At 43.2% G+C, this 144179-nt stretch overlaps 1 protein-coding gene across 1 annotated transcript; it reads left to right on the top strand.

Annotated features, from left to right (window-relative positions):
* The first annotated feature begins 24986 nt into the window (after positions 1-24986).
* On the top strand, positions 24987-95264 carry brinp3a.1 (bone morphogenetic protein/retinoic acid inducible neural-specific 3a, tandem duplicate 1). Its single transcript, XM_083767850.1, has 8 exons — positions 24987-25557; positions 26383-26723; positions 52383-52573; positions 53370-53554; positions 77654-77759; positions 79306-79542; positions 89401-89623; positions 93409-95264. The coding sequence occupies exons 2-8, from the start codon at positions 26440-26442 to the stop codon at positions 94523-94525; spliced, it is 2343 nt and encodes a 780-aa protein (XP_083623976.1). The 5' UTR covers positions 24987-25557; positions 26383-26439; the 3' UTR covers positions 94526-95264.
* The last annotated feature ends 48915 nt before the right edge of the window (positions 95265-144179 follow it).

Raw genomic sequence — 144179 nt, 5'->3', positions numbered from 1 at the left:
GACTTGACTAAACCTAGTTCTCCACTCCCTCCATTGGCTCCCGGTCGCTGCCCGCACAGAGTACAAAACTCTGATGCTGGCATTCAAAGCAACCAAAGGTATGGCTCCCCCATATCTTGTAAGTCTGATCGCACCCTACAAACCCTCCCGTGCGCTCAGATCAGCCGATGCAAGGAAGCTGGAAGTACCTTCGCTTAAAACACCGGGACAACGCTCCACATGTCCCAAAGTCTTCTCCCTTCTCTATGGAATGTACTTCCCATTGCAATCAGAACTGCAGACTCAGAGTCACTCCCAATCTTCCGCCGTAGTCTGAAAACCCACTTCTTCAGACTCCATCTTAGCCCATAGCACTTGCCTTAATTAGTACTTGCCCTAGCCTCGACCTCCTACAGGCATATGCATATAGGCTCAACTTATGTAACTTAATTAGCACTTTATGTAGACTATAGTGTATAGAGTTATAGTATTAGTTAGTTTCATTAGATAGATATCCCACTGTTAGGTTCTTAAGCTCACATATGATTCATGATGAATATTTGCTATGTATTTGATGTAGGCCTATTACATGTTATTTTATTTGTTCTTGCTACTGTAAATCGCTTAAGAGTGTCTGCTAAATGCCTAAATTGTAATTGTAAATTAAATTTACAATTACAATGCGTGCGGTACAATTTACTAAATTGTACCGCACGCACATGCACACACGCACATGCACACACGCACACGCACACACACACACACTAAGGTTCAAGGTTAAATAATGTACCACAAGAACGAAGGGCGATCCGAGCACTCAAAAAACTCAATATAAAATCAAGATTACAATACATTTTGTCTTGTAAGGTTTTATCTGACCTTTTTCAATGTTGTCAATGTGTTTGCTTGTATTTCTTGCGTTATCCTGTGTGCCTTGTTTTAACTTGTTTTATATTGTTCACTGTACAGCACTTTGTAACTTAATTTGTCTCCAATGACAGGTGTTAGAAATCGGTGGTTAGATTGCAGATTGCATTGTGTTTGACAGTTACCGTAGATATAGTGTACAAATCTAACCATGGAACAGTCTGAAAACTCACCTCTTCAGAATCCATCTTAACCCGTAGCACTTACCCTATAGTCCATATATGTCAAACTCAAGGCCCGGGGGCCAAGTCAGGCCTGTGAATGAATTATCTTTGGCCCGCGGGATGATATTTAATTAGTATTAGAACTGGCCCTCTGGTATATTGCACGGACCACCATAATACTACAAGTCCCACAATGCACTGCGAGTGTATTGTCACACGTGTATCGAGGGCCCGCAAGCGCAAGCATGCGTCTTCTCCTCACTATTGATCAGCAGTGAAAGTATATCACTTTGTGGTCAACTTTCAGCTACCCCTCTACAAAAAAATGTCCCGTGTGTTGAAACACAGTCCGGCCCTCGACTTGTACCAATTTATTTATTTTGGCCCACTGTGTATTTGAGTTTGACATCCCTGCTATAGTCTATGACCTTATGCGCATGCAGGGCTCAACTTATGTAACTTAGATAGCATTTGATGTAGAAATAGCACTCTATGGTAGTGTATACGCATTAGTTACATTATATAGATATTCCACTCCTAGGTTCTTAGCTTACGTATGATTCTTGCCCATGTAGTACAATGTTTTGTTCTTACTGTAATTCGCTCTGCTAAAATGCCTACATTGTAACATACACAACTCAATGACATTACTTTCAAAATGTGGTAACCCAATTGTGAGTAACAAATTAAACTGTCTGGGCAGAGGAGAGAAGCTGGCTGACTTCCTTCTGGATCTGTATTGAACATCCAGTATACTGTGTAACATCTCGTCATTGGCATAGCAGTGAAATATGCTATCACATAACATGGGCATTGCACTGGTTATGTTGTCACAGTGTATTCTGCTTCCAGAGCTCATGACCCAATGTTAGCAGTTGGCGCAAAGAAAATATATCAAATGAAATGTATTATACAGAGATTAAATACTACCTGTTAGCACCATGTTAAACCTTGTTGACTGTGATTGATATTATTCTATGAAAGATGCAAAGAGCATTGTTAATTTCAGTTTATATACACTGCATGTTGTATGGAGTTGTGTTTGAGATCTTGCCACCATAGCCTAGTATGCAGTCCAAGCCATAACCAGTCCAGCCATTTAAAGTTGATAGTTTCACTGATTAAATATATTACAATATTTCTTGGGTGGAATCAGGAAGTTGATCTAAAAATAAATAGAGCAGCTGTACAAATATAGAAGATGGTAAAAATGGATTAAGTGATTTAAGATGAATGTGATAGCCTACTACTTGTCACTGCATGGGGCCCCCCTGGAAACTAGTGTAGACAAAACATTTTCTAGTCCCCATTTGCAGCATCACTGACTGCCACTTACAATAGCTACAGTACATAGAAATGTCTATTTGTATGTCTCTAAATGTTTTGATGAATTGAACAATGTGGACCCTGTTGTAAACAAGTGTAATGCTTAATTGGGTCGTCCACTCACAGTTAACAGTCTTTGTATTGAGTTTGTGCTTGAAATGTACTGTAAATTCTGCAAACTGTTAATAAATATTTCAATCAATCAAAGATGCCCTCTGCTGGAATGTGTCACAATGACCACACTCTGTATAAGGTAAATAAGATAACAACCCTGTAAGCTGTAGTGGTTTCACTAAGGACAAATATCCACGTTTTCTTCAAATAAAAGCTTTTATTAAAACAAAGTCATAATTAAGACAACTTTAAAACTCAATAGAAACCTTTTTAAATGTATTAACAATACTACAATCACATTGAAACTCACAGTACACAAGGTCCAGAGATGGGCAGTATTTGAAATACATGTATTTGAAATACGTATTTGAAATACTTTTTTGTATTTTGTAATTTGTATTTCGATGGGGATGGAAGATGTATTTTGTATTTTGTATTTAGATACATTTTTTGACCCAGTATTTGTATTTTGTATCAAAATACATTTTCAATGTATTTTGCCCATCTCTGACAAGGTCAGACTTGACAGGCCACATTTTGGTGTGAAGGGGAAATGCCTTGGGTGGCATTGACTGGAGTAAATTTGGGAGACTTTGAGAAGTGATAGTGAGCGGCTTGAGATCAGATGGAGAGCGATCAGATCGAGTGCACAGGTATGTACTATACCATTAAATGGCAGGCCAGAGAACACATAGATCAGCTCTTTTGCAGCCACGTTATGAAAAGAGACCTGTCCCGCGTCATAGTCTACAAAGACCCCCACTGCCTGTAGCTTCTCCTTCACCGACAGATTGAACCCAGAAGACACTGAGCCATATGCACGATACTGGCCAGCGTCCAGCACAATGACCCAGCATTCATTCCTAACAGACATGCTGACGGGATACTTTCTGTTAAGAGATGCACTCGCCACTCCTACAGTCCAACTAGTCTTCCCCTTTACCTGGACCTCAAAGTAAAACTTCCCTGATCTGAACCCTTCCTTTGACAACACTGCATGATGTTTAAATCGCTTTCTAGCATCAGGGACATCTTGAGGTGTTGCGCCAAGCATCACTGCTTTCCCATCGGGAGACACGATGAGGTCACAGTGTGCAGTGTCTGGGTCAGGGGGGCAGTCAGCCAGATATTTCGTGAAGCCTCATTTGAAATCGGTAGTTCATATAATGGCCTGTTGTGGCGCTGGACTGGACCCAAAAAGCCCCATAGCTCCATAGAGGCCCATGTATTTTGGCCCAACTTCACCTAGACTGTATTACCTTAATAAACATGGTCATGAATACTTTCTTCTTCCAGTCACTAGTTTAAAGTCTCATTTCTAATGTCATAATATTCTTTTTGGAAAACTATGGTCCCATTAATTAAAAAAATTACCATAAAGTCGCGTATGTTCTGAGGGGCGTGGCTACCGTTACAGTCTATGATCGGGATTCCCCTCCCACTCAAGAGTCTTCTCCTCCCACTCGAGTCAAAATAAAAACCAACGGAGAAGAAGGGGGGAAGTCCCGCCTCGTTGTCTGGGCAGCCAATGACCAGCTGGTACAAAACGGAGCCAGCCAATGGCCAGCTGGTACCAAAAGATGGCGACTTACATCAGGAATTAGCATATCATTACAGGCTTCATTTTACGTTCATGTTAGACCCGGGGAACGCTTTGTCCATATTTTTTACAGTCTATGGTCTGGGTCAAGGGTCACATCCACAGCACAAGCCTTCAGCCGCTGCAGAGTGACTTCCTGGTCCAGAAGAGTTGCACATCTCCGAACGCAGTTTGTATCAGGCAGTTTGAAGTCAACCACAGTGTTCTTCAGGTCCTTGTTCAGCAGAGTGGCAGGCTCAACAGCAACAGGACAAGGCGGTGGTGAGCGACAAAAGCAGGCAGCCAACTCAATACTGTACTTAAGTAGGCCTACAAAGTTATTTTTAACTTTACTGGGCATTTCCAATTTTCAGTACCAAGTTTACTTCTACTCCACTACAAATTGAAAACAACCAGGTGCTCAGAGATGTACAAGTCAATAAAGTTGATCAAAGGGGATGAAACTGATACAAATCGATGGACCGTTATAGAGCAAATCATGTTGGTTTAATAGTATTTTCCCTTTTTTTAACTCCAGAGTGCCAGGATCCCCCCCTTTTTCTCTGATATAGCCACTTCAGCCCTATACATTTTGGCCATTTGAAAATGGCAGATAGCTCACTGTGAGCTTGTAGATTTGCCATTTTCAAAACATTGTTATACATTTGAAAACTTGTGAAATGGGGGTTTCTGCATAAGTATGTGTATTTTGATACCAATAGGCCTACTATAATGTAGTTTTACTCAAGTAAAATGTTAACCAGTTTGTTCTTGAAATATTTCTTGCAGTATTGGTATTTTAACAAGTATCTGACAATGATTGAATTAATACATTTTCTTCTTACCTCGACTGTGGTGCAATTAAGTTTCAAAATAAATAAATCACAATGTGTGGGTTCACGCAGGGTGGCTGTTGACTGCCAAACCTGTGCAAAGCTAACGTTTTTGACTAGTGAACACAGCTGAATGGAATCACGTTAATTGCGGGTGTGTTTCATTTAAGTTTCATCATCATCAGTGGTGGAAAGTAACTAGTACATATACTCAAGTAGGCTACTGTCTGTACTTAAATAAAAATTTTAGGTATTTGTAGTTTACTTGAGTATTTCCAATACCTTTATTGTACCTTTATCAAATATTGTACTTACCCGATCCACCACAATTATTTTAAAACGTTTTACTAGTTACATTGTAGATTTCAATTATTACAAAACATATAGTAACCACTTCAATAGGCTACTATAGGCTAGAGGCCTACATTTTGGCCATTTGAAAATGCGTTGCATTGCGACGCATTGTGAGCTTGTGGATCAGCTATTTTCAAAAGATGTTTCTACCTGTATAGATCTAACCTCTTGTGTCAGTGTCAGTGTCAGTGTCACAAGCCCCCCCCTGGAGACCAGGGGGGGCTTGTGACACTGCTCTCAGCAAATGTGTTCACTTCTCAATCCGTATTCTCGGTGGAACTTGAAGCAAAAATAGCAAAAGTAGCCTACAATGCGTCCTCACCTTAGTCTTCAATGTTTGTGTTTACACAATGTTTGTGTTTACACAATGTTTGTGTTTACACAAACACTCAAAGCTGGCCATGCATGGTTGAATGGCATTCAATATTTGGGGCGCCTGATGGAGGGGAAAGGAACTGGTTGGAATAACGTGTTCCTTCCACGCGCTACGTCCAACCAGGGAAACTCCCCCGTCAGGTGTAAAGGAGCAACTTGGACACTCGGGCATGAAGGAAGCATGAGTTCAAGTCCGTTGCTATTCCCCATGAGAGGGTGTGTAGAGCCCAGGATCACATTAGATAATTGACACAGGGGTGAAAAATGGGTTATAAAATCGTGGGAAAATTATAGGTTATCTTTTTTTTTTTTAAGATATTTTTTTGCGGCTTACGCCTTTTATTGATTTTTGAAGGGACAGACAGTAGGCTGACAGGAAACGGGAGAGAGATGGGGGGATGACATGCAGTAAAGGCCGTGTCGGGTCCGGGAGTCGATCCCGCGGCACACTGCGACTGGATTACCAGTCCGGTGCCCAGACCGTTACGCTACGGCCTGGGCCAATTATAGGTTATCTTGCGCAAACTGCTGGCGGAACTGAAAACAACATGCATGCTCACGTGGAGGGTAAGTTCGATTCTGAGGGGAGTGAGAAAATTATACACCATCTGTCCATGTCCCACAGATCAGATGTTCATATGTCATCAGTATTGTTGTAATCTCTAAACTGGACCCTCGTCTGGTTTAGAGATTACTTTTCTTTTTTTTTTTTTAGATTTATTTATTGATAATGCAAATATCATTTACAACAATGAATTACAGAATCATGATTTATTTTAATTTTTTTAACTCTCGTCTGGTTCTGACAGACTGGTAGTGTGTGCAGGCTGGGTGGTGTGTTATAAAACCAGTTGAAGTATTCCTTTGGTACGGCGACTGCGGCGGCGGGCCCGGGAGAATAACGAGACAGTATCACACTAAAGGTTCACAAAGTTTATTACACAACAGGGAACATAATAATGCTGGATCATAATGACGTGACAATAAGATATGAGACAAAGCAACGTGCCTAATGCAGCAAGGCTGACCTTGCTGGCGCTGAGATGTCTCTCATAGCCTATCTATAAAGTATGCTACAGTACAGGCAGTACACAATACATATCAAGTACACTGTATCTCAAGTACACAGACTTAGATGTACATGAACAACTCATAACATAACAAGTATGTGCCCATATATTGGAATGCCCAAACAGGATATGGACATATTGTTTGGATCTGCAGTTCTGGACAAGAGTATAATCCAAACTACTCAACGGTGGACACCGCACTCCCTCGAGGACTTGCCGCTGTACGTGTCACGTTTGAAGTCAGTCGGTACAATAATGGGAATAGCGGTCAGATCTGTGGCTCTGGACAACCAGATCTCTATGTCATGAAGACAGAACATTGCCCTTTTGGTCAAAACCATGGAGAGTGCCGTAGATTTAGAATTATGAGCCACTTTTGTTGGAGAGTAAACAAGGAAGTGAACGGCAGTGTGCATGCGTGAAACACTCCATTAGCATAATTAGTGTTAAGATAAGGGCCGGGCTAACTATAGTTAGCACTTCTGGCAGAACCTTTCCATTTAGCAAAGAAGAAAGACAGTTTTTTCATCTCACAGAAAGGTTGTATAAAGGTTGTGCATCATCACTCGGTGTCTCCGTTAATTTTTCTAAATCTGGACAGCCTTAGAGGTATTTGCATCTTGCTTTAATTTCATTACTTCAAAGTGCTATTTTGCGGGGAAAAACCAGGTGGGGAGAATGCATCTTTGTCACTGGGCTTTCTCGATCCCCTTGATGAAGGAGGGGGCAAAGAAATCTCTCCTTGACATTCAGTGAATAATCTAGTCTCCTTGGGTGGAACGTCCTGGCCAGATAACAAAATGCCGCGCATATCAAATTGGGGGCCGACCAGCAGAGCACAACATCAGCAGCAAACTCAACACCGCTACAGGATTCTATCAGCATTCTCATCAAGGATGCCTTACTACTCAGCCTGATGGCCGTGCACGCGTCTGCACTTTCCCTGGCTCTCCGAAAGCCTTCCTAGATGGGGGGGGAAAAGACAGCAACGGGGAACAAGCCATTGTGTGTTTCCAATGCGATTAATTTGAGTGAGCCAGTCTGCAAGCAGTGCATTGCATTGGATAATGTTCACATCATCTTTTACACCACACCAACACACCTGGCGTGAGGATAGGCTTCATATGACAAGCTACTTTTTGTTTATATACAGTATATTCGTTTCGTATACCTTCTGGAAACTGAAGCAACACATAGGCCTACCTGTTGTCTCTTAAAATGCAGGTCTAATGGTTATAAGTTATAGGCCTACAGCTGTATGTTCTTTCTATACATTAAAAAAGGTGCATTGGGGGAAAAAGAGAAGAAAAACAGGTGACTGAACAGAGCATAATTATTGTTTCTCTCTTTTTTTCTCATTTAAGTTTTCCTGGGTTAACCGGAAAAGTTTAAGAATTACAGCTTATAGAAGTATTTTGCCATTTCATGAGGTGATCCGAGTATATATTTAGTTCAATACATCCCCAACAATCATGTTCCCTCATCAGTCTGAAACCTTAAAACAATCGCCTATTGTATTAGAGCAAGAACTGTAATTAAATTTAACAAAGGGGCTTTTCGCTTTTGTGCTCACTGATCTCCAGCCAGAACCCTATCCTAAAATTAATTGTACCAAAAATAATAGGAAGAGCTCCCCTTTGTTTGTGCTGGAGGCAGGCAATTGTGGTTTGAATGCATGGCCATAGTTAGCCGCAATTTGCAATTCTAGATTTTTTTTATACTGGGATGAATATAGAGTTGCATTGACTCCCTATTCATCCAATTTGCTTTTGCGATCTGCTTGTATTAAACAACGTTAAACTCACCAACATTGCAGCTGTAGGCCAAGCTTGAATTACCCTCTTTCAATCTGCAAAGCTTTTGTTTAATAAAAATCCACATGTTATGAGCTACTTTATGTCCAAACTATTCCACACATAATTCCGAGCGGCTGTGTGCGACACCAGCCATCAAACAAGTCGTGTGGAAGAGCGCTTGTTTAATAGAACCTGCGTGTGCAGGTGTGCATACGCACTGTGCAGGTAAAACACCCAACGAAGACACCCAACTGGTGTCTCACACAGCCGCTTGGAATTATGCATGGAATATTTAGGACATAAAGTAGCTCATAACATGTCTACGGTGGACTTTTATGAAACAAAAGCTTTGCAGATTGAAAGAGGATAATTCAAGCTTGGCCTAGAGCTGCAATGTTGGCGAGTTTAACGTTGTTTAATACAAGCAGATCGCAAAAGCAAATTGGATGAATGGGGAGTCAATGAAGGGTATTGCAAATGCAACTCTAGATTCATCCCATTATTTTTTTTAATCCCCCCCCCCCCCCCCCCCCCGGGAACCCCCACACGGAGTTGCACCACTCACTTCACACGGGTGTGATTTTTAATGTCTGTAATCTGTCTCTATCGTCCACTTTGTCAGCGCTGGCACATGCCACAGTGCGTACTTTGCTCAGCCAATCAAATCATCGCTATTATTCACACAAATGCACAAAGCTGGGCATAAAGAAAGGGCTCTCAGACGGACTCTTTGATATGACAGAAGAGGTGATGGGTTGATTTTGAAATGCTGTACTGCACAATCCAGCCAGACATTACATGATCAGTGATTTAATAACAACAGTGAGTATCCCCCCCCCTGAAATAATGGAGGACAGCATAAAATGCATTTTCAAACGATTTCAGTTCTGACATTAGGGTGACAGACAAGTATTTGAAGATTATGAGTCTATGTTTAACTCATTTGAACATAGTGACCCGCACGCACCGTCAAAGATCTCCTCCCACTGAAGAAGGTCTTTGACTGAAACGTTTCTTTAATAGATTTGCAAGTGCAGACGGCAAGCGGGTCAGTGTACTTTTTGTGCATTTTCGGAATACTTTGAGCCCTGCCTATATACCTATGCACCCGTCTCTGAGCCGATCAGGTGTGCTGCGTGCATAGTGCAAAATCATCATATCATAATATATGTATGAGCTCTCCTTTAAATCTGTGGCCACCGGATGACCATCTATTTTCTGCACTGGGTCACATATCATTATACCCTGAAATAATGAGATCATAACTAAAGAGAGAGAGTGAAGATTATTTTAGATTGGACCATGCACTTTACCATGGCATGGGTACACAATTAATAATAATAATAATAATAATGATGAATAATAATAGCTCAGATTTATATACCGCTTTGCCCAGCTGTACCCAAAGCGCTTTACATAAAACACTAGGAACAAACTTTAATTCAAGAAAACAAAAACAAAACAAAGCGAAGCAAGTAAAATATCAATGCTAGGTTAAAAACATAAAGGGCTAAGCAAGGGCAAGGGGGACATCTTAACCAGTCCTCAGCTGGGGAAAGCTATCTCGAAGAGGTGGGTTTTGAGTGAGGTTTTGAAGGAGAGGAGGGGGCTAGGGATGATTGGGGAGTGCAATGGTGCATTCCAGAGGTTGGGGGCAGAGACATAGAAGGCCATGTCCCCCCAGGTGGCAGTACTTGACCTCGCGGACCCTCAGGAGGTTAGCTTCACTGGACCTGAGGAGGGGCGGGAGGGGGCGTAGCCGCGTAGGGTATGAGAAGATCTGAGAGGTAGGGGGGAGCCAGGTTATTGAGTGCGTTGTATAGGTGGTGAGCAGGGTTTTGTAGTGAATTCTTTGTTTGACGGGGAGCCAGTTTAGGTTGTGGAGGACAGGTGCAGTGATGTGGTCTTTGGAACGTGTACTGGTGAGCAGACGGGCAGCTGAGTTTTGGACGTGTGTGGTATCTGATGGAACCACAATTCACATTAATATAGTATAAATAACTTTTAAACTAAACGTGTAAACCTGGGTATCTTGTCTTCCCTATTTGAGAGACTACAGGACATGCTTGGATAGGCACCATTCACAGCTTGCATTCTAAATAGCTATAGGCCTACTATTGATCTGGCTTGTTGATAGTGAGAAAATAGCCAGGTCTCCATTGTGCTTCCTAGCTCTGTGACTTGACCATTACCTTATATGGAGACAATTTGGGACAAAGGACCACCTTCCCATTGATGTCTTTGTCCTGTGCTGTATAAAGATCCTACTAAATGTTGGTAACTGTGTTAGTTGCCCACACGCCGGCTGGCTTACTGTAGGAGTTTTGTTCTTTGTCTCTGAAAATAAACTTGGAACGCTGAAAGATCTGCCTCATTCATCCGTCTGCCTGCGCCTCTTCATCTATCTTCATCTATCTGCCTAGTCTTTATGTTTGTTTGTGTGCTTTATAGGGAGAGAAAAGCAGTCTCCTCTCTTTATAGGTATTTTACTTCAGACGTGTTGGAGTTTATTGAGGACTTTGGAGGTGTTGCCGTTGAGGATACTGTTGCAATAATCAATCCGGGATGTAATGAATGCATGGATGAGTGTTTCGGCGGCTGGGAAAGTCAGAGAGGGCCGGAGGGCGGCGGGCAATGTTCCTGAGGTGAAAGAAGGCCGTTTTGAGGTGAAAGAAGGCAGTTTTGGGGGCACGGTGGCACAGTTGGTAGTGCTGTCGCCTCACAGCTAGAAGGTCCTGGGTTCGATTCCCGCTCGGGACGCTGTGGGTGCTGGCGGCGTGTTTCCTCCTCCGCGTCATCAGTGCCCATACCCGAAGGCGGGGTTTGGCGAAAGGGCCTTTCTGTGTGGAGTTTGCATGTTCTCCCCGTGTCCCCTAGGGTAGGTACCCTCACAAAAAACATGCAGTAATCCTTGTCTCTAAACTGCCTCCCCCTGGCCAGCCGGGGTTCCTGGTGGAGGGGAAAGGAACTGGTTGGAATAACATGATTGTTCCTTCCACGCGCTACGTCCAAACAAGTCCGTTGCTCTCCCCATGTCCCCCATATATGGGGACTAGGTTGGTGGAGGGTGTGTAGAGCCCAGGATCACAGATGATTGACACAGGGGTGAAAACTGGGTTACAAAATCGTGGGATAAAAATTATTAAAAAAAAAGAAAGAAGGCAGTTTTGGAGATCTGGTTTATGTGGGGGAGGAATGAGAGGGTGGAGTCGAATGTGACACCAATTGAGGTTTGCGAATGTGGGGGGAGGTTGTTACAGTGGAGCCGTCGATGTTGAGGGTGAAGAAGGTGAAGTACATTAAACAAATAACATTGTTGTGACTATAGCTATTAATATTCCAGCCCTTGTGCAGTTCCACTGCTGTTGCGTTTAGACACAAGTTGATTCAATTAAATAAAGAGTGAGCAGTAAGCTCTATTCTATTCTGTATTTTTTCATTAGAGTCACGTCTGCCCATACACTGTCTGCTGGCAGATGTAGTCCATTAGTTGCCATTAGCCTGTCAAAAGATTAAAGTAGATAATAACTAGATAAAGTGCCAATCGGCACAGGTCTCCACCAGGATTCTTCCTCAGCCTAGTGGGAATATGCATGCACAGTTTCATCGCAATCGGACGCTGCGTTGAGGAGTTGTGGCCATTTGCTACTCCTGAAAAGTGTAGGAGCCAATCGTGGCCAATCAGGATGGAATATGAGAAATCAAAAAATCCTGTCTTGATCACATGACTATGGAGATCATGTGTACCGATTTGCGTGAAATTTGGAGTAATAATAGAAAATGTGTTTTACATATGTCGGCCTCCTGGTGGCGCTATAAAGAGCAGATGTGAAAAATTCCAGACAAAGGTTTTTCCTTGGCCTCTAGGGAGTTGGCATACAAAGTTATCCACAGATCCGTGCAGTTAGAGGTAAAAACACTTTTCGGCCAGTTATAGCGCCACCTTGAGGCTGAGTTGAAATTGTTCATGTGGCATTTCGTCCTCGGCCTAGTGGGAATGTGGGTGCACAATTTCACGGAAATCACGCGATGTGTTCATGATTTGCAGCATTTTGTTTGAAACTGAGCACTCCTGTGAACTTTGGAAGCCAATCTTAACCAATCAGGATGGAGTCTGATAAATCTGAAAGACCCGTTCCGTTGAATGGCTCTAGAGAGACTGTGTACCAATTTGCGTGATGTTTGGACAAAATCTGTAGGTGTACTGTGCAAAAACTTGTTTTGCACAAAGCGGCCTCCTGGTGGCGCTATAACAGGCCGTTCTGGAAAGTTTGAGGCAGAGGTTCATCGTTGGCATCCAGGGAGTGTGTGTGCAAAATTTGGCATGGACCGGGTTAACGGTGGCCGAGATTAGCTGCTCACGGACACACGGACGGACGGACGGACGGACGGACACACGGACGGACACACGGACGGACGGAGTGCAAAACATACTCTCCCCACATGCCTTCGGCCTGGTGGAGACAATAATAAGCCAGATTGTCTTGAATGTTGGTAATGTGGCTGGACAAAATAATATAAGCAACATTTAACTGAAAAATGCATGTTATAAGTAACGTAAAGGACCAAACCAACAGCAAATTTGTTATTTGACATTACTGCTGAATTGTCCAAAAGCGTGTTTGTTGTTTTTGTTAATTTAATTTGTGCAGAATCATTCAATGTGCAGAGAGATAATTCAACACAAATATAATTGTGTGATTAGGTTTCTTTTTGTTTTCTTCTTTTCTGTAAGCTTTGTTATCTACTTTTAATGCATTTTAAAGCACAGGTTCAGTGAAAGGTATGGCAAAAGAAAATTCTCTGGAGAAAAGACATATATGACTTATTAACCTAGTTAGTATTACCTGTGCGTGCGTGCGTGCATGAGTGCGTGCGTGCGTGCGTGCGTGCGTGCGTGCATGCGTGCATGCATGCATGCATGCATGAGCATTCGTGTTATTGTCTATCCCACTAACTTTGCAGTCTGCTCACACATGCACAGAACTCTCCCTTGGACAAACACAGCAGTCTCCTCACTGATGGATGTGGATCTAAGTGCCACCACTGTTGCTAGCCCTCTGCATTTTTTCTGCTCTTGCTCCAAAGCCTCCACTTGCTTGACACTGGCTTCTCTGTTTGGCCTCTTTGTGTGCAATATTTGCACCTGTTCCAGCTCTCTCTCTTTGCCACAGTTCTTTGTGTCTCTCTCTCTCTCTCTCTCTCTCTCTCTCTCTCTCTCTCTCTCTCTCTCTCTCTCTCTCTCTAGGAGCCGTTGACAAAATCCAAGAACTATGCTATGCAAATTTCCTCCACAATGGTTGGGGGAGAGGAGGAAAACGTATTGCTTTTCATAGAGAAAATGTGAGTCTGCATACTGTATGAACGTACGTGCCCGCTCCTCCAACTGCACTGTAAGTGTGTGTGTCTGTGTGTGTGTGTGCGTGCGTGCGTGCGTGCGTGTGTGCTTGTGTGTTGTTTGCACGCATGCATGCATTTCAGACTCTCCCCTTGCAGTCAATATGTAAATGCGTTCCGCATGCCTCCTGCCGGTACAGCAGAGCTCAGGTGTATTGAGGCTCTTACGATGGGGTGATATAGACGAAAGCTCCATGCATGGTGACTACCTGGTCCCAGCTGTTCTGTCCTCTTCCACCTATTTGCTGAGATTTGTCAGAATAAAGGTCGGGATGCACTGCAGAGGGCAATCAGGCTGGCTGGCAGGCAGGCAGGCAGGCAGGCAGGCAGAGAGAATGAGGGAAGACCCGATTCAAAACAGCAACACAGACAGCTAGGGAGGGGCCTTTTTTAGACTGCAGCAGCAGTAGCAGTGTGGAGAAAGTACTCACATACACTTAGCATCAAGTATCAATACTGCAATGCAAATACTCTGTTACTCTGTAGAAGTCCAGGAATAAAAGTACAAAGGTATTGGTATCAAAATGTACTTAAAGTACCAAAAGTAGAAAGTATAGTATTTGTGCAGAATGTCTCATTTCAGGTTTTCAGATGTATAGGCCTACAAATCATTTGAAAATATGGTCACATGTAGTAAAATTATACAATATTTGGATCTGAGATGTAGTGGAGTACTGGAAAGTACTGGAAGGTACTTGGAAATACAAATGGTAAAGTACAAATACCTCAAAACTGTACTTAAGAGTAAATGTTACTTTCCACAACTGGCAGTAAGCCTATATTATGCCATGAAGGGAAGACATCAGTGCTGAGCTGTTTCCCCGCCTCTTTAGGGAAGAGAGTGCAATGCTAGGAGACGGCGAATGCACTGAAGGGTGTCACTAATAGTTTAACACATTCTGACCTGAGATCAGATTCATACGAGGTTTCCGCCGGACACACACTGGTCTGATGAACCCATTCTGACCTGAGATCAGATTCTAAAAAATGTCAAGTCGCTCTTTGATTTTTCAAAAATAGCAGACCTACAAGCTCGTATCGCGCCACTCGGTGGCGCGATATGAGCTTGTAGATCTGCTATTTTTAAATAGCTAAAGCACGACATGATGCTGACACCAAAATGGGTGCCCGGTCAGAATGGGTTAAGATTGAATTAAAGTGTAATTAGGGAAATCATTACCTGACACTCCTGCAGTGGGGGATTTGGTTAATTTGCCGAGCTATATATCCTTCGGCTAAAGGAACCAACCGCACGACGTGTCTTAGAAGATTTTCATGTCAAGGGTGACTGAGTGCGACGTAAGTAGAAGTGGAGGAGGAAAATTCATAATGCCCTGCCTCTTCAATAATAGAGCTTGTATTCATTCAAATCTCCTTCAGAAACGTGTTATGCCGTATATACATGACGGCAAGGGCGGTGCTGACAGAGGCACATCCTCATGAAGCGAAACACAATTACTGTGATGGAACAGCTGGGGGAAATGCACACGTATGGCACAACAGGGGACATGCACACATATCGCACAACAGGGGAAATGCACACATATCGCATATATATACTATCATATTGACCAAAAGAAAAGTAGGCCACGCCAGTCTCTAAATGATATTTGATCAAATTAAAACCCCTTTACTGTATTCCCATTTCCCACTCCACGTGTGGGTTTTGAATGGCAATTGCAAGTGATGTGGTCCAGCTTTCGGAGTGTCACTGTAGAGACAGTTTTGGTATCACTATATCATCCTGAAAATGTTGTTGGTATACTGTAGCTGCCTAATGATCAAATTCTGGCCAAACAACCTAGCTACAAACAAGTTACATGACCGCAATTAGCTCTACGTCCCTCTGGGAAAGAGATTTATGAGCTTGAAGCTGCAGAGTGTGTTTGTGTGCGCGCGCGTGCGTGCGTTTATGCAAAGAGAAAACCCGCCCTCAGAGAGGAAATTATTTTTTAAATGCTGCACCGGGGCCAGCAGTGTACGTTGTATGATGACTTTCTCTATACACACAGGATGCTAAATTATTGCTCCTCCTCAACTAATCTATTCATGTCAGTTAAATATAGACCTGGTATGAGAGCAGAGGATGCTGTTGGATCGGTGTAAAAACATCTGCTATAGGCAAAGTGCAAAGAGCATAGGTTTAACAATGGGACCTGAGGTTGCTACCGATAAACCATGCGATTCGCTTCCAAGTTTAAAAAAAAAGCAATCTTCTGAATAATTGCGCATAGATGAAGGTGAGGGATTATGGAAATTCTTATAAAATAAGTACCCCCTATAACCCTTGGTTGGATTTATCCGGTTCAAAATGCAGAATAAAGGCATGTTCTGATCTTTAACATTCACCACATCAGTGGGTCGTAGGTGGGTGAATAACACACTGGTGCAGTGTGGTGAGGTCACACTCTGCAACAATGAATAAATTGTTACAGAATTTAAATACTATGTAGGATGGCATTAGGCGGATGCTTTTGTGGGTACGCTGAATACCAACAAAATGTCTACAGCAAAAACATCACATCCAGTGTTTGTTTTCTGGCAAGCTTTGTACTTCTTCCAGGCCAGTATATATACGTATAGGACATTTCACAAGCAGCTCCCTTCACTGAATTCCATTTAGGTGCTAAGTGCTTGCTGAGATCAAATAGTTTCATTTTTGTTCCAGTGCACTAGCGCACCACTGTTCCTGAGCTGATGGCAGCTGATGAGGTCTTAGAGAGCCAAGCCTTTTATTCTCCCGAGAGCATGTCCCGAAACAGCATCTGGCCCTGCCTGCGGGCCTGACAGCCAAACACGCGCGCGCACACACACTGCAACGCACCACACACGCACGCACACTGCACCGCACCACGCATTCTAACTGTTCTTCAAAGCCCATCTGGACGTCGTACAGGTATTGTATTTCACCCGTCCTGCCCATCTCCCTTCCCTCTGTGCTGCATTAACCCTGCCCATTTGCAGTGGTGGAAAAAAATACTCAAGTGTTTTACTTAAGTAAAGGTATAAACACCGCAATGTAGATGAGTCATTCCACGAAACCGGTACGATTTGCAGTCCCTCTGACCTTTTCAGGTGTATTTTATCGATCTATTTTTAAAAGCTTTTGTCATCAAATGTAATGTTCCCTTTAATATTGTGTAAACATGTATGCATTTTATCTTGACATTATCTTGCTTTCTTTATAGACACCCCCTATTTTGTCAATTTTTTCATGTCCCTAATGGCCACCGATGAGAACTGGACTTGAGATATGACCATTAAAAATGTACAAAAATCCATAAATTATGCCATTCACATAAATCTACCTGTGCTTTATTACTGGTCATGTTTAGTTTTTGAATAAATAGATGATTAATCACTAAAATAGCAGCTCTGTCCCCCAGTCACACTCAACCCCGTTACACAAGTCATTCTCGCCTCCATAACAATAGCGAGCCATATGAATCACCACATGCTTACATTTATAAAATACTAGAGCGGTGGCCGTTGGGCACTGGCCCACTTGCAACGATGCAAGTTGGAAATGGATGCTCCACCCAGATATTCTGTCCGTGTCCCTTTTATGCCCATATATGGAGTTCTTTGTCAGGCATGCCCAAATATAGCCTGGCTCCAGCCCTGAATCGCTAGCCACGCCCATTAAGTGTTCTGGCGATTCAGGTCTGGAGTCTCTCCTGACGACAGTGTCAGCTACGTTCGGAAATCCGAACGTAGCCAAGTAGTAAGCTGATTGGCCATCAGCCCCGTCACTCAACAGCGTCAGACAACAAACATGGCTTCCCCCACTGCGGTAACACTAACTCACGACTGTATCAACCTGGCTATTACATCGACGTATGATAAATAGTTTCTTTACAGACACGAGAGGTTTTATAAACATCATCATCCGACATATTTTACCGCTTTTGTATACTGCAAACACGTTAGCCATAGCCACTTGATTGACAACAACGGGGCTTTCAGTCTGAATAATGAAGTGAAACGAAATGAAAATTCAGACTGTCAGGCTAGCCCAAATATGGAGTCTATGCAGATGTCAGAACTTCATTGTGATGTCAGAACAGGCCAGCTCCATATGGAGATAAATGGGTGATCAGGTCCAGAGCCCGGGCAGATCGAGGCTTTTGTGCTGGTTCTGGACAACCGTGGGTCCAACGGACTCGACACTGGGCACTGCACACCCTGTGGTGGTGTGGAACGTGTGTGTCGAATTTTGAACATTTCCATAAGCTGAAACACTGTTGTAGCCTATACAACTCTCCTGGTTTTGAGAACTCCATAACTTTATACCTGTAACAGTGCACATTTGTTTTACACACAGCCATGTTCCATTATCAAATAGCAAGATGCATGAATACAGTATGAAGCAGGCCCTGATAAGTCTTAATGGACATACTGTAATTGTGTCACACAACAAACAGTGTTGGCCCCCGACTTCAAGTCATTTTATAATATGTGGCTAGGGGTGGAGCTTGAAACCCGATATCAGAAAAAACCTCATATAATAATAAATAAGGAGATTTTACACTGACCTACTGTATGGGCCTGAGGGCTCGGCAAGGTTTACTTATACATTTTTACTTTAATGGTCAGCTACAACAACCCACTTATTCTCGTTATACAATTATGTGAGTATCACACTGAAAACTCGGAAAGCTGTCGGCATGCTCACTCAAACACCATCAACTGATCCAGAGTGCTGCTGGTTTTCTACCTCTCTAAATTCTTCCTCTCTAGCTCCCTTCACTGGCTTCTGCATGGCTGCTGCCTGCGTCTGATTCAAAACACTGTTGCTGACCTATACCAAGGGGACCAAGGTCACCAGTACACCCCCTACCTCCAGGACACCATCCACCCCTACACCCCTTCCCAGTGTTCACACACATTTAGATCGGCTAACACTGGACATCTGTCTCTCCCCTCCCTACAACAACAACAACACCACCACCACCCTGGCCATCGTTCCGAGCGTCCTAGCCTCTTCTCCCTCCTGGCTCCAAATCTGCGGAATGACCTCCTCTCCCTTCAGCCCTGACCACATAGATTCACTGACTCCCCATGTTCTGCTGCAGTCTGAAAAGCCACCTCTTCAGTGTAGCTCACTTCACCCCCTATTATATTTTATCTCTTGATAAAGTAGATGCTGGTTTTATAGTAGTTTTTTTTTTCCGTTTCTATAGCCTATATGAAGATGCATGTTGGTTTGTTGTTCACATGTTATGTATATGTTATAGTTACTTTGTAGCCCTTTCTGTTTTCTATGCACTCTCATGTTTGACCATTTACCCTTTTTATTGTTTCGGGATAGGATAAAATCACCTGCTAAATGCTTACATTTTATGGGGGAATAACTGAGAAGGAAAGAATAGCATATAATACAGTCACTTCAGGTTTAAACAACAGGGACCTCCAACCAAGCCAAGTAATCCTAGGATGGGAAGCCCTTTCGTTTTTTGTTTTGTTTTCCCTCCAAGATAGGAACCCCTACAGTATATAGCAGCATAACATTTTTTAATAAATGTTAGACATTTTTCAGAAAACTTAGGTCAGTATTTAGAAGGCGTTTTTAGAATCAGCCTCGCAGTCCTAAATGGGTTATGCTTATGAGTTGCTGAAATTGAGAACCAAGCCTAGAAGTGCTGACAAGGGAGGAAAGGAACCTCTTAAACCTATGGCATACAGTCCAGAATGCGCTCTGAGGTATCCTTTGGGCATAACAACATTAATTGCAGGACCTCGTACCTATCCATATGGCCAATGGCCATTATACAGCAGATACAGCATAATAGAATGTCCATTCTTGATGAGGATTCTTAATAGCTGAACATTTTGATATCATCATCAGTGCAAGGCAAAGTCATCTTTGCGTGTTACTTCAGTGTTTTTCCGTGCGATAAAAATGCAATAACAATTTTCTTTTTACAATCAAATGAAGTTAATGGTTTTCCACCAAAGAGAGGCCGCATTTTGGAAATAACAATTTTGCTACTGCAAATGAACTGAACTCCCTGGTGAAGGGAAAAGCCCGCGAACATTCCTGGTTTAACCTCAGTGAATCTTGCCAGACCCGTGCTTATGATATTACAAACAAACGCATGTGTGCACAGGCACATGCACACACGGACACACACGGACACACGGACACGCACGCGCATGCATGCACACTATAACTACATTCTTGAACTGGATATTTGAATGTCAGAATCATTTAATACAAGAAGCGACACCAGGGAGCGACTTGGAAAGTGGGGAGGGAGTAAAGAGGATGAGCTTTTCATTCTGTCTGGGATTCTATTACTCTTTCTTTCACTCTTTCTCTCTCTCTCACACACAAAAATGCACAGGCAAATGCATATGCACAAGCCTTGCTCACTGATTGGGCCTAATGGTCAATGTAAAGTGAAGTTCTGGTGTTGTGATACGGTTACCTATATAAAATCGTAAATACAGCTGCAGGCCGTAACAAACGGCATCATATAGAGCGTCACAGTCTCGCCCCTTTCATGACGACGCCAGGCCCAGGAAATAATTCCCAATGCATTTTTCCCATAGACATTTCAAAAAGTATTTATTTAAAGACCTTATAAGCGTCGTACAAAGCCAACTCGAGTTGTGACAAATCATGACAACAAACACAATATTTTGGACCAAACAAATAATTACAAAGAATAAAAACAACAAAATGTGTTTTTTTCTTCTTTCTAATTCTTTGTTTGGCCCAAAACATTGTGTTTACTGTCATGATTTCTCACACGACGTACGACGCTTAAAATGTCTTTAAATAAATACTTTTTGAAATGTCTATGAGGAAATTGAACGAGGGAATCATTTACTGGGACCTGGTAGGGCGTAGGGGGCAGGACTGCGATGCTCTATAGAAATGCTATTTAAACCCTGGCTGGCACTCATATAATCTGCCTCGTAGTCTACTGCAAAACCCTATCCGTAATTAGCTCCTGTATTTCCCACTGACTGCTTCTTCCTATATACGATGTTATTGTGCACACTGATCCCTCTCAAACAGCCACACAGAACCCCTAGCAATGAACCGGTCCGTTAATTAGAGACAGGAGTTTTATTGTACTGTAGTCGTGGAACAAAGAGCTCTGAAATTACTATCGGTGCTCGCTGCCTGTACAGCCAAAGACAGACGACACAATCAGAGGGCTTGAAAGAGGCTAAGCATTTGATTAATGACACATCCGGTGACCCATGATTCCAATAAGTAACACACATTCTGATTAAAGCTTTGTCAACCTACTATAGCTTTCATTTTTTTAATCACCACATTATGCATGTGCGCTCTGTGGTCACGCTGAGATATGGACTGCAGACAACAGTCCATTTCTCAGACGACAACAAAGAACACAATGCTTTTGTTTTTCTAATAGATGACTGGTAATAATTGATCATTTAGATTAGTTTCATTTCATATTGGCATGCTGCAGCTGCGCCACTGTGCAAATGATCTAAACAAAACAGATGCATACGCCTTATCCATCATCGTTTGTAGGCTGAAAACAAGAGGTAACGGAAAAGGTTTATTTCGAGCATAGACACATCTGTGGAGGTCTGTAATTGAGCACATGTTGAGCACAATGTCAAGGATATCACATCCGTGGGCAAAATGATACATATTATATGTACATGTATAATGTTGCTCATCTTGTAGTGGAGGACATGGCAAAGCCAACATGTGGCACTGCTAGAAGTGCAACAAAAAAAAAGAAAGCTGTCAGCTTTTCAGGCTAATTAAAACCGCAGCTTTGCTCGGTTCTCAAATCACTCCACACAAAGACCCCTGAGTGGCATCATTGAGTAGGCTCAGGCTTAAGTGAATGTTTACCTCCCCTAATGACTATCTGTCTTACCGCTGAGTAAATGTGGCTGACTAGTTCTCCTCTCGCACTCGTTGTGCGCGCACGCACACACACGCGCACACACACACACACACACACACACACACACACACACACACACACACACACACACACACACACACACACACGCACGCACGCACGCACGCACGCACGCACGCACGCACGCACACACACACACACACACACACACACACACACACACACACACACACACACACACACACACACACACACACACACACACACACACACACACACACACACACACACAAAATAATTATTCTGGTGTGCATCGTAGTGATAACTAATTATGTTGAGCTCAACTAGTATTTCAATTAGGCCGTGGATATTCAGCCATGGGTAAATTAAATGTAATTCATCAAACGCAACACCAACTCTCTGACCCCAGATCCTTATCATAGACTTAACCTAAACAAACAGATATAAATCAAAGATGGATGCCTCATTGGCCGCTGCAGTTCGTTGGAGCCATGTGTGTCGACGGGAGGGCGGAACAATTTACAATCTGGCGCGGAAGTGCGGAAGGTACGCTATGCCCCGCTGCCACTCAAGTGACTAGTGGCCAATCACAGCGCATCTTTTCCGGGACTTGCCAGACCCGAACATCTGCTCTGTGACGCATGCGGAAGCTTCTGTGAAGCACCAACACAGAAGCTTGCCCTCTCTCTTGAGAGCATTCGCCCCAGAACCGGAAGAGGTGTATTATTATTACCTTATTATATGTAAGCAAATCCAACGCTCATGGGACTTCAACAGGGTGTCCGGGACGCCTAGGGGGTTCTCAGAGTTACTACAGTGGGGCCACCAAATCTTTGTTTGATAGGAACTTCTTTTTTTACATTATCCACTTGAACCCTGGCATCCCTATTCGCGTTGGAACATAAAACGCTGTGAGCTTGGAGTTCGGCTATTTTTCTTTTGAAGATATTTGGGGTAGAGGGTAAAAAGTGCAGACCAAGTACAAAGCCAAAGGTCAAGTATGCTAAGTATTGAGGGTTTAAGTGGTTATTGGTTAAATGTCTGAAAATACACATTAACATGAATCCATGATATTAATAGAAAAAATATAATTTGCAAACAAACAAACAAACAAACAATTATGTAGTGGGGTCCAATGTTGAAGACCTAACTAACTAAGTGGCTAGCATGCACAAAAATGGAAAACATATCCAGTTAACAGCGCCTAACCTGAACCATGAAAGCTATAGCCACATGATTGGCCCTATAAATCAAATGGCAGAGGCTGAATATGGGTATGACCAGACAGTAGCGTCAAGAGGCATCAAGGATGGCGCTTTCCGGGTTTTTAAACAGCTGGTGGATGGAAATCACACTATAGTGCGCATAGCTTCAACTTAATTGTATAGCGAAAAGGCAAAAGCGTATCGCTATACAAGTTGAAGCTGCGCGCCATAGCGTCATGTCCGTCCTAGCCCGCTCTAGGCGTTCACTTGCCGCCTCTTGATTTCGAAAGTGTGCCATGCACCGGGCTATCCACCACCTTTCAATTACGAATGCAGCCCGCAGCGGGTCGTGGTGTAAGAAGTGAGACTATGTGCAACGCAGTACCCAAGAGGGTTGTTATTGCAGTGCAGTGTATTTGGTCTCTATGCTGCGGCCCCATAGACATTGAGACAACACCTTGTTATATCCATGACCTACACGTGACCCGCCGTTATAATGAGCTGACATTCTCTTTGATTATCCAAGGGTCTGCACTAGCCTGGATCCCTCGCACGTGGACAGAGATTCACACGCAATAAATCCCATATAGCCTGGCACTCGATGCCTCGATCTGAGATGAGAAGATGCAGCATTCAAACCACATGCAGCATGAATATACAAAACAATGTCCTTTTTCAAACAGTGTGTACCGCTGTGCCTCTAGGCCTAGGAGGGTTTGTGCTGTAAAACCCTCCTTAAATACCAACTCATTCTGCTGGTTATACTATACACCCTGCATTGAAAATAATATTTTATTCAAACCTCTATACCTCCTCTAAACCCCCCATAACCTCTATCCTCTTGACGTGCAGGGTCTGCTCTGCAGACACACTTCCAAGATATTATTAGCAGAAATCTAAGGGAACCTGCATGTGTTTTTTCCACCAAAAGCCTACCCTACAAAATGAACAAACCACAGCGTGTCTCTTCCCATTCCACAGATGTCCTTCAAGAGTCGCGTAATGCCACGACTCGGCAGAGGTTGAATTGGGAGAGGAGCGGAGTGCACATGCAGTCCTGACTGACACGCGGCGCGGTGGTGAAACTGTGACAAATTGACGCTTTCTCTCACTCCGGCTACACTGCGAGTATAACTGCACCCCGGGATTTTAGCTCCTCTTTGAGTTTCGGGAGCCAGCAAATCTAGCGACTCAATGGTGTTCATTTCTCTAATCCAATCCCTGTATAAAAAAAACCCTCGCCTTTGAACATCTCAACAGCAAAGCTGAAAGGCAGCACTATCCCTTCCTTCGCCTCCACTCGTCTGCTCTCTGTGTGCCTTCACTGATCCGCGCTCAGTGTCCAACTCATCAGCAGTGGGATAAAGTCACATCTAATTAAGTTGGCTGCCGACGCAGCGAGTGGTGATTTATTCTGAGGGACAGAAAGGATGAGGCTATATGAAGAATATGACCAGAACTGAATGAATAGTGGCTGCTGAATACAACCTTTCTTCATCGTCATCATCATCATCACCACCACCACCACCATCATCATTAGTATTAGTAGCTAATCTGTAGCTACATTATAGTAGGCCTACCCTCCTTTATTCTATAACTATGCATATATGTAATTCATTTGGATTACGCTTGTCGCTCGATTTCTATTCATCTGGATATTAACCTGAACTGCAGCTGACTTCTGTCTAATTCTCGCCCGAATCAAACACACGCCCCCCCCCCCCCCCCTCCCTCCCTTTTTTGACGAGTGACCACCACCAAATTCATCCCTGCATGGCTGCCCCTGAAACCCTCCTCCTCCTCCTCCTCCTACACTCAGTCACACCTTCCCCCCGTTCTGTCCCAGCCAATGGGGAGTGGGCTCGGTGCTGGAATAAATTAATCGCTTCGCACGGCAGGAAGAGAGAGAGAGTCAGAGAGAGCTCCATTCACACTGTACAGAGTACAGACTGCACGGGGATACACTACATACATGCGTCATAGAACGCGCATCATCAGCACCACTCGGTCTCCGGACGCCCGAAGTGCGCGTCTCTACAAACAAGAGGAGTAGCCTAACCGGGCGGGCAGGAGGCTAAATGCTCACCTGCATGATGGTAGTTCGTTCTCGCGGGACTCGCGCATGGTAAAATATTACGGTCGGACCCGACGCGTCCCCACAAACTTATAGTCATGTTCAACACGACTTGGATGGTTCCTCGCAGCGGTGCGCGCTTTGTGCCCGGCCGTTAATATTCCGTTGGATTGTACAGCCTGTTTATCGGATAATTAAGGCTTCCCGTGGAGGTATGCGGCGGTGAAAAGAGAGTGGGCGCACGGGCTTTTTTTCCCACCCAAGTTCTTTTGGACCACGTAATATATTAGTGCCTCTCTTCTTTGTGTTTGCTGTTACCCCTCAAGAAGAATAAGAAGGAAAGGCAAGAAAAAAAAAAACATTCCCATGCATGCCGCGCTTTATATGCACTGCCACGACCACAACTTCACTGGCCATTCAAAGGATTTTGCGGAGAGTAATTCCTACCACAACGCAAGGACTATAAGACTTGCACAATCAGGTAAAGAAAAAGTTTATTTTTTTCCCTCTTCTTGTTTCTTTCCTTGGGACACCATTTGGTCTATAGTAGGACAGATATAACATTACAGTAACATTGTAATTAAACAAATGAGCTATATAGGCCTACAACATCAGTCACTGCTTATTTAAAAGTATTAGGTATGGTAGGCCTACTGCTGTAATATATTGTGAATCACAGCCATGCGTGTTTGAACCAACAGGAATAGAAAGTGCATGAATGACTCTCCAAACTGTATCTCACTGCTTCTCAATCTGCACTCACCCTCTCTATTCTTGCTCTCCAACACCCAAAACGTGAAGAGAGAGAGAGAGAGAGAGAGAGAGAGAGAGAGAGAGAGATTGATAATTGTATTTCACAGTATAGTATAGAATGGGTATACATTTCAAACGAAAGCGCAGGTCAATACAAAAAACTGTTACTGTTATCACACCATGATTAAGCACTCACACTTGTTTACAACAGGGTCCAGCATTTTCGATTCATCAGAACATTTAGAGACGTACAAATATATACACTTCTATAAAAAACAGGAAATCATCATATAATAAAGAAAGTCAAAAAGGTAAAAAACATGTAGGGGAAAAAGGGGTGGGGGAGAGAACGGAAGAAAGAAAGGAAGAAAGAAAAAAAACATATTCCTCTCTTTTAATACCAAGCCTTAACTCCCCTTGTTCTTCCTCTCTCTCTCTCTCTCTCTCTCTCTCTCTCCTCTCTCTCTCTTTCCTCCTCTCTCTCTCTCTCTCTCTCTCTCTCTCCTCTCTCTCTCTCTCTTTCCTCTCTCTCTATCTCTCTCTCCCCACCCAGGATTATTTCGACGCGTGGGGAGAATGAGGAGTCATCGGGGCCGGGCGGGGAAGCAGCATGAGCGGCCAGTGCAGCTTCGTTAGACTGGTGGCCCTCATGTTTCTATGGAGGTGGTGGTGGTGCTTTACACTGAGCCTGCTCCAGTGCTACGTGTGCGCGTCACAAGGGGCCAGGGCGGCCGACGCGGCTGCCTCCTCCTCCTCCTCCTCGGGCGCTGGCGGCGGAACGGGGCCCCTCGGCTGGCTCCTGTCCGATAAGGGACCCTTTCACCACGCCCAGGAGTTTGTAGATTTCACAGAGCGCCACCAGCAGGGCTTCGCCACAAAGTACAAGATATACAGGTGAGCAGTAGCGGCATGTGAGCACATCCACGTCCACGATAACGAGGAGAGTCGGACCACTGTCATGTATAGCCATAAAGAAAGACGGTGTTCTGAGGGGTGAAATGAAACTATAGTCAGATCCAGATATGTAAGTGATGTTTGAATTTGCCATCATGTGTGCTGCTGAGAGCAAAATAAAGTATCTTGACATGAAGCCAGAGGCAAGTAGGCGGGCATTTAATTCACGTACTGTAAGAGTTTAATTAAATATAGCGCCTATAAAGATGCACATTTAGTCGGTGGCAAACGTGTGGAATGTGGAATCAAGGGTTAGTGTTGAAGGAAGACGACTTAAGAGAGTTTAAGAGTAAAATCCTCATGCTAATCCAGTTGTATCTGTGAGAGAGAGTGTGCACATTACATGTGTAATTTTAACCAAATGGTCCCTTAGTTTCGGATCCACTTTGGTTCCATTTGTACACTCGTAGCTCACCTTGTTTTGCACCAAACACCAGAATTACAGAGTGTACAGAGTGACTTCAAGCAGGCTGCAGGGTACCACATGAGGGGCTTTGGTGAAGCAGCAGGATATCAAAGATAACTGACGGAGCCAGATGATGTGTGTGTGTGTGTGGGGGAAGGGGGGGGTGTTGTGTAGTGCTTGTGGGTGTTACTTGGAAGCATTGTAGTTAACTTGCAGCATTGAAGCATTGAAGCATTGAAGCATTGAAGCATGCCGCTGTGAGATTTACCTCCCGCTTTAGAGAATTCAACCTATAGAACGTAACGGATGAATTAATTCACGCCTGTTTAGAAGTGCTAAATGACCAAACACGTTTCTTTCCACCAATACAAAAGGTGACAGTACAATGTTGTCGTTTGGGTTATATATGCCACGGAGCCGCTTGTTCCAACAAAAATCAGGGTTAAGCTTAAGGGTATAAAAATACTTTAATAGGCTTTATAGCTATTTTGACTTTGACTTATTGCTGTTTTGCCTTAGAAAGAGAGAGAGAGAGAGACAGACTTGCGTGTGTGTGTGAGAGTGAGAGAGTGTGTGAGAGAGTGTGCGTGTGTGAGAGTGTGTGTCTGTGTGTGTGTGTGTGAGAGAGAGAGTGTGTGCGTGTGTGTGAGAGAGTCTGTGCGTGTGAGAGTGTGTGTGAGTGTGTGCGTGCATGCATGCGTGCCTGATTTCCCACATTATGTGCCAGCATAAGTGTGTGCGTCTGTGTGCCCTTTACAGTACTTTGGTGCAAGCCCGAGTGTTCGAGTGTTCATACTGTACGGTACGGTGCAGTGAAAGTCTGTCAATAAACATCTGAACGTGCCTCGTGTCGTCCGTGCGGTGCATACGGTATACGGTACTATCTGTGCGCGCGAGTGTTTTGATCCACTATGGAGAGCCGTGATACTGTGTGTGAGGGGCTGTGATACTGTGTGTGAGGGGCTGTCAGTGCGTCTGGAGAGTGCCTGATGGCAACTGAGCGCGGTATTGACTGACACTGGCATTTAGCGGCTGACACAGGTGAGGTGACGAGGCAGCCAGCCACAGATGGAGAGTGTAGTAGTGTAACTCCTCGTCTTACCCCAGGTGCTCCCCCCTCCCTCTCCCCCACGCACACACACACACACACACACACACACACACACACACACACACACACAGAGTAAAGTACGTGGTAGATTGTAAAATGTAACCAAATGGATTTGGTTCCATTTAGGCACAGTATCCATGCAGAGTCACAGATGAAAAAACAAAAAAGGGATTTCACTGTGCAGAAATGGGTCCATTATAAACACTAAATTCCCATTGACAATGAATGGAGTCATGTGGACGAGCCAATAGACATGTTACGTCATGATGATGTCTGATGATAAGAGCGCCCCTCACACAGGTGTGATTTTTGAGGGGCGCCAGCCCCTCCTCATATATACAGGTTTAATGTTTGTCCTTAGTTCAATAGTTTGTTTTGTAAACGCCATTGACTTTAATATATTAGCGCCCCTCACTTCACACGGGTGTGATTTTTACTACTACAGTACATCGCTTGATTTGCTCCGTCTCTCGTCTTTCTGTTTCTCCCAGCCTCTGCATCTCTCTCTACCCCCTCTTTCTCTTTCATTCTTCGTATCGTTGCACACCACCCAAAGACATTATACTGCGTAACGTTCAATCAGAAAATATACAGACACTGGTAGACACGACACACGCACACACGCACACGCACACAGGAATAGGTGTACAAGGAATAAGAAATTACTCTTAATTAACCCACAAGGTGAAAAGAAGGTTAAATAATGATATTAAAAGCCCAACTCCACCTCTGTCATTACCGCCAGATGGATCTCCACAAGTGCCGTTTTTTTTCTCCTTCTCTCTCTCTCTCTCTCTCGCGCATTCGCCCACCCTCTGATGATTTCAAACCAATTGCTCTACTTCACTCATAGTCATAAATATTCCCCGGAGCTCGGTTGGCCTTTGCCGTCTGGGGCCGAGGCGAGAGACCGCCAGGGGCTGAGGCGAGAGACTTGAGGGCTGCTGGAGAGAGAGATGAGACGAGGGGACCGGAGACTAGTCACTAGTGCCTTATCTCCCCCTGGTGGCTACTCATTGCACCGGGAAAGCTGCTGACCTTTATATAAGGAGTAGTTCACGCAAACAAACAAAAACAAAAAAGACTAGGTTCAGGGTTATACACACACCATGAATGAAGCCTTGAATTAAATTCTCTTTCTGAAGCCGGTAATTTGCTGACCGGCGGAGTCTCTTCCTACTTGAGTCTCTTATTGACTGATGATGACGACAAGTTATTGGCTGAGGAATGTGACAACAACAAAACAACCTCTGTGAGTTCCAGGCTTCATGGGGTGTGTGTAGTTGATAGAAAATAAGTCAATGCAGGGGTGAACAATGAACAATTGCTCAACAAAATTCCCTACAATATTCACTCTTATCTGAATTTACTGTTACTGTTTACAGTTGCTATCCACAACCTAAACACACTGTTGTACAACGTCTGCATGTACAGAATCCCTGGTTCAATTCCAACTAAGCCTACTGGTGTGTGAGACAGTGCAAGTCGATTCCTACCATACTAATCGATTGTATTGCCTCCTCAACTGCTCTATGACCCACACCAATCACTATTAAACGTGATTACTGAAATACTATATTTAATTACACATTTCCTCCTCTCCAACCAGTAAAAGATATGCAATGTAGCACAAGCATCAATAATGTAAATGGGTGTTAATTGGAGGACCATATGTTTAGCGTATAACCTAAGATGGAGGATAGTGTGTAATTAAAAGGGAGAAACGTTCCTCATCATCCCAGGCTTGTTCTAAAAATGGCTCTGTGAAATGTTCCTTTCTATGCTCGTTTCTCTCTCATTTTTATTTCCGGAATTGAAAAGCAAAGCCACTGCACACGGTAGCATTATTATTATTAGTCACTCAAAATGTCAGCTCAACCTTCATTCACGGGTCATTCATTTTTTGAAGATCCCATCCTCTGTGGAGGAGTTTCTCATCTCCTGCTTTTATTTGTGCCCCCCAGCGCCTTCGCTGCAATTTACTGTGACTGTGTGTCATCTAGGCGGACCTTTCTTGTAATTAGGCAGTGATTAAGGACTTCAATTGGATATGAAAATGTGTTTATTAACCCATACTGGGCGGGAACCCCTCTTGGTGTTTTAAGCATTATGCTATACGGTAGCTATTGAAAAATAGCAGATTTTCAAGATTTTTCAAAAAAATAGCAGATCTACAAGCTTTTCTACAGATCTACAATTTTTTTGAAAACTCTTGAAAATGTGGCACAAATCTTTGAATATAATGCTTTCACAGCGAACATTTTTAATATCTTTGCTTGTGGGAGGGAGGTCCCTGGAACTACATATTTTCAGATGGGGGTCTGCAGGCCAAATACAGATAATTCTGGGGGTCCTTGACATGAAAAAGGTTGAGAACCCTGCACTGACAAGAAAACTGTCAGGATTTAGAAGACATTTGTAGAATCGTCCTCAGGTCTAAATGGGGTAAGATGATATGGTGCAGGGGCATGTTCCGTCTCGTAGCATCAGAAGTAAAGTCTGCGATCCTTTCTCTGTGTTTAGATACTGTAGTTAGACCTTTATAGATTCAGTTGTCATGGCATTACAGTATGAAGCACAGGACAGTTCGAGAAGAAGAGATACAGCTAGGACTAACGGATAATAAGAAATGGAGTTAGCAACGCACCGGGATTAGGAGTATGAAACAGTGGTTCTCAAAGTGGGGGTCCTTGAGGGAGTTCCAGGGGGTCTCCAGGGGGGAATGATAATTTGGAACCAAATGGACCCTGATGGGTCTGTAACCCATCAGGGTGTAAATTAACATTGACTTTGCAATATAAATTGGGGTCCCGGAGATAGAAAGGCCATTAAAGGGAAATTTCACCCTTTTTGCATGGAAAAATATAACACTTTCCTGGGGGTCTTTATGTGGGTAATATGTGGTTTTAGATATTTTAGATTTTAGCAGTGAGCCCAGTGTCTCTGATGTCAACACTATTTCTGAATGACTGAGACCTTTTGTAAAGTAATCGCTTCTGGCAAATAACAGAAGACATGTAACACATTATTGTCTGCTGTGTTGCTTTTCGATGTGTACACTGTGTAATTTTATGAGCACAAAGTACCTTTCTGAAAGTACCAAGTATCGCGAGACTTCCCACCGTTACCTGTTCCGGCAGCCAAATCTCACGATACCCCAGAGCCAGAAACGATACCTGCTGCTGTTCCTCAGATAAAATGATATACTGTGCACTCTGTGCACATCGAAAAGCAAGTGATTAGAAAACAACCTGTGATATGTCTTCGTTTATATTCCTGAAGCGATTATATGACAAAGGTCTCAATTGTTCAGAAATAATGAGCTGGTCCAGCCGGCTCCATTCACTGCCATGTATTCATTGAACTTCCAGTGTTAGTTTGGCTCCCATGAAAGTGTCATGGCGCAGCCCAGTCACGTAACCATTTCCTTTCCTTCTCAAAACTTCCTTGGACTACATGCTGTCTCAGTGACAGCGTTTCCAGAACTGAGCAGACAGGCGCGGCCAAAGGAAGCTGTCTGCCGGCGTCTCTTTCGGTTTTTAGACAGCTGGTAGCTGGTGGATGGAAAATAAGCTCCACCCACGCGGCTGAATGCCGCGACGGCCAGATTCCTGGAAACGCTTGCCCCCGCGGCAGTCAGCCATGTGGGTGAAGCTTAATTTCCATCCACCAGCTGTCTAAAAACCCGGAAAAGACACCAGCAGACAGCCGAAAACGGCCGTGCCTGTCTGGCAACAGCTTAAGACAGCCCTCCACCTATCCACAAGGAGGAGCAGTGCACCAAAGCATTATGGGAATTGTAGTCCATTGGGAACCACTGTTCTACAGCAGTGGTTCATAAAGTGGGGTCCGGGGACCCCCAGGGGTCCTTCAGGGAGTTCCAGAGGTTCCCCAGGTAAATGATAGATAGTTAGTAACCAAATGGACACGTATGGGTCTGTAAGAGTGTAACATATGGAACCCTTATGGGTCCATTTGGGTCCATTTGTACGCTCTCAGAGTTAAATTAAGTGTGACTTTACAATATAATTCGGGGGTTCCAGAGATAGAAAGGCCATCAAATGCGGGGTCCGTAGCCTAATGCAGGTCAAACTGGGGGTCCTTGAAATTATTATGGGGGGTCCTTGGCATATCTTTTCAAATGGGGGTCCGTGGGGCCGGGCTAATTAAGTGTCAATTTGGGGGTCCTTGATATGAAAGAGGTTGAGAATGACTGTTCTACAGAATGTAAAGACAGGGAATGGAACAGAACAGAACTGTGTGCAAGAAAGTAAATGCAACTAAACGAAGCAGATCAGAATTGACAGAGCATATTACTGTAAAACACTGTAGACTCAAGTCTAGTTTATACTTTGTCATATGAAGTATGAATTAGGCTTTCGCTTACACACGGCTCCCTACAATTTGCACTCACACAGCAGCACTTGAGTGAGTGGCAAAAGTATAGAGTGCTTATATAGTGACTTATATAATTGTAGTGTATTAAAAGTACAATATTTTCCTCTGACATGTAGTGGATTAATTAGAAGTGAATTAAAATGATTGAAAATGGGAAATACTTTACTGAAGTAAACAATGACCCAAACATTTTCCTGCGGTGATTAAACAATCGTGTTCCAGATCTCCCTGCCGAGTTTACACTAACCTTTGAAGAGCCTGTGTCCTTGGGCTTGTGATGAGAATCTGCTTTAAAAGGGTGTAATGTAATCACTTGTCATAGTGTTGAAAAGTATTACAAAGTGGCGATCACGACAACAGAGCGTAGAAGGAATGGGCGCGCTGCGTGCTACCGCCGCCATTGTAATGCATTGGGCCTCAATTTCCCATAATGTACAGTAGGTAGTAGAGAGATGCTCCAACCAATCTGCCATCGATCGGTGATCCGCCGACATTAACTCCAAATGACTCGATCGGTGATCGGCAATTTACCCTATCTGTGATCGGCAGGCATGTAACGATTCACTCAACTCACGATACGATTCGTATCACGATATGACGTTCACGATACGATTTTTCACGATATTTAAAAAAAAAAATGAAAAATTTCAGTTTTTTAAATATAATTTATCTCCCCCATTACTTTTGACAGTGCAGAAACATAATTGCCTTCCTTGATGTATTAATGAGCATCAACGACCATCACCTGGGCACAGTCACAGACACACAGCTCCCCTCTGCAGTGCTCTACTACTGAAAGAGACTGCATGGAGTCACTTAATTAATTTCTTTGCAACAACTGTAAACATGCTTTCTTGTTTAGAACCTAGCTCGAGTTAACATGTAAAATTATCTTTCTTCGATGGCATCTTAGGATAGATGTAGATCTATTTGACAGTGCTGAAACATAAGTACAACAAATAATTGCCTATTCCTTGATGTATTAATGAGCATCAACGACCATCACCTGGGCACACACACACACAGCTCCCCTCTACAGTGCTCTACTACTGAAAGTGACTAATTTCTCTCCAAAAGCACTTTTAATATGATTAAAGCTCACATTCCATATCACACAAACCATAATTCTCTAGCCCCTTTATTTATTTAGATTTTTTTATTTTATTAAATCGATTCATATTGTCGGGATTAATAACGATATACGATAGATTGTTACATGCCTAGTGATCGGCAATTTACTCTATCTGGAGAAACCTATCTTTTATACCATTTAAGTGGTATAAAAGTCAGATATTCAAGTATAATGTAATTTTGCATCTTTGTGACAGGCCTAAACATTCTCCCCTTCCTACCCACACACACAGGAACAGTTTTGACGTGGGTTTTGACATATAATAATTTTGGAAATATTCAAACTTTCCCCTTACGCACAAGATCGGTATCGGCCGATCACGAGAAAAACAATCGGTGATCGGGATCGGCCCCAAAAAACCTGATCGGAGCATCCCTACTAGTACGTACTAATGTCCACCCCGGGGACAGACAGACAGACAGACAGACAGACAGACAGACGCACAGGAGTCCCCCTACTCCAGTCAAAGGTTGAATGAGACTCCAGCACAGAGGCAGTCGAGTGTCCTCGTCAGCAGCGGCAATGACAAGGACCTCATCCAGTGTAGGGTCTATGTCTTCTGACAAGTGTTTGATGTGGGGTGTTATCAGGGGCACAGATCCAGGGCGGCATCTACAGAGATTGTGTGTGTGTGCGTGACGGTGTGTGGCTGTGTGTGTGTGTGCGTGTGTGCGCATGTACTAGTGGCTATTACAAACTAATGGCAGTGAATGTTATGTTGCGGTTTAAACAACAGGGGCTGACAACGGTTTCCCGACTGCCCGTAGCAAGTAAATAAAATGTCGAGTCAGGTGGAGTTTTATTTCAGGGGAAGCATCTTTTGTCTTTTGCCTCACTTTTCGGGCAAGCACATTCTATCTCTGGACAAGTAGAACATGACCGCGTGGTTGTGCCTGCAAGTCAAAAGGAATCATATCGTCTATAATACAGCAGCAGTGTCAAGAAGAGTTCATCAAGTCTCTTAGGTGCCATTCACTCAGCGAGTGTGTCTGGGAGGTTCAGTGAGCAGAGCCTGTATTAACAATAATGGGAATGCCTCATTATGTACCCAAAGTCATTCCAGGCACTTCGTTTTTTTTGTCTGCGATGAACAGACTCTTGTCAGGGCTGTGACAAATTTCAATACCATAGGGAGGGATCTGGAGCCTTCATGACAGCACACTCTGTTGTAAAAATCTGGCTTTTTCCCCACACCGTCTTGATGTCTAGTATCTCTCTGGTGTAGTGGCATTTGTGGGAGGTGTAAATCAATAGTGTGATTGCTTTTTTATTAACAAAGTGCACCGTTCTGCATTTGTTTCAACCACAGTGTTTCAAACAGTGTAGTGCTTACTTTAATAATATTTGTGTAGTCAGCTGTCACATTCTCCTGAATAATATTCAAGTGGGGATGGTTAACATATTTAAATTCTTTTACACATGCATTTACCTCAAAGGCTGCATTGGGGAATGTAATGTTATTCCCTTTTACAGTATGCCACTCAAACTGTATCCTGATAAAAATACATGGACATGTTTTAATACATTATGGTGTGTATCTGAAAGAAGATTGGCCATATCTGCAATCCTAACTACTTTGAAAGTCGAAGCTTTACTTTTATACTAGCATTAATTTTGTGTAGTACAGTACAGTAAGCACAAATACTTCGTATTGTAAATAAAATAAAATGTCTTTAGAAAATAAGTGTCATATTGTTAACCAGCTAATTCACTGAAACTTGTTTCAAGATAGTATATATACAACGTAACACTCACATAAACATAATGTCAAAACCTCCATCCACTAAGTAGACAATGCTTCCTATTAGTTCTATTCCTACAAAATGTTTCAATCTCAGCACCTGATTTTCCAGCTATAGGTGACTTTCACCCACACCATTTTACATCCCTCATTTCATTTGACAAAATACTGTTGGAATAAAAGGAATTCATTTTGCAGAGTGGAACCACGTTTCCGAATCAAAATCACAGATTACAAGTTTAACCCATTCTGGGCGGGAACCCCTTTTGGCGTTTTAACTTAGCATTATGTTATACTTTAGCTTTATTTATTTTTGAAAAATCGTGAAAATGCGGCACAAATCTTTGAATATATATTCTTTCAGATGACTTTTTTTATTATTATTTCGACGTCAAGCCTAAATGGGTTAAGGGATAATTAGCTGTTTAAAACATCCACATGAAAGCAATTTGTGGCATCATAGGCATGGAAAAGTGAGATGAGCAGGAAGCTCTATATGTGGTCTTATTTATGCCAACTCTCAGCATGGTTAATAGGGTTTCCGCTAATTAATAGCCTGATGTTTGTTTGATGTTGTCGAAACACCATTGGTAGCACTTCATGAGACGTTCAGTGAGGTCATTAACTTGTATTAGATTTGCAACTATTAACGACATCATTACACACTCTCTCCACCTCGACCTTTCCTTATCATTCTTTCTGTCACGGTCTCTCTGAATGTGGGTAAACAACCTTCATTGTTCCTCTCTCTTTCTCACCGTCTTTCTATCCCTGTATACTTTTGAACAGTCCTCCCCCTAAATCTGGATCATAAGTAGCTCAATTAACAAAGTCGACATGTGCCCCTGAGCATTTTGACTTCAAGCTGACATGAACCTGTGCTGTGCATGTTGATTCATTTTGGGTAAAGCTTCTTCGAATGTCATGACAAAGTCTTTGGAATTCTTAATTTTGTTGCTGATGGAGTGTGCATGCATATATGGAGAAGGGTCAATGTCACATGAAATTAAATGAAATACTTTGTTAAAGATGCGGTGCATAATTAAAAACTGAACACTGCTTCTTCGGGGACAGACAACACAGTGATTTTATTTCAACCAGTGGTCCTTGAGGGGGTTCCAGATGGTCACCAGCTAAATGATGGAAGAGTTGGTAAACCAAATGTACCCTTATCCGATCTTTAACTGAGAGTGTAGAATTACGGGTCCATTTGGTTTCATTTTACGCTCTCAAAGGTTACATTTTTGTTAAACACCTGCATTAGGCTACTTACATGTAAAATAATTGTTATTTTGATCATTTGCCTGTTATCTATCCTAATGGTACCAACATTATTCATTCAATTGTGGACAAAATCTCATCCAACAACAAAATATTCTTTAGTTTTGGGTCTGAGAGGCTAAATGTCATCAAATGGTTGTCCGTGGCTCAAATGCTGAATAAATAATGGGCCTTGAAATGAAATGTTGAAAACCACTGCTCTACCAGACTACCAGAGATGTCTGGATGGTTCATGATGTAGTACAAGATCAGACATGATGTATTCTGGCCCTAAAACATCCAATGCTTTATAAACTAACAACTAACAAAAGGAGCATACAATAGGATTTGTATTATCTGCTGGCAAGTGCTTGCAAATACATTATGTTGCAGGGCAGACTTTTAGTCCTATTTTATAGAATTCTCTACAGGGAGGTCCTTCAAATAACTGAGCCCATATCAACCATTTTTCACAATGGGTTATTTCAGTATCTGGGATAACCAAGCCAACTACAAAACCCAATACTGTGTTTTCACATCCTTGCTGAAACAGAGTAAATATGGACAATGTATTGGACCAGTGGTTTTCAACCCTTTTCATATCAAGGTCCATTGTTTATTTGGCATTTGAGCCACAGTCCACCATGAGATTTAGCCTCACAGACACAAAATATTTGTTGTCAATATTTGTTGTCTCAAGATTTTGTCCACAATTCCATGCTGTATTGATGTTGGTACTATAGGCAGGGCTGCACATAAGTGGTGCGCCACGGCGCATGCGTCGTCAAAATTCAAAATGCGCTGTCAATCAAGCGCCGGGAAGCGCTTCTGCGTACCAACAGCTGGGGCCGCCCAGAATGATTATTATGGCCAGATTACACACTAGTAGATTCTGTGGCGAGAGCATTTCCCACCGACTGCCACTCAAAGTGGCTACTGGCCAATCACAGCACGTCTTGCGAGAGTGCACTGGCCAATTGTGGCCAATCACAGCGCATTCTTACTCCAACGAGGGAGGTTCCAAACCATGAATGCTGCTGGCTTTTTCTACGGAGAAAGTTACCTGACACATTATTCTTACAGTATTACAGCCAAACTCTCGTCAAAATGTCCAAGAAGCAAGCGCCATTAAGTAACAATTTTGGTGTTCCAGCACCACCGCCTCCGAAGAGACGCCAAACGGAACCACCACCTGAACCGCACAGAAAACGTGTGTTTGCGGAAAAGTGGTTGGATGATGTCGGCTGGCTCCAAACTAATGCTGAGCGCAGCGAGTTGTGGTGCAAAATATGTCGTGAGCATCGATAAGAACTGCACCTTTTATACAGGGATAAATAATTTCAGTCACCCAGCTTTTGATAAGCACGAGAAAAGCAAAGAGCACGTAGTTGAAAAAATTAATAACTAACATAACAATAGTGGAGTGGGAGGAGTGCAAAGCATTGCGGACTGGCACTGCTGCTGCACAACATGAAGCTTATCAACATGACAACAGCGTGTCCCGACATACTATTATCGTAAAGTCGGGTAGTGTACACTGTTTATTTTGCACCGAGGAGCCATGTGTGTCTGACTGTCTGACTCTGTGTTGACTGTGTACTGTACGTCGCCTCGGCTAAAAACAAAAGGGAAGCCTGACGTATGCTTCGCCGTACGACGTGTCGTATGTTAAACAAATAGCTGATCTGCAAGCTCACAACGTGTCACCTCCGCAACACGTTGTGAGCTAGTAGATCGGCTATTAAAAAAAAAAAAAATTAAGTATCTAAATATTGCTTTGATGCTCATATTATCCGTAGGAAGTATTAAGAAGTTTGTATTAGAATATGCATATAGGGCTGGAATACACATGGACCTATAGCTGCAATTTGCAACTAGAGTTGCAATACTCTCCATTGACTCCCCAGTCCCCACTCATCCAATAAATATTGTTTTGCTATAAGTTATTCATCCCTCTTTTATCCATCCGGCGAGACGGGTCGCCGCATTTTAGGAGCACCAAGTAACTCCTCCAGGTGCTCTTCTGAGTACCAGACCAAAAAAGTTGTGTGCAGCCCTGACTATAGGCGAGATAACATGCAAACCTTTATCAAAATAACAATTTCTCTACATTCTCTAATTGTGTAGACTCCTTGCAAATTAAGTAATGCCAAATACCAAATGGACCCAGTCCTTTCTCTGTCCCTTAATGGTATTTTCTTCCCCGCGTCACCCGCTATATACACCGGTATTTGCGCCTAGAGGTGTGGTCATGGGCGTGCTGGCACGCTTTCCCCTAAATTGCAATTTTGGTCACATACATTTGGGAAGTCGATAGTGGAGATTAAAAGCACCCGTAAGCCGTGCCAAATTTGGTAGAGCGGCGCACGGCACGCTGCGCGCGCCTCAATGGAGATGTCTGCAGGCACAGAGTAGGCTGCCTCATCTCTCCTTCTCCTATCTCTTTGTAATTTTCCTATAATCAGCAGAAGTCGAGTGCCTGCCACTTCCTTGTGTCCATTGTGTTATGCGTATGGAGAAAAAAAAAAGAACGGCACGAGGGGGGGGGGGGGGGGGGGGATAAATAACGGACCTTGATGTGAAAAGAGTTGAAAACCACTATTATACTATTAGACAATTACTACACGGGGCGGCGGTGGCTCAGGGGTAGAGTGCCTGGATGGTAACCGTAAGGTTGGCAGTTCGAACCCGGGCTACCCCAGAGTTACTGTCGAAGTGTCCTTGAGCACTGAACCCCTAATTTCTCCCGATGTGCTAGTTGGTGCCTTGCATGGTTTCCGCTGCCATCGGTGTATGAATGTGTGTGTGAATGGGTGAATGTAATGCACAATCTATGTGAAGCGCCTCGGATAAAGGCGCTATATGAATGCACCATTTACCATTTACAGTGCATGGACAGATTTCCTTCACTAAAGTGAAGAGCAACAAAGGGTAAGGAATAGCATTTCTTTGGCCAAAAAAAGCTTGCAAGAGACAAAGGAGGGCCTGTTGTTCTGGACCTGATTTATCAACACAGGCCCAAATGAGGTCAGTTCAGTTCACCTTGGGCATTGGACTGCGATTTACACAGTATATTACATGAAGGGCCATGATTCCTTTTTTTCCCTTTCTTGTTTTCCTATCTCCAGCATCCTTCTTGCCCGTCTGCACAGTACTGTAGTTCGATTTTAATCTGCTTTCCCTACAGGCCATTTTTCTGCCTTTCTCCATAGCACCATTTTAGTTTTTTGTTCTATTTTAGGTCAATACAAAATCCTAACGATAGAGTGTGTGCCTTCTCGCTCACCAGTTACCACAGTTATCTATTCTGTCCTGTGCACCATGGCACGCACAGTTCAACACCAACAGAGCATGGTTCCCAGACCTTTTAGCCCGTCCCCGGGACCCAAACTAGTGAAAATAGCAGATATACAAGCTGACAAACGTGCCTCTTTGCGCTGCACAGTGAGCTTGTAGATCTATTTTCACTCCTGCATAAAGGTTAAATTTGACTGTTTTAATTTTATTCATGCAATTCTTTGGAAAAATGGTTAGAATGTATTCTTCATGAATGAAATGGAGGGGGATTATTCACCCGCAAACCCACAATTGGGTTTCGACACTGTCTGTTTGGGAAACAGACAGTGGAAATGCACTATGCACCATACTGTTTATTTGGTCAAAGTCAAAGCGGCACTATGTAACTTTTTTTGAATGAATAAGATGTAATTTTGTCCAATCTCTATGTTAATACAATATAACTCATACAACATTTGGGGTGGTTGCATTTTGTCTCCCTGCTCACTTAGATCATGCCAAAGGTCATGTCTCACCTAGACACAGGATCTGACATGAGGTCAAAGGTCATGTCTCACCTTGACACAGGACGGACGTTTTTTGACCTGATGGTCAAGATTCAATTTATCCCCTGAGCAAGCTCAATGGTAAAAGCGTCAGCACTTGCACAGGAAACCGGGTTCAAATCCGGGGTGGAAGAGGAAACCATGTAGCTAGCTATGACGTTGCTGCATGTGCATGCTATCAAATTTTGAATGAGTGCTTTCTGGTTTGATAGATTTACACCTGTGAGCTGTGAATGTTGTGCGTCCAGGCAGCTCCGACGTGTCCATTACAGGTGCGCGTTCTATCAAACGGAATTGGCATAGCGGGTAGTCGTGGTCTGAGGACCTGCTGAACTGGTGACAGCAGGTTTCCCCATTAAAGAGATCATGTTCTCATTCCCGTTACACTAAAGATTGGCATCTAAAGAAGGACCTGAGGGGTCCTCCACGCATATAACTCAACAGTACGTATATCTATAAAATAAGCAAGCAGCACGCGCAGACAATACACTAGTTATTTTATTTATTTCAATTATTTTATTAAAGGACCAAGCAGTCCTTCTTCTTCCGCCAAAAATGGCAGTTCTGGCTGAACCGTGCAGTTGGTTTTTGTGAAATTTGGTAGAGGGCCATGCCAAATGGTGAGGATGCGAAGCCCACAACCATTGGCCAATGGTTGAACCTTTTGACCGTCTGCAATGAATCTTCGATACACATATGTGTCTCCTCATGCCGAACAAGTTTCGTGCTCTTACTTTTGACCTCTGACCTCTAGATCACCCGCCATTTTGAATGATATGAAAATCAATTAAGATGCATCTCCTCCCAGGATCCTTGATCAAAATGCAGGAGAAGTTCTACACGTGAACTATACCACGTATAACCTATACGGATATGGGGAAGTATAGTACGTTTTTTTAAGTGAGTGAGTGAGTAAGTTTTATGAGCCAATGAAAATTGCCGTTTTGTGAAAATTATTTTTTTGCCCCTAATACATACAGTACATGCAGCGTCATATGCTTTTCCAACGTTATAGTATGGTAGAGGGTCATGCCAAATAGCACTGAAAACAATTCCATGGTCTTCTTTTTCTCAAGTTTAGTCATCCATGTTTCTATGGCTAATAATGCATATTATTCTTATTGGTTATTGCCTTCCTGCTTGGTGCTGCCTTATCACTGCTTGCAGCAATGTTTTTCTAGTTATTATTATTATTTATTATTATTATATTTTCACAATCTGATACAACCCCGGCTAGCCTACTTTCTAATGTTTTGATAATTCAGATGTATGCATGACGGTATAGAGTTTCAAACTAGTGTATTTAAGAAGATGATCAGGTAATATAATTGTGAAAAATAATAATAAAATGATTGAAACAAAGAACTAGTGAATTGTTTGCGAGCGTGCTGCTTGTTTATGTTATGGATATACATACTGTACAACTTTGTCATGAATAATTCAATACTCTTATCAATAATTCATACTTATAACACGCACAAATAAATTGCATTAAACAGTGCTGCTGGGCAGGTCTTTGCACAACCGCTCCATCATTTAGATATATGCGTCCTCCACTGCCTGCCTATGGAGTTACATTTGTGTCTTTATTAACCAAACAAAAGAAAAACATTTGAGAGAGAAAAAATCTAAACAGAGCAAAGAATAGTTTTGAATGAAAACAAATTAAAAACGCAATCAAAAAATATATTTGCAAGCAAAAAAAATAAGATTTGAAAGAAAATAAAAAATAATTGAGAACAAAACTTAAAAAAATTCAAGAGTAAAGAAATAAGGAAAAACTGTTTAAACTACATAAAACAAAATACTTAGTAAAATGTTTGGGTAATAATAATATGTGTTGTGCTAAATAAAATGTTTTTAATGTTTTTTTTCCTCGTTTGCGAATGAAAGTTTTTTTTTCTGATTGCAAAACGCCTTCTCTCTCAAAACCTATGTCTTTGGTCTCGATTTTTTTTCTCTCTCTCTCTCTTGGATTATTTGTGTGAGGGGTGAAAGTTCAGAAGGCGGGTCCTACGCTGAAAAGATGTAAGACACCTCTCCATTGGCCACTGTCTTAAACCCTTGCTTAGGGTGGACGGGGGTGGGCTCGTTGGAATCGTGTCGCCCCCCTGGGGACGTCTTTGGGGGGCTCAAGGTTCAGGGACCCCCAGAGACCCCAAATGGTAACTCTGTTATTTCTCAACCGTTTTTTGACGGGGGTGGGCTCGTTGTGATTGTGTCGCCCCCCTGGGGGCGTCTTTGGGGGTCTCAAGGTTCAGGGACCCCCAGGGACCCCCCGGGACCACCCAGGGACCCCCAAATGGTAACTCTGTCATTTCTCAACTGTTTCTGACGGGGGTGGGCTCGTTGTGATTGTGTCGCCCCCCTGGGGGCGTCTTTGGGGGTCTCAAGGTTCGGGGACCCCCCAGGGACCCCCAAATGGTAACTCTGTCATTTCTCAACTGTTTTGGACGGCGGTGGGCTCGTTGGAATCGTGTCGCCCCCCTGGGGGCGTCTTTGGGGGTCTCAAGGTTCAGGGACCCACAGGGACCCCCAAATGGTAACTCTGTCATTTCTCAACCGTTTTGGACGGGGGTGGGCTCATTGGAATCGTGTTGCCTCTCTGGGCACATCTACAGTACACTGTTGAATGCATATTCCTCCTTCATCATACACTTAAATATAAACCCCAACAGCTATAGCCTCAAGCAACACCAACAGCATGCCTGTCCAGACATCAACCACTACTTTGCATCCATGCAACTGTCATATTTACAGTACAATACCCATTTCTATGAAAGAACACATTCTTGCGCCAGACCACCAGCCTACGTCAAAATCGTCACCACTTTGCCGAGTTACGCCAACTCCGTTCACTTCATGGGGCCAGTCCAACGGTGCATTGGAGTCTACGGCCTTCACATCGACACACGTGTTACGTGTTACACGACCAGGATGATTTCCGACCCCTCAATGTCCAACCTCGCTGCCTCTGCTCCACACCAGCTCATCCTAACGTTCTACCTCAGACTACACTAATAACTAAGGACCCATGACGGCCACAACAACACGCCGGCAAACGCCGCACAACTACGCTTGGTGAACGCAGCTAAAGCAGCTGCCGTACAACATGGACCTCACATCAGTGCCACGGCTTCACAACTTCACTGAGTACACTGTGGAGGATTATTGTATTGCATCGAGGGTGCCGGGGGGACTTGAATTTACAAGTGCGCGAGCAAGTGTGTGTGTGTGTGTGTGTGTGTGTGTGTGTGTGCGTGTGTGTGTGTGTGCGTGCGTGCAACAACATGTAATAATAATTAATAACCCATCCGTTACTACATGTGGAGTCTGTCAACTCCCGCAATTTCCTTCTTCCCATATTGCACTGCTACGCAACTCTAGTTATTATTATCGATATTAGAATTCTTTCTAGATCTCTCTCTCTCTCACACACACACACACACACACGCCAGAGTATATGATACCCGATTTTGATGCCATCAGTGTATCATAATGGAATTGCTGTCATTGCCATTTTTGAAGCTATCGTGCAGTTTTGCGTTGCGCTTCAGCACGGTCGGGAAACCCCTTCAGATCTTCAGCGATAACTCGTCTAATGGCGGCACCGAGCGATCTGCATGGCTACGTTCTAGTACATTTCACTGGAGTGCAGTCGTCAGCGTGTTATTCACTCGGTTGATTCCCTGATTTGTTATGTGAGGCACTCGGCAGCACCCGGGGCCATCCTGTGTGTTGTGGAGGATCCTTGACACCTCAGTGCGGACGGATGGACGGACAGCAAGGCCTCTATTCCCTGCCTGACTGACTGACTGACTGACTGCCTGACTGCCTCCCTCCCTGTCAGTGGCAACTCTTGGATCCCCCGGTTCTAGGTCACCCCAGTGCACTCACAGGGGGTGCCTGACGGGTAGCCATGCGGCAAAGCAAACCCCGTGCTGCCATGCGCCTCGCTGAGAGGAGATATACGGGCGAAACAAAGCTACGGCAAGACTTCTGTAACAGCCTTGTTTGTGTGTGTGTGTGTGTGTGTGTGTGTGTGTGTGTGTGTGTGTGTGTGTGTGTGTGTGTGACGTGTGTGTCTGTGTGTGTGTGTGTCTGTGTGTGTGTGTGTGTTGCGTGTGTGTGTGTGTGCGTGTGTGTGTGTGTGTGTGTGTGTGTGTGTGTGTGTGTGTGTGTGTGCGTGCGCATGACTGCACTCGCACATCTGTGGATGATTGGGTATTTGTCTTTCTTACGTATTTTGCACTCTCTTGACAACAGCTATGAGTGGAGTAGAGCAGTGGAAACATATTACAGTATATGCTTGTGCACGCGCGCGAGTGTGTGCATGTGTGCATGGCTGCATGCGTGTGTGTGTGTGTGTGTGTGTGTGTGTGTGTGTGTTCTGCCTGTGCAACTACCCGAGCTATAACCTGCGGCACCAGCCATCCATAACCGTCCATCAGTGAGCGATGGTGAGGCTCGGTGTGTCGATCAGAGCTAAGCTCTCCCTCTCTCGCCCCAACCAGCCATCCCTGGTGGAAGGAGAGAGAGAAACACTAATGGCCTCTCGTTATAGAGAAATGCCAACATGAAACAGTCTCTAATGAGCAGTTTTCTGTTTTGTACGTCTCTCAAGGGCTCGTTGTTATTGGCAGGAAATTGATTGGCAGCGAGCCCGGACCCATGGGGCCACTGCGATATTCTACAACAAAGTTAGTGTTGCAGCAAAAGGCAGCTTTTTGAGTGTTTACTGCAGTATGTATGTTTTATAATATGCCTGTGTGTGTATTGTTACAAACCCCAGACATCCTGTTTGCTAGAGCCCACCTTTCTCTTTCTTGTTGTAAAAAACTAAAATAAACAGACAAAAACTCTAACGTGCAAAACATTTTCCAGGGACTGACCTCTGTCCCAGTCTGCGATCCAATTTGCTCCATAGCCTTCTCTGTCCAGTGAAACCCTTGTGCCTATTACTAGCTGCATTTGAACAGCATCAATCAGCCGAGCACATTTTGTTCCGGGTAGATAAAGGCAGGCTGGCATGCTCCAAGGTTTTATTTCAAACAACTTCAGATGAAGGCCTTCCGCCCTCTCTCCGAAATGAGGAGAGATTTCACCAACATTTAAAATCGGTAGAGAAAGACAGGTTCGTTTTTCACAATGGTGTGAAGCATTATTATAGTCAGAGCTAGAGTTCCAAACAGCATGATATTCATCTGTTCGAGAATAGCCCACAAGATTCGCATAGAGGTCATGCAGATCATATTATTTTCCTGCCTGGCAAGGGGCAAATGGGAGGAAAGCTGTGGGTTGTCCACATTTAAATGGAAACAAAATAGGCCAATTTTCTCTCTGAATAGGTAGAAAAACAGGGTCTCCACGCTCATGAAAATTACTGGAAATAATTTGAAATTTGAAAAACTGTTTACCAGGTCTGGAAAAGATTTGTAATTAATATGCAATATGTTCACTGGATTATAAATCAATCAGTGGGGGGATATTAAAGTTTGCCCTGGGATAGGTGATGCAGCAAAAATGTGGCACAGCATATTTTTATTTGCCTTTACACAATTTCGCCAGAGGGGGGGCCACTGAAACCAAACGGAGCCGAGTTGGGGGTGGTCCCTTCATTTTGAGATGGTCCAAGGTATATGCTAACAGGAAATAATAGTGAAAAAAGGTAGCAAAAATAGCATGAGGGCTGGGCCTAGCTCCCGGACTATAATGGAATTCTCTGAGTCTACTACATGTATAGACACAAAGGTATAGCATAATATATTCTATGCTTAATTGTTTTTGCTAAACCTACCTACACTAGTCCAAATCCTTGTGGCATTGCAAACTGAAGTAAGAAACGTTTGCGACATATTGTGCCATATGATTACAATAGGCCTGGAAATGGGATGAAATCTTTCGGTAACATTATGGTAAATTCATTGCGAATGTGACTGGGAACCCTGTGATAAACAGGATTTAGAGTAGACATTAATTTGCTCCCCTTTTCCTGGTCCTGCCTTAGGAATAGTAGCAACAACACTAAAGCAGCTGTTGTGGCCGTGGCTGGGACACGTATAGCATCAGTTGCTGCTGCTGATGTAGCCTGGAACTCACCTATGCTTTTTATGGCATAGGCAGCTCCGCCGGGAGAAACTATGCGCAGCTGCGCGACATGAGACTAATTACTTAGAGCGACAGAGAGAGAGAGAGGAGTGTGTGTGTACATGTGTGCGTGTGTGTGTGTCAAGTTAACAAAGGTGCAGACGATCGGAAATCAGCAGAGAGTGAGCAATGTTTGCGCTTCTCTATGCCAAATTGAAGTGGCCTCAGACCCAGACTTTTGTTTTCTCCCTGGAAATAAAAATGTCTGGGTTTCCAAGGCTACTGCTGATGTTAACACAACAGAGATTTGAACTCACTGTCCCATTATGAATAGAGACCTTCATAATCTCCAACACTGCAGCCTCCAGTATAACACTGTTGGTGTGTTACGGCCTTGGGGAACCCAATAATCACCGATTCAACAGTCGTCTTTTTCCAAAAAACGTGTTATTCTGCAGAGCAGATAAATTAATTTAGACAGAGCCTACGTTGTTCATTCTTCATTAGACCGAAAATAGCAAGCTACAAGCTCACAACACGTCATAGATGCAACACTGTGAGTTTGGATAATTGCTGTTTTAGGTTTGTGACACGTTCGTGTGATTGAGCAAATTGTTTTTACATACATTTTCTACATGACAAAAAACTATCAAATAATGGTTTGTTTTTATAAATAATGTTTGATGTGGAAAGAATTTACAAGCTTTTTGTGTTGCCTTATAATTAAAAAAATGTGGCCATGTTCCCTCAAACTGATGCTGGTCACATACTGTAATTGTACCATCTGTGCAATGGTGCACTTTCTGAATGAATTTCTGAATGACCGAAATAGTAGTTAGGATTCAATAATTTGAATTGTGATGATTGTATTAAAGTTTAATACGATTTTATGGGAGAATTAATAGTCAGAGTATATATGCTTTACACTTGCACACATGTACATTTGTAATGCCCATGCTTGCTATAATTATGTTATTTAGTTTAATCCGATTTTATGAGATAATAATTGAGAGTTCTAGTATCTATCACAATTTAGAGAATTCCACGCCCACAATGCTAATTAATTTGTGCCCGTGGAGCGCACAACTTTGTGCGCGGGTTCAGGTGGCCAAGTCATAGACCGTGATATATGCGGAAGTGCCTTTCACACCTGTGCTTCGTGTGGCCTTTCCTAGAACTGCGGTGATCCCTGTACTTTCCCTACCTCTCTATCCTTACTCTACTTCACCTCTCTCTCTCTCTATCTCTCATTCAGAGAGAAATAAACAGGCGAGAAGAGCTTTCTATGCCATCAAAAGAAACATACAAGTTAAACATCCCAATACAAATCTGGCTAAAGATAACTAGACTCGCCCAGGCCGTGGCGTAACGGTCTGGGCACCTGACTGGTAATCCAGTCGCAGTGTGCCGCGGGTTCGACTCCCGAGCCCGACACGGCCTTTACTGCATGTCATCCCCCCATCTCTCTCCCGTTTCCTGTCAGCCTACTGTCTGTCCCTTCAAAAAAAAAATCAATAAAAGGCGTAAGCCGCAAAAAAATATCTTAAAAAAAAAAAAAAGATAACTAGACTCAGTTATAGAACCCATTTCCCTCTATGGTTGCGGAGTCTGGGAACCACTTGCCGATCAAAAACCTGAAAAATGGGATAAACACCAAATTGAGACTCTGCGTGCAAATCAATTATCCGCATCCAACGGAAAATTGCTTTTATGCATTACTATACCCACTAATTATCAAAAACAAAAAGAGAGCATAATTTAAATTCTATAACCACCTAAAAGAAAGTGAACCAGACACACTCCACAAAAAAACCCTCACACACAGTGAATCCCTAGAAAGAGGGGCCATTTAGTTCTGGGACAAAACAACCACCAGACAGAAAACAAACAGGACTACAACAAATCATAAGAAAACAAAAAGAAAGATCTTACACACTGGAAAAGATCTACCGAAAACCAGAGCAAAAGGGAATGCTATTTAGCTGTAAACAAAGAATACACAGTAGCAGAATACTTGAGCTTGACCTGTAACCAATCCAACACTAAGGAAAGAATTAACTCGCTATAGACTCAGTGAACACAGTCTTGCGATTGAGAAAGGCCGCCACAGACAGAACTGGCTCCCAAGAGAAGACAGAGTATGCGCCAACTGCACACAAAACGAGGTAGAAACTGTCTGCCCACTGTACCAAGCTTCACCATGACTAAATCGATGTTAATAATAATAATATCTGGGACTTATATAGCGCTTTTCATAGTACTCAAAGACGGAAGTCAGGCAGTGGTGGAGGGAATGTCCCACGGGCCCTGATGCGAGATTGACAGCCCAGTGTATGGGGATTTTGAGTGACGGAAAATGCATGATTCCATAGTTAACTGTGACCTTTAACTGTGACCAGTCTAACTTCGAAGAGAGGGGGTGAAAAAACAAGAAAAACAAGAAATGATAGCCTACTCTGGCAGCCCTTGTGCATGCAAATTTCTGTTAGCAAACCACAGCATGCAAGCCGCCTTTGTTTTCAATGGTCCCTCCATTTACACGTCCGCAAACCCGTTCTCATCACATAGGCTATATACTCTAAGGTTCTCACCTATCGGCCGGAGTTGCACTAAACCCCCCCCCCCCCTCCATTAGCGATGCCAATTATCCCAAGCAATCATTTAATCCACGCTAAACGCCTGGTGTGTGTGTGTGTGTGTGTGTGTGTGTGTGTGTGTGTGTGTGTGTGTGTGTGTGTGTGTGCGCGCGCTGCTCTCAGAAATGCTTTTATTTGTTACTGTCAGTATAGTATAGTAGTAAGAGAAGTGGCCTACAACACTATTGCCCTGGGTAAATACAGAATAGATATATTATATTTAAAATAAGGAAAACATAGCTTACTATAGCCTATCCACAAATGGCTCAACTGTTGAATAAAGGAGAGGATGTTACACTATTCATTGCATGTCTTAAATTGACATTGAGCTTTTTTGTTAAATAAACATTTGACCTCTTATTTAAGTTATTTTATACCATTTTGGAACCGAAATAGAGAACCGTTAAGAACCGGAATCGATAAGCAGAACCGGAATCGGTACCGGACTCTGTGTAATCTGTGCTTCACAGATTACAAAACAAAATAGAAGAAACATTAGAATACAAATATTTGAAATTACGAATAAACGTAAACAGGGATTAATGACACGACCTAGTTAAAAACAATGCTAAAAAGGTGTGTCTTAAGATTTCTGCTAAAAATGTCTGTGGATTCAGAGAGCCGCAGGTTTACAGGCAGGCTGTTCCACGTTATATAGGAGCATAATAGCTAAAGGTTGTTTATCCATGCCTTTTAGTTTTGGGTCTAGCCTTAGGAACCTCTAAAAGACCATTTCCAGAGGGTCAGAGAGCTCTTCCCAGGCACATACCCAGGCAGCATATCAGATGAATAGGCAGGTGCATTTCCATGAATAGATTTAAAAACCAGCAGAAGGACCTTTAAAATCAATTCTGGAACAAACAGGCAACCAGTGAAGTGACTTTAAAATGGGTGCATCACACCCATTTTAAAGCTCTCCGTCTGGTCCTGGTCAGTACTTAGAAGCGTTAATATTCTGACCGAGATGCATGATGAACTGAGAAAAAAAAAACATACACACACACGCGCTCCAGGGAGGAGTGTGCGCACACACACACGCACACACACACACACACACACACACACACACACACACACACACACACACACACACACACACACACACACACACACACACACACACACACACACACACACAAACCTCTGACAATAAGACATTGTCTGTCATTTCCATCTTTTAAGTACAAGCTAAAGAAATGGTTACTCAACAACCAAACCTGTGACCATGTATAGTCTAATAGTCTAGTAGTGCACCTTGACATGAGCATATTATCCTATATTACTTGAAAGCAATGATGCACTTTATGCACAAGTTACTTACAATTCTGTGTTGCCCTTTGGAGGCACTGCTGAACTATATAGACGCACATTTGACCTTGTACTTTGTTCTTGTACACTGTATATATATGTTTTTATACTTTGTCTCGAAATGTCCCGGTAGTGTGCTTCACTGCCTGTCTGTTTGTTTTTACGATTTGTGTGAGGACTGAGGATGAAATTTAGCATCTTTGCTAAATCCAGTGGATTTACGTTGCATTTGGTTGTAATGTTCATGAATATGCTTGTCCCGTCGAAATAAACATATAAAGTAAAGTAATAACAATAAAAGTATAGTTGCACTGCTAAGTTAGCACGGGTGAGATGTTTGAGTGGTGCAACCACTCCCTTACGGAGCTATGTGTGTGGGTGGCTGGGTGGCTGGCTGGCTGGGTATGAGCATGAAAACAGCATGGTTGTTTTTCACCACCTGTGCACAACCTAACACACACACAAACACACACGCACATATTAACTGTATATATGATGATTTCGGGTGTGCCAGTACAGTGACAGTACTGTACAGTACAATACAGGGTACAGTAGAGGGACCCCCACACGGTAACTGTCATTTCTCAACCGTTTCGACCGTGGGGCGGCTCGCCGGATTCTGCCCGGCCCCCTGGCCGTGGTCCTGTGGGTCTGGAACTTCCGGGGACCCCCTGTGTATCCCCACACGCAGTTGCACCACTCACTTCACACGGGTGTGATGTATTTCTTAACAGTTAACATTTAATTACTTAGCCATTATCACTGCAATGCATCATTGCATCATGCATCGCCGGTGCCAGGTGATGATTGTGCCGTAACTGGGTCAAAGCAGATTAGCCAGCACAATTGTGCCAGCACAATTCCTGCACAGCTACAATAACGTCTGCCCCATTATCAGCAGTTTCATCCAGAGACCACTCTTGGAATGAGCAGGGATTCTGTGGTTTTCTGGTGTGAAAACTGTCTCCGAGCACTTCCCAGTTGGGAGTGCAACGTGAGGCTCAAGTACAGTAGGGCATCATATTTACAGCAGAAAAATGTCCCACTTATTCATGGCCGGGTTTAAAGTGGAAAGAGTGCCCTGTGCATAAAATGGCAAATGGCTCCGGGCCCCATGTGCACGTGCACACAGTTTGGCACAAGCCATAATCTGTCTGTGCAGTTATTTGGTCTTCTTGGTTATACGCTTGTTTAAGTGCATTTCTGGAATGGCTTTCTGAAATAAACAGGTTGTGCCTGCCTGGCAGTTCATATACTGTACGGTTTGTTGAAGGACTGAATCATGGCTCAAATTGATGGCTTGTTTTAAGTGCATACCACTTTTTTTACTGGACTGTTAGCATTTAGTCACTCTGGCGATTGTCTCGGACGGAATGCTGAGCTTGTACCTCATCGAGTATAGAAGTACAACGGGTGCCTTTCACTGCATCATATAAAGTGCTCCTATGATGCGATGCTGGATTTGTCATGTTATGTGTGTGCGCATACATGTCAAATATGTGTATGCTGTTTTGCCTTTTATACTGTGTGTTTAAGTGATTTGCTTTGTTTGCTTTACCTATAATTGTGTGTGTGTGTGTGTGTGTGTGTGTGTGTGTGTGTGTGTGTGTGTGTGTGTGTGTGTGTGTGTGTGTGTGTGTGTGTGTGTGTGTGTGTGTGTGTGTGTGTGACATTGCAGGGAGTTTGGCCGCTGGAAGGTGAACAGCCTGGCCCTAGAGAGACAGGAGAACAATGGCTTTGCCCTGCCTCTGGACCCCGAGTTCCTCCACACCATCAGACAGCTGGGCAGGAGGCCCAGTCTCATCGCCATCACCGACAGTATCATCAGGAAATACGGAACCCACTTCCTGCTCTCTGCCACTCTGGGGGGTAAATAAATAAAGAAGAGTGAATTTGAAACTAGTAACTTCCGGTGACTTTACTCGGATTGAGCGCGTCAGGATAGAAAGGGAATGTTGTTCTAGCGAGAGGCCGGAGCTGGGAGACCAGCTAGCCCCTCCTATGTCCAGCTTTGAGGGTTTGTGTAAAGACAAATATTGTCCTATAACCCATTTTGACCCGAGATCAGATTCTAAAAATGTCTTCTACGTCCTGACAGTTTTCTGAAAAAGCTATGTTTCTATGTCAGTCGTTCTTTGATTTTTCAAAAATAGCAGACCTACAAGCTCGTAGCGCGCCACCGAGTGGCGCAAAGGGGTTCCCGCCTAAAATCGCTTAACACAAACGCATCGAATACCATTGACAATGAATGGCCAGCTTTGAGTGTTTGTGCAAACACAAACATTGCATGAACACAAACATTGATACGAATGATGTATGATGACGTGTGATGATAAGAGCGCCCCTCACTTCACACGGGTGTGATTTTCTTTTTATATATAACACACATAGTGTCAGTGAATCTGCAATGAATGATTGCCTCCTGTGACGTCATGTGGCAGCCACAGTGGGCAGCACACAAGAGTGATTTTTTTTAAATAGTCGATTAAGTATTTAAACAGATTTTTATGCTATATTAACTAATTATGCTGGGGACCCACTGGAACCTCCTCAAGAACCCCTGGGGGTCCAAGGACCGCTCTTTGATAACCACAAACCTATACGCAATGTCAGTGCTCACTGCTTCCCTTATGTCTGTGTGCCTGTGTGTGTATGGGATTTACAGGGGAAGAGTCATTAATGATCTTTGTTGACAAGCGGAGGTTGAGCAGGACGGCTGAAGTGAGCGAAGCCAACGGAACAGCTGTGACTCTGGAGGCTCTGCACCAGCTGGCCGCCTCCTACTTCATTGACAGAGAGACCACCCTGCGCAAGCTGCACCACATCCAGATCGCCTCCACCGCCATCAAGGTACAGCGCAGCACGCGCCTCTCTGTCTGTCTGTCTGTCTCTCTGTCTGTCTGTCTCTCTGTCTGTCTGTCTGTCTCTCGGTCTGTGGCCCCTTTTCCACCGAAGGAACTTTGTTTTTTTAACTCGTTCCGCTCTAGATCTTTCGAACGTTGGGGCTTTCAAGGAACCAGCGGCCATTTTTTTTATTCCAGTTCCGAACCAACTTTCAGTGTTCTGAACCAACTCATTTTCAGTGGAAACACTCTGAACAGGTTCAATATTAGGTGGGAAGAAAAAAAACTGAACCGGTTCAATCCCGGTGGAAAAGGGGCCTGTGTGTTAATTGAAATGTGCGAGTGTCCAAACGTAACCAAATGTACCCGTGTGGATCTGGAGAATTCTACTGAGGGTTAGAAGAACTCTGCTCCGCGTCGTGCTTTATATGCCTCCTGTCGAGTCCTGTGGCTTAATGCTTTAATATATCTCTCTTGATATCAAAGTCATTTTCTTGTATATAATAGTATGCATTGCCTGTCCTGCAGTAGCCTCGGAAACCCAGACGTTTTTATTTCCAGGGAGAAAAAAAAAAGTCTGGGTCCGAGTCCACTTCAACTCGGCATAGAGTAGCGCAAACGTTGATCACTCTCTGCTGATTTCTGATCGTCTGCACCTTTGTTAAATTGACGCACACACAAACACATGTACACACACACACTCCTCTCTCTCTGACGCTCTAATTAATTAGTCTCATTTCACACAGCTGCGTCTAGATTCTCCCGGCGGATCCTGTCGGGAGCTGCCTATGCCATAGAAAGCATATGTGGACCCCAGGCTAGTCCTGCAGTAGCCTGGCTATTTGCTAAATGCACAATAGCTCGGGTTACAGGGAAGCCATAAGGCTGCAAATAATACATCCAACGGCATCAAGGATGCAGCCAAAACGGTCTGAAAAGAACCTTGTGCGTAGCTTTAGCTTAGCAAGAATGTGTGCCACTGTACTGTAATTTTGGAATGTGACATTTTAATATTGAACAAATCGTTACAGTTTGAAAATGCCACAGTTTGAACAATACCAGATGACGACTTGCGTCAACTCATGCATCGAGACATCCACTTTCTTTAGAAGTTGTCAGTAGCTGCCGCTATTTGAGCGACACAGTGAATGCAATTCAAATTAGCCCATATTGTTTCTGCAGGGTCCTAATGTTAAATAGTGTAGATGAAAAGCAGAAACGAAGTGTGTCTATCTCCCTGTTGAGAGTTTCCGGTTGCAATAGTATTTATTTACGCACCGTCTCATTTCGTTTAATTTATGTCCCCAGACGTTGCCGACAGTTTCAGCATAGAATTAACATCCTAACGTTAATTAATTTCTGCGTTCTTCTACACGTCCAAAACATCAGCTCCCTTGAGATTCCTACTGTATGTCCTGTCAAGTTTATAACAACAGTTTAAAGTGACACAAGCTCCTTAACACTTTTAATGTCAATGCGTAACTACTGCTCATCTTGTAGCATAATCCACCATGGTGGGAAACATGGGTATGGGAGGGGCAGCGGCAGAGCTATGGAGGGCTCACAAATCAGAAATTAGATTATTGTTTATTAATTTCGTATAAAAACTAATAGAATACGCACATCACTTGGTAGAGGTGCTGGGTTCGAAACGTCGTCAATAAAGTATAACTTTTGGAGCAGATGAGAGTGCAGGTTCTTTAACTTCTTTTCTCATTCTCTCCTTCTCTTTTTTCACGCATTTCACGCATGCACACTCGTGCAGCGCACAAAATGTTTGATTTTTTTATATATTTATTTTTATTTTGCGATTATTTGCCTTTTTTTTGGCCTATTCGGCCACTTACTAAAAATCTTATTGTGGTGGCTGGTCGTTATTGTGTGGTGACCCACCCCACTGTGCTCCTACTGGATTTCTGACCATCACCACCCATTTCTGCAAAGTTTACTTTTTGACAACCCAGTGCCCACTCCTAAAACAATAAAATAATAGCAGTAATGCAATACAGTGAGGAGTCGGACATGAATAACAAGGAATTTAAAAGATCAATTAAAAGCAAGAGTGTAGAAGTAGGCCTTTAGCTGTGCTTTAAAACATCACATGATCCAAACAAAACCAAGCTCATTTTGTACAACAATAACAAAATATTATTTAGTTTTTGGGTCTTGAGAAGTTTCATCAAATGGTGGTCCCTGGATCAAATGCAGAATAAATAATGGGCCTTGATATGAAAAGGGTTGAAAACCACTGTGTATAGGAGGATTTATAAAAAATATTAAATATATATGTTATGTTACGTTGTTGTTATGTTGCTTTTTGGCGAAAACAAGCTACATTCAACTGCCAATTACTATGGAATCCAGTAGTGTATGCAGGAATTACAAGTTAGCCAGGCAAAAAGATGATCCCCCCCTCCACACACACACACACACACACACACACACACACACACACACACACACACACACACACACACACACACACACACACACACACACACACACACACACACACACACACACACACACACACACACACACACACACACACACACACACACACACACACACACACACGATAATTCATGTTCTGGTCATTTATTATACCGATTAGCCTATAACACCCATAGGCCTACTTTAGTCGAATTTTTCATTTCCCCCCCCCCCCCCCCCCTATTTAACAACATGCTTCATTGTCGTAATGAGGGAGGCGCGTGTGTGTGTGTGTGTGTGTGTGTGTGTGTGTGTGCGTGCGTGTGAGGGAGGGCTGAATGTCACTGACAAGCCACAACCCGCGACTCGGAAAAAAACCTGCAACAATGGAAAAAAATAAGCTAAAAGTCGCGGAAAATAAGCGTACTTGGCAACCCTGCCAGTGGCTCCCCTTGGCTTGAACACAAAGGTGTATACATTTGCATGTCTATTAGGGAGGGTCGCGCCATGGAATGGGCAGTCAGTCCAACCGTAGAAACCGTAGATGAGTTGTTTCTGGTCAAAACAAGGTTTTTCAACTGCCCACAGCTGCCCACATACTCTGCACCCAGCGAGAGAACAACAACCGGGCAAGACACCACACACACACCATTAAGTCATCGTAACATCTGTTTACGGATATTTGGCTCTTCAAAATAAGAGTTTAAAGGGGGGAAACCTTGGCAATGCGTGTTAAATAAATACATTAATCCTGGCGGGGGAGTTAAGACATCATTTTGGAAATTTCCTTTTTTGTATCGATGGCTCCATTTTCAAAGCTGAGCTACTAGATCAGCTATTTCCGGCAAATGTTCGCCAGAATAGTCTCTATGGTTCATGTGGTTAAAAAGCTCAAAACCTGTAAGAAGTGGTCCCGCAGGTGCTGTTCTTACATAATGAACTAGCCTCGGCCTCAGCCTTCATCATCTTCATCTTCGACGAGCAAAATGAGGTTTGTTGCCTAAATCCCCCCCCAAAAAACCACGATAGTCGATAGGACACTGTTGCGTATAATATTTTGAGACATGGAGTAGGGCATTTGAGGAGGCTCAAAGGAACACTAGACGTGTTTATTCCAACCCCCGTTATTTCATAGATAGTTTATATGTTGGCTTTGGAAGCGACATACAGTAGTTTCCATGGATATCAAGTTTTGTGCCAATGATCCCCCTGCATCTTTCGCTTCTCAATGCCTTCAGGGTATGACCATTCATCACTCTGTCAGTTATCAATTGGGAGAACGAATTTAATCTCCTGATTTTGCCCTTCGCACCACAGGGAATATATATTTTTGGCAGTCAGAGGATATTTGTATTCACACGTGTGACTGTTTCTTGTCGCGGACTAGCAGCGACGATAAGATTAATACATTGCAGTTTGAAATAAAGTCAGCGACCCATAACAAGCACAAAATAAACTAGTTGTCATTCATTCAATGCCCTTCTTATGATGTGATGTGAGACGACACCATACATATATGCCATGGCACATTTTGATATGGGGTGTTATGAGATAGGATGTGGTAACATCTGATTTCATCCTTTTTTCCCCTCCTCTGCACCAAGTGTCTTTGCCATTTGAAAATAGCGATGGCTCACACGTGTTGTTGTAGATCAGCTATTTTCTTCTTAATGTTAGGAATTTTTTGTTTGTTTTAAAAAGATGTACAAAATCTCTCTAGGGAAAATAAAGTGGGACCCATAAAATTTGGTCCACGAGTCCCACAAATGGGTCCCGACCCACTGTTTGTGAAACAGTGACGTACACATCAGAGCCCACCACTGCCCAAATGAACACATTCTGCTCGTTGGAGAAGGTGCCCCTGTTATTATCCCTATACCTAATAGAGTGTCACAGTCCCCTTCCGCCCCCTTTCATGATGACGAGGGGCCCGGAAGAGAATTTCCCATTATGTTTCCCATAGACGTTTCAGAAAGTATTTAGTTAAATAAATACTTTCTGAAACGTCTATGGCAAAAATATTCTGTTCCTGACCGGACTACAACGCTCTATATAGCCAAATTCCAATACCCCAAATCTCGGCCACTCGCTCACTCGTCACACTCGGTCACTCCAGTATGGCAAATTATGGTGAAATTGGTGAGCTGCTGAAATATGTTGTGGACTTCACACAACTTACATGGAGGTCTTTAAATACTTGGCCTGAATACCGCTAGGTTGAACTCTGCTAATAAACAAACTGCAACGATTTACATTCGGACACTGGCGTTATGCGATTGTCTAGACTATTGTCACATATTTCAGCAGGACACCAATTTCACCGTAACACCTCCATGCTGGAGTGAGCGAGTGGCCGAGATTTTGGGTATTGGGATTTGGCTTATGCACGTCTCTCATTCATTTCTCTGTCACCCAGCTGAACTGCAGTCGCTCTCATTCAGTACAAAAGCTCCGCTGCACCATGGGTTAGGTCCTGCTGATTTTTTTTTGTTTTATCAGGTTAATAGGGACCCTATTTTACCCGATAGTCTGTACGTATAGCCCTGTATCAGCGGTTGTGTGACTATATGATTTGATGATCTGATGGCCAACGGGATTAATTGCAGGTTCATTGCAGAGAGTAAGGTTTTAGCAATCGAGTGCAGTCACTTAACAGCACAATAACAGACTCTCCGGAGAAAATTAGAGAGATCAGTATTGATTTCAGCCATCTCGATGGTGTGACTAAAGCTAAAAAACTTGCTTGCATTTTCCCGAGCCACAGTCCATTTGTCATGGCCGTACCCTCAGTGATGTTCCAACTATACAGTCAGTCCATCAAAGAATGAAACCCTAGATTTTCTAAAGCGAATTGGCCACGTGAATCCGGGCTGCTTTGGCAGTGGCACTAGGCCGAAGTGCTGCTAGAAAAACACTCTCATCTGAGATGAATAGAGAGAAAATACCTCTCTGAGTTACATTTGTTTGTGTGGCGTTTTCAAGTGACTGATGTAAAATATGCACTGCATCAGCAGCCTTTAAGTCAGAACATGCATGGATCTTTACCTCATGCCGATGAAGATGAATAGCATAACAGAAGCTGGCTTTGAATGGAGCATGGTTTTAACACATTTATTTATTTTGGCCGAATATTCCGTCATATAAAATCCAATCGTATATGCATCGGACGGAATTCTCCGCCATATAAAGCCCGGCAGACAATTTGTTAAGAGATAGCATAGTTTTAAACGGAAGAAATGTTTGGCCTGCTGGCAAGTACATCGGCAAAAAAACAAAAAAGAGAAAAAGATTGAGATACATCGAGGCACAACAAAGAGGTTGAAGGAAGAACTGTGCCGGTACATTTACAGTACGCATGCATCAGCGTAATGAATCATCGCTTCAATTTCAATCATTTCTTTTCGAGAGCCCCCCGCTCCATTTGTCAGCCATTTTGGGGTATGAGTTAACGTGTCGCGTGCTAATGAACAGGAGACGCGTGAAGAAGACAGACTTTGCGCCGTGGGTAATGAAGGGGTCTTTAGCTGAGGGGAGAGGACAGGAAATGCTACATCAATCAAAGGCTGCTTACCTATGATCTACAGCCCAGGTTTGTCTGTGTTAAAGCTTCATTACAGTGAGCTGCTGGGTGGAGGAGAACTATCATTACTGGGTGAGAAGAGAAGAAGTGATGATGATTGCTTGACCCAATTTGCTGCACACGTCGTCTTATAAATGTTCAGTCGGTACATGCTTCATCTGACGGGAGAATAGAAGAAAATGTCTTTGGACTGAAGTCTATAAGAAAATCAGATAATGGCTCCTTAGATGTGACGGCGGGAAGCGGCAGCTTGCCACAGTCGTGATTGCAGGATAAACAAACAAATGGAAAAAAGAAGCACTCCGTCCTTCATTTCTCACGCCGATGAATAATTCATGACATACTGTGTTTGTGTCTCTGTTATATTTCCATGCATAGGAGGAGGCCTTCGCTATGTTTCACCATGCAGTTTCAATTGAAACGGGCCTCCACCCTCAGGGGAGCCTCAGAGCTCCGACTGACTGTCAGGCGTCAGTCAAACCCCTACCACCCTTGGCTCTCTCTCTCTCTCTCTCTCTCTCTCTCTCGCTCATTTGCTGTCTTGCTCTCTCGCCCGATGTTAAAGATGGAGTGCCATGATTTATTTCGACCCTGAAACATGATCATCAGGTCTTATTGTTATATAAGGAGGAAGATTTAAAAGAAAAAGTGTTCAGTATTTGTAAAAATGTCGTTTTAATGTGGGCACCCCCACCAGTTCATTAAGTATGCCTGGTTTGCCTGGTAGGTGTTGATGTGTGGTGATCCACCTGAACTGAAGCCGCACCCACAGCTGTAGTTGTATGATAAAAGGGGAGGGGTTAGGAGAGGGGCCGATAGTGTGATGTCACTATAACTATATTACTGTTTTTTTCATTGGCACGTTTGACTGTGAAGGTTTCAGGCTCCAGGAAGAAACCCTAAATACAAAGGGAATCATTGCACATAACAACCATACCAAGGGGTCTAATGAAGTACTTTCACCTCTTAAACACATGAAAAAGGGCACTACATCTTCAAGTTACACCTTTTCCCTGTTAATAACCTGGGTAAAATGTGCAGCATTGGGAGGTAAAGGGGAGACACTTTATGAGGAGAGGTGTTGTTGCTGTGAAATTGTCGAGAATAATGGCTGCACGAGATATTGAAAAGTCAAAACTGTTTGTACTCCTGTATCAACAGAATAATTATGTCATAGGTACTGTATATGGGGCCTCCAGATTCCTAAGTGCCTTCCGTTTGACTTTCCACTACTGCGTAGAGTTCACCCTTCCAGGAGATCCATATCTTTGGATTTCTTAAAGCTAAGTGGTCAATGATGGAGGAGATTGGGATAATTGAGTATAAATTAGATTAAGGCATCAGATGAATTTAACATCTTCCAACGAGGATGTCTCCTTAATTTGTAGCCGATACAAAAAGACTAGGGTTAAGAAAATGATTGCAGAAGAAAAAGAAAATCAGAATCTGCAATCATTCTCTCTCTGTGTGACTATAGCTTAGTTTCCCCCGTAAGAAAGAGAAAGAGAGAGAGAGAGAGAGAGAGAGAGAGAGAGAGAGAGAGAGAGAGAGAGACATAAATAAAGAAAGAAGCTATTACAGTATCAGTACAGTAATACAACTTTCTACTTGTAAAGGTTCCCGGTTGCCTAGCTCCCCCATGGCTTATACTGTGGTTCCCCATTTTCTCTTCGGTACAAAAGATAATCTTATTCTGATGCTATTTTCTGCCTTTTTCTCCCCCTTCTTCATATTTTTCCTTACCCGATAAGCTGATCCCTAGCTCGATGACATTAGAGAGTAAGCCAGTGCAACAAAGTGGTTTTAAAACATGCACTATAGAATCCTCAAAGAAGGAATAAACATGCGGAAACATCTCTGATGCAAATGTGGATTTGCATGTCATCTCCTGTGCATTGGTGATTAACACATTTAGGACTGAGACAGATACTATAAATTACTTCTAAATACATTTTCTGAAAAGTTTTCTGGAAAAAACTATGTTTCTAGATCAGTGGTTCTCAAACTATTTCATGTCAAGGACTCCAAAAATGATATGCAATTGGTCGCCGACCCCCATCTGTTATTCCAGCCCCCCCCCCCAGAAGCAAAGATATGAGTTCGCTGTGAGAGATTTTTTTTTTTTTTTACGACTTTTCAAAAATAGCAAATCTACAAGCTCGTAGCGCGGCACTCAACAGCTGAGGTTAAAATAATAGTTAAAGTCGTTAAACGCTAAAGTGACGAGGAATGCGTTCCCGTCCTAAGTGGGTTAAGAAAACAGGGTGGTTCTTCGGGTGCAGAGAAAGCGAAGGCAATTTTGAAATGAGCAATGATCCTCATGAAACATTAATGTCATTTCATACCTTCCCCCCCCCCCCCCCATTTCTTCTCACAAGCAGGAATTGCAGGCATTTTAAAGTCCATTATCACTCAGGCATCTGACAACGCTGGCTAAGTGGCTCATTTTATGCTGCCCCTCCTGGAAATATGCATAGGTGAAATTAACAGAAACGATGAAACTTCATTTCATGCCTTTTGTATTATTACAATATTAAAGACACCATTTTCTGGATGGTGCGTGCGTGCGTGTGTGTGTGCGTGCGTGCGTATGTGCGTGCGTGACTGTGTGTGCATGTGTGCGTGCGTGATGACAGTACCACTGTCGCTTTCTGATCACCTTCATAAGGCATGGATTGAAATTGGAAAATAGTAACAGTCTCCCAATTAGTTCCCCAAGCAGAGTAGAAAGCTATATTTTCAAAAGTTTGACATGAAATGTTTGACATGAAATGGATCACGAATAGGGAAAGTGACAAATCAAACAATGATAGAATGTGTCACGTCTGCAATGTCAGCAGACAAAATAAGTGCTTATTCTAGGAAATCTTTTAAAGTGCAATTACTGGTCCCATTAAATGCAGCTGTTGGGTTTTCTAACACAGTCAGCGCAAATATATTGCACTCAATTATGGCATATTAATACTTCCCCACAACACCCACCCCAGACAATCAATCTAATTTACATGACTCCAGAATATCTTAGAACAAAAAGGTGTCCTGCTTGGCTGCTATAATATGCTGAAATGAAAAGATATTTATTTTAATATGACAATTTGACATATAAGATATGATTATTTTTTTCTTCCTAAATTGGTTTCTAATAGAGTGGGCTAAACTTTGAACACATGGTCTGCTCCACTGGGTTCTTGTTGCAGATGGCCTCATTGATATGCATAGAGAAGCCATCTTTAGATTTGCATTCAGTCCATTTTTTCCCTTTAAATTGTACATCTGTCTGTGTTAGAAATTAATAACTTTGAATCCCTGTGGAGGCTGCTTGAATTGTAATTAATTGTGTCGACTAGTCTACAAATAAAAGAGGAAATATCAGCAGTGGGTCTACTCAAGTCTTCTCTCAGCTCACGCACGCAAGCACACACGCACACACACACACACACACAGAGAGAGAGAGAGACATCAGTATCGGACGATTTTAGTTGTTTTTAGATTAATCAGCATCGGTTCGATTACTCAATCAGATTAACCAGTCTGTCTTTATAGATAAACAATCCCAAAGTAACAGCTTGAACAGATCTACAAGCTCACAATATTAAATATAAAGGTAATTAAGTTAAATCTCTGCAGTGCAGATACCCTGTTACATGTATTTTTCAATACAGAATAAGATCACATCGACATCTGCCATGATCAGTTATCACTTATCGGCCATAACAGCAATCGGATATCGATATCGCCCAAAATGTCTCATCGGCACATCCCTACAAAAAAATCATTACGCCATCACATGCATAAAAAATATCTTTACTGAAATGAGTAGTGTTATGTAACATCAATAAGGGCAATCACAAACACCAACCTGTCCCTTACTGTCCGCAGTACATCCTCACTAACCTTAAAAGTAAATGTTAAAAGACAGGCAACTTTTCTGCAGGCAGGGGGAAAAGTTACTCTTTCTGCTGGCTGGATCCCTCAGTTTCTGTCATTAATCTCACGCCGGGATATGGTTACTTTTATTGAGCCTCTGGGAAAATATTAAAAGAAGCGGCCCTGGCGTTTCAATATAATTCGCTGGTGACAGGGAAGGAGATGGATTCTCCCACGGGCTGGCAGTTTGTCTTCACTGGTGCCAGACGAGGCTAGATATACGTATGTGTGTTCTATATCAGGCTTTTGTCAAGGATGATTGAGATCTGTGATCGCACACACAATACAAACACAAACTCAAAAAAGGAGCTTTTTGCCTTGATCTATTAATTAGTACAACTTTCAGGACAGTAATGATGGATAATGAATAAAGAATAGAGACGATCAAATTGTAATGCCAGTTCATGCCAAGCAACAGTATGTAGCCTACTGTATAACATACTGTGTGTAATTGTTTGAGACATGCTTAAGGGGCAGAATTTTTGCTCATTATGGGGGTAGCAGTAATTATTTTAAAGAGATAAGCGTCATCATCTCGGGAATACTATCATTATCCAAGATCAGATACATTTTGAGATTTAAAAGGCACCAAAATGATCATTAAAGAAATTCTTCTCGGATTCACTACTGCATTAGTCTCATGACATGCATGCAGCATGCTTATAGTCAGAATGTATCAGACCAAAAGCACTCATTAGGTTCCAAATGGGACACTGCTGTGCTAGTCTTTTGGAAAACGAAAACAGGGTCGACCCACAGAAATGGAAAAGATACACAAAACTATAATTGCCCATGCCAAGAATGACGAAAGGAGAATTCAGAGCGCCAGGCTGTGTCTTGCCGTCAAAGATTGTGACCCAGACATGATCTGTGACACACGGATGGCTACAGCGGCCTTGTCGAAGGATCAGAGAGACATGGTTCTCATGGGCATTATAAAGACGCGCATGAAAGACTCAGAAATGACACGACTCACAAGTCCACCAAGAGAGTCAGCGCGTAGCGTTACTGTAATGTTCGTGTGTGTTCTCCAGTGGTGGAAAGTAACTAAGTAGATTTACTTAAGTACTGTACTTTAAAGATGGAGTGCCGTGATTTTTTCCATGCTAAAACATGATCATCAGGTCCTATTGTTATATAAGGAGGTTGTAGGGATAGCAAGTAAGACGAATGCTACTCCTATCTTTGAGTCAGAATGTGCAGAACGGCACGTCTGTTTATTTCACTCTCTTCAATCACACTGACAACACAACACACACACCCCCACTTCCTTGTTTACCCCGAAACCCCCGCCCACTCTCTTAGGGTGAATTATGTCCCTAGAAAGTCACTACACAGGCCCCCCCAGAATTCACCATAGAACAGAAAAAGAAAGTCAAAGTAAACGAAGAGGGGGGCGAATGGCCCGACCTCCACGGCTCCGCCGGACGGGCGCAGTAGCCGGCGGGTGGAGGAGTGGGGCGTGCGAGGGGGGGCGGGAGGCCAAGCCCGGCCTGTCGCGGGGAGGGGGGGAAAGGGAAGGGGCGGGAGGGCGTCCCCGCCGCGGAGGCTGCGCCAGTCCAAGGGGCCGATCCAAATCCAGGTGGGCCGGCTTAAGACGATCCACAGAAATTAGTTCTGTCCTGCCGCCGACCTCAACGACAAAGGTCTTGTCCCCCGCTGTCAGGACCCGGAAAGGGCCGTCGTAAGGGGGCCTCAGGGGTCCGCGGTGAGCGTCATGTCGAACGAAAACATACTCCGCTGACTGCAGGGAGGCAGGAACGTGAGACTGAGGTAGGCCGTGGTGTGCAGGGGGTACGGGGGCAAAGGTCATGGCCTGATCCAGAAGCAAAGAACGTTGACGAGGGGCTGACCAGGGGGTCGTGGCTGAGGGGACGAAATCCCCCGGGACCCGCAGTGGCTGGCCGTAAACCAACTCGGCAGATGAGGACAGGAGATCCTCCTTGGGAGCTGTCCTGATGCCCAGCATAACCCACGGGAGCTTGTCGATCCAGGCATTGTCTGTGAGGGTGGCCCTCAGAGCAGCTTTCATAGCGCGATGAAAACGTTCGCACATGCCGTTGCCCTGCGGGTGGTATGCAGTGGTGCGGTGGAGCTTTATGCCCAGGCCCTCAGCAACAGCGGTCCACAGCTCAGACGTGAACTGGGAACCACGGTCACTGGACAGGTCAGACGGGGCGCCGAAACGAGCAACCCAGGTCCCGATGAACGCCCGGGCCACCTCAGCAGTCGTCGTCGAAGACAGGGGAATGGCCTCCGGCCAGCGGGTCGTCCTGTCCACCATGGTAAGAAGGTGGGTGAAGCCATGGGAAGGAGGTAGAGGACCCACCAGGTCCACGTTGATGTGGTCAAAACGCCGTTCTGGCACCAGGAAAGGCGCCAGGGGGGCCTTAGTGTGGCGGTGCACTTTAGATCGTTGGCACGCCACGCAGGTGGTCACCCAGTCCCGGACATCCTTTTTGAGGCCATGCCAGACGAATTTGGCTGCAACCAGCTTTTGTGATGGTTTCCTGCCCGGGTGGGAAAGCGCATGAACAGCGTCAAAAACACGCCGACGCCACCCACCGGGCACGACAGGCCTAGGCTGGCCCAGCGAAACGTCGCACAGGAGTGTGGCACCGGTGCCGGCGAAGGCTACATCCTGCAACTGAAGCCCTGTGATCGCTGTCCTGTAAGCCTGCACGTCCGGATCCGCCGCCTGATCCGCAGCCATGCGGACATAGTCGATTCCCAGATGAACGGCTCCAACGACGGCTCGGGATAGGCAATCAGCAACGAGGTTGGCCTTGCCGGCGACATGACGTATGTCTGTAGTAAATTCCGAGATGTAGGAGAGGTGACGCTGTTGGCGTGCAGACCACGGTTCAGCCACCTTCGCCATGGCAAAAGTCAACGGTCTGTGATCCACAAACGCTGTGAAGGAGCGAGCCTCCAGCAGGAACCGGAAATGACGGACAGCCAGGTAGAGGCCCAGGAGCTCGCGATCAAAAGTGCTGTACTTGCGCTCGTTGGGACGCAACTGGCGACTGAAGAAGGCGAGGGGCTGCCAGGCACCGTCGACCCACTGCTCGTGCACTGCACCGACGGCATAGTCCGAAGCATCAGTAGTGATGGCGATGGGAGCTCCGTGCAACGGGTGGGCTAGCATGGTGGCAGTAGCAAGAGCGTCCTTGGCAGCCCTGAACGCGCTGTCCCTCTCTGGGGACCAGTCCACAGCATGCTTGGGGGTTTTGCGTTTAAGGGCCTCGTACAGGGGTCGCATGACATGGGCCGCCCGGGGCAGGAAACGGTGATAAAACGTTACCATGCCGATGAACTCTTGGAGAGATCTGACATTATGCGGCCTGGGAAAGGATGCGACGGCTTCCACCTTTGACGGGAGGGGAACAGCACCCTCACGTGTAACTCGGTGCCCGAGGAAATCAATGGTCGCCAGGCCGAACTGGCACTTAGCCAGGTTGATGATGAGGCCATGTGCGTTGAGCCGCTCGAACACAGTTCGGAGGTGCGACAGGTGCTCAGTCCTGGAGGTGCTAGCAATCAAAATGTCATCAAGAAAAACGAAAAGGAAAGGCAGGTCCCGCAACACTGAATCCATGAGGCGCTGGAACGTCTGTGCAGCGTTCTTGAGTCCGAACGGCATGCGCAGAAACTCGAACAGGCCGAACGGAGTAATCACAGCCGTCTTGGGGATGTCCAGCGCGTGGACAGGCACCTGGTGGTACCCACGTACAAGATCCACCTTGGAGAAAATGACCTTCCCGGCCAGGTGGGCGGAAAAATCCTGGATGTGTGGCACTGGATAACGATCCGGCGTAGTCGCCTCGTTAAGACGGCGGTAATCGCCGCACGGTCGCCACCCACCGCCAGGCTTTGAGACCATATGAAGAGGGGAAGCCCACGGGCTGCTGGAGCGGCGAATGATGCCAAGGCGCTCCATGGACTCGAACTCCGCTTTGGCGATGGTAAGTTTAGCAGGGTCGAGACGCCGAGCCCGAGCATAGACCGGAGAACCAGCAGTGGCCATGTGATGCTCCACACCATGCTTCGCCGTGGACGACGAGAAGGTAGGCTGTGTGAGGGCCGGGAACTCCCCGAGGAGCCGGAGGTACTCATCTGCGGTGGAGAGCACATTGGACAGTCCGACAGCATCTGCCCCACCGAGAGTGCACGTGTACGAACAGTAGGTGGCCGCATCGATTAAACGGTGGTTCTTCACGTCCACCAGTAGTCCATAAGCGCACAGGAAATCCGCGCCGATGAGAGGAAAGGACACGTCCGCCAACACAAAGTCCCAGGTGAACTTCTGCCCACCGAAACCCAGAGACACATGCCTGGTGCCGTAGGTGCGGATGGGCGTACCATTAGCAGCTTTCATTGGGGGGCCGTGTCCGGTGGCCTGCATGTCTGCCGCAGTAGCGGGTAGGATGCTGCTCTGCGCACCCGAGTCACACAGGAACCGACGTCCGGATTTAGTATCCTGAATGAAAAGAAGCCTGCCAGGACTGCCAGCACACAGGGCCACTACCGTGTGCCGGCTCTGGCGTTTCCCGATGTGTCAAAAGAACACGGTGGTCGGCACCGCTTGGCATTGGGGCCATACCTTGCATGGTAATAGCACAAACCAGTGTCCCGCCCTTGGCGTGGGGCTGTCGCTGCAACAGAGACTGTCGAGGCGTGGGGCAGTGGTGAAGAGGGCAGGGCAGGCTGCCACGCCGCTGCACATTGTTGCTGGCCAGCGAGGAAAAACTTGTCAGCCTCCGCAGCCAGGGCACGGCAGTCTGTTATTTTAGTGTTGGCCAGAGCGGCCCGTACCTGAGAAGGCAGCTGTCGTAGGAAGAAGTGGATGAAGAGGAACTCTGGCTTGTTTGGTCCCATGAGGTTCAGCATCCTATCCATCAGTTCAGACGGTTTATTATCCCCCAGACCGTTCAAGGAGAAGAGACGTTCGGCGCGCTCCGCATCAGAGAGCTGGAATGTCTTCAGCAGGTGACTCTTGAGCGCATCGTATTTAGCCGCCCGAGGAGGAGAAACAATTAAACTCTCCACTCTCAGTGCTGTCGAACTTCCGAGGGCTGATACGACATGATAGTACTTAGCCACGTCGTCGGTAATGCCCCTCAACGCGAACTGGGCTTCAGTCTGTGCGAACCATGTTGCTGGAGAAGCTTCCCAAAACTCCGGTAATTTGATCGGAGCGTTCATAGCCATAGTTACGTAGTAACTTACGTTCGGGTTACGTCAAGTTACTAAAGTTAAGTCACTGGAAACGACCAGTAGACGAATGTCGGGGTCACCAATGTAGGGATAGCAAGTAAGACGAATGCTACTCCTATCTTTGAGTCAGAATGTGCAGAACGGCACGTCTGTTTATTTCACTCTCTTCAATCACACTGACAACACAACACACACACCCCCACTTCCTTGTTTACCCCGAAACCCCCGCCCACTCTCTTAGGGTGAATTATGTCCCTAGAAAGTCACTACAAGGTATACTTTTTTCAAAAAAGTGTACAGTAATTGTTAAAATGTTGTTTTTATGTGGGCACGCCCACCAGTTCATTAATCCATTCTGGGCGGAACCCCTTTTGGTGTTAGCATTATGTTGTAATTTAGCTATTGAAAATAGCAGATCTACAAGCTCATAGCGCGCCACCGAGTGGCACGCTACGAGCTTGTAGGTCTGCTATTTTTGAAAACTGTCAGGATTTAGAAGAGATTTTTAGAATCTGATGGTGGTACCCACGTACAAGATCCACCTTGGAGAAAATGACCTTCCCGGCCAGGTGGGCGGAAAAATCCTGGATGTGTGGCACTGGATAACGATCCGGCGTAGTCGCCTCGTTAAGACGGCGGTAATCGCCGCACGGTCGCCACCCACCGCCAGGCTTTGAGACCATATGAAGAGGGGAAGCCCACGGGCTGCTGGAGCGGCGAATGATGCCAAGGCGCTCCATGGACTCGAACTCCGCTTTGGCGATGGTAAGTTTAGCAGGGTCGAGACGCCGAGCCCGAGCATAGACCGGAGAACCAGCAGTGGCCATGTGATGCTCCACACCATGCTTCGCCGTGGACGACGAGAAGGTAGGCTGTGTGAGGGCCGGGAACTCCCCGAGGAGCCGGAGGTACTCATCTGCGGTGGAGAGCACATTGGACAGTCCGACAGCATCTGCCCCACCGAGAGTGCACGTGTACGAACAGTAGGTGGCCGCATCGATTAAACGGTGGTTCTTCACGTCCACCAGTAGTCCATAAGCGCACAGGAAATCCGCGCCGATGAGAGGAAAGGACACGTCCGCCAACACAAAGTCCCAGGTGAACTTCTGCCCACCGAAACCCAGAGACACATGCCTGGTGCCGTAGGTGCGGATGGGCGTACCATTAGCAGCTTTCATTGGGGGGCCGTGTCCGGTGGCCTGCATGTCTGCCGCAGTAGCGGGTAGGATGCTGCTCTGCGCACCCGAGTCACACAGGAACCGACGTCCGGATTTAGTATCCTGAATGAAAAGAAGCCTGCCAGGACTGCCAGCACACAGGGCCACTACCGTGTGCCGGCTCTGGCGTTTCCCGATGTGTCAAAAGAACACGGTGGTCGGCACCGCTTGGCATTGGGGCCATACCTTGCATGGTAATAGCACAAACCAGTGTCCCGCCCTTGGCGTGGGGCTGTCGCTGCAACAGAGACTGTCGAGGCGTGGGGCAGTGGTGAAGAGGGCAGGGCAGGCTGCCACGCCGCTGCACATTGTTGCTGGCCAGCGAGGAAAAACTTGTCAGCCTCCGCAGCCAGGGCACGGCAGTCTGTTATTTTAGTGTTGGCCAGAGCGGCCCGTACCTGAGAAGGCAGCTGTCGTAGGAAGAAGTGGATGAAGAGGAACTCTGGCTTGTTTGGTCCCATGAGGTTCAGCATCCTATCCATCAGTTCAGACGGTTTATTATCCCCCAGACCGTTCAAGGAGAAGAGACGTTCGGCGCGCTCCGCATCAGAGAGCTGGAATGTCTTCAGCAGGTGACTCTTGAGCGCATCGTATTTAGCCGCCCGAGGAGGAGAAACAATTAAACTCTCCACTCTCAGTGCTGTCGAACTTCCGAGGGCTGATACGACATGATAGTACTTAGCCACGTCGTCGGTAATGCCCCTCAACGCGAACTGGGCTTCAGTCTGTGCGAACCATGTTGCTGGAGAAGCTTCCCAAAACTCCGGTAATTTGATCGGAGCGTTCATAGCCATAGTTACGTAGTAACTTACGTTCGGGTTACGTCAAGTTACTAAAGTTAAGTCACTGGAAACGACCAGTAGACGAATGTCGGGGTCACCAATGTAGGGATAGCAAGTAAGACGAATGCTACTCCTATCTTTGAGTCAGAATGTGCAGAACGGCACGTCTGTTTATTTCACTCTCTTCAATCACACTGACAACACAACACACACACCCCCACTTCCTTGTTTACCCCGAAACCCCCGCCCACTCTCTTAGGGTGAATTATGTCCCTAGAAAGTCACTACAAGGTATACTTTTTTCAAAAAAGTGTACAGTAATTGTTAAAATGTTGTTTTTATGTGGGCACGCCCACCAGTTCATTAATCCATTCTGGGCGGAACCCCTTTTGGTGTTAGCATTATGTTGTAATTTAGCTATTGAAAATAGCAGATCTACAAGCTCATAGCGCGCCACCGAGTGGCACGCTACGAGCTTGTAGGTCTGCTATTTTTGAAAACTGTCAGGATTTAGAAGAGATTTTTAGAATCTGATCTCAGGTCAAAATGCGTTAAAGAACCACCATTCTTCTGTGCGTTAGAATCTGATCTCAGGTCAGAATGGGTAAGTATGCCTGGTTTGCCTGGTGGGTGGTGATGGGTGGTGATCCGCCTGAACTGAAGCCGCACCCACAGCTGTAGTTGTATGATAAAGGGGGAGGGGTTAGGGGAGGGGCTGATAGTGTGATTTCACTATATTACTGTTTATTTCATTGGTCCGTTTGACTGTCAAGGGTTCAGCCTCCAGGAAGAAACCCTAAATACAAAGTTAATACACCATTGTACATTCAAACTACTCCAGGGTGTCTAATTAAGTGCTGTCACCTCATAGACACATGAAAAACTGGAAAAATACAAATACATTTGTGCTTTACTTGAATATTGTACTTTTACTCCACTACATTTATTTGAACACTTTAGTTACTTTGTAGATTTTGATTATTATTACAAAACGTACATTAACCACTTCAGCCCTAGGCTATATACATTTTGGCCATTTGAAAATAGCCGATCTACAAGCTCACAATGTGCCGTGATGCGACGCATTGTGAGCTTGTAGATCTGCTATTTTTTAAAACTTGAAATGGGAAATAATGAGTACTTTTACTTTTGGTACTTTGTCTTTAAGTACATTTTGATGCCAATACTTTTGTACTTTCACTCAAGTACTTTTTTGAATTCCGGACTTTTACTTAATGTAATGGAGTATTTCTATATTGCAGTATTGATCCTTTTTCTTAAGTAAGACATTTGAGTACTTTTTCCACCACTGGTGTTCTGGTGGACATGGAGACATACTGCAGGTTATTATTCAATCACTGTTAGCCAGTTTTTGTGTTTTTATAGACAGCATGTGTGCAATGCATCGAACGGATGCGGCTGTTAGCGCTTCTTAGTTAGTGTATGTATGTATGTATGTATGTATGTATGTATGTATGTATGTATGTATGTATTTGGTTAAAATGGGTAGGGTTTAAAAGCATGCTCTGTTGCACTGGCCTAAAAGTGGGTCCTTAAAAACTGCTTCAACTTCTGGGATGTATGTATGTATGCATGTATATGTATGTGTATGTGTGTGTGTGGAAGATGGAAATTAGCGGATACAGTGGGCGGGCTTTAGACTGGATGTAAGCCCTGCACAGTAAGTAGAAAGGGACTGGCCTTAAGTCAGACCTCCCATTAGTCAGTCATGTGCTGCGGGTTACAAATCACACGTGGCTTCCTGTGAGGTTAGGGTTAGGTTAGGGTTTGGGATGAATGTCAGGCTACCAAATAGAAACCAGGCTTTCCACAGATACCCTGTCGGCATTTGTGTATTTCTTAACATTGTTCAAGGTTCAAGGTTGTCTTTATTTGTCTCCCTTGGGAGAAATTTGTCTTGGAGACAGAGTCGCAGCTGCATACAAATAACAGACACGTTCACCTACAAACAGGAAAAACACCATGAAACACCCACATACACAAAACAGAGATATTGCACACATTCCCTTGATAAAGTGCAACTAGTCAATAAAGTGCTTTTGGCAATCCCTGAATCAGTAAAGTGCATTGTTGTGTGTTAGTTTGTAACAAAGTGCTTGTTTTGTCCAGGATCAGCAAAAATAACTATTCTGTATGACCTTTAATTAGTCCCAGGGAAGGTGCAATATTAAGTCTCAGGGAATATGTTGCCTGAGAATCTTCTTTAGCATGATGAGATTTATTTTCCATTATTGTGATGCTGAGCTGTGTTTAGAGCTGAGCTTTTACTTTTGGGATATTTTCTCCCCCCTAACATGTAGGGGTGTAACGATATAGTAACTGCATCGAAAAATCTATTTTAATTTCAAGAATCGAAGTACATCGAAATGAAAACAGCAACATCATTGTCATTGGTTTGACCTCCTGTTAGTTCGGCCATTACTAACCCTATCTCTTTTTTTTTTTTAAGATATTTTTTTGCGGCTTACGCCTTTTATTGATTTTTTTAAGGGACAGATAGTAGGCTGACAGGAAACGGGAGAGAGATGGGGGGATGACATGCGGTAAAGGCCGTGTCGGGTTCGGGAGTCGAACCCGCTGCACACCGCGACTGGATCACCAGTCCGGTGCCCAGACCGTTACGCTACGCCCTGGGCCACTAACCCTATCTCTAACCTAAACATAACCGCAAGCACGGGAGCAGCGCATGTTGGCCAACCTTAATGCATGTTGGCCAGACTTAATGCATGTTGGCCAACCTTAATGCATGTTGGCCAACCTTAATGCATGTTCGGACGACTAACAGGACTTCGGATCTATGGGCAGTCCCCCAGTTAAGCTTTTAAGGTTACATAGAATTGTACTGTTTTACTATAGGCCTACTATAGGCCTACTGTAGCCATTAAAAGCTGGTCCGTCTGATCTAGTGTTGTCAGCTACCACTTGTGGGGGTGGTTAGAGTTTGGGAGTGATTAGGCGTGGAGAGGTGTTAAAATATTTTGAGATTTATGGTCCAACAAGTTTCAAATGGTCATGTCTCCCTCAAATACCTTTCAATTTCAATGCACGATATATCATATGAAAGCTTAAATGAAAAATGGAGAGAAATGACCAAATGCTCCCTTGTGGCACAAAGTACTGTAGCCAGTCACCAATTACTCTACTTTAACTGCCCTGCACTGTCTGCCTGTCTGTTTTAGGACAGATCTTGTTCTGAATATATTGTTGAAGCTGCAATGAGCATTCCAAAACTTTTAATGAACTACTAGAAAAGTGTGCTTCTCAGAGCACAGATCTCTGCCAGGCTGGTTACCTACTCAGGGCTGTTATCGGGTGTGGGGTGCAGCCGACAGGACACAACTACAAGGAGTACAGGACAGCTACAGTCAACATTTCTGTACAATTGTTTAACTTAAGTTGGTAAATAAACAGCATCTCTGTGTCTCGTCTGTGTCTCGTCTTCCTCTGATCCTCTCTCTCTCTCTCTCTAGCTCCCTCTCACCCCCTGTCAAAAGCATTGGTTTCTGCTGCATTTTAAGCTGTCAAAATCAAACCTATGCTACTTATATGTGCAGCGACGTTTCACTTGACGTCATCCAATAAGAATTCATAATCTCAACCACAGACAACTTATGTGCCTAAAAAATACGTATTGCCAGAAAATAGCGCTGATGAGAAATCAATTGGGGCAGTGCAGGCAGGGCATCGAGGCCATGTGGCATCTATATATATATATATATATATTATTATTTTTTGAGGGGCAAACGGCCAAACAGAGGGCCAACGAGGGCCATGGCCGTTGTGGCCGCCGTGAAATTCCTGCCCTGGTACGCGTGGTAGCAAACATGTGTTTTGTTAGAAAACTCAAAATGGCGGAAATTCTAGTCAGGTGGAAATGTGCGTGGCCTACAGTATATGGGTTGAGTTGTGTCATGGACCAAGGAATCGATGGGGAAATAATTTATTGCTTGTACGACGTACCCACAAACATGAAGCGGCCTCTTACAGCATCGCCATGAGGTCGATTAGAAACATTTGTGAGATTTGTGAGAGTGTCTTCACCACGCGCAAAGTTTCAGGCAGTCGGTAAAGCGGCGCTTGAGATTAGCTGTAAACACAAACACACAAACACATCCCCGTTCCGGCAAATCTGTACTTTTTTATATATGTGATGTATGACATGCTTTGTTTTTGCTTAAATGTAAGTCGCTCTGGATCAAGAGCGTCTGCTAAATGCCTAAATTGTAAATTGTATCACCACAATGATTGTCCAGACTGGATTGGACAATACATGCACTGTGCCATCTCATCTGTATTGTACAATTACCTTACAATGGACATTACTAGCTTTACAGCACTTCATTCATGGGCATGGCCTGGCCCCCAATTACATTTTTGAGTTATTAACCCCCCTATGAGCCGGTGCGCACCCCAGTGTCCTCAGGCAAGAACCATGGTGGTTGCTCCTCGGTGGAGGATGAAGACAAAGGGGTGACTGTGCCTTTGCTGTCAGCGTTGCTTGACTCTGAAACAACCTGCCCAGCTCAGGCTTGCTAAATCGGTGTCTAATTTTAACTTAAATGAAATTAAATGATGGAAAAAGCATTATAGAAATTATAGAAATGCCTTTCCATAATTTAAATTGTGAAATGTAATTATTTGTTTTATTTCTTAGTACACTTTATACAGTATAGACTAGAAGGTGTGTGTGTGTGTGTGTGTGTGTGTGTGTGTGTGTGTGTGTGTGTGTGTGTGTGTGTGTGTGTGTGTGTGTGTGTGTGTGTGTGTCATCATCGTCATACCAGGAAGCTATAAAAAACATACTTTCTGTCCTTGACAGCCCATCCAGTACATCCAAACAGAAAAGTCCTATCTGATTGCATTAAATGACATTAAACTCACTTTGCCACTCACTCTATGCATCCGCATACCCTCTATTTATGTTATATGTTTTTAATTCTGATGCAGATTTATTTTCTTTCGTTTTATGTAAAGCACTTAGTAACCTTGTTTAGATAAGTGCTTAAAAAAAAGAATTATTAATATGAGCGCTATCGTTTTTACAGATCACACCTTGACATATCCAATTAAGGTTCACTCCAGAACACGTTTTGTTACAACTCAATTTTCAGCCGTCTCTCTGGTTTGCCATTATCCTAAATGTGATTTACACAGTGGGGATTAAATAATGTGTAATGTATCTTGTGTTCCTTAAAAGTGGAGTTAGAGAGTGAACAGGGAATTGTTAATTGTGTTTCTTGTGACATTCAGCTCTCTCTCTTTCTCTGTGTCCTTTCCCTCTTTTGTTTTCCCTATCTGAATATGTAATCATGTCAGTGGGTGTCTCTGACAGTACAGTATCATGTTAGGGTGTCTCTAACAGTACAGTATCATGTTAGGGTGTCTCTAACAGTACAGTATCATGTTAGGGTGTCTCTGACAGTACAGTATCATGTTAGGCTGTCTCTGACAGTACAGTATCATGTTAGGGTGTCTCTAACAGTACAGTATCATGTTAGGGTGTCTCTAACAGTACAGTATCATGTTAGGGTGTCTCTGACAGTACAGTATCATGTTAGGGTGTCTCTGACAGTACAGTATCATGTTAGGGTGTCTCTAACAGTACAGTATCAGCATAGTGGGTGTAACAGTATGGTATCATGTTATTAGGTGTAACAGTATGGTATCATGTTATTGGGTGTAACAGCACGGTATCATGTTATTGGGTGTAACAGTACGGTATCATGTTATTGGGTGTAACAGTACGGTATCATGTTATTGGGTGTAACAGTATGGTATCATGTTATTGGGTGTAACAGCACGGTATCATGTTATTGGGTGTAACAGTACGGTATCATGTCAGTGGGTGTAACAGTACGGTATCATGTTATTGGGTGTAACAGTACGGTATCATGTTATTGGGTGTAACAGTACAGTATCATGTTATTGGGTGTAACAGTATGGTATCATTTCAGTGGGTGTAACAGCACGGTATCATGTTATTGGGTGTAACAGTATGGTATCATGTTATTGGGTGTAACAGCACGGTATCATGTTATTGGGTGTAACAGTACGGTATCATGTTATTGGGCGTAACAGTACGGTATCATGTCAGTGGGTGTAACAGTATGGTATCATGTTATTGGGTGTAACAGTACGGTATCATGTTATTGGGTGTAACAGTATGGTATCATGTTATTGGGTGTAACAGCACGGTATCATGTTATTGGGTGTAACAGTATGGTATCATGTTATTGGGTGTAACAGCACGGTATCATGTTATTGGGTGTAACAGTGTGGTATCATGTTATTGGGTGTAACAGTATGGTATCATGTTATTGGGTGTAACAGTACGGTATCATGTTATTGGGCGTAACAGTATGGTATCATGTTATTGGGCGTAACAGTATGGTATCATGTTATTGGGTGTAACAGTATGGTATCATGTTATTGGGTGTAACAGTACGGTATCATGTTATTGGGTGTAACAGTACGGTATCATGTTATTGGGCGTAACAGTATGGTATCATGTTATTAGGTGTAACAGTATGGTATCATGTTATTAGGTGTAACAGTATGGTATCATGTTATTAGGTGTAACAGTATGGTATCATGTTATTAGGTGTAACAGTATGGTATCATGTTATTAGGTGTAACAGTACGGTATCATGTTATTGGGTGTAACAGTACGGTATCATGTTATTGGGCGTAACAGTATGGTATCATGTTATTGGGTGTAACAGTACAGTATCATGTTATTGGGCGTAACAGTATGGTATCATGTTATTAGGTGTAACAGTACGGTATCATGTTATTGGGCGTAACAGTGCGGTATCATGTTATTGGGCGTAACAGTATGGTATCATGTTATTAGGTGTAACAGTATGGTATCATGTTATTGGGTGTAACAGTACGGTATCATCATACGCCTCTCTTCTCCTCCCCTCTAGGTGACTGAAACAAGGACAGGCCCTCTTGGATGCAGTAACTATGACAACCTCGACTCTGTCAGCTCTGTTTTGGTCCAGAGCCCCGAAAACAAGATCCATTTACAAGGTTGGCTTTCCATAATTTAACCCACCAAAATTTCAGATTGGAATTGTCACACTTTTTTCTCTTCTCTGGAGAGTCTATAACAGCGACACATTAACGTCATAATTAATTTAGCCTCAATCAGTCTTCCCTGTCTGCCACGCAGCTTCAGAACAAAAGCATAGAGTACAACAACACAGGATTAAACTTAATATGAATGAATCTGATCAAATTGCATGTGAATCCCAGTGCATGATAATCACGTGTGTGCGTGCGTGTGTGCATGTGCGTGTGTGTGCGTGTGTGTGCGTGTGTGTGTGTGTGTGTGTGTGTGTGTGTTGGATACAATAGCAACATATGTCAATATCCTAAAGTGATCTTGAAGTGTTGGTTTCAACAATTGCCACTAAACAATGGTTTCAGTTAAGCTGGATATAATATCATTATAGTCCTCCCTGAAAAATGTATTAATGAAATGTAAATGAGATACTACTTGTGCTACTGGATCACGACAAAAGTAGTTCAACACTGAGACAAACAAGTATAGGCTTAACATAAGACTTAGACAGTATAGGGCCCTACAAGCATTTTCAATCTGGCTTGACATTTCTTGTGAAATGAGTCGATTAGTAACAGCTGCGTTGTTACTATAGTGTTGCCAAGTTTAACTGGGGGCGTGCCCGCTGAAGCCCTCTATGTTGATTTCCCATGATGCACTTGACAGGGCGGCAGGAAGTGTGTTAATTGCGTTGCTCCTGTTATTTAATCATGGTGCTGCATTGGGGGATTACGTGGTAGTCTTTAATGTGTACCGGTAGCAATGTCTCATGGTATGTGTTCATTTGGTGATTTTTGTTGGTATTATGTATTTTGCTGCAAGACCATGAGGTTTGATGTTTATCTGTTCTAACTGATCTTTTGAGTAAAAGTCCGTTGGGTTTGAGTGCATTTGCTTCAACAGAGAAAAGATTCATGTCTCATTTAAAGCTATGTCTATCATACAGTGTTTTGCATAATTGCATTTCAAACTTGTATATTGGCTATTTTGTTATATGACGTTTAAAATTAAGCTTAGCTGACAGACATTGAAAGTGAAGATTAATAGATGGCAATAGTGTTCTTTAGCATTATGGTCACACAGTTTTCTTAGTGTTTTGACAGTGCAATGTTTATGATTGGAGTAAGACTTACTGTAAGATTGGAGCACAATTCAGTAAAACATAGTTCCTAAAATGTTTACATGTTTTCAGTCTCTCAGACTTTTTTAACGTATTTAATGTATAATGTGTTTAGATTGCGTTGACAACCTGTCAACCTGTCAAGGTGATGCGATTGGTTAAAATAAAATTTAAGCCATGATTTGATGGGTTGTTAACTTGCCACAGACACAACACGTAATACTTTGGAACCGAATATAGTATATTATTTCCTTGAATGATTTACAGATGTACAGTTGCAAACCGTATGCAAAACGGATTTAAATGCAATACACAAACCAGCTATACACTTCAACTGTCAATTATTCATGGTACGTTTGTCTAACTGCCGTGTCCTCTGTCATTGCCTCCAGGCCTCCAGGCCATACTGCCACCGTACCTGAGGGCCAGATTTGTGCAGGCCGCTCTGAGCTACATTGGATGTAACGAGGAGGGCCAGTTTGTGTGTCGGGACAGGGACTGCTGGTGCCACTGCAGCGCCGCCTACCCCCAGTGTAACTGCCCCGAGGTGGACCTGAGGGCCATGGAGGCCGGCCTGCGGCGAATCAGAGATTCCTGGACGCTGGCCAACCGGGACTTTGAGGAGTCAGGTCAGTGCTGTCAGTACAGTGCATAAATTCAGCATATTCCACCCCCACTGGTGGAATATTACCCTCCACTGTTAGGGCCCATAAGTGCCATTGCTCACATGCTATACTAATGCAATACTTGTGCCAGAACGTTCACATGGATATGGAATTATTTAATGGGTGAGTAAAAACGGAGCATTTATCACATTTAGGCCACGCATTTTGTACCCGAACAGAAATGAATCAGCGTGTTCTATGGCTCTGTATGTGAAATACTGTACAAACTGTATGAAACAACAAGAGCCATTCTAGGGATAGTTCGAGTCCCGTTCATGACGACCATTGCTGCATGTCTCTCCCTTCTCTTCCACCCTTTTTAGTCTTAATAAACAAAAAAAACTATTTGGATCCGAGATGTAGTGGAGCAGAAGTAAAAGTACTGGAAATTGGAAATACGCAAGTAAAGTACAAATACCTTGTGTGCATAGACTTGTGCATAGTCTATGCATAGACTTGTGCATAGACTTTTAGTAGAACGGATAGGGAACGCAAGGAAAAGATGCTTGCTAGCACCCTAAACCTTTAGCACATAGCCAAGTACACAGCCCTACTTAGCACTAGTTGGCTGTCCAATTCATTGTAGTCACTCTTATGTTTTTTCTACAAGACTTTAAGTCAAGCACTTTGATGTTGTCTGTTTAAAGCCACAGTAGTTGGCTCCAGGTGCCACATTTTGAATGTAGTAAGTAATGTTCGGCAACTACAGACTAAAGACAATACATATTTTCATGGGAAAAATGAGAACCATCATGTGAGAATCGAGATCTCAAGATCAAGATTAACATTTGAGCAAGAATCGTGCAGCACTAGCCCTACTTGTAAGCCTACCCCTAATATTACACAGTATCATAGAAAATGTATTGTTATTTTGTCACATGCACAAGTTGTGGCACTGTAGTTGAGCGAGTGTAGGAATGAGCACGGTGAAAGTGAAAAGGAGGTGAATGTCGGAGGTATAGAGGACAATGTAGACGACTGCAATGAATCACCATCAGCTGATGAGTGAGGCTCCTGCTGTGACACAGGCTCAAAGGCAGCTCTTTGACTTGAAAGAATAAGAACTGAATAACTTTACCTCTTTGGAAAGGCAGGGAATACGTGTTAAAAAGGGCAGCCAGACAGTAAAATCCTCCGTGTTCATTTAAAGCTGCTATAAGCAATATTTCTCAAAAATGTAATGACATTTTTTGTAATTATTATTTGGTATTCAGACAGCCAGCAATGAGTGTGTGTGTGTGTGTGTGTGTGTGTGTGTGTGTGTGTGTGTGTGTGTGTTGCTGCAGTACTATTTCATTCAACCTAGATCACCTTTAGGCAAATAAGACCATACTTAAAGACAAAAATCAGACCCGTCTGAACTGTGTGGTGTGCGTGTGTGCGTGTGTGTGTGTGTGTGTGTGTGTGTGTGTGTGTGTGTGTGTGTGTGTGTGTGTGTGTGTGTGTGTGTTTATGTGTGTGTGTGTGTGTGTGTGTGTGTTAGGCTTCTCAACAGTGGCACATGGTGATCAACCAACGCTATTGCCGTACTAATACAGACAGTACATACATGGGGACAGACGGACGGACAGACATCTGGTAGTTGGAGTGGCAACTAGCACCACTCAAAAGCTAGAGCCTGCTCCTTCCTGCTGGATTTCTGACCCTTAACAGCCCATTCCCACTGCAGGTTATTTTTGTCCGCCCGCTCCCTCAACAGCTTTTTGAGGGAGTTTAAGTACCGCCTGCTCCCACAATATTTTAATTGGGAATATATACAGAAAGAACAGAATATGAGAGAGAGAGAGAGAGAGAGAGAGAGAGAGAGAGAGAGAGAGAGAGAGAGAGAGAGAGAGAGAGAGAGAGAGAGAGAGAGAGAGAGAGAGAGAAAGAGAGGGGGGGATGGGGAACACACACACTGTGTCGCTGTCCATTTCAGCACAATGCACAGAGACACAGTGGTCTGTGGCTCTGTCCATTTCAGCACAATGCACAGAGAGACAGTGGTCTGTGGCTCTGTCCATTGTGCTGAAATGGACAGAGCCACAGACCACTGTGTCTCTGTGCATTTCAGCACAATGGACAGAGACACAGTGGTCCCTGCCTCTGTGCATTTCAGCACAATGCACAGAGACACAGTGGTCTGTCTTTGTCCATTTCAGCACAATGGACAGAGACACAGTGGTCTGTGGCTCTGTCCATTTCAGCACAATGGACAGAGACACAGTGGTCTGTGGCTCTGTCCATTTCAGCACATAATGAAAAGACTAATGTTATTGTGCAAAACATGCCCCTTCAAGACAAGAGCCAATCTTCTAAATCTGTCAAGGATGTAGACAGAGTCAAACCCAAGTGCAGAGTAACAACAAACAAGAATAGTATTTAAGTATTTAATAAAGAATAAGGCAGATCTTACACTGAAGTAGTAGGCAGGAATCAGGCAATAGCAAAATGACAAAGTAGTCAAAACAGGAATCCAGGGACAAGCATCCATGACAACAAACTATGAACTGACAATGAGAGTTTGTGAAGAGTCCAGTTTTATAGTGAGCTGGTTGATTGGAGAAGTGTTCACTGCTGGGCTCATGAGGTAGTTGAAGACAGGTGTGTAAATGGAACTGGGTGAACTGGGTGTGCTGGAATGGGATATGGGAGTGGCCAGTGTGGAGTCACAGACTGAGGGAGAGACAGAATGTGACAAAATCAGTGTTTTTGACGGCCCATCGCGGTCCCGTCTGTGGGCGTGGTAGAAGGATTCATGCCTCGGGTGGTCGGCAATCCTCCCGCGAGTGTTTCGGTTTGATGCTATGATATCTGCACAACAAAATGGAGTCACTTATGTGTTACCTTCAAAAGGGCTCTGAAGCCCAGCTATTTAATAGCTGGGCTATGTACTGGTTCCAAGTGACGCTGGGCACTAGTAGTGTCAAATACATGCATAACCTGTGTAGGCGTTGAGCTTTTTTCATGCGTAGAAATAACCTTGACACATGTCAACGCATTTCAACGCATTTCAACGTTGTGAGCAGGTGTGTGCTTTTCACGGGGGTGTGCCTGCCTGTCACTCCACCTGACAAATTGCCGCATCTCCCTACCAGTCTTTTCTTTTTTAATAGATTGTTGCTTCCCATGTGAAAATCCTTGTAAACTGCTTTTTATACAAAGAAATGTGTTCATACGTACAGTATGGACAATAATTCACAGTAATTGACAAGCAATAACACTTTTGTGGTAGCCATTGAGGCACATTTACTGCATATGAACAACTTTAAAACTCAAATTAAGGGCTTTAACATGCCTATGAATTCCCAGATGACTAAGTAGTCTAAAATGGGCCTAAATATTTTTCAACTTTTAGCAGAAAACACTAGCTAACGGACACGTGCAAATATCACATTATTCAAAAAAAACAATATGAACAGCAGCAGTTTTAAAGCTTTAGCTGTATTATAGCCAGGTGCCTTTCCTTATAAAATGAAATAAAAATGTGCTCAACAACACGGACATCATCACGTATGTGCCGTAATATCACATTGAAAATACATCCTAAATACTCCTAATGAATAATACAATAAAGTAATTAGGCAAAGTAGCCCAATGAAGCACTTGGTCTGACCCAGAGCCGTTAGAAGAGATTCGATCGCTTCACGCTTTGATCTCGCCGCAAAGCAGGCTGCGGTGGCCTGTAGTTCTGAACATAGGAACTTTCTCATGGTGATAGAATGAGAACTTCCACAGAACTTCCACGGTCTCTTACAGTCTATGCTAGTGACTCTCTCTCTCTCTCTCTCTCACTCACTCACTCACTCACTCACTCACTCACTCACACTCTCTCTCTCTCTCTCTCTCTCTCTCTCTCTCACTCACTCACTCACTCACTCTCTCACTCTCTCACTCTCTCACTCACTCACTCACTCTCTCTCTAAGTCTGCTCTGACCTTAGAATGCTGTGGAGGAAGAGAATATTACTTGTCGACTAATGCACTGTGCTTGTGTGTCTCTCTTCCAAGATGCGCCCACAGACACTTAAAATGCCCTCTCTATGGGTGCACTGCCTGCAGGCATGCTCATGGTAAAACATGCCAATTTTGAGAAGGCAGGGACGCGATCTCTGTTGATCTGTTCCGAGTCTGGGTGTTCCGAGAGGTGGGTGTGCTGACTGAGATGTTCTGCCATTTCATCACCCACAGCCGTTTGTGTCAAAACACAGGATGCATCATATTCTCAGTCTGTGAATTGGTGGCTATGTGTATTGGGTGGTTGAGGTACAATTTACAATTTACAATTTAGGCATTTAGCAGACGCTCTTAATCCAGAGCGACTTACAATAAGCAAGAACAAAAGCATGGGAATACATCACAAAAAAGCATTTATCATAAAACATATGCGTAAGCTAAGAAAGTAACAGTGGAATATCTATATTATGAGACTATACATATAAACTATATATATATACTACTATGCTATACATATGTACTATGGCGTGCTATGACTATATACAATGCAATTATAGTGCTGTCTACATAACATGCTATAAGTCTGTATCAGATGCAGAAATGCTATCTAAGGGGGTAGGGTAAGTGCTATGGGCCTTGATGGAGTCTAAAAAGGTGGGTTTTCAGACTACGGCGGAAGATTGGGAGTGATGCTGCAGTTCTGACTGCAATGGGAAGTGCATTCCACAGTTTTGGAGCCAGAAGGGAGAAGAGTTTGGGACGTGTGGAGCGTTGTCCCAGCGTTTTTAGTGAGGATACTTCCAGCTTCCCTGCGTTGGCTGATCTTAGTGCGCGGGAGGGTGTGTAGGGTTCAATCATACTTGCAAGATATGGGGGAGCCATACCTTTGGTTGAGGTAGCCTCAGGTCAAACTGGCATCTGGATAATTTACTTTGTTTGCACCTTGTTTTATTAAGAGGCCTAGGTTAGCCTATCTGAAGCATTCATATCACACTTACACTTTTGACCATGTCATCATTTAATCTGGATCCAACGTCTGCAATGAGCATTTTAGACATCGGTAACGTTGTAATCCTGTACTGTACATTTTTATGTTTTATGTCACTAGTGCCCATTAGGTCTTGCAGATGTTAGGCACAGACTATGGCAAATTCAGAGAGCAAATAAAACGTGGCAGTGTTCACTGGGTCTAATGGACCACGGTAGCGCAAGTGACTTGCTGGGGGCAATGAAATATTGTTGTGAATATCGCATTGCCGTTGAGCCTGGTGTATCCACACAGGGCATGCAGCATTTATGTTGGCTCTGTGGTCACTGACAAACAGAACATAGCCAAGCAGTGACATGTCTATTCCAAATGCACGACATTTCTGGAACAGCAGGTACCGTTCCGTTTTTGACACACCATCTTCGAAGGGAGGCGCACATAACACCCTCAAAACAAGACCAAAGTCATGGCTTGTGCAATGGATTGTGCTGGATATGAATGGTTTCATGGTCAGTCCATATATCGGTCGTGCTGGCACATCCATACTTTTTGATGATGGTCTTCATTTGAGCTGCCGCTGATGCCTGCAGTGCATGTGCTCTCCCGTGGATGTGTCTGGAAACAGTGGTTGCATGAGGCACGATTGTTGTTCCATGTCAACAAAGCCTTTCCCAGCGTCAACATCATATGGCTGAATGTCTCAAGAACAAATGCAACACGTCTATCAGTCGAACATCATACCCCTCACCCAGGCGACCCAGCCGGGGTGATCAAGTCCTGACTTACGTCCCAGTAGCTACCCTCGATCAGTCCCATTAGGGAAAGACCAGGGCTACACAATCCGTTGGAACTACTCCAGAACTACTCTGCCAGGGCTGGGAGGTACGCTTCTGGCGCATGGAAGGAATATAGGCTCTGTGGGTTGACTCCTGTCCAAACAGAGGGCAACCGTACTATATCAGGTCGTTTCTTTTGCACACACAGAAAAGACATTACTCGTACCAGTTGGACTGTTGGAGATCTTGTGGGGAGACATTGGGAAACTATTTTCATGTTTTCTGGAGTTGCCGACATTGGCAAAACATTTTCATGTTTACTTCGGTGGTTCCATTTTGGAGCAGTGTCCACAGTGTCCTGGAAGCAAGTTTTGGTGTTGACATTCCTTTTGATTTTAAAACCATGTATCTTGCCAATCTGGAAGGATGTCAATTTGCAAAGCAGGATCAGTATTTACTGAGGGTATTGCTGGTGGCATCCAAAAACGCCTTAACTAAAAAGTGGCTTACAAAATGTTATACCAAACGAAAAAAAAGAAAAGAAAACTGGCTGTTAATAAGCCTGAGTAGACGATGACATGACCCAAAATTGTTTTGAAAGTGAAATATCTCTTTAACCCATTTTGACATGAACATTGAACATACAAAGTGAGTGGTCAACAATATAACCATGAATACTAATACACGGTACTAGTCGAGTAGACACGAGGATGTTTTTAAAGAGGGAGAGTGGTTAGTCCTTCGTACTTTCGATCCCCACTATTGTATTTTATTAAGTGGAAAGCTGAGAGGGAAGACGTAGATGGAGCAATTTGGAACACCATTTAAAAAATGATATTATTGTTTCTATGGCCGTCTCTGTACATCTCTGAACACTACATCTGTCTACTTTCTAGTACTTTCTCCACTTTATAGTGATTCACTGATTGCTTTGAAAATGTCAAACCATTAAAGAAAACCCAGACACAGTGACGATTACATGAACATGTTTGAGCACCACTGATTGATTTAGAAGACATCCAGCTACACTTTCCCCCCCACATTTTATTTAATTTAATTTATCATTATTATAATTATTATAATTTATTTTTGTTGTGGTGCTAGGTGCTCGAAACTAGTCAAGCTTTTAGTTTGTATAATCAGCAATCCAACCCTTGATGCTGAGTGCCAAGCAGGGACTTACCCCCCAATCCAACCCTTGATGCTGAGTGCTAAGCAGGGAGGCATTGGGACACTGTAAGCTTACGTGTATGATCTGAGCAGTGTAATGTAGTGTGGCAGACATGTGTGACAAGTATAATGGTATAAGACAAAGTACAAAATATAATACTAAAACAATACCAGTAAGACGCCTGACGCCTGTCTGCTGGGTGACAGCAGACAGCTGGGCGAGCGAGCGCTGGCGCTTTGGCATGGGGGGTCAGATCAACATATGCAATTAATTCTGTGCTGGCCATATATGGAGCGTGTCTTGAGTGTACAGGGTTTGATGAGGTCAGATCGACATATGGAATGTCAGAACAGGACAGCTCCATATGGAGATCTAAGGGTGGCAGCGGGGGAACTGCCTGTTGGGCAACATTCTATGTAATTTCCGGTTGGGACATCATCCAAAATGTCCCCCCCCCCCCCCCCCATTTTAGCGGATGAGATCGAAAATCTTAAAACGTGAATAACTGTTGATCTAAATCAGGAGTGTCCAAATCTACCAGTAGATCACAAAGGCTGTGCAGGTAGATCTCCCTAAAATATATCTATCACTTGAATTAACAAATCAAATGATAATACAAATTTTAAAAAAACTTGTGTGGCCTTAAGAACATTATCAAAAATGTAAATGTCCATCCAAATCACACACAATACAAATTCATGACCGAAAAAGGCATAGGCTGAAGCTATCACTATTGGAATATAGAGCAATTTAACACCTATACAAAAGAAAATGGCTTTGGCCACTTGGACATAGATCATGTATAGTTATAATTAACACAATTAGGAAAGCATTGTGTTTCTTTGCATTCTTTGTAGCTGTTAAATCTGGCTTTGTTCCACCAATTAGCTATAATATAATACATGCTCCTGGATTACAATGACATTGTATTTTTCAGCATTGTGTTTACTCATACATCGTCAACAAGCCACCACACTAACATAATTAGCTTAATTTGTCAAATGAATTCATTGAGGTTTATAGCTTCCAAAAACTAAACAAAAACAGAGCCAGTCTGTACAAACAAACCCCAACAATTAAGCCTGGTTTAGGCGAGCGCCCGGCGTGTCACGCACCCAACAAAGCCCATTTTCCAGCTGGCGTTGTGAGCTTGGAGATCCGCTACTTTCGACGTGCGATACGACCGAGTATAAGAGGCATTATATTTTCCCAGTTTTTCCCATTATTGTACTCCCACTCTGTTTCCTATAGATGCGTGCCTTCAACACCAAGAGCCCCATTTGTTTTAGAAGTAATATGAAAGGGAGGCATTGTTACTTGGCTGCTTTCAGCTGCTGACAAGGTGATAATGGTACTATAGGAAGACGTCAGGCTTTCAGCGACGGGGTGCCATCGTCACCACGGCAAACTAACATTCTAGTTTTGGCAGGAGCTGATACTTTACCCCCTGGGAATCTTGCCAGTGTGTAAGCACGACGGAGAGCAACTACTGTAATTCCACCGACAACAACAGCCTGAGTCTGATAAATAAATTCAGCACGCACGCACGCATGCACACGCGCACACACACACACACACACACACACACACACACACACACACACACACACACACACACACACACACACACACACACACACACACACACACACACACACACACACACACACACACACACACACACACACACACACACACACACACACACCTTTATGCGAGCATAATATGCATGAGTGATTTACCACTAGATATCAGAGGGAGGACAATGTGCTATACATAATCTGCAATGGAGCGAACAGGTCTATCTTTCACCTTCTCTCTCCTCTCCCACTCGCAATACTTTCAATTAAAGAAGAGCAAGAAAACACTCCATGTGGGAATCAATCTTTTTGGGAAGCCAACCCTGAGCCCTGAAACCCTGAGCCCTGAAACCATTCAATACACTACATTGCATGGCAAAAATATATTTTCTTAATAGTATTATTTCATTGCAATATGCCCTGACTAATCGCCAGGCAATCCAATGAGTCTAGAGAGGTTTTCCAATTCGATACAGCATTATCAGCATAACTTGTATTAATTGCAAATGTTGGAACAATTTTCTCATACCGATATTGATTTACCGAGATAACAAACCGTTGATGATGATATTGACATTGAATGGTAGGAAAATGAAATGTGATTATTTTATATCCTGTGCCTATAGTAGACAGCAGTGGCCGAGACAGCAGGGCTGCGAGACGCGACCCCGCATATTTGATTTGGTCTGGTGCCCCTCCACCCCCCCCCCCCATCCTGAAAACCACTTGGAATTGTAGGCATTACATTTAATTTGACTCGGCTCCACAGATAAATACTGTGGAGCTCACCATTGTGTGCTTGTAGATCAGGTATTTTCACAATGTTTGCCTCTTTCTTATGTTATTTGACATTTTGACCAATGCTCAACCATTTTTTTTGGCATAGTTTGTTGATTACTTTTGATGAAGTAATAGTCTATTTTTAAATCACAAATCACATCCGAACCTCGGATGGATCATCATAACCATGGACAGCGCTTGTAGTAGATAGGAGATATGAGGCATGGAAGATCCTATACTTTGAAAGGAGGTCTATAGGGGCCGTGTGCAAAAATCCTGGTGCTGGCAACCGGGCCAATGTTAAAAGGCAAAACAGTTTCATGTTTGGTGTAAAGCTTTAGGTACGAACATATTCATACTTCGTACTTGGCAGATAAAGTCCGGTCCCTAGGTGGGCGGGGGGGGGGGGGGTTAATATGTCACCTTCATCTGTAACACATTAAACGTTCATGGATGGATCAGTGCGTGGACCCTTTTCTTGTCTGGTTTGGTCACGTGTTCTGTCCTAGCGCCTGCTGGATTGTTGTTTGGATGTGCATGGATTTTTTTTAAAGCTAGGCTTACAACTCTCCTCACCCCGTCTGCCTTTCAGATGAGTTCCAGAACTTTGTTCGACGGCTCCCTACGTTCTACGCGCTCAACACGTCCGCCATCCAGTATTTCTGGAAGATGGAGCCGGCCGCTCACCAGCGCTACCGTCAGCTGGAGCTCAGCAACCAGCAGCTCCTCAGCAAAGCGCGACGCATCGTCAGCAAGCTCTTCACCCTCAGCCGGAGGTGTCGAACACAGCCCAGAATCATCATGCTGAGGGAGAGGTGAGAAGATGGGAGGCTTCACTGCGCACCTTTTTGTCAACACAGATGTCGACACAACATTCTGCGTGTGCGTGTGTTGTATGCATGCATGTGTGTGTGTTTAGTATACAGTATACAGCAGCACACAGACATAGACGTGCATGCCTATAGGTGTGCGACTGTGTGTTGATGTGAATGTGCATGAATTCCTGGACAACTTACGCAAAAGTGAGTACAAAAAATACCAAAGACCTGAGCACAATTAGGCCTAGTTTAGTGTTAAGTTAACAGAAGCTCGGTTGATTATTCTATATGCAGTCAATTTGGCACTATACAACTTTGTCATCCCATAAACTAGGCTAATAATGAACTCAAGCCATTAGCATTCATTATGCAGCTCAGGGACATCGCCAGTCTACATTTATTTTGGCAAAAGAAGGAATCTACACTGCACGGTAGCATTTAACTTGAATCCTTAGATGAATTATGTAGTTCTGTTCTGTCTGGAGATATGCATGAGGAGATTTCCATTCAAATTCATTTTAGCCCTTAACTGGGCTTCATCTACAATTCTACATGCACAAACCTGCCCCGAGGACAGTGTACAGTGTGAGCACATTGGTGCTGCTAGATGAGACGTACCACTGTGGGATCATTCAAAATGCAGTGGAGTGTGAGAGAGACAGATGCTATCAGAACGCATTACTCTATATAACTCTTAATTTGGTGCAATACTTTACAACATTAATACTTTAATTATTAAGGAAGCTCTGATCACTTTAACAGGTTCAAAGACAAAACAATCAGCTTTTAAAAGTAAAGCTGTACAGCTGTCCAGCCCTTATTCATTTGAATGACCTTGTGAGCCTGTGTGTGAGTGCGTGCGTGCGTGCGTCCGTCCAGCTGAGAGCAGGCATTACAGTCTCTGTTTGACATTTTTGGGCGGAATGTGCATGTGATAATATATTACGGTAATATCAAATCCACCATAAATGTTGTCATTACATAAAAGTTAATAGGCCTAAAGGAATAGACCATGGAACAGAGATAATATCAGTATTTTCAATGAAAACAAAATATATCCCATATGTTGGGAATTAATTTAATTCGTTTGTATTGATAGACTCAGGCTCAGACTTCATCAGAGGACAATTACTTTAAAGTAAGCTCAGTTGTTGTTCAAGAAAACATGTTTATTTCTGCATGCTGAAAATAGAAATGATCTCTGTTCCATTGCCTGCTTCAGGCTTTTGTATTATTATGGTGGTTGTTCATGGTGGATTTATTCGTTCTTTTTCAAAGGAGAATTCATGCATCTCAGTAAGTCTTTGTCTGAAAAAGTGAGATAAAGAAATAGCCAACAGGAATGGCCACAGTGCAGCGCAGACATCTTCCACAACATCTATAGAAATGCCTCCAACTATACGTTCCCCATTTTGGGATTAAGAACTTCCTAGTACATTTATCTGCAGTTGTTTTTAGGTCACATCAGGGAGGGGGAAATAATAAGCTTAGAATAAAATATGTGTCCTTAGCATGTGAGGTGTTATTTGTCAACAAATCAATCACTAGGTTTTCCCCAAATCAGCTTCCCATTTGCATGGTTTATGCCGGGCATTCCACTCCACCCTGCTTCTAATGACTCATTACATTTATTTCCATTTAGGCCTGACGTCAAAATTTAAGAAATGTCTTCTAAATCTTGACAGTTTCTGTATCAGTGGTTCTCAATATTGGACCCCAAAAAGTATATGTAATATGCCTCTGCAACCCCCTTCTGAAAATATGTTGTTCCAGGGATCTCCCCAGAAGCAAAGATATAACAATATATATTCAAAGATTTGAGGCAAATTTTCACATTTTCTCAAAAATTGCAGACCTACAAGTTCATGAGCTATGAGCTTGTAGATCTGCTATTTTTCAATAGCTAAAGTATAACATAATGCTAAAAACACCAAAAGGGGTTCCCGCCCAAAATGGGTTAATGAGCAAAATATATATTTTTGTTTAGGTGGTCAAAGATTACAGGGGGAATGCTAGATATTCGGGCAAATAAGGTTAGACATTTTACCCTTGCATGCAGTCATGGCATGGAGTCATGGACAGAGCGTGATAGTGTCATATTGTCACCCCTGGCCCTGGCCCTGAAGGCCTGTTCTGAGCCAGGAAAAACTCTGAATACGCTGCGGGAGAATGGAGAAGGTTTCAGGTCAGGATATCAGTAGCCACAAAACATTTGACATGTGGCTATTGTGTGTTTCCACGGGAAATAAATTGGTTTAATGCGAGCCTGCAACATCTATCATCTACCGACAAAATAGCTAGTCTACTACACCCACAGCAGGAAATTGAATCCTTGGCTCTACAATTATGCTGGTCCTGTGTTGTGGATACCGAGTGAAATGGCCTGACCGACAATGAACAGCTTGTGCGGTGAGCGCCCGCCTGCTCTGGGGTTTGTCCCTCCTGGCTGCTGCATGCGTCTCCAAGACAATTTGCATGCTGTGCTGCCACGGTGTACGCTAGGATGATGGGACAACCCCCTGCCTCTTGCCGTGCACAGCTTCCACTGAGGAGGCGAGATATACACAATTGCCCACATGGCACATGACTTATAGCCAAAGATAACAGACTTATTTGTTGTTTTTTTTTTTTCAATTGAAATATAGGATGGATTGGTGGTCTTGCAGTATCTACCATACATGAATGAATACTTATTATGCAGCATTTGGAGTGTTTTGGGAGGACACTTTATATTTTGTACCCCCACATACGGTATGTCAGCTGTTCACCATGTGCTCGGTTTGACACCTTCACACACACACAACATTAATCATTGTTTTCTGTGTCATGTTGGGTTGTAACTGAAAGAGATTTGGTCAGAGTGGGCCAATCAAACAGTTGCATATAACTTTAATTTAATATTAGGAAGTAGATATAATTATCTTTGCTTTATTGAGTCAAATGTTGGTCTCACAGTCACGTAGGTATTACAGACTATCACCTGATTCATTCATGGGACATTATTATTTGATTATCCTCATCATAATTTGCATAATAGTCAATTATGAGTATAGCCACATTAATCAAAAATGTAAAGTCAGCTGTAAGTTACACAACCCATGAGTCATACAGTATTGTAGATGATCAGGTTAACAACATAGTTTAGCGTTCTGCATTAGGCTTCTTTTGTATGTGTTATGGAAAATAGGTGTTCCTTATTTGTTTGCTTAGACAGTGTATAGGCCAAGCGAGGCGTGGCCAAGAGAGAGGGAGAGAGCTATGCACCATTTTTAGCAATAATAACAACAACAGTTATAATAACAGTCCACACAGACATATTTCTTGTTAACACTCGATCCACAGTCTGGGGGTCACTGTCACACTTAATAGTGTGAGTCACACCTTAATAGTGTAAGTAGGCGTCCCAAATATGACACAATTGGCCAGGTTATCTATCATAACAAGTCTAAACCGTGTAGTCTAGAGACAGCGTAATGCCAAGACAAACGATTACTATAATAAAACGTCCAAGCCTCAACATCACTGCCACATGACACGTGGCGGGCTCAAAGGTTGGTGAACCAATAGGAAGTCGGCGCCGGTTTCCAGCGCTAGTTTGTCCTGCCCCTCTATGCTCACTGCTCAGAAAAGCCCAAACTACCCTAAACTACTCCCGATGTGCAGGTTGGTGCCTTGCATGGTTTCCTCTGCCATCGGTGTATGAATGGGTGAAAGGCAATGCACAATCTATGTAAAGCACCATAAAAGCACTATTTACCATTTTACCCCGTCTTTTTTTGCAGGCCCTTCAGCTACTGGCTGAACTACATCCTGTCCATCATGTACTGCAGCGAGAACAACCACATCGGCTCGTACCTGGAGGAGACCAGGATCTGCTCCTGTCCCTACGAGCACCCCTCCTGCCAGGGCGTGGTCCCCTGCACCGTGGGCGAGGGCACCTCGTGCGCCTCCTGCTCCTACGAGAACCGCTCGCGCTGCGCCACCTGCAACCAGGGCCACATGCTGAGCCAGGGCGCGTGCCGCAACGAGGTGCCCGACTCGACGGACCACTACATCGGCTTCGAGACCGACCTGCAGGACCTGGAGCTGCGCTATCTCCTGCAGCGGCGCGACGCCCGCATCGGCATCCACGGGATCTTCGTCAGCAACGACGTCAGGCTGAACAACTGGTTCGACCCGTCCTGGAGGAAGAGGATGCTGCTGACGTTGAAGAGCAACAAGTACAAGTCCAACCACGTCCACATGCTCCTGGGGATATCTCTGCAGATCTGCCTTACCAAGAACAGCACCCTGGAGCCCATGATGTCCGTCTACATCAACCCGTTTGGGGGCAGCCACTCGGAGAGCTGGATCATGCCCATCGACCAAAACAACTACCCGGACTGGGAGAGGACTAAACTAGACATTCCCCTGGACTGTTACAACTGGACGTTGACCCTGGGGAACAAGTGGAAGACGTTTTTCGAGACGATCCACTTCTACCTGCGGAGTCGGATTAAGGCCCCCATGGCCGACGGGAACGGCTCCGTCTACTACGAGCCCCTGGAGTTCCTTGAGCCGGGGCAGAACCTGGGCTACATGAAGATAAACAGCATCCAGGTGTACGGCTACAGCATGCACTTTGACCCGGAAGCCATTCAGGACCTGATCCTACAGCTGGACTACCCGTACACTCAGGGATCGCAGGACTCCGCCTTGCTGCAGCTGCTGGAGATCCGGGACCGGGTCAACCGGCTGTCCCCGCCCGGACAGCAGCCCATGGACCTGTTCTCCTGTCTGCTGCGGCACAGGCTCAAACTGTCCACCACGGATGTTGTCAGAATCCAGGCAGCGCTGCAGACTTTCAGTGCCAAGCAGCCCAGGTCGATGGAATATGAGACGACCAAATTGTGTAGCTAATAAGTGGCCATCGTCCAAATTGCACAGATGGCCGTGCAGTTACCACACTCGCCTGATGACGGTTAAGTGAAATGTTGGAACAGAGTGAGGGAAGTTTGTGTGGGATGTTTTCAGTGTCGTTGTGGCTGTCGAGAGTGCATTTGGGATGGTAATGTCAACTTTCATATGAATTTGTACAACATGGTAGGAAGGTTTTACTTCTACCGACACCATTTATCCCCCGCCCCCCCCCCCCTTCTTGCTTACAATTAAATAACCTTGACAGTTATGGATATAAAATAAAAACCTATCATCAAATAAAAACTGTCATCACTGACAATGTTGCCTACTACTGTACGCATGTGCTGAAGTTCGTAGATTGCACAGATTTCAAGAATTACATACGTAAACGCTTTTGCTGATGAAGTATTATCCCAGCAATGCATTCTTCAGCATGTAGTTTTTTTCTTTTTGGTACATTGCATTACTTTTCTGAGTTCAACGTAAACATTGTTTTATTGCAGTGCCCTCGTGTATAGACTTGCACATACTGGCAGATACATCTGTTCTTTTTTTTCTTTCTATTTCACATTTTTTTATTAAAATAAAGTAATTATTATAATAGAGATACTGTATTAATCCAAATTTGCTTAAGAAAAAGAAAAAAATATATATAATACACCATGATGATCACGATAGCCATGTTACAGGCATTCAATGTTACATGTGCTTTTATTTTTATAATATTGTTGTTTGTGAGACAAAGGTTGCAAAAACAACATTGATAAATGTATAAAACAATTTGTTAATACACTAAATAAAACATTTTTATGTGTGGTCTGTAAATATTGAATTCTTCGTGTGTGATACACAAAGTATCGTAAACAATTTTCTTAAAAGTTTTGGTTTGTTGTGATTCGGATCAAAATGTTGTCCTGTGTTTAATAGAACAAAAAGACAGACAGACAGACACAGAGAGAAAGAAAAAACGTGAAACGCACTCTGTTCATTATAGTCAACTATCCAAATGTCACAGGTGAAAGTTAATCTGCTTTCAATTTAGGAAAGCAGATGATTAATTCAGTAGTAAATGGATCTCGTTAGATGCCATTACAGTGTGCATGTCCCTCTGTGGTACCTTTTAACCTACCTGCCCATCTAGACACAAATGCTTCCTTGACTTTGCTGCTCTTCTGCAGATGGCACGGATGAGATGTGATTTGGCCTGGCCACAGAATAATAATAATGCATTAAAGCTGTGCACAGCAAAACGCTGAAAGTGACAGTAGACTGTACTCAGCTTCGATAGACTTCAGCTTTGATAGACTTTGGAGACGATGAGGCTGAAAAGCCTGGTGTAGCTCGGCCGTTAGAGATTGACACATTAAAGAATTACACTGCAATTATCTAGCACAAGTTCACCTTTCCGAAATTGAAATAGCTGGGTTGTTATTTGAATTTAAATAATACTAATACTAATAATAATAATATTGATGTGGAAACCACTTGTGTGTGTGTATGTGCGTGCGTGCGTATGAGCATCTTGATCTATGATGCAGATGGGCAAGCATAAATTCATCTTACTTTGCCTAGTACTACTAAAACCACTTTGCAATGACAGTAAAAGGAATGATATTTTACCCTTCTGTCTTTTAGGTGCGAACAAACCCTTGAAATCTCATTAGAATACATGTTTTTCATTGTGACTGTCCTGACGTAGCGACGACATGGCGTCCAGCGACATCGTCGTCCACACCTCCTATATTCGCTCGCAACGTCTCTATTTGAGCGAGGTTTCACGGCCCCAATCACTCTTATTGGTTGAGATCTACCCGATACTATTTATTGCAGGGGCGTGCAGAGAGTGTTAGGAACCAATAGGAAGTTGGCGCCGGTTTCCAGCGCTAGTTTGTCCTGCCCCTCTATGCTCAGAAAAGCATATAGGTCTCTTTCAGGTTAGTGTCGAAGTGTCCTTGAGCGAGACGCTGAAGCCCTAATTACTCCCGATGTGCAGGTTGGTGCCTTGCATGGTTTCCTTTGCCATCGATGTATGAATAGCTGATCTACAAGCTCAGCGCGACGCGTTGAGAGCTTGTAGATCAGCTATGTTTATCTACTGGAGATGCGGTGTAACGACATGGATTTCAGTACATCAGTACATCTCTAGTCATGTGATAAACACTGATCTGTCCGATTTCCCATATTCCATCCCAACTGGGGTTCAAATACCAATAAGTTTGGCTTTCAGAGTTTGCAGGATTGATCAGTTTTTAACAAAATGCCTCAAATCATGAACTCGTGCGTGCGCTTTGCGTGAACATTTTCACGCACGTTCCCACTAGGCAGAGGATGAAATGCAACGTGAAAATGTTCTAATCAGCCTCATGGGTGGTGGTATACCACCATGCTATTGACCTGCATTTTTATCATTGGCCTAAAAAAAATCCCTCAAATCATGAATGCAGTCCAATTGCCGTCAAAGGCCTAAGAAGAAATGGCACCCTTTTCACATTGGCCTATAGTTCTCCCTCCCCGAGGGAGGCAGATGCAGACAGCCGGTTCCTTGTCTACCACACACACTCAGTTGCAGTTGCACAATGTCACGAGTTATTTGACAATTTGAAAATAGCAGATCTATAAGCTCACAACCCTTCAACAATGAAACATTTTTGAAAAATCCTGAAACTGTTTTACTATTTGGGAACATTTTCTCCTGTAATGACATGCCCAAAAATAGGGAAAGCTATACAGTAAGTGGAAAGTGGTAAAATCAACAGAGGGTGCACAGTTGCACGCACAGCCATCTCACACAATGAAAGGTGTCAATTTGGCATACAGCTCAGAGACTGCAGGTATATATATTGCTCAAACCAGAATCATCACATTGAGATTCTTAACAATAAGCCCTGTCTTATTTCCTTGGGTTCGTGTAGCCTTATCAAAATAATCCGAATCCCTGTTGACAGTTTTATACTCTCTCTGTATCCAACCTAACATTTGGTTTTCGAGTCACAACATGGACACATGAGGTGCGATTCATGGAAGAAGAAAAGAAAAATACAGCAACCTTTGTGTCACAGTTGCATGGCTGCTATAGAGCGTCGCAGTCCCTCCCCCTTTCAGAACAACGAGTGGCCCAGGAAATTAATCGCAATGCATTTTTCCCATAGGCATTTCTTAAAGTATTTATTTAAAGACGGTTACGCCGCGGACAAAGCCAACTCGGATCGTGACGAATCATGACAATGAACACAATGTTTTGGGCCGATCAAATAATTTATAAGAAGAAAAACAAAACAAATAGTGTTGTCTCCTGCCTTTATTTTCTTCTTTCTAATGATTTGATCAGCCCAAAATATTGTGTTCATTGTCATGATTTGTCACGATCCGAGTTGGCTTTGTCCGCGGCGTAACCGTCTTTAAATAAATACTTTAAGAAATGCCCATGAGGAAAATGAACGGTGATGTTTAAGCGGGTTTAGCATATTAAGCAGAGCTGAACGTTGGATTAGACAATTCAAAGCCGGCAAAGTAGCATCAGTGGTACAGTATAGACAGCACTGTGATATTAGACAGAGGCTGGGATTTATTAGTTGGCGTTTCTTTGGGGAAAGATCTTCCCCTCAGTCGAAACACAGAAATCCGACCCACTCATAACAGTAATTCAAGCTTTTGTTGATCAATCAGAAATGCGACAAGATTTCATAAAAAAGCAACAATATGTCTTTAAAAAAAAAGCAATGATTAAAACCATTTTAATTATTGCTGCAATGAGCGTAATCATTCAAACGTAAATATTTCATTACATTCAATAAAGGCCCATTCATTCATGAATGCGTCCGTTTAAATACTATGCTGCTCAGTGGCGTGCACAGATAGACTCTAGGTGGTGCTAGAGCACCTGCCCTTTGCCCTCTGGACAGCAAGGGGGGGGTTCTACCGTTTTTTTGGTACAGTACTGTACAGTATGTGGACCATGGTGACATTGTTCAATTCTTAAAAAGCTAATATATTATTTATGCCTCGAAATCTATAAATCTTACACTAATAAGGCATTCCACGCGCTGCACAAGGTGCCCTTTTTCACTTGAGCACCTGCCCCTCTAAATGCACGCCACATTGCTGCTGTATACTATACCGTACTTGGTTATGGCTAGTATCCAGCCTTGCTTTGTTTCTCCTCCTCTCAGCCCTTGATGCCGTCCGTCCCCCACAGAGTGAGTTATGTACCACTGTTAAAAGCACTTCATAGTTCACCACACAAGCTGCAAGCGGGCGCAATTCCCAATGTGACCCCAATGGCAGTGGTCCCCCACTCCACCACCAAGAAAACACTAATGCTAATTCATAATGCCTTAATAGTAGCACTAAAAACGTAATGTTCAAGCGTGAAAGTGAAACGGCCGCCCAGAATGTGACGGGTGAAGGTGACAATATTGTCATTATTCCAATGCTCCATTCCCCGGAGAAAATGTTCCCTTCCAAAACTTTATGTAGGTGGTTAGACAAGGTGTCCTGGGCAGGCACAGGCAGCTGTGACTTCTAGCACAATATCGCATTGGTACAGGCACCAGACAGCACGACTTGTACCAGCATATGACTTCTACCTGGATGTTGTGCTATGCAAGCAGGCGCAGCCTATAAAAGACATTGAGAATGTCTTGAAACTGAAGGAGTTTTGAAAGGTATACAGGCCAAAATTGTCATTCCTGGGGCCTACCTGCATTGAACCTGAGCTGAATATCTTTGCGTATGAATGTTTAGGGGGCATAAGTTATTTTTATGCACATTAGGCTTCACTGCCAGAGGGGTAAGTGAAACTAATTTAGTGGCTATAAAACTAAATTAATGGAGTACAAGCATCGGAGCACATAAAGAAGTAATTCCATTGGAAAGTAACATTAACATGGAGAGTATGTAATTGCAAAAGGGGTCTATAAAAATTGTGATTTGGTCGGCCAAATGCAAATGTGCCTCTCACTCAACTCCACCAAATTCCAATCAGGCATGACTTTTCAAGTGGATCAGAGGAGAAGCCTGTTATTTTTTTTCCCCTTAAATCATCAGATTGTGGGATAGCTGATAGCTCTGAAGTACATTAAACGAATTGTATAATAAAAAAGGGAAGAGATTAGACCGATGCATGATTTATCTACTCACAGACAGACGACTCTTCAAAAGTCGAGAATATAGCAAAGCTGTAAGCATCTGAGCATAGGAAGGCTACATGTATAATTTGTATATGGAGTTGCGAATGTGACCCATTTACCACTATAAAGGAAAAAAGCGTTTATTCCACACACGTCCAATGTAACATTTATGAAAACTTTTTCTTAATTAACAGAGTTCCAAGAGTCCTATTCTGCACACAGTGCTATTTCTGCCCTGGGCTGTCAAAGTGCTGTCAGCGCTAACACGAGGCCAATGCACATGAGCCCGTCCTATATATTAGGTCTCAAATTCCTCTGATCTATCTTCAATCATTCTTTATAAAAAATAAAATAAAGGGCTTTAGGGAGATTTTTCTTTGCCAACTACATTTCTTTAGAGAAACAAAAACACAATTTCTTGTTCCACATCTCTTCTCCACCGGTGTTTGAAGTTCACAGCTTGCCCTCCTGCCCCAGCCTACTTACACATGCCAGGAAAAGAAGGGGTGGGGGCGGACGGATACGTGTGTCCATTTCCATTCCAATTGCTTATGATAGTGGGAGGAGGCCTCTGGGGGCCCAGAAATGCTCATTTGAAAAATCGCTTGGACGTGCATGAGGGTTGCCAACCTCTTTTTTTTTTTGTGATGCAGTGGCTCGTTTTGCACGTTTTCCTCCAGAGTCGCGGCAGACACCCACCAGAGGCCTTGACATACTACTATACAGGCAATTATCAGGGGCTTCTCTTGCACCTGCCTACTACGACCCTCCGTCTGTGTGTATCCAGGACTACAGTACGACTACAGTACGAATGCTAGAATGCATTCCAAGCTGACATTACAGGTAAGCTTAACTGTGAGTGACTATATACAGTATGACAGTAGCAGCAATTAGTCTCGGTTTTCTAGTGGTATGTGTGCACTGGAAATCAGTTTAACTTTTTTCTTTTGGGATCAACGACTTCTCAATGCCAGAGAACATTTCGACGTACATTTTGAGAGACTATGACTTTATCAATTATCAACGAGCACGGATTTTAAAGCTGCAAATATTGATCATCTTCAATAGTGATTATTCTTTTGTTTCATGAATTAATATGTTCTTTTCCCATGTTTAGTAAGGGACGGTAACATCGTTATTGTTTGGGTTGGTGTAGTTTAGTTTCAGGAAGTGGGTATTTTTTTGTTATTTTGGTCGTGGCCTCCCTGAAGATTTATGCTTCCAGTTTTCTGTTTCTGTAATACTAATTTCAATACTGTTAAGTTCTTCAGTTTCTATTTTTATCTTCTATCTATCTTTTGGCTATAAAAACAATTAATATAAAAAAAAAAATATTTAAATCGATGTGTTCGATAAACACACTTGCTCTCGGTTTCTGCGTAAACATTTTGGACGGACAAACCAACCCAACAGAATGGCTCAAGTCTAATTCATACGTTTTCGTACAATGGCCGTTGCACAGCAAAGTAGCTCACAATCCGCATTCAGTGAGCTTGTAGATCTGTTTTCAATGAGGGACACGTAGGGCCCGCCGTACGGTATATAAGAAAGGATTATACTATAGCTTTAGTGGCAGCTAAAAACGAGCAATGCCATCATTGCCTTTACTGACGCAGGAGCATACCCCTCAGAACCAGATCAATTATTCCTTTCATGTAACATTCAACAAAATGGACTTTGTTCACATCGACTCAGAAGGTGCCTTTGTAGTGAGGTACACTTAAGACATAACAGAGAGGAATATCCAGTGGCCATTCTTCCACACAGAGCTTTTAGATTTTGGAAAATGTGGGTAGTTAAAGGAGAATTCCATACTAAAAGGCTTTCTTACCTTTCTTTGTAGTTGTTACGTCCCCACCAAAGAGGTCCAGGTGTTATTTTGTGCAAAAGAGCTCCTTATTGGCTATTTCCCCTACCATAAGCCCTACATGAATTGCATTGAATTGAATGGGAATTGAATGGGGCTATGGGGTGTTGTGCTAATTCGCTTATTTCCATCGCTCAAAATTATAATTTCTTTGTATATATCCTCTCTTCATAATGTAAATAATATCCCAAGCGGCACACTTTACTACTTCTTTCGATGGAAATAAGCAAATTAGCATAACACCCCATAGCCCCATTCAATTCCCATTCTATGCAATGCAATTCATTGAGGGCTTATGGTAGGGAAAATAGCCAATAAGGAGTTTTTGCACAAAAAAACACCTCTTTGGTGGGGACGTAACAACTACAAAGAAAGGTAAGAAAGATAAGAAAGCATTCTAGCATGGAATTCTCCTTTAAATCGACATGCTGGCCGCCGGCCGGTCATATACAGTAGGTACTGCAGCTGCATGGGCCCATGAACGAGCGACACAATAATTATGATCCAACGGAGCTCGGATACTCAACAGCGGTGGTGCTCGTTCATGACTCGAGCCTGGAGAGTTCATGAATACAATTCTACAAAGGAGTAGGCAGAAGCTAAAAGCTTATAAATGCCTATCCTACTTACAACAGAACATGAATCGTAATACTCATTACATTAACGAGAATTCCACCCTACACCAAACCCCCCCCCCCCGTGTCACCGTAGAGATAGCATTACATAACCGTTAGATTACACATTATAATTGTTATTATCCCTATTCACATTACCCTCATTGCCAATGATCATTATGATTTATGTTGTTGCTGAGTAATGTCATTTGGTTAACTTTTTTTTTATGTTACCATAAATACAATAATATTAGTTAATTAATTATTAATAATGACAGCACTAATGACTATCAAAACCTGTACAAAAAGTATCAGTTGATCATACAAAAAACTCAACATCCACCATATACATAATTTCCCTATAGTATGCTGTATTTGGCCAAAAGGATTCGCTTTGGCCGATTCATACTCCTATTTTACCGCTGTTTCGGCGCTGTAGTGCCGAAATGATTTTGGCTCGTCAGAAATTGTCAGTAGCACCAAAGAGCCGACCTTAAGACGGTACCCGCCCCCCCGAACCTCAAATGATGTCACGCTGTAGAGCCTACAATGTATGAATCGGCCCTAAGTGTGTATAAACACAAACATTGAAGACAAAAGTGAGGACGCAAATTGTGATTGGCCAGAATGGAAAATAGCCAATCTACATAGTGTTGTGAGCTTGTAGATCGGCTATTTGAAGTATTTTACAAGGTTTTTAAAAATAGTAAAAAAAAATGCGTAAAGGTTAAAAGGCATGATAGGGCCATGTTTCTCTCACTTCTGACTGCTTTCCAAGTATTATACAAATATACTATAACAGGCTAAAACCATAATCTGTTTTTGCTTTTAGACAGACTATAATGTCCATACAGTGAAAAAAATCCTTTTTTGACACATAATGAAGTTGAAGTGATACAAGAGTAGAGTTTGAAATGATCTTGAATGATCCAATACTGCCTGACAGATACTCTCAGTAACATTGTCTGTGATTCTTTATCAGTGGAGAGAATAAAAGCTGAACTTTAGACACCTTTAGACAAACAGAGACAATGTGCATGAACAGAAAACGTGTGGTTTTATGTGTAACGAATCAATATCTATTTTTGACATTTAACTGAACATCTGAAGGCACGCTCAGCACACCAGAAACAAAACAACCCTACTACATTTATTTGAACAACAACAGGTGATTACATGAAACATATTCTCAGCCACTCTTTTCATTAGAACATGTCGGTTGCACATTAACTTTCCACTGAGTACAATGACACGTCCAGCTGGTTCATCGGGTGGCTTTTTGGGGAGCATAAAAGGAGGCTGCGGAGACACCAAACCATCACTCTGTTCCAGAATGACAGGCCGCGGAGCTGTGCTGATTTTACTGTTCTGTCTGACTCAGACTGAGGCCAATGGGGCTCAGGTTGAACCAAGGCCACCTGACCACGGGGATGAGCTTAGGGGCATGGTGCACAGCCTATAGGAGCCACCGTAGTCCCACAGAGTGAGAAGCTCAGGAACATGGAGGAGGAAGCTGAAGAGCAGAGAGACAAGGTGCTTGGTCTGGAAGCGACCGTGGTGGAACAGAGAGTTCAGCTGAGCGACACAGAGGCCAGGGTGGTAGCCAGCGAAGGAGAAGCCCAGGAGCAGAGGACCTTAATGAGCGGTAAGGATAGTCCAAAATGGAGCTTGAAGAAGGTGTAAAGTTACAGGCTGAAGTGTTTCCATAATAGTCATTTAACATTAGGGGTGTAATTTCGAAACATCGAAGTTACAGTTAGAAAAATCTAACTATAAATGCGCCACATCTCTGTGTCTGCGTGTGTGTACGGTTGTAATGCACGTAACTCGAGAACCGTTTGCCCCGCCAACTTAAAATTCGACACACACATTCCACACCCCCGCAGGGAGTGCAGTGCCCGTATCGAGTCGGTCGGACCCACGGTTGTCCAGAACCACCACAAAAGGCTCTGGTCAGGCTCTGCCAGTGGGCCTAATGAGCCCAAGTCCCCTCAAGTCCCCAATTTCCAGCCTCTGCCTCAGCCAATTGATTGCCATGGCAACCCCACACCTGCCAATTGATTATTTAACCAGTCCACTTTTCACAGTCACTCTTCAGACACAGACAGACAGGCAGATACAGAGATCTCCATGTGGGACACAGACATATAGTTGAAACTGGTGCTATGACAATGGGTATTATTAGGTTCCCAATTTGCATCGTTCTCAAGTAGGCCGGTGGCCGACGGGTACGTACAGGTCTACTTTAATTTCAAGAATCAAAGTATATTGAAATGTAAACGGCAACATTGACATTCATATCGTATTGAATCCTTTTGCAATGCAAATAATCTATTGTATCAATAGCCTACTTACTTGAGCTTTGTATTTAGCCATTTTAAGAAGAAAAAAGCAAAATTACTTTTCCATTCAATATCGCGTTGTGTTCAAATATAATGTATATGTATTTGCCAGTTTAATTATTTATATCCATATTCATACATTTCCCCTTAAAGATTTAATTGCTTTGCTAAATAGTTATACTGTATCAATTTTAAATCATTGAATCGTATTGCCATAATGAATGATGTATAGTATCGTGATATATATCGTATCGCTGTTGTATCGTTACACCCCGGCCCTCATGCATTTCTCTGTGATATGTTTTCAGTAATGGCTGCCAAATTGAGTGAGTCCCATGTTGAAGACCTCCAAAGCAGACTGGCTGCCACAGAGGTCCAGGTGGAAGACTTAATGGAGACAGAAAGTGATGGTAATTTGAACGTGATGATGTTCAGGCAGGAAAGAGAAGTGATGAAAAATGACTTGGCTCATTAAAAAGCTTCTGTCATTTTAGTAATGAATGACATAGTTCAATGTCGAAAATGTGTGGTATTCCCCTTTAACACTAGTACTCAAGTGGCTTTCTCCGCAAGTTTGACTACATCTGGAAACATTGGACCCTTCGACACCGAAACAACACTGATAAGTGCTCATTAACATCGGCCAGGGCTACAACCCAACTACAGGTGTGTAGCTCTGTCATCTCACACATGTCATATACGTACCGTCTATCTATACTATAGCATTGGTTCTCAAAGTGGGGACCCCCAGGGGTCCTTGGGGGTTACCAGGGGGTCCCACAACAAAAGTTGTCAAAGGGATATTTCACCCTCAAACATGTACTCAGGCATTTGTGAGCAGCAGTTTTTAAGTTGCTTGATTCAGTATTTAGATATTCATTTTATCAGACACTTCCTATACAAACCCATTGTAACTTCAAACATTGTAACTTCAAACAGACTCATCAAAAACACCCATCCTTGGTTCTGGTGGGTGGTGATTGATATTGTCCTGACTCCTTCCAACATGAGGGGGCTGTAGTTTTTTACACCACAGTACAATTACTTTTGAAAATCTTGAAACCCCAAGAATGGGACCCAGTGTCTGTGAAACAATGGTCTAGACAGTGAATCTTTACCACAACGACCAGAGAATTCTGCACAATTCAGAGGAAGCTAGAGCAGGCCATTCCTTCATGTCAAATGCATTGATCCTACAGCTGGAACAGGGGTGTGTGGTCAACATGCGTCTCCATCAAGGCTGTGGACTTTATGATGATGCAAGCAAACTTACCACCTTCAGTGGTTTTCTGCTCTACTCCATGTAAAGCGGTGCTTCTCAACTCATGGGGTCCCCAGGGACCCCCATAGGCCGTGTTGGGACCCATGAAAAAGTGCTTAGAAAATGAGTTTCGTTCCCATGTCAAGCGAACTACGCATTCAATGCATTTTTTCATAGATAATACCCTTCTAGACTTTGGGTAAAAAGTTCTACTCATAAAAACCTGCTGTTTTTTTTTTATAGCCATAAATGTATAAACAGTTTATAACCAAAAAACGAAAATCGTGTGCTGCTGTTTTTGCTTGTAAAATGTGTTTTTGGCAACAATTTTTTTTTCTCAAATGTCAAATGCATATACATAACATCTGACATAAGTATTGGTGCCTTTAGTTTACTCATATGTGAATTTATATCATGAAATGTAGCATATTTGTTAAAGAATATGCTTCAACTTAAGTGTTTGCCACACAGTACAATGAAACCTACACAGTAAATTGTGTCAAGAGCTTATGTTTCATACATAGAAAATGTCTCATCCTAATGTGTAATGAAAGGTAGAAAAGAAAATCAGGGCACCTTGGACCAACATGGCAGAAAATCTATCAAAATGTTACCACGCCCCCTAAATTGGAATAATGCAACAAATGGACAAGACTAAGAATTAAAGTAGTAGAGGTCAGAATTATTACAACATATGGTATGAAACATTTATTTATTTACAAGTGGGTCACAGCAAAGGGTCACAGCATCTGTCATCTGTACATCCACCCCCCCGGCCAAGGAAATATATGAAAATTGAAAATACAAAATAACATACAAATGCATAATAATTGTTGAAAAAAAAAAGTAGTAGGCCTACATGGTAACATGTTGGGTTACTCATCCCTATCACTTTCATCAGAGTCATCATCCCATGTAGGCCTACCTCTTTCTTCTGTTTCCTTTGACACATTTTCACAGTCCTGGCAGTGACATAAATCAGTGCAAAACAGTTTTGCAGACATACATGAACATCTTTCAGTCTCACATTTGCTTTTTTTGCAATTACAGTGGACTACCTGCAACACACTATCAGGGGCAGGATTTCTAGTCATCCATTGTACTGTTAACTCCCCATCCTCCATGACCCATCCACTGCCAATGGGTGAAGGAGCACACATCCTACTAGTCAGAGAACGTCTCATCACTGCTGCTTGGTAGTTTGCCCTTTTGCAATGTTGGTGGAGAGCATCACTTGTTGGGGGAATGTACAGTTCTGGCAAAGCTGATGATGCCGTACAGAATGATTTGTACCTTGCATCATTCACGTTTTTGGCAGATGATTGGCCATACAGGTAGCACACATATTTGCTCAGTGTGTTGAAAGTTGACTGGTCAAGGTTAAAACTGCTGCCAAGATGAACCTGCTTGGCTTACCTCAGTTGACTCAAAGAATGCCAAAGAGGTAACCTAAAAGTTCCTCAGACAGATTGAGGCGCAGCTTCCTCAGTGTAAGCAGAAGTCTCTGAGTATCACTAAGTGACTGTTTTGCAGGAGGTGGTAAACTTGGTGACACAAAATTGAACAACAACATGAAAGTCCTGTGAAGAATTTCATTTTGCTGTCATCAAATTCTGAAGGATCAAGAGTACGATGTTTCAACTCACTTTCTAATTTGTTGACTTTATCCCTAAGTGATTGACATTCAGCATTTAAAGATTTAATCTGTTCATGTAATGAGGCAATGTCATTTTGTGTTTCCTCTGTCTGGACCCCAATGCCTGGGACTTCAACAACAGTCTGTACCTCTGCTGTACTTCGATCAGTGATGGAGGTGAAACCAAATAACCTTGGCACGTAGTCAGGATGTAGAGGATCATCACTCTTTTCCCCTTAAATAACAAAAACAACAAAAACATTTACTAGAAATATGATATTAATTTGTTTACATATATGGGGTGTTTTCACATATGTCCTGTTTCAGACATCAGCCTCAAAACAAACTCATCCGGGACGGGGCTGCCAAATCATTGTGAGATTATTTTTTTACATTAACCACTGGAACAATAGCATCCCTATTCTGGAGGGAACATTTGCAGAAAATAGCAGATCTACAAGCTCACAACATTGTTGGTGTAGAGCAGGGGTAGGCAGCTTTAACCACGGGTGCTAAGGGTGACCACTGGCACACACTGGAAATGCCAGTGTCTCACTCTAATGCCAGTCTGGCATTAGAGTGAGAGAGGATTAGCCTGCATGTCTGTAACTGTGTACAAATGGAACCAATGGACCCCATTGGACCCCAAATGGACCCTTCTTAGGAACCAAATGGACCTTACAGGTCTGTAACTCTGAGAGATGGAACCAAATGGACCCTTACAGCCTGAGTGTACAAATGGACACATGCAGGTCTGTAACTCTGACACTATGGGTCCATTTGGTTCCATTCGTACACTCTCAGAGTAAGTCCATTTGTGCAATAACAATCAAACGTTATGTGGGTCCTTGAAAAAAACAAACAAAAAAAGTTTGATATTAAACCACTGTAGTGGTTATCAGTGGACTCTTAATGTGTCATATAAATCAGTGTCATACGATATTCTGAGGGAAACCATGGAGACTTAACATTCAGTAACTGCAGGGTGTGTTGATCAATAAGAACATTAACATTAAAGTCTTTCCACGGACTCACGTAACATGTTGATGAGTAATTACTCCTGACCAGATCTCTTTCCGGGTAACGGACTATGTTAATCCACTAATTGGTCCACAAGAAGAGAACTCCGTTAGGTTCGTTTAAAACGGGACATTGTGTGAAAAGGCCCTTTTACATTGAACGTATGGTTTTACAAAAAAAGCAACATACCTGACACAAAGTGAAAGTGGCACCCCCAAATCCATGTAGCCCTGAAACATGACTACATCGGCGAAGTGCAGCGATCCATTTACTTCTTTTTTCTTTACATTTCGGCAGTCTGTAAAAGGATAGCTCCGAGTTCTTTTTTAATCTGTTTGTACAGTCAATCGCACAACGGCTCTTTCCCATTTTCCCAGTTTAGAGAATGAAAACAGCGTCGCAACAGTGAGTTGCTAGGTTGCTATGGACAACAAAAAGTTCTTCCGCATACGAAGACGTTACGCGCATACTCAAGGGAATAAAGCGGCTACGCGATTGGTCCACGTGACCAAAACCACACCACTCCCCTTGCACATATTATTACGCCTTGTAAGAAATAGTCCCATTTTAGATCGCGGATTATAAAATAACTGCAGCGTCGGACGAGTAGAACTTTTTTATTTAGACTGTCTACCTATAAATCTCTTTTATGGAGAAAAAATTGTGTAGTCCCCCTTCCGTGGGAACGGACCTGAACGAAAAGGGACCTCACCACACGGCCTACCAGGGGTTTCAGGGGGTGTGCCCGGCAAAATGACTGATAGTCAACCCATTAAATGCTTTGTGTTGGGTTTTTTTTTTGTCATTAGTATCAACACTGTTGTGTTATACGATCTAGAAAACTTCTGATCTCTGATTTTAGTCAATAAAATACGATCAACTGTGGTTCTATAAAAATGATCCCATCAAAGCCTCTTGAATACTTCCCTCATCTCTTTAATATTAAACCGCTGTCAGTGCAACTGTAAGCACTGTACTGCCAATATCGTGGTACCGTATAAGCCAACTTCCTTGAGGATGCTGATCAGAGTAAAACCAGATTAGTGCTTCAGAACCAGTGAACTGACGACAGTTGAATATTGTTCAAATCAATTTGCTGTAACACCCGAGTCTTGTCGTCACATTGGTTATAACAGGTGTAAAGCATTGTTTTGTTGTATTCTGTGAGAAGAGAGAGGACAGAGGAATAGAGTGAGAGCAAAGAGAAAGAGATTGAAAATAAGTCAAATGGAATGAATACAGATTATGTACATATACTCATATAGGTGTATGTGAGAGCTGTAGGCTACAGTATATATTATATGTATGACATTTAGAACATTAGCATGAACCTATGCAATATGCATTCAATATTTTTGAGTAGACTGGGCTGTGGTAGTGCCTTAACAGTATACTTTGGTGTTGATGGACAGCATATAACATTACTATGACGTACTCTCTATGACATTTTCACGTCAACGCCACTCAAATTGATATACATGTATTTAGCCACAGGTTAAAGATATATATATTTAGTGCCAGGGACCCACATAAGAAAAGATGTCAACGCATGGCACGAACCAAGGACTATTAAAAGAGGACAGGAAGCGAAGACCATACGGTGGACTTCCGCGTTCAGCTTCCTTGGTCTCAATTGCGCATGTTTCTTTCCTTCCAGGGAGCAACATGGAGTCCACCGTATACGGTATTCGCTTAATTCCTGTGGTCTTTTAATAGTCCTTGGCACCCACTCAAACACCCCGGTTCCCTGACCCCATGTTGAGATTGTGTTCTTCCTGTAGAATTGGCATGGTATTGGAACACAGGTCAGACATGTGTTCGTCCTGTAGTATTGGCATGGTATTGGAACACGGGTCAGACATATGTTCGTCCTGTAGTATTGGCATGGTATTGGAACACAGGTCAGACAGACTGTGGACCTTATTCACAGCAGACATTTCTGAAAGGTTCACCCATTTTGACCTGAGATCAGATTCTAAAAATGTCTTCTACTTCCTGACAGTTTTCTGAAAAAGCTATGTTTCTATGTCAGTCGTTCTTGATTTTTTTTTTAATAGCAGACCTACAAGCTCTTAGCGCGCCACTCGGTGGCGCGCTATGAGCTTGTAGATCTGCTATTTTTCAATAGCTAAAGCATGACATAATGCTAACACCAAAAGGGGTTCCTGCCCCAAATGGGTAATGCAGCTGAAGGTACCGGGTATAATGCATGTTTCATGTGTGTGTGTGTCAGCAGGAAGTTAACCATACAGGAGCTGTCCATGCTGGCACACACCAACACCTAAATGATATATACACCCACTATTAATGATTGTACCTTCAGCTGCGTTTACCCATCTGGTGTCCGTCTGCTGTGAGAGATAAGAAGAAGAGGGAGACGTGGGTGTGGAGGAGAAGGCATAAGAGATAAGTCCAACAGGGGACTGTATATGCCAGCTCTGGATGGGACGGAACCACAACTCGCCCACATGAAAAAGTTCATGTTTCTCTCCAAATGCGCGTCGACTAACACCACATTATGTTACAAGGATATGTTACAAGGTTGCAATGCCTTTTAAGTCTGCTAACCAACACATTCAAAAAGTAAATAGAACAACCACTGTTCAAAAGCTATTCTACCAAAGACCCCCTTTTTTTTTTATCTCTGCCAGCCCGGAACGCCCGGGGGCAGGGATTATGTTTTCACTCCTGTGAGTGAGTCTGTCCGTGAGTTTGTCCTTCTGTGAACAGCTGATCTCAGGCACAGCTGGACTGATTGGAGTGAACCTTTGCACGCACACTCCCAGTCGGGCAAGGAAGAACTTAGACCCTAAAAATAAATTGGCCAAATGGTAGTGCTTTAACAGTCCGCTTCACGTCTTGGCCTATAACTGACCTTATAAGGATGATAAAGCACTCCTTATCCTTTCATATTCCATTTCTCACAGCTGCAGTTAGAGGTATATTTTTGAAAAGCAAATCTCCATACATCAGCCACAGAAGCAATCTCACCCTATTTTGGTACCATATTGCATCAAACATCAAAGGCTTTGTGACAGGTACGTGCATTGGTGGAGTAGTAGACGTGTACAATCCAAGGAAACAAACAAACCGGAAAAAGAAAAACACTGTCCACTGTGTTTACTTGCTGAATAAAGATAGCCTCTTTAATAGGTAATGTTTCAGTCATGTGTCTGAAAAAGATCCAAAGGTCCTTGAAATTCCCTATTAAATGTACTTTATTGAGCGAGTTAAGGCAGTGTGCAGTGTGCAGCCCTATTACAGTAGAATATATATCTCACACGGCAAGGCGAGTCCAGTGTGGAGTGGAAAAGAACACTCTTTGAACAAAACTGTCCATATAGCAGAACTATTATGAGCATTTATTTGTATAATGTCTCTGTTGCAAACATGCTGCCATATCTCCTTTTCAAGATCTTGTCTTTCTTCAAAGGGAACTCACTGTGCATTTGTCTTTACTATACTGAGACATTGTAATGTGCATTCGTATGATTGGGCTTTTCTTCACACTATAGAAGGGGCTGCCATCAACTCCAAGCAATATGAACGCACGCAGTTTGTCAGCTATTCGTACCCCATCTGAGGCTATGCTGTTCCTCAAGGGATATTTACTCATCTATGACATTGCATCTCTCTCTCTCTCACTCTCTCTCTCTCTCTCTCTCTCCCCTTAATATATGTCCTGACTTGCGGGCACTTCCTCATTATTCCTATCTTGATACCTGCCACAATTAATGAGCGTAGGGACTAGAGTTGCGGAATTTGAGCACTTGGATTAATGTGTGTGCTGCAGTGGGGGAAGTTTGGGAATATGGCCCTGCTCTCACAGTTCATTACTGTGGATATATGACATTTTAGGGCTGTGAAATGCCGGGCTAATGATGCTCCACATGGTAAACACTGGAGACCGACCGCCAGCCACAGCACCTTAGTGTGCTCCTCTAATAGTGGCGCTGTCAACAGGGTGACAGGTCCACTTCCCCCTGCAAGCAAGCAGGGTATGTTGCGTCTCGTGTGCAGGCAGGGCACCGTTTCTAATTTTCGTCTAATCAGAAATGTATTCATTATATTTCATTAATTCCATCAAACAGATTTGCAGCACTGGAGGACAGACAGAAGTTTGGATTGGCCAGTCGTCCTGTGACCCATGACCACACAGTTCCCTAATCATTAGGAACTGTTTGCAAATGGATTATAATATTAACGAGGATTTCACTGTGTAGTGGGAAGGAGAAAAGGTTTCTTTTTAACCACATGAATCCTACACCCGATTCAGAGCATGTCATAATATCCGAATATTTGGCAAGGTAGGCAAACATTCAGCAAAATAGCAGATCTACAAGCTCACAGCTCGCTGCAACACGATTAGTTGTGAGCTTGTAGATTGACTACTTTTGGTGAATGGGTTTGGTATTGAGGGATAAAGGTATTCACCCCTGGGTAAGTGTTGAATGCATTAATCCTCTCTCCTCACACTGGCTCACAGTATTGACTGAGTCAAGCAAACAGAATGGGGTGGTGAGGGGTTAAATGCTGGAAGGCATTGATAAGCCCGAAGGCGAGGCCTTTTGACAGCAAACCTTTTCTTATTCCAAGCATTGTCATTGTGCAAATAGAGGTCATGATTCAACTTCATAGAGTCCCACCCTGCCGGCACCGCAGTGACAAGTCAGCAAAAATAAAAAACCTTTCGGCTGGGAAAAAAAAGGAACGCTCTCTTTTGGGATAAAATATGCCATCCTTACATAATAAGTATTTATCACGTATCAAATTGATAGTGTCAACAGCCCAGCCGGAGCCTAGCAAACAGCACTGCGCAGCTACTTCTAATTTGCAACTAACCCAATATAACCTGGCTCTGTCTCAGCGAGGAAGCCCGGAGACAAATGAACCTTTGATTTGAAATGGACCATTTCCTTAAATACCTGTATTCCTAATGAGTCCACCCCCCCCGCCCCCTCCTCCTCCTCTCTCGCCTTGCTATTAGCGTCCGGGGACCTAGCGGCGAGCCGCCGGACTGCCTGGCCGGCTGAGTGATTAACTAAGGCTGGGGGCTGACAGGCCAGCTCCCCCTGATGTAGGCAGGAGGGAGGGAGGGGGGCTAATGTGGTGCTCTGTTTAACAAGGCTGCGGGCTGGAGAGCAGAGACGTGCAAAGCAGGGACAAACAAAGACCAGACCGGTTAGGGAAACACGGAAGGACGGGCGGAAGGAGGCGGAGGACACATGCAGTGAGAGGTTGAGGAAGAGGGAAGGTGGAGGTTGTACGGTACGATGAGGATAGAGGGGGAAAAGAAATCGCTTAAAGCGAATAGGAGGGGAAGGGGGGGAGTAAGGAGCGGGAAGACTGATAAAGGGTAGAGAGGAGTGAATGGTGAAATGACAGAAAGGGATGCCAGCGGGGATAAAGGGAAGGAAGCAGGAATTACAAGGAAAGAGGTGGAAGAGGCCAAAGGGACAGTAAAGGCAGAGGAGAGGGGCTGAATGGAGGCACTGAAGGACAAGATATATGGATAGAGAAGGAGTTGATAGGGAGAAATACAAGCAGCGCAAGGCGTGGGAGGAGGTGCATGGAGGGGAGAAGTGACGCGCAGCCTGGCTGGCACTGCAGGTGGGATTCCCATGTGAAATAGCCGTTAATGCAGTGATAGGGGCTCAGGCTACAGACTAATGATCTTAGCTGAATGAGAAAAGGCCACCCGAGACCGTCTTATATCTCACGGATGCCAGCCAGGGCTGCGCAGGTGTTTCTGATGGCCTTTGGTAAAGTTCTCCAATAAACCTTCATAAGTAGAGATCGGAAGGATTAGGAATCCTTTTTTCCTGAAGGATACATCTACTGTTATTGACTTTAGTATCTTGGCAAGACAAAGCCTGTTGTTGTTGCGAATCAAATTGACATGCTATGGGTTAAACATCTATATATTGATGAGACATCTCGTTTTGGAATGATTATTATCTTGTGGAGGTGAAATTGAATTTTTCCACAACATCAATCTATTTGGTAGCTTTTGCAAGTTTGAATTGATGTCTGATTGTCAATCAAAGAACCAGTAATTAAAGTATTAGGCCTACATTTATAACTTCACCAAGGCAACTTGTTTTGGTCACAAGCGTTTAGCTTGAACACTGGTCCACAATACCGATACAAAGATCTACCATTAATTTAACACACGGGCAGATAAAGATAGACTATCTTTATGTGCCCGTGTGTGTGAAGTTTGTGAACGCAGCTAGTGTCTGTGTGTGTTTACTATAAGGCTATACCTCTATTGAACTAGGTCAGCCGTGAGAACAACGTCATAGCATTCATTCTTCATTTTTGGTTGCAAAAAACACTTAAATACACTAGTGTGGACTGTGGATATAAGACTCCAGGACTGGAGTGCCACATTAATTTCCTTCTGCCTGAATTCACGACGGCAGCATTTTCCCCGACAGAAACTGCTTCGCTCTGCATTTTGTTACCTTATTAGTGCCACTACTGTCTATACGTCCTACATTGTGACAATGTGACAAGCTGTGAAAAACCAACGGGCACCTTAGAGTGAAACAAAAATGTCTTAGAGTAGTGATGGAAACCAGGCTGAAACAAAATAAATTGTATACCGTTGACGATAGGCCAGGAGGTGAAAGCTTGTTAAATTCACATTTGAGTTTGTATAGGAGTGGGATATAAAATGATTAATTAAAAAGTTACAATGTGTTTTACATTGGATTTGGTCTTTCTGTGGAAAAGGAGATCCAAGGCTCACATATTAAGAGAAAGGGAGAGGTGGGAGAGGGCCTGTTGTGCGTGTGTGTGTGTGCGTGTGCGTGTGCGTGTGCGTGTGCGTGTGCGTGTGTGCTCGCGAGCGCGTGTGCGTGTGCCGTGAAGCCCGTTGTATATACTTCATCATACGACTGTATCGCACACAAACATGGCAGATCTACAAGTTCACAACGCATTGCATCAGCACCGAGTTGTGGGCTTGAAGACTTGTTATGTTCAGTGCGCAACACCGTTGAAGCACGGCATGCAATGGGCACAAGAGAGAGGAACACCACCTCTCTCATTTGTTCCTTTCTATTAAAAAGTGCAATCAGACCTTCTCCCTTTGTTCTCCCCCAGGAAAACAACAACAACAACAACAACAACAACATACCAGCACAACTTCACACGGCCATTTTATTTCTAGAGGTAGAGACTCCATGGGTACTTAGTGCACAGGCTGGCACTTCCCACAACAGCAAGTCTCCTCCGCTGTCCTTTGAAGTGCTCTCAGAGGCATTAAATCATGACCAATTTGCATAATAGATATGTTAATGACACGCAAATCACAATATCAAACACAAGTGCCACAAAATACAACACATGCAAACAAAGACGAGCCTCGCTATGCAGCAAATAAATAAATAAATACATGTATGAAACATTTCTAAAGTTTGGCAGGGAATATTCATTAAGGGATATTTGTTATAAATAAACCTGCACAGCAAAATAAAAATAAAAATCCCGGTGTTGATTTATCCATTGTAAATCCGAAGGTACAAATGTAACTAATGGGTATACATTTGTGCGCACGGGGAGTTAAATTAACACTGAGGATTTGTACTGCGTCTTCGTAAGTGGGACAAAAATGTAGGTGCCCGCATGCATTCATTTTCAAGCTGCACCCATGCAGGAAGATACTTATGTCTTTGGCACAGCCAATTATTTCCCTCTCCCCGTGACTGTGCTGCAATGCTGACTCTCAACTTCCGACACATACGGCAACAGTATCTGAAGAATAAGAACCCCCCCCCCCCCCCTCTCTCTCTTTTAAAGTCCCCTTCCCTATACAGTATATTATATGTCCCCTGCATGGTGTGGTTTAAGTCCTTTAAAAATCTATCTATCCTTTTCTTAACCCATATTGGGCGGGAACCCCTTTTGGTGTTTTTAAACATTATGTTATAATTTAGCTATTGAAAAATAGCAGATCTACAAGCTCATACGAGCTTGTAGGTCTGCTATTTTTGAAAAGTCAGAAAAATGTGGCGCAAATCATTGAATATATATTTCAGAGCGAACATTTTTAAGTGGTGCAACCACTTCTACATCCAGCTTACAATGTCCATGTATCTGTGTACCTGTTTGTGTGTGTACCTGTGTGAGCACGAGTGGTGTGCGCATGCGTGAAATTGGAACGAGAGAAGTATGTGACATGGCTGCCACTTGCTGGACGCAAACGATACAGAGAAGAAATTGGAACGATACAGAGAAGAAATTGGAATGATACAAATTGGAACGATACAGATAACCAATAGACGGGAGTTGCACCACTTGGTTCACACTGGTGTGACTTTTTGTATTCACGACGTTTCGAGCCAAGGCTCTTCATCTGGTCAGCAGTGTTGTTTTCGTCAGGACTGACGATAACGTAAATGACGACGTCAACGCCCCTTTTTCCAGGACTAAGACGGACTAAAACGAACGACACTCAAATAATTCGGGACAAGACTGACGCTGACGAGCTAATTAGCTCTGTTTGACGCGATGACGATGACGAGACGGGTGTGTGTGTTATCGCTGACAAGACGAGGCTAGACGAAAATTTTAGTTGATTGACGAACAAGGTTTTAAATGCATGAAAATGTTCCGCCAATAATGTCACTGCTCTCGCCTCTATCCTCCTCTCCTTTCCTTGTTGGTCACGCCCATCTGCATGCATGCATGCATGCACACACACACACACACACACACACACCGTCCCATTTCGACTCCGTGTCCTCTTCAGACAACAATAACACCACCAGACTAGGGGAACCCGTTGAGATCACTTTGCTTGTCCCCGTGGATTGGAAATAGGATTTAAAAGGCTATCCGATGATAGCGTGGATTACAGCACAGTTGTGTGCAATTATTCAATAAAGAATTCACATATCACCGCACCTCGTCAAGCCTCCAGTATCGGCTCAATGCGAAACATGTTGCACCTAGCCTGGAAGCTAACGTCAATCAACAACAGTAGCTCTGGTCGATAGCGTAGTTAGGACTCTATGGTACTTAATTTAATCCTTTCCCCTCACTCACACCCACGGTGCAGGCATAAAACATAAAACATAAAAAAAGATGTGAAAGCCTACTTTCCTCCTTCTAACACTATGGATCAGAGCTAATGTTATTCCAACTCCCAGTAGCAGTTCAAGTACCCGACCAGATGACATGGTTTCTAACTAAACGGTTATGGCCAAATAAAATGTAAAATCTGCTATGGCTGTTACTGTATGTCCACGGAAGAAACACAGAGGTGTTTTCTTAAGGTCATGCATTCCCCAAAACTCTCAGAGACATGCCCCCACCATCCAAACCTTCAATATTACTTTCCCCAGCTATTTATTTTTATTTACTTATTGTTTTTCCTTTAATAAAGTTGTTTTTGATTTATCATGTCCCCCTTGTAAAGCACTCAGAAAAGCTCTAAATAAATTATTTATTTTGAGATATTACTACAAAAACAATGTTTTATTGCTTAAACTTATGTATTCACTATTCATTGATTCACTAGTATACCAAAATCCATTAAAAAAAATGGCTCTCTCAATGATATGCAATTAAAATGCGATTAATCGAGATTAATTAACTACAAAGCCTCTGATTAATTAGATTAATTGTTTTAATCAAGTCCAAGCTCTAATTAATACCTGTACGCTATAGACATTTTATTTAAAGACATTTTAAAAAAATTGACAAACTGGACTAAAACCTTTTACTAAAATGACTAAAACTGACTAAAACCCTTAGGAGTTTCCGTCGACTAAAACTATCAAGGATAGAAATGACTAAGACTGACTAAGACTAATTAAGCATTTTTCCAAAAGACTAAGACTGACTAAATCTAAAAAATGCCTGCCAAAAACAACACTGCTGGTCAGACTCAAGAAGTGAGTCACTGCACCCACTTAAACAAGACACCCACAAGTCACCTTATCAATCAGTGGGTGGAACAAATACAACATTTTTCAACATGTTCAACATTTTTCATATCCACAGCAGTGGAAAAGAAGCAGGGTGGGTGCATGGGGGTATATTTAAGTGGGTGAGTGACTCACAGTTTGACCCAATGAAGAGCCTTGGCTCGAAACGTCGTCAATAGAGGGTATGCGCGTGACATCATCGTACCTATAAAGTTATGCGGGAACGCCCACTGAGTGGCAAAAAACTACTTTCTGGCCTTGACAGCCCATTCATCCAAACAGAAAAGTCCTGTCTGATTGCATTAAACAAGGTTAAACTCACCAACATTGCAGCTGTACGAAAAGCTTGAATTATCTTGAATTATCTTTCTATCTGCAAAGTTTTTGTTTCATGAAAATCCACCATAGAAACGTTATGAGCTACTTTCTGTCAAGAAATGCCCTGTATTTGATTATTAGTGTCAGAGTTTGGAAGTGCTTGTTTTCAATAACACAACATTTTTCTGCCTTCTGCATTATGTGACATTTAGAAACAGGTGGTACGCAGAACGGTTGAGTGATTTCCAATGAGCGCTTCCAAACTCCAGCACTGCACCATGCTGCTCAATGTTTTGCCAGTGTAGATGAGGGGGGCGTGTCCTGATGGGGAAAGCAATAAGCATGCATGTGCATACTCTCTATTGGAGCAGATGAGTGTGCGGGTTGATTCTTCTTTTTTCTGATGTCACTTTCCAACCCAGCACCTCCAACAAGTGATGTGCGTATCCTGTTAGTTTTAGTAAGGCTCCGACACACACTTCCAGTGAATCCAGTGAAAGACTATTTCAAATAGGTACAGCTGTTGCTTTCGTCGAAACGCAACACAGGAACCCTGCAGCTAGTGTTTGTGGTCGTCTAACGCCAGGGCTCCACTGGGCGCGTCTGCGCCGCGTCTCCGTCAGCGTCGGGAATGTGCCCTTTTAATCAATGGAGGGTGGTTCCACTGCCCGCGTTGCGTCGCATCTCCGTCACCATAAAATTGAACCGGTTCGTTTTTTGACGCACGCACGCGTGACGCAACGCGCCCAAACGCGCCCAGTGGAGCCCTGGGGTAACAGTTTCTTAACCACTCGGTGGGAGGAGACTCAAAAATAGCAGATCCAATATCGGGGAGCTGCCATACAGTGCTTTTAACAGGGGGAGAACAACGGAGAGCGATCATGAATTCCATTGGCTATCGCCTCATCGCCCACTATCGCCGGACCCTGTCGCCCGAAAATATGATTTTTTTGTATGTTTTCGGGCGACGTTCCTCCGCCTATCGCCTGTCCGCCTGTTATCGCCAGTAGTCGCCGCAACCCGCTGTTAAAACGCACTGTTATGACTCTATGGGAGCAGCGGCGATAGTACTTGGTGGTGTGCTGAACACACGCTCGTTCATTCACTCAGCAAGTGTCGTTCTTGATTGTGTTGCACGCACGCAAATTAATTGTGGCCTTTTGATTTGGTATAGCAGGCCCTCGGAGGGGTTGATTCGCCAACCCCTTAACTGGTTTCATCCGAAATAAATGTTTTCAAGGGGGAGTGGTTAACCAGGCTATACTTTAAAGGCTGCTTTGGGCTAAAAATGTACTGCTTTAAATGTGTTTGAATGCATTTATTTCAATCAGACACACAGATCTCTCTAGAGCATTTAGTGCAGATGGCTTAAACAGCAAACTTCCTATTTGTCCCAAAAGCCCTTGTTGTTTCTGTTATCGCAAATACCTCGAGGGCAAATGTGAGGCGGCACGTGGGTTGTGTAAAAAAGTGCTTCAGGGATCAGATTTTTACGCTGCACACATAAAGCGACTTCAAACCAAGCCCAGGGGACTGAAATGCTCCCCCTTTCTGTCATACACAGAAATAACATTTGGCAGGTGATCGTGTGTGCTTATACCAGAGATATAGACAATGCTCCCCGTCCTATTCCATTCACAAGTGTTCAGTATCAGATACTGTAGCTCAGGGAATCCACACATAGTACACTTCTCCAGTTTCTCCAATTGAGTTGCACTGGATGTTGCTCTGTACACAATATCACAGAGTTGGGATATTTAAATTTGTGTCATCATCATGTTTTTTCAGTACATTGATTTAACTACTTAAACCCATAAACTTTTGTTGACCCTCAGGGGCCTATGCTAGCCCGCCTACCCTTTTCCCTCTATACCAAATGTCTTCGCTGAAAATAGTCAATATATACACGCTCAAAGGCAAGTCAGCAGAATCAGAAGACGTCGACAGTTTTCTGACAGAAGTCAAAAGTGAATTAGCCCAAGCTACTATGGGATGGCCTGTTCAGACAATGATCTGTGTATTTTACAAAGTGTACAATACTGGATGATACAAAATATTTTTTGCAGAGCACAACACGCACGCACGCACGCACACACACACACACATACACACACACACCAAAAGATTGAACGTGTGATAAAAGAAATTCATCCGCTTCTTTACACTCAAGCAAACAAGTGAAGTTGATTCTTGACTCTTCGTGGAAACGCCATGTTTTTAGAGGAATAACGTCTGCTTTTAAGACAAAGGCATTCAACTTGTGGGCATAATTGACCTTTGGCCAGGAGGGGACATTTTGGTCTTTCAATAATTCCTTGGAGGAAATGTTAATTACTGTGTCTTTGTGAAGCTGTCATGCATGTCCAAGGTCGGCCTGCGGTTTTTCTTTTCCTCTCCTGCATTTGTCATGTCTTTTCTATTGTTCTACCCGCATGCATCTAAACAAGATCCAGTGCGAGCTAGCGGCACTCAAGTCACTATATCGAACGTAAAAATCGGTATTGTTTCCTCTGGGAAAGCGACCCCTCTGCTGACTGAATGTACCTGCGGGGCGTGAATGCTCCACTGGGCCCTGCATGCTGCAGTCTGCGAGGCTGAACATGATTCCTTGACTTGTATTGTCAGAATCCCATTAATCCTGTATTTACACTGCCTAAAGCGCATGCATGCAAATGATTGTCTGATCTTTCAGGGTGTATCCCAAATTAATTCACTATAGGCGCATCTCTCAAAGTTTCTTTGAAACACCTTTCAAGCTAAACTTAGAGCAGGGATTTAAAAAAAGAAAATAATAGAGCACAGAGTGTGAGGAAACGCCTAATGTTACTGCTGCTGAATTAGTTAGACTTTCGCTAGAAACAGACTGTATCACTGTCGTAAACGATACAGAGACACCTCCCTGACAATTGCGCAGACGGCTTGTTTATTTTTGGAACACAATGCTTATATGAGGCGATTTCAAGGGGACCCCCATGTTATTTTCCATAGAGAAATTACTTACGTGAACCAGGGGATGAGCGAGTGACATCAGCTCTATAATAATCAGGACAAGGTCCTCTTAGCTGAGAGAGAGATGAAGCAGGGACCCCCACTACATACGTAGCTAACTGTTGTCTAACATCTCCTACAGTATGCCCAGCTTTGTGCGTATAACAGCGCCCCTCACTTCACACAAGTGTGATTTTCACAGAATTCATAGCTTGTTAGACTTGTGTAAATGTAATATGTATATATTATATTATTTAATTTTGTTTATTGTTATTTTCTTTTTCTACCAGTAAGATGCCCTGAGGGCCTGTTGAGAACTAACTAATAGGCAGATCTAGGTGATGATCCAGTCTTCTCCATGTACTGTATGGCTATCCAGGGTTTGATGAGGTCAGTGTCTTGATCTTCATACATGGAGACGGGCACATATATATGGAGCGTGTCACGAGGTGTGACGGACTGACAACCATGTATGGTGGTGTGACGTGTCACGGCGTGATGGGACTGAGGGCCATATATGGAGGCGTGAGTGACGGATCGGCGGACTGACAGTTTATGCAGGTTTTCATAGTAATCTGCACCTACTGTACGGTCACAATTAACGTGTATTCTCAGACATTTAACCACTTAAACCCTCAATACTTTGACTCCCCCCCCCCCCCCCCCACACACACAGATCTACAATAATCTTCTATATAGAGTACACTTCTATGCCTGTTGGTCCGTTTGTTTTGAAAATACATTTTGCTCTGAACCCTGAGAAAATGCAATCATGTTTGCCTAAAATGAAAATGGTACAGATATGAAGAAAGATGCCTTTTGTCTTTTGTCAAGGTGACACTGACAAAGACAGTCGAAGTAGACAAATGTTGTCTATATGCAGCATAAGATGATGAAAAGGCTAACCACATGAAAGCTAGATTTGTCTAGTGTGGGAACACTATTGAATCGATTCACCTGGTTGATCTACAAACACACTACTACTTTCGCAAAATGTTCACCCAGAACAGGCCAGGGGTGAGTTCATGTGGTTAAATTGTCTCAGAAACATAAACATGGCATCTAACTCTACTTACTTATCATGGTTAAAGGAGCATTCAGTGATATGGGTGACCCGGTCTGCCCCGGTAACAAGATGTGCACATGCACACGCACTACAGTGGGGGGGACAGCAACAGGCCAACAGCACGTGCACCAAGGCCTGCCCCCACTCTGATCCTGATTTGATGAAGGCTCGCTAACCTTAGCCAAAAACTAAACCTAAGGGTTTTTTTTAGCCCAGGGGTTAACTGGGGACAGGGAGGAACTCATTATATGGTACACTATAGTAGGGAGGATTACAAAAACAAGTGAAATCACTGAATATACCCTTAATCACTTTTAAACATTTGATTAAATGTATTCAAGGGGGAGTGGTTAACCAAGCTGAAGGAGAAGCAACCTATTCTGGATGACAGACAGCACGCCACAATAAAGTTGGACAAGAAAGAATAAACAACAATGTCATTGCATTTCTCCCACCTCCTATGCCACAATAAACCCAGCATGATCCTATACTGTTCATGGTGGCTTGCCTTCAGACTAATGTGAAATTTGTCTTCAAATGAATGCTTAGGGAGGGCAGATTTTTAGGTCCCACTGAGGTGATTTAAGACATTTTCATACAGCTGCATGCTCAGGGTGGATGGAACTGAATATTTATGATTTGTCTTAATCTGTGCAGTAGAGCCATTAGCCATACACAAAACTTAATGGGACACTTAAAAGTCTGTTAGCAATAGAATCTAAAAATTAGTATTTGTATTTGTGTGTTTTATTTGTCACACTTTGTTGCATAAACTGCATGGTTGTCCTTGGGCCCACTAATATGACGAATAATTTGAATGGCACACGGTAATTGAATCAGCTAATCAAAGTGTTCCTGTTCCCTCAGACCCACAGCGTCCCGCCCCCTTGCATGACGACGCCAGGCCCAGGAAATAATTCCCAATGCATTTTTCCCATAGACATTTCAAAAAGTATTTAGACTTTATAAGCGTCGTACAAAGCCAACTCGAGTTGTGACAAATCATGACAAACAAACAATATTTTGGACCAAACAAATAATTACAAAGAATAAAAACAGCAAAAATGTGTTGTAACCTGCCGTTTTTTTTATATATAGGGTCCAGCTGCTCTCAGTAGAATAGAAGAAAAAGAAACGACATAAATAAGCACAAAACTTACCAATCAGACTAGAGGGTAGATTAATACATTTTGTGCTGCTACCCACTAGCCCTGCTATAGTGGCTATAGGCTCTGAAAAGTTATGATGAACCCTGCTTCTGACACTTGAATTAAGGGGACTTGATTGATTGACATAAAAAATGGTCTGTTAACCCACAACAGAATACTTTTCAAGAGTGTTGAGCACAAAGATCAGTAGCATCTATATATATTTCTATATATTTCCCATTCCAACTGTGTTTGTCATGTTCTTTAAACTATTTTCAGCAATGATATCCTATTTTTTGGTGGGTAGGTCCCCAGGTCGATGCCTGGCTCCTCTTTGAGTCTTTGAACAAGACACTGAACTTGTAATAGCTCCCTGAGCATCCCCGTGGCAGTCCACCTATGGGTCAAATGCAGAGACTGAATTTCCTGACTGGGGATCATTACAAGTTATAAGAATAAATGAAATGAATTGGCAGACTGCTGTGGAACTTGCTGAGCATAATTCATGCCTTTGCCTAGAGACTTTAGGTGACCCCATGCCCCTTCCTTGCCCACACACATAACATAATAAAAGTTTAGTTGATTCTCAACTTTTCAACACAAAGCATAGAGTTGCGTCGCAGGAATGGTGGAATGATGGCTAATGCAGATGAAAGTTTGACACGAGACAAAATGTCTATTTAATCCCTTTTTCTCCTGTGGTTAATTAATTGAACAGGCGGTTCCACTCCGCAGGCACGCGGCACCACGCTGTTTTGCCCAATGCGCTGTTTAGCCGAGGCGTTTTTTGCCTCATGACCCTGTAGTGATGGGTCTTGGTGTGATCACCACCCCCTTGAACATGCTTTATTTACTTATTTACCGAATAATAGTAATAATTTGAAATGAATTCTGTATTGTGTCAAGACACCAGTGAGCTGATCTACGGTAAGAAGAAGAATGGTGTATGGCGTGAACATTCTGTCCTACCAATTTATATTTGAACCATCATACAGTCTTCGTTGGTCAGTATTATATGTCAGAACTCTAACATGCTGGACATGAATACATGGAACAGTTATTAGTTATATGGATTCGAACATTAATCTCTATGCGTCCATAATAACTATCCATCCATCTTCAACCGCTTATCCGTAGTCGGGTCGCGGGGGCAACAGCTCCACCAGAGTGCTCCAGACTTCCCTCTCCAGAGCAACATTAGTGACTTCCTCCTGGGGGATTCGTCGAGGACCTCCCTAGGGAGGCGCCCGAGAGGCATCCTAACCAGATGCCCGAACCACCTCAGCTGACTCCTTTCCAGGCGAAGGAGCAGCGGTTCTACTCCGAGTCTCTCTCGTGTGACTGAACTTCTCACCCTATCTCCCGAGCACACGGACACAGCTCTCGCTTTGGGTGTACAGAGATTGGATGGACCTCAATAAGGTCCCCCTCACCCCATACTCCCGCAGCACCTCCCACAGGACCTCCCGGGGGACCCGGTCATATGCCCTTTCCAAATCCACAAAACACATGTAGACCGGATATGCATACTCCCAGGCCTTCTCCAGGATTCCTGCAAGAGTATAGATCTGGTCAGTTCAGTTGTTCCAAGGCCAGGACGGAATCCACATTGCTCCTCCTGAATCTGAGGTTTGACTATCGGCCGGACCCTCCTTTCGAGCACCTTGGCGTAGACTTTCCCAGGGAGGCCGAGTAATGTGATACTAACAGATTCCGACTAACAATATTGAGTGACCCCATTGCTATTCCTCCAGCAACACCCTCAGGTAAAAAAAAAGAAAAAAAAAGAAAACAGCCATCTCAAAATTCATTAGGCAGAGCAACTGAATTTGGTGACCCATGTGTCCTTTCCTCTAGCACCACCCGTAGGCCAAAATGGCCACTTACACGATCTCTGAAAATCTAATTGGCAGATTTCCATTACACATTACTACTTGTTCAACAACGGGCCACAAACAGGGCTTTTAGACACTAATAAAAAAATAAATTGAAGACTGGACTGACTGGCTGCCTGCCAAATGTTCAAAGATCAAAATCAACAATTTAAATCAACACAAGAATAAACATGCACAGAATACCATTTGTTTAAATTACGTTTTTTATGTGGACAATCTACAATAAGGCGAGTACAGTCCAGCCTGGCCAAAATTGAGTGTGCATCCGGGACCATAGTGTGAATCTGCCCATAATCACATTTGCGGCATTATAACACTCAATATAAATATTTATAATCATGTGATTTTGTTCAAAGCGGACCACACCGTTCCCGGATATGGACTGGTAACAATGACACAAGAAATGTGACTGTGGAAGAGCTTTGGTACACAAGCACAACATTTCTGGAGCTTCAATTTACTGTTCAAACATAGTGTTTCAATAGCATCTGCAGTGACTAATGGTAAGAACACGAGAATGCTGCCTGTACAGTTCCCGGAATACAACAAATCTCTCTCACACATGACATGCAATTACACAAAAGTCATGTACGAGACAGGGGAAGATATTGTTTTTCATTTCATACTAAATAATCTCTCACTCTCTGGGCTCCATTAAGCAGTTAATCATATTACAGTTTTATGAGCTGGGGGCGCGTGGTATGTCATATTGCAATTTTGGACTTTGGCTTTCGACACCCCGTGGATTGCGCAAAACGGCCTTGAATTAGTCATGGCCCATGGGTGTGTTTAAGGAGTGTTTGAGACGTACCCAATCAACATGTCCGTACTATTCTCTTTACCAGTCAGCTGATGTCACATACGGAATGCGCACTTTGGGGATCGTGGTATTACATTTCTTCAGGCTGGCACCATAGAAGACATGACATGACTTTGTCACATTTGGGTTAATTATTCCTATTGCACTGCATGCTGTCACCTTTATGCCTCAAAATAATTTGTTTCTATTGAAAAACACCAGTAAAACTAGAAAAAGTGCCCTTCTGGGCACAGGTCTCCACCAGGTTATCCACAGATCCGTGCAGTTAGAGGTAAAAACACTTTTCGGCCAGTTATAGCGCCACCTTGAGGTTGAGTTGAAATTGTTCATGTGGCATTTTGTCCTCGGCCTAGTGGGAATGTGGGTGCACAATATCACGGAAATCACGCGATGTGTTCATGATTTGCAGCATTTTGTTTGAAACTGAGCACTCCTGTGAACTTTGGAAGCCAATCTTAACCAATCAGGATGGAGTGTGAGAAATCTGAAAGACCGGTTTGGTTGAATGGCTCTAGAGAGACTGTGTACCAATTTGCGTGATGTTTGGACAAAATCTGTAGGTGTGCTGTGCAAAAACTTGTTTTGCACAAAGCGGCCTCCTGGTGGCGCTATAACAGGCCGTTCTGGAAGGTTTGGGGCAGAGGTTCATCGTTGGCATCCAGGGAGTGTGTGTGCAAAATTTGGCATCGACCGGGTTAACGGTGGCCGAGATTAGCTGCTAACGGACACACACACACACACACACACGGACACACGGACGGACGGAGTGCAAAACATACTCTCTCCCCATGCCTTCGGCCTGGTGGAGACAATAACGTTTATTATATTTTATTTCATTCAAGTCATGATGAAGGAATGAGTTGAATGCTGCTGCTTAATGCTGTGCCTGTGGCCCCGATGGTATATGGTCTTCGCTCTTAGCATTTTATTGAAGAAGACTTGAATCGGGTGTGATACAGCATATGAAAGCAAACTTCCCACGGATTATGGAGATGTTTTTATTTATTTATTTTTAAGGTTGAGAAATGAAAGAATTATAGGCGTTTCTAATCTCAACATTTTACAAAAAATGACTCAAAAAGAGGCTGTTGCCATGTCTCATAGAAACAAGTAAATAGGTCTATAAAAATAAGCGCATATAACAGGGGTCTGTAACACCACATTAAAATAAAAAAACATATTTTGATTGTCCACAAATATAAAGTTCTTCCTTTTTAAATATGTTCTTGCACATTGTTATAATGATCATTATATATAGTATATATCCCCCTGCAGTCAGAGTTCATAGTTTTAATGAATGAATGTGATGCATTGTGAGCTGGTATAGATCTGCTATTTTCAAAAGTAATCTTGGAAAATTTTAATTTAATTTTTGGATTAGCCGTCCTTAGTTGGGCAAATGCATTCATCTGGGGATCCTTGACATGGGAATGTGCTGTGTGAGGATCACTGGTTTAAACAACATTAGGAGAAAAGCCCAAATAACCACTTTAGAAACAAGAAAAGCAACCACAACTAGTAGGCTACAACTACCAATATTTACAAGCAACTTTACAGAAAAAGAAGCCGCTTATAATAAACAGACATGGCAACACTCCAGCAGCCTCCCAGAGCCGCTCAAGTGTAAAATCAAACAGTGCTTTTTGCGTTTATGAGGTGGTCAGACCCACGTCTAATCGTTATGCGCTGTGTTTTTAGGTCAAGGGGCTTAATAGCAAATTGCGCAAAGCGAAAATAATTAACATATGGACACTCCCACAATGCTAAAATATTCAGGAACGCCGTATGCCATATGTGTGTGCGTTCAACACGGGCCGATATGCTTTTCATAATACGATTGTGCGCAGAGCGAGGGCAATTTATGTATTACCCCATTGTAAAACGGATCTTCAAAATGGCACCCTCTGTCTCCTACGCATGTCTCTCTTATGTTGCGCGTGCACGCACACGCACACGCACACACACACACACACACACACACACACACACACACACACACACACACTCCTCATAACACATGTCAACTGAAAAGCCCTTTCTTTTCTTTTTAAAACAAAATAGCTAAAGAACTCTCACTGACTTTAACCCCCTGTACATTTCTCCTGCAATGATATAATTAAAAAGCTGCGCAATCTATGAATAAATTATGCTCGCTAAACACCCCATTTTACATTTGCACGGTGCCCTTGGTTCAATATTAAATACTATGCACTGCTAACTCTGCCTCAGGAACACAAACATACTAACTATTTAGGCCCGAGTGTGTTTCTCCCAGACGTGCAGTTCACATTAAACCTCTAATTTGGGCCTACAAAACAAAAAGGCTTTAGGCAACTTTAGGGAAAAGAAAGTCACAATGTTAATTTGCAGACACCCGCCAATAACGTTGCTTTGCCATAGACTGCGTGCTATGCGTGCCCTGTGTGCCTGGTGAATTAGTGCTGAAGAGTGCCTTTCAAATAAGGTACGTGTTTCTTATACAAAGGATTATGCCAGTTCCTTATGACAGTTTAAATAAGGTACGTGTTTCTTATACAAAGGATTATGCCAGTTCCTTATGACAGTTTCAACCAGGCCAGATAGTATGTTTTGCACTCCGTCCGTCCGTCCGTGTGTCCGTCCGTGTGTGTGTCCGTGAGCAGCTAATCTCCGGCACCGTTAACCCGGTCGATGCCAAATTTTGCACACACACTCCCTGGATGCCAACGATGAACCTCTGCCCCAAAATTTCCAGAACGGCCTGTTATAGCGCCACCAGGAGGCCGCTTTGGCACCGTTAACCCGGTCGATGCCAAATTTTGCACACACACTCCCTGGATGCCAACGATGAACCTCTGCCCCAAAATTTCCAGAACGGCCTGTTATAGCGCCACCAGGAGGCCGCTTTGTGCAAAACAAGTTTTTGCACAGTACACCTACAGATTTTGTCCAAACATCGCGCAAATTGGTACACAGTCTCTCTAGAGCCATTCAACGAAACGATTTCTCAGACTCCATCCTGATTGGTTAAGATTGGCTTCCAAAGTTGTGCTCAGTTTCAAACAAAATGCTGCAAATCATGAACACATCGCGTGATTTCCGTGAAATTGTGCACGCACATTCCCACTAGGCCGAGGAAGAAATGCCACATGAACAATTTCAACTCAGCCTCAAGGTGGCGCTATAACTGGCCGAAAAGTGTTTTTACCTCTAACTGCACGGATCTGTGGATAACTTTGTATGCCAACTCCCTAGAGGCCATAACATGCCATTTGTATAATGCATGCCATTCATCTTTATAACATTACTAAGCATTATTAATATACTGTTAGATGTTATATTATTTACTTTTGTTGCCCTTTTATCCAACCACCAGATGAAGGCAAGCTGCAATGTCCTACATTCCTATCCTGGTGGAGACCTGTGCCCAGAAGGGCACTTTTTCTAGTTGACTTTCATTTACAGAGGTTTGTTTTTGGTCTCGGATTGTTATCTTTTACCAGTGTGCTTCATGGCCAGATGAACTGGCCTGATTTGACAATATCTGTAGGCTATTGTATGATGCTTCTTTCATTAGGCCTATTTGATGATGATCATGGCAGACTGTCCCCTGGCATGTGGTTCAGAGACTGTATGGAATGTTCTGCTCATTATTTTCCTCAGGTTTCATTAACTAACTGAAGGTCCTCTCTAAATCAGGTCATCGTTCATTCTGAAAACATTATTATAGTACACTATTGACCACGCAAACTAATTAGGTTGCGTCTGAAGGTAACATTGTGTACCTAATTCAATTGAGGTTTGTAAGGGGCTGCATACTGGCTGATACTGTATTCTAATGACGATACTGTTTTCTAATGTATTCCGTAATTTGTTTGAGCACGTCACAATTAATGCCATACTATTTACCCCCTGGGTGTGCGTGTGTGCGGGTATATATTAAGTGGCTTCTCATTTGCATGCCGGTTAACAAAATAAGGCAGGGAGAGAGGAAAATATTGGCATCCCCTCTTCTAAAAAAAGATAATGGACAAACAGTAATAAATATTTAATCCTCTCAAAACGCGAGGCTTTGATCTCCATTTACTATATCTCACTGTGATTTACCTTATGGGTGGAAGTGGAACATCAAACAGATAACAGATTCAACATCAGAATTGGTCCTACGGGTTCTAATTATGGTGTACTATACGTGGCTACTGTGATCCATGATCTTGCGTGCGTGCGTGCGTGTGTGCGTGCGTGCGTGTGTGCGTGCGTTGTATTTGCAGCTCACATTGATGAATTATCTCATGCTGACTAGGACTGAGACTCGTTCTAGTCCTGTATTCATTTATATTATTTATGAGTTACTTTGTAGACCTGTTTTGCAAAAACTGGGGCAGCCCATAGCACTGTTAAATAATACCACTCTCTTACTGAATTTATTTATTTTTTAATCTTTTTTCATCTACTTTTAAGGATGTTTTATGTCTTTAACAGAGTAGGAAATAGGTTAGTAAAGCTGACATGCAGGAGAATAGGGAGATTTTGACAACGAGGCAATTGCTTGAGAATAAGAGTTGTGCAGGCGCGTGAGTGCGTGTGTGTGTGTGTGTAGAAGTATACACTTTATTAGCCTATATATCCTGGTCTGTATGCATAATCAAGTCCCATTGGCTGGAACCCGTGCTTTGAAACTGTGTAATGCACAATAGTATAAAGTATGACAAGTAGTTCTAGTCTCAGTGCTTAATCACCATTATGTTTGCCCCAGCAGGCAGGGACGTGCGCACACAGACATCAAAGGGGGCTTCAGCTCCTGCCCTTTTACCCGTCTGCAAAACAACTGCCCTCTCCAGACCACGAATGCAGCATTTGCTATGGTGAAATAAATGCAAATGCCACACCTTTCCATGCCAGCATTCTCAGAGAATTCCTTTTTTTCCCCGAAGTGTCCTGAACTTGAACACAGTATTTTGCGTTGATCAAGAAACTTAGAAATCCATGTCCTACACCGCATCTCCACTAGATAAAGAGTGCTGGGTTGCGCCCCGAAAATAGCTTTTTGTGTCGTTGTGCCGTTGAAATCATAATTTGTGCTATTTTTTTTATATTTTTTTTATATGATTTGGTATGTTTTGTGTTACTAGTACGCATGTTAAGTAGCCTACTGTCATTACGGGACTTGAGGGGGGGCCAAGAGAGGGCACCAGTAGCGCAGACCAGCCAGTAGGAAGCTCATACTGTACATAAACATATAACTTAACTAGTGATGCACCGAATATTCGTCCGCAGAAAATATTCTGCAGAAAGAGAAAAATGCATTTTTCGTCAACAAACATTCCAGGTGACTAAAATGTGACTACAACTAAATGAAAACTATTCAAGAGACTATAACTAAAACTGAAATCAAAATTCGCTGCCAAAAAAAAAACACTGCAGTGGTTGGATCGGCAGCTCTGGACAAGCGAATATCCATATACAGTATGTCTGTACAGTATGGGCTTATCAGTCAGAACAGCCATTCTGGACAACTATACCTGTCCGACCAAATCGACGACGGGCACCGACGGCACTATACCTAAAGTAGTCGGAGATGCGTGCATCGAGTTTGAAGTCGATCGCTCGGACGATTCTCGAGATATGTGAACTACAAACGCATGTGTGTATATATATATATATATATAGGGGCATTGCACATTTATTTTTCTGAGGTGAAGGGCACTGGGAGCACTGGGAATAATTCCTTCCTTTGTCCTTTATCCAGCTCAGTGGCCTTGTGGGCCAAGTGTCTTCCCTGCAGATTGGGAGGTCGGGGTTCAATCCCCGGCTGAGTCATACCAAAGACGCCCATGCACTCAGCATCAAGGGTTGGATTGGGGGTAACACCTAGGTAAGACATACTAGCATCATGTCCAAGGGGTGTACTTGGGGCTGGGGGATATAATTGTACATGAAGCCACCTCAACAGAAACAGGACATAGGCCACATATGGCTCGGCAAGCTATACTTTTGTCTTTAGCTATATCTTTAAATATAATCTCTAAAAAAGAAAAACAGAGATGTAAGCAATTCACCTATAGCTAAGACCCGGCCTCTCCCCCACCTGGACACTTTCCAGCCGGGCTCATTCATTCCAATGTAAATATCATGGATTTTACACATTAAATACTGGTTCATTTTTGGAACCAGACCTTCAAAATCTCTTCCAAATCCACCAACAAGGCCTGCCATATGCACTGGTAAGAAATGTGCGTGGCATTTATTTTTTAAAACAATGTTTTATCATATAGGAAAACTATTGGTGGAGAGGTTTGTCTAACCCATGTTATGCTTAGCTGTGATTGGACCATAGCAGTTTGGGGAGGGCCTTAGCTAATTGTGTGGTTCGTTTTCACACTGATTAGTGGTTGTCCTTCGCCAGGCCACGCCCACTTACGGTTAGTGGCACTTCTCCAAAGAGGGCCTTGTGAAGCGTCACCGGAGTCAGCCTTGAGCTGCCACCTCATTGGCAGACTAGCCAGGCTCCTCATTGGCAGACTAGCCAGGCTCCTCATTGGCAGACTAGCCAGGCTCCTCATTGGCAGACTAGCCAGGCTCCCACTACTACAAGTCCTGCAAATATCTCCAAAGTCTACATGTCTGCACCTTTTGCCATAATAGTAAATTATTGAATACAATGATCTAATATTCAACCTAGTATTTTATACCATGATGATTTTTTTTTTTTAAATATTAAATTTAACCATTTGCCAAAAGGGGACGCGTGGCAGAGCGTATTGCACATGACAAAATGCCTTGGAGAGATCAGTGCTCATCCGAGTACATATCTGTAGTTATTTTTTAGCCATTCACTAAATCCCACCCCATAAAGTGATTGTCTAATGCCAATCCAAATAGTTTAGCAACGGTTGCTGTGCAGGTCAAGCTTTCTTCGCTGCCAACGTGCCTATTGGACAAGGATGGGTTGGGGGGGGGGGGGGGACGACGACGACTTAGTGAAGGGCTAATTGTTCATCATTGTCAGATTCTTCTCAAATTACCCAGATGTGCCCCATATGTACTGTGGTCGCTGTCTCTGCCAACCACTACTGTTGCCCTGGTGACTCAGGCAGTCGACTACAGTCTACTCTGATGCAAAAGCTTCTTTTAGCCAGACAGTGAGGAGTTTCACCAGGGAAGTGTAACGCATGCAGACATGCATTATCCCCAGTGCCCCCACTTAGCAGGCAATGCCTGCGACCATCCAGCAATAGTTATAACTAATGCAGCGACAAGGAAGGACACAATCCCTTGTCGCCCTCCCACTTTCACTACACTAGCAATTGTGTTTGTGGTAGTGCACAGCAAAACCGGTGGCTATACGTCTGCGCTCGCTCAGCCCGGTTCTTAAAATGTTTGACCATGCCATGGTGTAGGACTGTAGGTCATGTCTACAGTGAAATCCTGTGTGTTACATTAACACAGAGGATGGTTGGTTAGCATTAGGATTTCAACAAACTCATTTGATATGAGTTGGGAAGTCCTACTCGTCCCTGCAACGTTTGTTAAAATCCTCTATCTCACTCCTCGACACGGATTATTTACAACAATAGTAACAACACAATGTTAAAGGACCTATAACATAAAATTCTACTTTTTCAATTTATTTTGTGCTTTTGGGGCTCCCATATGTGTTTTCTATCGCCATTTTTGATGGTTATTTAGGTGCTTTAATGGAAATTGCTCTCAGGAACAGCTCAACTGATTTTGTCCTCATCGTGATGTCATCAATGTCACCCTACTTTAAATTTTCATTTCCACTTTGTTTACAATGTCCACCATTGTTGATTTTCCAAGCTGGCATGGAATGGAAACAAGCCTGGTTTTATCTAGCATCAGTATTATAATGACTCAAATATGAAATAATCTGCATATCAGCACCGCCACCACCTCAGGACATTGTGGTACTGCAGCTAAAACTGCTTTCAAAGTCCAGAAAGAAATAATAAGGACTGGTTATATCAGAGTGGTGATTGAGGCTCCAACATTTAGAAATAACTTTTAGGTACATAGACAATATGATATTAAATATTAAAAGCAGTTTTAAAATGCATGTTATTTGCACTTTAATATTAACATGTTTGACACATTGGTGGTGTGCATAGGAACCACGGTGGTGGAAATTAATTATTGAATTTTAGTCATACCTTGCTTTTAATGCATTACAACATTTGGCTAATAACCTTATCCAGATAGAATTATTGGTTTCAATGTTTTGCTCAAGGGCATGTCAATAGAAAACACAGCGGCTGCCGTAGGGATTTATTTATAGTAACCTTTTCTGTCTATTACTGTAAAATCACAGATTGATCTTTATTGGTTCATGTTGCAACTAATGGGCTCAAACAAGCCAGGAGTGTGGAGACAAACTGGTGAAATAACTGTGTAACATGAAATTATATGAAAGTCAGTGTTTAAAGGACAACTTTAGTTTTTTTCAACCAAGGTTCATGTTAGAGAAACTAAAAGGTGAGTGTTAATTTTCTTTCATTTGCTGCTTTCTTTTGTTTTGGGTATTTTAGCAGTTTTGACAGGGGGGCGGGGGCATTCGAGCATGGGGCTAAGTATGTATTTTTTTACAAAATATTATGGCGATTTATATTTTTATTATTTACTATAGTCCTAATAAACCCCAAGAAATTACATCTGACCACAAAATATAACAGGATCTATTGAATGTGACAAACTGACATATTGAGCCTATACACACAGTATAAGCCTTCCCCCAGTAGGTAGATTCTGTGGCCAGATGTAATTTCCTGGGGTATATTAGGACTATAGTAAATAATACAAAAATAAATCACCATAAAATGTTGTAAAAAAATACATATTTAGCCCCATGCTCGAATGCCCCCGCCCCCCTGTCAAAAACAGCTAAAATCCCTAAAACGAAAGAAAGCATCAAATGAAAGAAAATGAACACTCATCTTTTACTTTCTCTAATAACAACCTAAAACATGAACCTTGGTTGAAAAAAACTAAAGTTGTCCTTTAAATGGCCAAAACGTTCCCTTCAGGCAATCTAAGTCAAGATGACGGTTAACTGAAAGCTCTGAGGGGGTTTCTGAACTTACGGTACTTGCAATGCTGTTTGTGTGTGTTGTAATGAAAGTCCAAAAGAAAAGTAAGTTTCCACACCTCTGGTGGATAATAAGACATCATACTTTATTAAGGAAAGCTTCAAATAATCACATTTAATAATAATCACAAACAAAAGACAAGGTGTGATTTGGGGTCCTAAGGATGAATACAAAATGAATATCAACATCTCAAAACCAAAATGTTGAATTGTGGGTTTGAGCTCACATGCCCTTTTGATGTAAATCAAAAGGGGGGAGACTATACCTGTCAGTGGGGAGTGTTGGCTGGGAGGAGGAGTAGGACTAAGGCCCTAATGTCCTCTGGGGGGGGGGGGGGGGGGGGTAACTACCTGTCAGTGGGGAGTGTTGGCTGGGAGGAGGAGTAGGACTAAGGCCCTGTACGTCCTCTGGGGGGGGGGGGGCTACTACCTGTCAGTGGGGAGTGTTGACTGGGAGAAGGAGTAGGACTGAGGCCCTATATGTCCTCTGGGGGGGGGGGGGGGGGGGAGACTACCTGTCAGTGGGGAGTGTTGACTGGGAGGAGGAGTAGGACTGAGGCCCTATACGTCCTCTTTGGGGGGGGGGGGGGGGGGCTACTACCTGTCAGTGGGGAGTGTTGGCTGGTGAATGAATATCAACATCCTGATACAGGTAATTCCTGCTGTCAAAATATGACCCCCCCAGTCAAAAAACATAGAAAACATAAAAAATAGACACTCATGCTTTCTAAATTGTGATTTGGGGTCCTAAGGATTAATACAAAATTAATATCAACATCTTAAAACCAAAATGTTGAATTGTGGGTTTGAGCTCACATGCCCTTTTGATGTTTGATGTAAATCAAAAGGGGGGGGGGGGGTAACTACCTGTCAGTGGGGAGTGTTGGCTGATGAAGGAATATCAACATGCTAATACATCCTAATACTGGGGGGTCAAATTATGACAGGCAATTCCTGCTGTCAAAATATGACCCAGTCAATAGACACTGGGGTCCTAAGGAAAAAAAAAATGTTGAATTGTGGGTTTGAGCCCTTTTGATGTAAATCATAAGGGTTAAATGTGAGTTAAAGGTATATTCAGTGATTTCACTCAAAAAACCTTAGGTTTCGTTTTTGGCTGTGGGACCCAGCCTTTCGTCCAATCAGGATAAAAACGAGTCAAAAACGAAACCTAAGGTTTTTTGACCCCCAGGGGTTAACTGGGGACAGGGAGGAACTCCTTATATGGTCAGCACACTCTATAGTAGGGAGGATTATCACAACAAAACAAAAAAATAAGTGGTATTTGAATTAAGTGAAATCACTGAATATACCTTTAAATATGTGCTTAAATGTGAGTTGAAATTTCTGACAATTGTATGAGAAGCACGCAGAGAATCACATTAACTGCATGTGACGAATTAAAAAAGATAGTTCCTATTGATTAGATTTAGAAGACTTAGAAATAGTCACTTGTGGTTACATTAGCAGCATCCACCACTGATCCACCACTTCACCCATGCATGATTCTACAATATGTCACACTGAACCACCTGATCTACTATGAATCACCCTTTCAACGGAAAGGAATTACTGAACAGTAAAAGGAAACCTCTCCTTCTTAAGAGGCGCCGTGGTGTGGAACGCCAGGTGACGTCACATTGTTCATAGACTATTTTGTCTCTAAGCGCAGATAATCGAGTCGAGTGACAGTTGCGCGCCATTGGTTACATTAGCCTGCGGTATCCACCACTAATCGCATGACTCAGCTATGCTACTGCAATGCAAGTGGTCGTTGAGACAGAGCGAGACAGAGCGATGAGACAGTATAATGGACACGATCTGCATAATTTGCCAACCAGTGTGGGAGTTCTAAGGGTCAAGCAGAGGGAAAGAGCATTGCTTTGCTTATTATTATTATACTGTAGGCTATCTGAAGCCCTCCTCTGAACACCACTCACAGCAACTTATCCAGGATGCATTTGCAGGTCATTAATCTGAAGCCTTCCGGATGAATTGATAACACAGGAAGCCGACCTGAATGAATACATAAGTAAATAAATTAAGTGACACAATAATCCTGTAGAAATAAGCATCCATCCCATGTTTATTTATTTTATAGATGGATTTGCAGGATTGCAAAGTGACACCAAAACTGATCTTATGTATTTGATTTCCTGCTTTATTGCATTATACAGTCACCTGAAATTGTTAGTCATTCTCAACCTTTATTTTGCTGCCAACCCCCCAAAAAGACAACCCCCTTCCTTCACGCCTCACCAATTTAACAACATACACACACTGAAAAAGCGTGCGTGCTGAACAAACACGTGCATGTAGTGTGCACACATATACCGAATGATTGCTATATGAAATCACTATTAGTTCATCGTTAAGACTTTAATTATAGCTACATTTTCTACACTGGAGTCCAACCTTGATTCCGAGAGGACAATTATGCACTGTGGCGACCAACTGTAATTCAAAACTCCATTGACTTATCAATGTGATTTGAGTGTTTGAGTGTTTTCACAGACGTTAAGAACCTCAAACACATTGTGGCTGATCAACGCTCAGCCTCTCTGCCCACTGGGAGCTTCACACTTGTGGGTCAAAGTTGACAATACTTGTGGGTGTTAGGTGCGTAATCTTTTTCTGGATTTATTATTTATTTATTTTTACACGATTTTGCAACCCATTTCTTTCACTCAGTGTCAATTATCTAATAATGTAATCCTGGGCGCTACACTTCCTCTGCCAACCTGGGGCAGCTTGGACTGACCTCATGCTTCCTTCTATGCATGAGGAGTCCAAGCTGCTTCTTTTCACCTGACAGGGGAGAGTTTCCCCGGGCCGGACGTAGCGCATTGGAAGAAACACGTTATTCCGACCAGTTCCCTTTCCCCTCCATCAGGCGCCTCAGCTGGCCAGCTGGGGGAGGTAGTTTAGAGACCAGGGTTATTTTTATGGATCTTTAATATCTTTTTTTTTTTTTAAGATATTTTTTTGCGGCTTACGCCTTTTATTGATTTTTTAAGGGACAGATAGTAGGCTGACAGGAAACGGGAGAGAGATGGGGGGATGACATGCGGTAAAGGCCGTGTCGGGTTCGGGAGTCGAACCCGCGGCACACCGCGACTGGATCACCAGTCCGGTGCCCAGACCGTTACGCTACGGCCTGGGCCGATCTTTAATATCTTACCAAACAGCAAGATGCATCTACCACAACGTTACATTACATCCACCAATCACAGGCTGTTGAGAGCCACCCATTTGTATTGTACCAGTATGTACAGTATTGCGACTCCTTTCCTCCACTTAATTAACTTTTCACTGTTGTCATATGAAAGTTGTTTAAACTTTCATAAGTAAGAAAGTAAGAAAAGTTCATGAGGCAAAGGGAGAAGTCAATCTAGCCAGCGTGAATGGTCTGTCTCCGTGCGGCCGCAGTGCCGCGACACGTTTCTCAGAAAATAATTAGAATTTGAAAAGAAGTTACCCAAATATCCTGTATTGTGACTGCGGTTTTACTGAAATATTAACTTCGAAAACATTAATTTCTTAATTCAGATTTTCATTACATCGAGCATTAGTCAGAAAAGCCACTGGCGACCCCTCCAAATTATTTGGAAACCCCTCTGGGGGGTCACGACCTCAAGGACGTAAGAAAGCACATTGGGTATATAAAGCAGCTGTGTACAGTATGTCTGCCGTGCGGGGGGGGGGGGGGGGGGGCGGGTGCTGTCATTTGTGTCCGTGTACCTATAGTATGTCAAGTACTTTCCGGCTTTCATTCAAATTTTTCCACAAGAATATTTGCTTCTGACCCCTACTGTGAATAATGTTTCAACAAGATGTGTCGCAACAGGGTCCCGGAGCCAGTTCTAAATAATTCATCATTAGTTGTCAGAATCAAGGACGTTCCATTTTACTTCGAGCCTCGATATCTTGTAGGAAAAGAAAGACGTGTCAAAGTGATTTGTGTCTGTCTGAGTGTCCCATGGGGGTATATGGAGCTCCTCACTTGTAATGCCTGTAAAACACCTCCAAGCTAGTAGAGAGATCTGTCTCTGGAGGATACGCACACGCAAAAACCCTGACAGAATGTGAGCAGGAAAAAAGTAATGGTCAGCCTTGTTATCACAAAGAGCGGCTGTTAACAGACAGACGTACAGTATTAAGAACAAAAGGAAGTGCTGACGGCGATGAACTGCTTTAAAACATGTTCACTTCTGTTGTATAAAAGGCCTAGACATTCATGGGGTTTCTGTGGACAAACTTCTTGAAAGTTTTTGGTATCTCTTTTCTTTACACTTTTTTGATGGCGATGGCTCATATGAGCCCATCAAAGACAGTTGAATACAGCTGATGCACTTAAAAGCATCCATGGCTAATAAGCCTTTTATATTCCCTGACAAAGTTGGTCAAAATGTTGGTCTATATACAGGTTTAATGTTTGTCCTTAGTTCAATGTTTGTTTTGTAAACGCCATTGACAATGAAGGGAAAATCTACGTCATAATGTGCCTCATTACGTCATATTGTCTCTTTATTGTTAACGGAGTTTAATGTTTGTGTTGGCACCGTTTGTTTTACATCACCATTACATCACCTAATCAACATGAGTTAGACTTTAATTTAGCGCCCCTCACTTCAGTTCACACGGGTGTGATTTTTGAATACATTTGGCATCGTGGCTATGAGTGTGTCACTAATGAACTGTTCATATAAATAAGCAATACTAATCTGTGACATGTGCTTTTATCGGCATAGATTTAAATCAATTAAGTTAAATGTATGGAATTAATGTCCTAATAAAAAAAAAACTTAATAAGAGCACATCTACACATAGGGCTCACAGACTGGACCCAACTTATGACTGAAACTGAATATTATGAGTACTCAATTGCTAGAAGGAACAATGTCAAAGGAAAAAGTTCCATTTAATATGAGACTACTTTTATTTATATATAAAATAATTGCTGCATTCAGGTTCGGTGTAATACATTACAGCTGATATAAGCACTGTTGTTGACTAGGGGTGTTGTACTTTTGTCGTAGTTTTTGACTGCTTGTTATCTTTTGTTCTTTGTCTTTTTATTTGTGTGCCTTCAGGCCCAAACGGAATACGCGGCCGCGGTTTCCCTTTCATTGAAAGGGCTCTTTCACTACATCCATAAATCTTCTCTTTGGTCTTCCTCTAGGCCTCCTGCCTGGCAGTTCCAACCTCAGCGTCCTTCTACCGATACACTTACTATCCCTCCTCTGTATGTGTCCAAACCATCTCAGTCTGGCCTCTCTGGCTTTATCTCCAGAACATCGGACATGTGCTGTCCCTCTGATGTACTCATTGATGATCCTATCCATCCTTGTTACTCCCAGAGAGAACCTCGGCCTACCGACACAGCCGGTGTCTCCAAGGTGGAAGATACATGCTGGATAGTTACTCCGTGGTGGTGGGAAATAAATAAATAATACAAGTCAACCACAATATAGCTACAAGAGAACGCGCGACAGCAACTTTTATTTTTGTAGAAGAGGTAAACTAATATTGTTTATGCCGTTGGCCTGTTTATTTGTATACATGTGTAAACTTTAAACATTATTGTACTGAAAAAAGAAAAATCTTTTCCCTTGATCTTTATTAGTATAATTAGTTTAGTGTTAGTTTAGATTAATACACGATAATCAACACTAACACTTTAATTTAGAACACAGCCAAATCAAATCATAGTATACACAGGCCTACGTGTTCAATCAATTATTCAATCAAAGCAAACGGCACAAACAATAGCCTATTAGTTTGCCTCTTCTACAAAAATTAAAGTTACAAATTACTGTCGTGTGTTGCCATTCTCTTGTACTTGTATTATTTCCCACCACGGAGTAGCCTTGCATCTCGGAGGACAGGCAAGAGCGGCAGTGTCGGTAGGCCTATCAGAGGCAGATGGGGCGTTACCATGTCTATGCTCGGACGTAGAAAGAATATTACGCACTGTACTGTCACTGTACTGTACGGTGTACTGTACAACAGTGACACTTGGTTGTGAAAACCAACCAAACGCAATTGTCGTAATCGGACGGACAGACAGACAGACACAGCCAGCCAGGGACAGACACACATAGCTCCGTAATGGAGTGGTTGCACCACTCAAAAATTGAAAATCAATAAACTTTGATTACTTCCTGCGCATTGCGCTACACCGCTACAGCCGGGCCGAACCACGCTGACAACACTGAGGCCTTTTTTAGATATACAACAGACACACCTTGATACAAATCAGTGCACACCTTGATACAAATCAGCGACACCAAAGACATTCTAAACTCAAAGGCCATTTCTTTCACCCCACATGACCTTTGCAGGAGCCGTTAAAAACAATGTCTTATCCTCCTGTGAGGGTGATAGTTACTTAGCTGTCAGCCATGTGTAACATGCACGGTGCCAGATCATCTCAGAATGATGGATTGTAGGGTTTAGAGGAAGAGCCAATGTGCAGCCTACTGGATGATGGGACCTATATATTTCAATCTTCTGGCCCAGCCTCCGTAATTACCCACCATTTCAGACTAGTCAACGAAAAGGTCAGGGCATCAGTGGAGATCTTCAGAGGTAGATGCTGGGCAACGGTCACACACTGCAATTTTGATGCCTTTTTTTTTAAGGACAGTATCTTATGTTAAGATAAAATGCATTTACTGCACAGTGCATTTCATTCACACAATGTAACCTGTCCTTGGTGTGGCATCCAAAGAGTAGATTGAGTGGAAGACTGTCTGAGAGTCTTGGTTAACCCATTTTGACCTGGGAACGATTCTACAAAATGTCTTCTAAATCCTGACAGTTTTCTGAAAAACCCTATGTTTATTATGTCAGTCGTTCTCAAATAATTTCATGTCAAGGACCCCCAAGATTACATGTAATTGGCCGCCGACCCCCATCTGAAAATATGTTGTCCCAGGGACCCCCCAGAAGCAAAGATTTGAGTTAAAAACGTTCGCTCTGAAAGAATATATATTCAAAGATTTGCACTACATTTTCACTATTTTTCAATAGCTAAAGTATAACATAATGCTTAAAACACCAAAAGGGATTCCCGCTCAAAATGTGTTAAACTGCAGTGGGATTACATGATGTGTCGCGATGAGATTGCATGTTATGATGCACGGGCACACGGTGAAGACACCGCCACTGCTGACCTAAAATGTCATGTGTGATTATTGTTTTTCTGTGTTTTCTTTCTTCTGCATTCAGCTGCTATATTTCACTATAAGTTTGCTATTTTTAACCCTGTAAAATTTCAACAGATTTCAACCTTACTACTACTTTTTACTACTAGGACTTATCAGAGGAAATGATAAAAAAAAATGCAAATTGCAAATTCTATGCACATTTATAATAATTATTCAAATAATAATAATAAATTAATAATTTACATTTGGGGGATATCTTTCACAATAATGAATAAAACATGTTCTAGACATTCTAATGATCACAAAAAACATATATTACAGTTATTTTACTTACTTTCATCGGGGTTAAAGGTCAAAGGTCATAGATTAAAAATTGTTAAAAATTGAGTCCAGAGATTTTTAATTTGTGTGAATTTCAGCCTCTGTGGAGGGTATTTATATGCAAATATCATGACCAATGGCATTGCAATTTAGGTGAAAAAAGAACATAAAAATAAAAATAATAATAATGAATTAAAATATGTTGAAGTATTGCAATGCTGGGTGTTACAGGAAATGTCATGTCATGACATCACTTCAGTGATGCTTGCGGAACTCGACTACGTCTCGTTCCTGACCGCATCACAGCTGTCGTGGCAATAATCACGTTAAACCACACCCTCTCGTGTATAATATTGCTTAATTCACACACATACACACACATTACTACATGTATACAAGTAGTACTGTACATGCATGTTCAGGTTGGACGCACACAGGACACACAGACCCATGTTCCACCCCAGGGTGGTGGGCCCGTAGGTGGCTAGCAGTCTCTCACACACACACACACACACACACACACACACACACACACACACACACACACACACACACACACACACACACACACACACACACACACACACACGCGTGCTATATATAGCAACACCTTGACCGATAACCAGTTTACAGCTGGATTCTCTCCCATTCTACACAAACATCCCCACACACAGTCACACACAGTCAACGGTCAAACACGCACGCACGCCTGAACATTCCAAATAAAAGGTCAGAACAAACCAGATCTGCAGGCTTCTCGATTGGACCATAAAACACACCCTTTCACGAAGTAGCATGCAGACCAACACTCACTTTAGATTCTCTATATAAAAGGCAGGCGGAACAAAGCGACAACCACCCCTCTATATTCCCTCATCTCTTATCCATTCGTCTCCCTTCCTACTGTATATCCCCCGTTCCCCATTCCTTTGATCTTCAACCTTTTGGGAATAAACCATATTATAGCCCAAGCCTTGTGAATCCGACACCTTCAAGTCTCTCCAACTCTACAGTTTTTACAACTTTCACAGATACCA

Source organism: Protomyctophum parallelum (assembly GCF_964188405.1).
Source record: "Protomyctophum parallelum genome assembly, chromosome: 6".
Lineage (NCBI taxonomy): Eukaryota > Metazoa > Chordata > Actinopteri > Myctophiformes > Myctophidae > Protomyctophum > Protomyctophum parallelum.
The sequence above is the reverse complement of the archived record's forward strand: the minus strand, read 5'-3'. Positions and strand labels throughout refer to the sequence as shown.

Coding starts and splice junctions, on each gene's coding strand:
- brinp3a.1 (XM_083767850.1), top strand. CDS start 26,440: ATGAGCGGCCAGTGCAGCTTCGTTAGACTGGTGGCCCTCATGTTTCTA. Junction 26,724..52,382: donor ACAAAGTACAAGATATACAG/GTGAGCAGTAGC, acceptor GTGACATTGCAG/GGAGTTTGGCCGCTGGAAGG. Junction 52,574..53,369: donor GCTCTCTGCCACTCTGGGGG/GTAAATAAATAA, acceptor TGGGATTTACAG/GGGAAGAGTCATTAATGATC.